Genomic DNA, 144,179 nt, shown 5'->3' on the forward strand with positions numbered 1-144,179 from the left:
CCCCTACTGGGCAACCACGGTTAGGATTTCTTTCACCAGTCATTCTTGGTTCTTCAACTTTGTATAAATGAAATCATACAGTTGTGCTCTCTTGTGTCTAACTTCTTTCTCTCAGCATGATGATTTTTAGATTAACCTGTATAGTTGCTTGTATCAGTGGTTCTTTTTTTTTTTCAATCTGCTGAGTTTTAAAAACTGCTGAATTTTAAAAACTGTATGGTATGACTCTTCCACAATTTGTTTATCCTGTCTCCTCTAGATGGAGTTTTGGGGTATTTCCAGTTTTTGACTATCATGAATAAAGCTGCTTGGACATTCCTGTAAAAGTCTTTTTGTGGACATGTTTTCATTTCTTCTGGGTAAATGCTTAACGGAATTGCTGAGTCAAGGGGTCCACATATGCTTTATTTTGTAAGAAAGTGCCAGACCGTTTTTCTAGTATTTGTGTCATTATATACTCTGTCTGGAAATGCATGAGATTCCACTTGTCCACATCCTTGCTAAAAATTGGTATTGTCAGTTCCTAGTTTTAGCCATTTTGCGGGGGTATAAAATAGAATCTCTTTGTGGTTTTAATTCATTGTTCTCTGATGGAAAATGGTATCAGGCATCTTTTTGTGTGCTTCTTCTTGGCCATTTATGTAACATTTTTTGGTTAAATGTCTGTTCAAGCCTTTTGCCTATTTTTAAATTGGTTGTCTTTTTGCCTGTTTGAATTATAGGAGTTCTTGATATATTCTGGATATAAGTTCTTTGTCAGACTTATATATTATAAATATTTTCTTCTAGTCTGTGGTATATCTTTTTTTTTTTTTGACAGTGTCATCTGAAGAATAGGATGTTTTGATTTTAATGGAATCCATTTTTATAATTTTTTTCTTCAATGGTTATTGCTTTTTGTGTTTCATTTAAGAAATCCTTACCTACCTGAATATTGAGATATTCTATATTTTTAGCTTGTTTTTAGGATCTTACTATTCATCCCAAATTAACTTTTGGGATGAAATATAGAGGTCAAGATTTATTATTATTATTATTATTATTATTATTATTATTATTATTATTATTATTAATTATTATTATTTGCATTAGCTATGTGGTTGTTCCAATGCCATTTGTAGAAAGAACAATCCACTTTCTATTGAATTATCTTAGTGCCTTTGTTGAAAATTGGTTGAATGTACATTGCAGGTCTATTTCTAGACTTTCTATCCTGTTTCTATAATTGCAGTTTTGATATTCTCTTTGTCCCATGAATTGCTCAGGGATATGCTGCCATCTTTAACACCATCTCTAACTTATGACCCTGAAAACGATTACGTTAGGGCCATATCAGGACTGAGGCTGAATGGTTATAGTGCTGAATAAGAATGTCCGTCCTCTAAAGAAGTAGTTCTCAAACCTAGCAGCATGTGCGAGGAGTTAACAAGCAAGAGCAGATTCTGAGACTCCATCCCAGACCCAATTTTCAGTATAAAAACTGGGGAATTTCTGTTTTTAAAAAGCTCTCCAGGTGATTCCAAGATACCCAGTCAATGTGGGAACTATTGCCCTAAGCACCACCTCTTACAGCAAAGAACGGACTTTTACACCCTGGGACCTCAGGGGGTTCAATGTGTTCCATTATTTCAGTGTGTAGACTGGAGCTGCAAAAAAGGGAAACAGAAAATTAGCCTGATATTTCTTCTGGCGTTGAAATGAACGTGAATCTCAGGTCATCTTTGGATGAACTTCTTTTTAGTTTAGGAGGATATAATATTTAATATTGTTGTGGTACATAGAAGATATTTTGCATGTTACAAAACTGTTGGATTCTGGATGACTGTTCTGCTGTTCAAGTGTGGTGACTTAAGGTTTTAGGGAGGAATCTTTCAGGGTGTGGAGGCAGGTTATCTATTCCAGGGCTAATAGATCAGGGAAGCTCCAGAAAATCCAAGAGAAGTATCAAATGAAGTATACTACAGTTCAGCAACGGAAGGAGGGACTTGGGAAATAATGGCTTTTGGAGAGACTTAAGACCTCAATGTATTAGTGTGAATATTAAAAAAAAAAATTAGTTTCTAAGTAGATGCAATATTTAAAATAAAATCTTTTGTTAGATAAGTGCTTTTCAAATCTGTTAGATAAGTGTTTTTTTCTCTTGAGAAATTGAACAGGCCAAGACAAAGTCTTCCAGATATTGGTACTTGGAGGGCTGTGTGTATTCCAGTGAATAGGCCTGTTTGCTACATTATCACTGCACAGTGAGACTGTCCTGTTGACCAGCCCCATCCATGCACGTGGAGCACCCAAGTGGCTTTTTAAGTGCACAGTGAAAATATATGAACAGGGATCTAAGGATTTCAGGCATTTGATGAACACCTCCTACATGAAAGAGAGGCTGAATAATCACACATTTAAAGGAACCCAGAAGAAAGAGACAATGCAAAGAAAACTTCAAAAACTTAATGTAATAATAATAATAATAATAATAATAATAATAATAATAATAATAAAAAGCAACAACTGAATATTCTCATAGTGTAAGAGAAAATATTGCATCCAGGAAACAATGGGATGCTGTGAGAAAAGAATACTCAGAGAAAAAGTAGGAGCTCTAAAATGAAAAAAAAAAATATGATGAGTGAAAAAAACATCAAAACAGGAGTGTCAGAAGATGAGATCAAGAAAATCTTGCAGAAAATATAGCAAAAAGTACAGTGGTATCCAGGAGATCTCATATTGGACTATTAGGAATTCCAGAAGGAGAGAGTAGAGAAAATAGCAGAGAGGTGATTGTCAAAGAAGCGTTTCTGAAATTAAGGGCACGAGCCTCCAGTTTGAAAAGACCTGTGGTGTGTCCATCACCATAAATGAAAAAGTCCCTACACCTACCCACCTCAAATCATATCATCATAACCCCAGGGTGCAGAGATGATTTGAAGAAAAGAGATGAGAAGAGGAGAGAGAGAACGATGGCATAGAAAATAGGATGAATCACAATGGCACTGAATTCCTCTGTAGTTACAGAAAACTGGAAAATAGCGGACTTTAAAATTCTGAAGGAGAATCGTCAGCACCTCAGAATTCTAAATTCAGCCAGACTATCCAGCAAGTGCCAAGGTAGAATAAAGATATTTTTAGATATGCAAGATGTGAAAATTAAATTTTCTTTTTCCTTTCTTTGAAAGTTTTGGGAAGATGGGCTTGAGCCAAATGAGCAGGAAACTCAGGAGACAGGAGATGGTGAAAAGGAAAGTGGTGAGCAGAGTCTTAGGTCATTTTGACGGACAAGGGACTCTGGGAAAGAATTCTGCAGGGATAAAGGTAGACTAGAAACCTTAGCTGATGCCTTTGATGTTTTGGAAGATAAGAATGGAAGAATTTAGACAGATATGTTGGAGGATGTAGACAAATCAAAGATAAATACTTAGAAAATGAAGCAAGTGAAATTTCAGTATAACCAAAAAATCTGAATTTTTTTTTTTGAGAGTGAAGACAAGTGTACTACTTGGCTCAATAGACAGCAATTTAATTAGCAAAATATTACTAATTTAACTTAAAAAAGCCCTTGTGTATAGTTAGAGAAAGTAGATAAGGGAAATGTGGTACATATGTGATGTAAGAGATGCAGTCTCTTACTACCAACCCAGGGAATTGATCTAAAAGGCCCAAATGGAAAAATCATGACAGAGCAGTGTTGTAAACACTGTTAGAGACCTACCCAGCGTCCTTTCTTCTCTTTTCCTTCCTAACAGAACATAGAGCGGCAAACATGCTTACTGAAAAAAATTTTATTTCCCTTTGTTGTCAGTAAGGGTGGTCATTTTACATCATTCTGACCAATGATACATGTGATACGTGATCAGAAGTCACTGGGTGGCAGATGCAGCTGAAATGTGCCACTGGCCCTTCTTCTTGTTTGGAATACAGGTGAGTTGCTGGAGTTGCAGCAACCATTTTGAGACACTGAGGTGACGAGGATGAGCAAGAAAGTCATGTGCTAAGGAGGCAGAGCAGAAAGGTCTCAGATGGGTTCTTGAAGGCCTGTTAGGTCCTGTGCCAGCCCTGCATTGCCTCTGGGCTGCTTTTACCTGAGAAAAATAAATTTATTCAGAAAATTGAGATTTATATAGTTCATCAAGCTATATATGCATAAGATTTTAAAAATATGGTAGTAAATAGCATTTAAAACAGTTAAAACAAGGGTGGGGAGAGTGTGGTAGAAATTGCTGGGTTTATAGTGAGCTCAATTTGATATTTTGGACCATGCATATGTATTAGTTTAGTAAAATACAGATGAATAAAAAAGCAAAGTATCTTCCTGCATGGAGCACTTTGACAGCTTCCCATTTTACTTGAAATAAAATCCAAACTGCTTTAACAGATTCTTCAGGCTGTGGCTGGCCCTGGCCACCTTCCTACCTCATCTTTTGTCACTTTCCTCCTTGTCTACTAACCCCCAGCCACAGAATTTTATCCTATTTGGAAATGATCTAGATATTTAATGAATATCTTATTAACTTATCTCAATATAACTTGAAGCCTTCAAGTTTCTAAAAAGATTTAGAAACCATTTTTTATGTAAACTTACCATAAAGCATAATTACTGTTGAAAAGTTCATTTATAAACCTTTATCTTACATACATCTATTTATTTATTCTTGACAACTGTGTTTAGATTACTGATGAAATCTTCATGAGACATTAAACGCTAACCATCCTTTTAAGTTACCTTTCGTGCTGACAAATTGTGTAACAGAGGTAATGTGAGTAAACCTAGGCAGAATAAAAGTTATATGTCTGCATTATATTTTAACACTGAAAACTCTAAAGACATTCCTGTCTTAATTAAACCAATAAACTTAAACTAGCTTTTACTTACGAAAGATTATCTTAGATCATGTGAACTTGAAATACATTTGAGTAGTTTCTGTATTCCTTGGAGTACATTTAATTTGAGCCAATCAAATAGAGCTAAATGTACAAATTAATTTTGGCAATACTGATGAAGGAAAATAGATGTGGGGCGTGAGGAAGGCCATGTCCCGGGTCTCGGATGAGCCCCTGGGACGTGCCCTGCCAGGTGTGCATCCTTGGCTTCGCACAGGAAAGAATTCAAGTGCGAGCCACAGTTGAGTAAAGGTAGATTTATTTAGAGAGATACATCAAAAGGCAAGAGAAAGGCCACGAGGTGTGGGGGTTGGGTGCTAAGATTAGAGTAAAAGTCGGTACACACTCCATTGACAGAGTGCAGGCGTCTCAGGAGCAGAGAGAGAGAGAGCATATTGCCAGTTTTATGGGCTCAGTGGCTTCATATGCTAATAAGTAGAAGGACTAGTCTAACTAGTCTGGGGAAGGGGCTGGGATTCCCAGGAAGTTGGCCATCTCCCACTCTTTGACCTTTTGTGGCTAGTTTTGGGACTGCCATGGTGCCTGTGGGCATGGTATTCACCATGTTAATATATTACAATGGGCGTATAATGAAGCTCAAGTTCTACTCGAAGTCAAATCTCCCACCATCTTGAGCCTCAAGGCCTCCTGGAGGTTGAATCTTCCACCATTTCGATGTTAACTGCTGTATCATTCCTTGAATGGCTGTGCGCTGTCCCCTTCCTGTCTCAATTCCATCCAGAGGGAGAAAAATCTCACATAGCTGTAACATATGTACATAGACATATATAAACATACAGACAGATGCACCCAGAGATCTTACAGCTTTCATTTTAAAATTTTAGCCATGAGACAGACATGATAATACAAAACACTAGTTTATAAAAGAACAGTGGGATCCAAATTGTATTTCTGGCAGATGGAATAAGTTTAGGTTACATTTTCGGGTGGCTAAAACTTTTCACTAATATTTGTGGTGAAGATTATAAAGATTTTTTTTAACTTACATAGTTTCCAAATAGCCTTTCTTTTTTTCTCTCTCTCTTTTTTTCCTTCCGATAAGAAGGACCCCCTGAAGTTTGCAGTTTAAAGAGACAGACTTCAGTTCCTAGAGAAGAGAGGGTAGAATATTTATATCTCAAAGGCACAGGGAACGAATACAAGTTCCTCCAAGAAAGACTTTTGTTACGTAAAGCTAGAGTTTTTTCAATACCTACAAGCCTTTTGAGATAAATAGGGGAGTTTTGGGGGTTGGTAAAAAGGATAGGTGAGCTTTTTCATTCTTGTAAAGGCTCCATTTGTAAGACAAATTGTACAAGTTGTCCCCAATTTGTATGACAGTTTGTAGGACAGTTGTTTTTAATTCGTCAAAGATTTGGGTTGCAACTTGGATGATGTGAAGGTGCCAACCCACCCACTTAAGTACATTATCTTCAGCTTGTTTCTTTACATCAGGGAGAAGATCTTCACCAAGATGGAAGTCAGAAGATTCCTGTGTTCCAGATTTAGCCGTGTTTGTCTTTGGAATGTTTTAGTAAATCCTCTCACAACTTCAGAATGTTTTTCTTTCCCTCTGGATATGTGGTTTCACTTTAGCTTAGGGGAATAGTCTAAAAGGAAATTTTCAGGCTCTGAATATCGGTTCTTAATTTGGCCAACTTCTGACCATAAAGCTACTTTAAAAATTGTTTCAAATATCTTGTCAGGTTTCAGTGAGGACAAACAGTAAATACTCCTGGCAGTACTGAACAACGCCATGGATGCAAGAGGTGTCTCCAAAGAGGGTGCAGGAAACACTACTTTCCCAAGATCCAGAGATAACCAAAAGAAAGACAGACTTAGACAGTTCCTCTGAGAGCTGGCGACCGCTGGTTGAACCCTTGCTGTAAATGGTGTGCAAGCCCACATTTCTGTCCAGCCGTGTCTAGTTGCAAGTTGGGTGTCAGCCACATTTCTGTCTGGCCATATTTTGGGGGCCCCCAACCTGATGGTTGCCAAGTCAGGTTCTCAGGACAGAAAACAAGGCAAACACGAAAGCTGTCGCTGTCCCTGGGAGAGGAGGGCTAGACAGCCAATGGGTACCCAAAGCAAATTCACGATTCAAAGATCTAATTCTTACAGATGTTTTTTTACTGCCAATCTGAATTTGAAAAGAAAAGAACATTGTGAATTTTTTTCTCGACTAGGCACCACAGACAGAGATCTGGGAGAGCTGACTTTGGAGAGAATTCTTACCCTTTGCTGGCTTCTGCCAGTTTTCCCAAGATTGCGTCTGCAGACTCTGGAGTGAGTAGAGGGTCCCAGCAGGTCTCATCCTGGTCACTAGAAATTTGTAGAGGAGGAAAAATAATTTTCCCTCTACTTTTTATGGTGAGTTCTTGTCTGAGACCTCTTTTTCTCTAGGGCATCTGGTAAACAGATAAGCTTATCTAGTTTAAGCGATCTCCACCGTGGCCACTGTAATTCGGGATTATCTTTGGTAAGGTTAACCTACTTCTTCAGCCTTAAGACAAAATTTTATTCACCTGAGGCCTCACATTGGGCCCAGTCCAGTTTAAGTCAAACCCAATCTAATCGCAGACCCAGTCCAGTTTTTAAACTGGACCCAGTCCAATGCTGGTTGTTTTCTGGACTCAGCCTGGAAAAGAAAATGCTCAAGTAAAATCTAAAAGCTCGAGACACAAAAGCTGCAGAGCTAGGACCCAAGAGGGACATACCCACCACCTCCAGAGGCAGCAAGAAAGCAAAGAGCTCAAGGAGCTTAACAGGTACTCTGCCTGGTTGCTCATTGCTCCTGGGAGCCGTTAGGGCTCTCCTTGAGTTCCCTCTTCTGACTCTAGAATTGCCAAAAGATATACTGAGGCATACTAAAACCTGTACGAGCTTATTTGGGCAAAAATTGATTTGGGTTGAGCAGCATCCAATCTAGCAGATAGAAAGGAGTTCTGAGTTGCTGTGCAGAATGGAAGACTTTCATAAGCAGAAGGGAGCTGGAACACAGGAAGTTATACTAGGTTAAAAAGTGGGCTGGTTATTTCAAGGTTACTTTCCTTTAGGGGATCGCCGGGGTCTGTCAGGCAGATGACCTAACTGATGTTAAACAGGCTATCCCTGATTGACTGGTTTAAGATTCCATTCCTGGGAGAGCTGAATCTGTGACTCAGTTTTGGTTTGGTGCCATGGGGCTTAGCATAAGCAGTGCCATTTTGGGTCTTTTTTTTTTTTTTTTTTTTAATAGGACCTTATGGCCAGATCATCCCATTTGATTCCCAAATCAATGTCTCACTCAGATTCTACTCCTAAACTTGAGCTCTGCATGTGCAAATATCTTCAGGATGTCCCTCCTTGGAAATCCTCACCCTCACAAGGAGACGTGTTGCAGATGAGGGCCCTGTGTGCTCATCTCTTCCCAAATCCTTGTGCTGTGGCATCATCTTGGTGGCTTGAAAGTGGCCATGATGCAGACTTTTTTTTCCATCATCACTACTGCTACCTGGTACAGTCGTTACCGAGGCCTTGCTTAAGAATTGCAACAGTGCAGTTTTATGATTATTAACAAACGTACACACCTGTGTAGAATCAATATAGAGAATATTACCATTACCCCCAAAGGTTCCCTTGTGCCATTTCTCAGTCAGTTCTGTCCCCCTCTCTGCCACCTACTGTGCTTTATTATTTTTATAGTGTTTTTGTATCAGCAGAACAAAGATGATCAGAAGGGACCATGTTGGGCAGCTTTGGCTTGTTCCTACTGTTAATTTCAGTATTTCACCATGTTTGATGAAATGTGTGATGTTTGATATATGATATTTGCTGTTTTTTTTTTTAAATACCTTCTATTAGATTAAGGAAGCTCTCATCTAAAAATCAGTTTGCTAAGTGTTTTTATCATTAACAGAAGTTGAATAATTGTCAAGGCTTTTTCTGATTTATTGAGGTGGTTATACTGTTTTTCTCCTTTATCTTAGGTGTTTTCTAAAGCTAAATCCAGCGGGGAGGGTGTAGCTCAAGTGGTAGAGTGTGTGCTTAGCGTGCACAAGTACCACCTCTAAAAATAAAAATAAATAAATAAATTACCTCCCCCTGCCCCCAAAAGAGGAAAAAAAAAAAAAAAAGGGAATAAGGACAGAGGAAATAGACACTTTAAAAAATTGGAGGGGAGGGTACAGCTCAAGTGGCAGAGCACATGCTTAGCATGCATGAGGTCCTAGGTTCAATCCCCAGTACCTCCTCCAAAAATACATAAACTGAATTAGCTCCCCCCACAAAAAATTTTTTTAAAAAAAGTAAAGCTAGACCACATGACCTTGTTGGCTTAAACCCAACTGGGTCATAATATCATAATATATATTTCACTTTTTGTTTGTTTCTGTTTTCTTTTTTTTCTTTTCTCTTTTTTCATTCTTTTTACTTTTTTTCTGTTTTTTATTATTTTTCTTTCTTTTTTGTTTTTATTTTTTCTTTTTTAAAAAATCTTTTTGTTATATGTATTTCATCATTATACCTAATGCTGTTGTACTGTTGATGAGAATACAAATGAATAGAGTCATTTTTGAAAGCAACATGGCAGCAATTTTTTGTTTGGGAGTGTTTGTTTTTTTTTTTTTGAAATTGTATATACCTGTGTCCTAAGGTCAAGCAGTCCAATTTGGGCATATCACAGAGGACTTCTCACCTATAAAGAATCATGTACAAAATTTTATTTCAGTTGCTTGTGTATCTGTGTGTGCAGTTGTAGAAAATTAGATAGACTTTAATATGTATCACTGTGAAATGATTTTTTAAAAAGAGTGTAGTCAATGTGTAATGTGGAACACTATACAGCAGTTAGAAGCAATGTCCTGGATTTATATACAACACAGAATGTCACACACATGAAACAAGGCGAAGACATATTGACTAAGCTGGTGCTTTTGACATTCGTCTTTCTCCACCTAGATGTTAGGCTGAGTGACTATAAACGGGCTTGCTCCCTATGGTGCACTGGGTACTTTGGCTGGTTGGTTACTAGAAAAGTAATTTATCTTCAAGACCTGTCAAAACCAGCCTGTCCTCATCAGGAAGAGAGGCTCTCACTTTTGTCTTTTGTTTGCTTCCCACACTTGTCTTCTGAACTCTCTCCCTTTTCTTCCTTTCTCTTGCTTGAGAGAAGATATGGGCAGAGACAGTCTTTCTGATTCCTTTTGCATTTCTTTTTCCCCTCCCTTGCTGACCACAGGCAAGAATAGAGAGAGAAAGTGATGGGGTCTCCACAGTTTGGCTTACTCACCTGTTTTAATGACTTCTCCACCTGGGTTGTTAGAACAATACCTGTGAACTCTTAACTGACTCTCGTGGCTGCGGAAAACTCATTTTTTTCTTGTTTGTGAAGACGTTTATTTTCATCCACCTGTATTCACTGTCACTTTAAAATAATATATTTTCGTGGGGCGTAGATTTGAAGAGGCAATAAAAAATAGTGCAATTAGATGGCAGTATAATCCCACAGGCTGTGGTACTGGGTGTTTCCCAGAAATTCTTTGAGATTCCTGTTTCTTTCCTCATATGTTACCAGAGACCCTTGAGAATGGACATTGCTTAGTTCTAAGACAGCTAAGGCCCTTGTGGTCATAGTGTAAAACGCCCCAGGGGTTCTACTGTATGGGTATACTTTCCCTTGAAAACCTGGGGTTGTAAGACAACTCCAGATAAGGGGACATATTGTCCTTGGACACCATGCAGAGAACTGATGGATGGTTGTGCCATTTCTACCAGTTTGAAAAGGATCTAATGAAAGGGGAAGGATGATTTGCTCTGTGGGATGGTGAAGGTGGGTGCAGGTCACTTTTCTGCTGAGGATCCTGGTTCCCCATGCCTCAGCCCCTTCCCCCTTAGCAGCTTCAGTTTTGTCACGTGACTGTTACTTCAGCTCTCTTCCTATGCCTGGATGCCTAAACCGTGTGCCAATTTCTAAGATGTGGTTTCAAAGATCACAAGTGACACATATTCAGCAAACAGCCCTGGTGCAAAGCCTCTCAAACTTGTTTGTGGTGAAAGACTATTTATTTATTTATTTATTTCCAAACCATCACCCACCATGACTTTGGAAAACATAATGAAAATCTGCATGAATGTCATGGCAACGTGAACCTGTCTAGAAAGTTTCAAACGCTTACTCTCAACTTCCGTGCGTTATCTTGATGAGGACCAGTAGCAAGCAGTCCATGAACTGGCACATGGACTGTACGTAAGTGTCTGTGGACCATTCCTTGAGAAGCACGGCTGCTGAGGAAGGGCTGTGTAAGAAAAGAGGGTGGTAGAAATACACTTCAGGATGGAGATTACAGTGAAAGGCAGGAAGCATGGGAAAGTGGGGAGCACGAGAAGCCAGAGCAGGACTTTTCTGGGTATTCTGATATCTTTACATTCCCTTTGCCCATCACAAGCCTTGGGCGTGGAGTACAGCAGTATTTGCCATATTGATGAATTTGATAATGATAATCAAGAGTTAAGTCATTACACTGCACTATGTGCATATATTAATTCACTCATTTATTCATCCAACATGTACTTAGTACCTATGATGTTTAGGTACTAGTGAATCAAACATGGATAAGTAAACATTCTTGCTCTTAAGAATCTCATAGTCTTGTGATCCCAAGGTTGTAATCTTTACGGCATTAATGAGCTGGTCCGAGGACATCTCATTTTACCTAGAGCTTCACCTGCCTCCCAGGTGCTGTATTCTTTTTTTTTTCTTTCATTTTTTTAAAAATTGAAGTATAGTCAGTTTACAATGTTGTGTCAATTTCTGATATACAGCATCATGTTTCAGTCATACACGTACATACATACATTCCTTTTCATATTCTTTTTCATGATAGGTTACTACACGATATTGAATATAGTTCCCTGTGCTATACGGTATAAACTTTTTGTTTGTCTATTTTATATATAATAGTTAGTATCTGCAAATCTCAAACTCCCAATTTATCCCTTCCCACCTCCTTTACCCCCTGGTAACCATAAATTTGTTTTCTGTCTGTGAATCTGCTCCTATTTTGTAAATAAGTTCACTTGTCTTTTTTTTTAGGTTCCCCATGTAAGTGATATAATATAGTATCTTTCTTTCTCTTTCGGCTTATTTCACTTAGAATGACATTCTCCAGGTCCATCCATGTTGCTGCAAATGGCATTATTTTATTCTTTTATGGCTGTGTAATATTCCATTGTATAAATATACTACCATTTCTTTATCTAGTCATCTGTCGATAGGCATTTAGGTTGCTTCCGTGTCTTGGCTATAGTAAATAGTGCTGCTGTGAACACTGGGGTGCATGTATATTTTCAAATTAGTGTTTTCTCTAGATATATGTCCAGGAGTGGGATTGCTGGATCATATGGTAAGTCTATTTTTAGTTTTTTGAGGAATCTCCATACTGTTTTCCATAGTGGCTGCACCAAACTACATTCCCACCAGCAGTGTAGGAGGGTTCCCTTTTCTCCACACCCTCTCCAGCATTTATTGTTTGTGGACTCTTGAATGATGGCCATTCTGACTGGTATGAGGTGATACCTCACTGTAGTTTTGATTTGCATTTCTCTGATAATTGGTGATACTGAACGTTTTTTCATGCCAGGCACTGTATTCCTGGATTCTTGTGTCTAGATATTTCCTGAGGACAATATACCCTTCTGGTGACTCACCTTTCAGGTGCCAGATCCAGAGTGGAAATGTCCCAGTCTTGATTCTTGATCCAGGACTATGATCTGAGTAGAAGAATTTGTTAGAGGATAGCAAGATTAATTAGTCATTATGCTCTCCCAAGATTGTTTTATGTTAAAATAGACATTTCAGCATCCCATTTATTTATGTTTACTATTTTCCCATTCCTTGGCTTTCAACCTTTTTGTGTCATTATGTTTTAGATATATTTTTTGAACAACTTAAAGAAGCATTTTACTTTTTTAATTCTAATTTATAAATCACTGACATTTAGCATGAGAATTTAGACCATTTAAAGTTTGAATTGATTTCCACCATCTTCTTTTTCTTCATATTTACCATACTCGTTTTCTCCCCTCTTTTCTGTCCTCCTACTGGAATGATTACTTTTAAAAACAGACTTTATTTTTTAGGCCAGTTTTACATTCACAAAACTGAGCAGAAAGTACAGAGAATTTCCATATGCCTAATACCCCCACACATGCATGACTTCCCCTACTATCAACATCATGTTCCAGAGTGGTACATCTTATATCTGTAGACTTTTCCTTTTATAATTTTGATCTCATTTTTGTTTCATTCTGTATTCTAGAGGAATTCTTGAGTTATTATTTCATCTCACCAGTTTATTGTTTTCATTTTGATTTTTAGTGTGTCCCTCAAGTTTTCCTTTATTTCATCTATCACGTTTAGTTTAATGGACATCTAGTTAACTCTATGGCTGCAACATCTCATGTCACTCTAGAAATTAATTATGTTTATTTTAAATTTCTATACAACTTGCTCTGTTTGTAAATTTCTTCTGATTGTTGTGCTTATGATTGTTTAATTTTGATTATGTGTCCATCTTTGACTTTGAGATTCCCTACTAGCCTCCCTGTAAGTTTTAATCTGTTTCTTACAGTTTGTTTCTGGGAGAATTTGTTTCTGGTGCTGTGTGCCAACACCTAATCTTTCAAGAATCCAGGCTGCCCTTTTTTCCTAGATGTTGTGTATGATGCTGCTTTGTTTTACCAACTCAAGCACATACCTTCAGTGCTTTCATGTGAAGTGTAGAGGGGTCATACCTCCTGGCTTCTTTGTCAATCATCCCAAGGCTCCCTCCTGATCCTGGTGTATGAAATTTCTGTGGCAGTAGGGTCCTGGATTCATCTTGGACTGTAGTTGCATATTTTAATCTCTTCAGAGTTTAGTCTTTTAGGATTTTCTTACATTATTGAAGGGAATTCTTTTCTACCATCACAATGAAATTTTTATAAATCTCCTTCCAGACATTTCTGTGGACTTATTTGAGAGGGAAGGTTGCAGCATATGCCAACTCCACCATTTTGAATAAATTCCACAGTTTTTTCTGTTTATCCTCAGCTTCCTACTCTATACGGTTAATCTCTTGTTATCTCTTTGCACTGTTAATCACTTGCTTATCAGAGCCTGTTTAATATTGGTACCCAATAGCTGATAAACAAAGGTTCTCAATAGACTGGCTGTGGAATCTTGGACAAATTCTTAACTTTCTAAGGCAGAACTTACTCATCCATAAAGGAGGGTATTTTAACAATACTAACTTCTTAGGGTTTGTGAGGATTAAGTGTAAAAACATAAGTGGGTGCTTAGTAGCTCCTTGAATCTGTTTCTTTCACTCTTTGTTTCAAAAGAAATCTGCAAGACAAAATCACTCAGCCTCCTTTTGAACTTTGTGTCCACCTTTATTCACCTCAGGAAGATTCATAGCAAAAGATAGAAATACTCTCATCTCAGTTACTTCCCACATGTAGAAAGTTCTCTTTGGTATCAAACATAAATCCTGGCACTGTTTAATTCTGCTAATGTCCTGTGGTTATAATGACTTTTACAACTGCATCTGCGATGTCTCATATTTATTACTATCCAGAGGCAAGTTGACTTCACAGAGATGTGTTATCCAGGACTCTTCCTGTTGTAGTTTCCAGTTCATGCTAGTAGTTTCCATGCCAACTAAAGGAAGAAAAACATTTAATGACTCATCTAGGGGTTCAAATAAGGATAATCAAGCTCTCTAAGCCTCTGGGCTCTACTGTTCTCTTTTCTTGGCTCTATTCTCAGGCTGCTCCTTTTCAAATTCTAGTTCCAAGAAGCTTAAGCCATACAAGGTCTTCAGTGTTCAAGATCTCACAGTGAGAGAGGCCCATATCTCTTCAGAATTTATATTAAGTCACAGAAAAAACAAACAAACAAAACTCCAACAATTCCAATAGATTCTGCTAGGACCAATCACTTATGCAGGGAGTAGAGTCTTTTGATGGATGGGTAGGAACCAAATGGCGGCAGAATCACACGGTTGACAGCTCCACTAATATGATCTAAAGTGGGGAAGGTGCAGTTCTCCAAGAAAAGAGGAGCTCTGTTGGGAGAAGTAGGAGTGTTGTCTAGGACAGAAACAATATATGTTCAATACAAGAGGCAGATCAGAGAGGGAGTCGTATTTTCTACCATTAATCTGTTGTCTCTCTATCTCAAAGGAAGCTTGATCTGAAAATTTGCTTTCTCTCCATATGCGTCTAATAGGGTGCTTAGTTATTAACTCATTTTTCAGTTTATTTAGTCCCAGTCATTTATTGCATGCCTGTAGTTGCAAACTTGCAAATAACTGGGAATCCATGCATAGTCTCTGAGCTTGGAAGGTCTGGAGTTGTTTGTAAGTGAGAAAGATATATTCCCTGCCTGCATGAAATATACACTTTAGTTTTAGTGTTGTCTATGTTATCCAACACCTACAGAATTATTTCTAACACAATAGAACATGTGTTCTATGTGCTATGAGTGTACAGATGGGGAAGTGGTTGAGTGTAACTGTGGATCTGGGACTTGAAGGATGACTGAAATCTCTTTAACTGGAGAAAGCTATGAAGGATGTTCCTTCCACTAAAGAGGAGCAGTTTGCATGATGGATTGAAGGCAGGAATTTATAGTCAGTATGCTCCTTACCTAGCTCTGGAAGTAGGAAATCCATTAAAAAGGGCCAATTTTAGAGCCTAATTTAGTCTGAGATATGGCAATGTAGCTTATGCGGCAGACCTTGGTTTCATTTGTAAGTTATTTCTGTGCAAGTTTGTCTCTTGAGCTGGATTATGAGTACTTTCTGGGCAGGGATCAAATCTTAGTCCTTCTTGTTTTTCTAAGTGTGTCTTTTCCAGGAACCACTTGTATCAGTATCATAGTTTATGTTCCAAAGGAGCAAATCTTTTCTGGCAACACAAAGAGCACAACTCATGTATCCATGTTCTCTTTTGCCTTTTAAAGCTGCAGTCATCCATAAAGACGAAAAATACAATCTCTGTCCCTAAATTCTTCATTTCTCAGTCACAACATCAAAATATTTTGTGATAACACATCTCATGGGCTTTTGCAGATCTGATAAATCTTGGAGGCACTCTGTCATATCATGGATATAGTGCCCTAAATCTCTTTATTTCATTATTACATGCTATGTCATTTTATACATAAACATCTTCTTAATTCTAGATAGGTGGTTATTAGCTATCGCATCCAGCTTCCTCCCTGGCAAATGTAAAAGGAATCTTCATTTTATTGAGCACATACAGACTGAACTAGTAATATATTCTAGGCATTGTTCTAGATGCTATGGGCAAAGCATCTAATGAACAACACAAAGCCCTGACAGTTAGCTCCGAATCTAGCATTGAGTAGAATAGGAAAAATAACATACACAACCGAACTTAATGACAGCACTTTGGCTGGTGATACAGATTCGTGTGCAGAGATGGCATAGTCAAGTAATTAACAAATGGAGATACAGGGAGACCTATTTCTAGGTTGTGTAGTCAGGAAGAACTGTCTCCCAGGAGAGAGTTGACCTGAGACTGGATTAACAAGAAAGACAGGCTTGTGAGTCATTGGAAGGGAATTAAGAAGCCACTGAAAGCCACCTAAAGATATGAAATAATTTGATTTATGTTTTACAAGATCAACGTGGAGAATGACTTGTAGAAGTTTCAAGATTATAAGCAGAAAGACCTGTCAACCTGTCATTGCCTAAGTCCAGGAAGGAGGTGGTATAGCTTGGGTGACTATGGTAGCAATGGGAGTAGAGAAGAGACAGATTTTCTAGATATATTTGAAGAAAATATGGCAGGGGCTTTGGAATGACTGGGAGAAATAGATGAATCAAGGACAGCTTCTGATTACTGTATGGATCTTGCTAACATTTTTTTGAATTGGAGAAGACTGAGAACAAATGTGTTTCAGAATATAAATCATTGCATTTTGGTCATGTTGGGTTTGAGATGCCTCCTAGGTAGGTAAATAGAGAGTTAAGTAGGTAATGGGATAGGTAAGTCCTAAACTCAGTGGAGAGATCAGAGCTGGAGACAGATATTTAGGAGTCATTGAATAGAGGTGAGATTTAAACCAGAGAGCGGATGTCACCCATAACGAGACCACAGATAGAACAGAGCAGGTGGTAGGACTGAACCCCAGCGTATCCCAGATTTAGAGCCCAGAGGTGGAACTGGCAAAAGGGAGTGGAAGGAGTCTCCAGGGAGGCAGAGGGAAAGCACAGAGTCAGGTCCCACAGACAAAGGAAAGTGAGGGTTTGAATAAAGAGTGTGTAATCAGTTTGGTTAAAAGCTACTGAGAGGCTGCATTGGATGAAGATAGGTAAGTGGCCACTGGGATGGACAATACGAAGGTGACCTTACCTGGGGCAGCGTGGAACACAAGTCCAACTGGAGCATGTTGTAACAGAGATGTGGAGGTAGTGAGGGCATTTTCAAGAAGGTTTTTGGCAAAGGGGAGAAGCTGTGTGACAGTATCTGAAGAGAAGGGTAGTATATGTATATAAAACTTTTTTTAAAGATGCAAATTATTACTGAAGCATGATCTTATTTTTTTCCAAAGGAAATGACACAGTAAATAGGAGTGGGTTGAGACATACAAATTTATTGCCTCTCAGCTCTGAATTCACTCTTCAATATATTCTCTGCTGTAAAGCACAGAATTCTTTTAAGCATCTCTCCTTATAGGCAGCATGTTGTTGAGCTTTGTCAGTAGAGGACTTTAGAGGAACATTACAGGAGGAAGGAGCTGGAAACACCCCATGGAGCTCTTCCTTATCTTGTCCGCAGAACCGGGTAATTCCTTGGTGACCTTGCATTCTTGTCCTGGCCTAGCAATAATTTTCCCTGGCCTTTGCTACACAGAAAACAGTGCCTCAAGGCTTCACACTTGCAGGAGCACAGATTTCCTCTGCAGGTCCCCTGGGCAGCTTGCCTGTCCTGGCCCCAACCTGCTCTGCATGTGCACACCCCTTTTGCTGATCACCTGCAGCCGCCTTGCCCTACGAACTTTCTGAAGGCCACCTGTGGCCTGGGCAGACCAGCAAACTTCTCTGCTACCCAGTGCGCTGAACTACACCTTCTTCAGTAAGGTCTGAACCCCAGCCTTGGGGAGGGCCCCCTTCCAGGTTGCCTCTTCCTTGGATACCTTCCTTTTTTCTCCTTCAGGTACCATATAGAGTTTCCTTATATCTTACAGTCACTTGTTTATCAGAGTGTAATACTTTTTTATATCAGACTTCGTCTGTTTAGCCCACTGTGTGGTTTCCACCTCCTAACTGGATCCAGACCATACAATGATGAGAGAGACTAAAACTGCAGGAATTCAGCACCAACTGGTATTTAGAATATACCACTTTTTGAAACAATCTGCTTGGAAATTTACATGTAATTCTTAATCTCAGTTTCCTCTCAGTATACTCTTTAACATCCTTGCCTCGGGATAATCATTTCCCTTGGAAGTATTACCTCTCTGTTTCCTTTAGGAGTATTTATCCATCTTGTCTAAGAATCCATTCTGTCCAAAAGGCTGTGTCCCACTTTTACTTTTGGAAGTAAACTTGGCATTTGCTATATACATACTGGGTTACCACCTCAGACAGGAAATGGCCCATCAAACATCAAGCAGACATGGTAACAGTCACCTCTGCATTTATAACTGTTCATTTTTGGAAGAATTGATAACTCTTCATGGATTCCCCTAGAAAGTACTAAGTTCTGAGGGCTATCATTCAGAATATATTTTCCAGTCTGAGCTTACACTCCCTCTTTGGGTTCACACATTACAAACAAGCATTTCTTTCTTCTTTTCTTTAAAAAGAAAATCTCTGGGTCACATTCTAATTTTAGTCCCTGTTCTAAAATTATAGTCCTCTTGTGTTCTTTATAAAAAACAAAACAAAAAACAAAACAAAACAAAACACCAACTGCCCCTTTAGCAAGAACTTCCATGCCCCTTATCCATCCTTACCCAGTTGGAGAGTGGTAATGGAAAGTCACTTTACTTTATTAATAGAAAGAAACAGATGCTGTTCCAAGGTTCCATGGTTTCACAAGTCTTGTTCCTTCTGACCTTAATAACTCTAGCGGCTTATGGTGATGACTGAGTTATGGCTACCAGTAATTCCCTGCGTCCCTTCTAAACTCTTTCTCTCTCCCTCTCTCCCTCCCTACTCTTTCCTTCCTTTCTTTTCTTCCTTCTCTTTCTTTTTTCCTTTTCTTCCTTCCTCCTTCTCTCTTTCCCATCCTCGCTCTTATTTTCCTTCCTTCCTTTTCTCCCTCCCTCAGCTGCCTTCCCATTATCATTGGGACAGGATCCAAACTCCTTGCGATGGGCAACAAAGGCCGGATGTGACCTGGCCCCTGCCTTTCTCTCCAACTTCGTCTCCCTCCATATTTCTTGCATTGACAATTCTCCAGGCATAATGGGCTCCTGTTCTTGAAATAAACCAAGCACCATCCTGTCTCAGGGGGTTTGCACTTGTCATTCTTTATTTAGGATCTTTGTCTCCGCTTTTTTCATGGACACCTCCTTTCCATTATTTTTTTCTCACTTGAAATGCCTTCTCCTCTGAGATGCCTTTTCTAACTGCTCTAACTAGCCACCTCCATGCCGTCACTCTCCATCATGTTACCCTGTTACGTACTTTGTTCATTCTACTTTAGTAGTGGGGGATTGCTTTATATCATTTTTGTTATTTATCTTTTTCCTTTATTACAATATGAAGTGTTCAATGGCAGAGGATTCATGTGCCCTTTTGACCATCAAATCCCTAAAGACTAGAAAAGTTCCTGGAACATGCTAGGGGATTTAATAAATACTTTTGACCATCTGAGTGTTTACCGGGCCCTGAACTGTGAATTTTGGTGCATGAGCAAATACATAGAAAAATGATTATCCCCTGCCTGGAGGAAACTGGAGAAATAGATTTAAGATGTTCCTACTATAATTGTTTTTACCTCGATGCAGCAAGGGTAGGTGAGGGGCCCAGTGATATCTGGGGTATGGTTTAGAGGGAAAAATTAAGGAAGAATATGATACCAAGTTGCTTTATAATGGTTATATCACTCTATTCAACTGAAATTCTCATATCATTCGTTTTGGGAAGGCCTATTAAAGCGCAAGTGGGAGCGATGAAAATATTAACTAATCTGTATGTGTAGATTAGAAAAACCAGTTGTTGATTATCTACGTAATGGTTTTCAAACATGTTTTAAGCAGTGGAACTTTTTTCAGCTCAAAAGCCCACCCAGAAGCCCAATACACACACAGGTAAAAACGGCTGACGTCCTGGCTGCGGTGGTGTGGCCGGACTTGGACCCCGCCCACCAGGCACTTCTCCGACCTCCTGTCCCTCCAGTCGGTACCTGAAGTACCGCCTAGAGCACCCAGAGCTGCATAGAGCAAGGTCCGGAAGTCACACATCTCAGAATAACCCCTTCATTTGAGAAACTGAGGCCCAGAGAGTTGAAGGGGCTCACCCAAAGTTATGCAATTACTGTCAACCAAAAGACTGAAGCCGAGCTTCCCGAATCCTAGAGCACTGTGCTGTCAACTTTTTTATCCTTTGTCCCTGGAGGATAAATTCTATAGAATAAATGAGCTTCGAGGACTGAGAGTCCCTCTAGAGAGAGAAAAGTCAGAGGTTTTCAGTATCTAGCAGTTCTTGCTTCAAATTCTGCTGCTCCTCCAGGACTGTGGACATGGAGAGTTGCATCATAAGACTTTTCTTTTCACTTGGAAATCATCTTGAGCTTCTCTTAGAAATAAGGAGATGGGACTGCTTTCTCCAAATATGTATTTTATAATGATTTAATTGCTCTGAATTTCCACGCATCAGAGAGAACTTTCAACTGTTAGGTGTCTTGACTTCCTGTTTGTGAAAAGTGGCATGACTCTGACCAAGAAGGGTAGCTCTTTTTATGTTTATTTTTAAGCCCAAATTAGAAATAACTGACTTGGCTGAATTGCTAGTTAATAGATCAGCCATGGTATAGATTTTCCGTTGCTAATTGAGGGATCAGAGCCAAAAACATTTGGCATGATAGCAAACACATCTATTAAATGAATTCATTTCAGAGATATGTGCTATCTAGCAAATAAAGTTTAACATTATATTAATCTGATTTTTAACTACAGATTGAGGCGGGTGGACATCATTTGTACCATATGCAATTGTTATGTCCCAGGCATCAATAATGCCCACGTTGAGATCCTGGAAGATGTCCTTGATGGCAAGATACTGGATGTAACCATGGAAGTCACTAAACCTCTCTGCATCATTGTGCATCTCCCTGATGTTTTCTGCCTTGATGATAACCATAGTGTCTGGGCTTCTCAGAAGAAGACGCTGAACTGCATCATGGATGTTGAGGGCCCTTTGGATAAAAACATCAATGGGAAAGGGTCTAAAATGCTGGCCCAGAGAAATAACAATGATAGTATTCTTTTCTCCTCCAATTCTGTCAATGACCCGGGCGAGGTACTCAATCTCTTTGACTGAAAAGTTCAGTGATCCAACCAAGGGGTAACCATGTTTTTGCCACTGGATTTTGATATTCTTATCCAAGTCCACACCAAATTGGTGTTGAAACTTTCCAGTTTCATGTAGATCCACTGACTTCAGTGCTGACGACAAGCAGGCAATCCCAAAATGAAAGGAGAATAAAGTTACAAAGATCATAAAAATAGAAGAAAAGATTTGGTGTTTATGATGAAAAAGTTAATCATGGCTAATTTACAATAGGTTTAAATGAAAGAATAGTTTGCAGATTACTGAGCAACCAGAAGTGCTATACAGAGAAGAAATTATATATGCCCCCTTGTAGAACCATGTAGAACCAAGTGGACTGGGTGGTAGGCAATGGGGTAACTTCATTAGATGATGACGTAGTCACTTTTGTAGGTATTATTTTATACATTTTGTTAGCTATAGAAAAGAAAACCAAGAGCTGAAATGAAATGCTCAAGATTACACAGCTAGTAAGTAACAGAACCTGTGCTTAAACTTGAAGTTCCTCCCAATTCTTGTGGGAGGTCTGCCCAATCTTAAAACTTTTGAAAATGAATTTAATGTAAATAGAATAAAATGAAGTCCCTCTATTTTTCATCATATTAATTAGACCTTTATCAGACGATCAAGGTCAGCTGCTTTGTAGCTAGAACTTCCAAGGAAAATTATGTAGAAAAGGATTATTAATGCTTTGTAATATAAGCCATCTTAGAAGTAAAAGGCTACATTTAAAGCATTAACCCAGTGAGGGTTGAAAATGGAGATGCTGGAGGGTTGGTTGGAGGAAAATGGCAGCATTTTTTTCTTCATTCTGTTTCTAACATGTTTCAATTTCCTTTTCCAAAGCACACTATGGCTGTACACTTTGACTTTGAACAAAATGCGCAACAGATGTTTTGCTACCACCACTTAAAAGGTCAGTCAAGAGGGTTGGTAATTCAATAATTCAGTGCTTTCTGTAAACTAAGAGACCCACTGTTACAGAACGTGATGCTAAGTTATCATCAGACCCTTAGCTTTATAGATGAGGAAACTGAGGTCTGGAGGAGTTTAGTCATTTACCAGAGGTCACAATTTAAAACTCTCCCCTTCTGTTGGGGGCGGGGGACCGGTGCTACTGACTTGCCGTTTTCACTGGGAAAGTCAGCTTACTCTCTGAGTTGGAGATCACAGGAGCGGTATCATGGCAGGAAGGCCAGAGGAGAGCCACACCAGCTGCACCGTCCCAGATAAGAGCCAGGGCCCACGACACAGAGGGCAGGAAGTGACAGCTGTCCAGGTAAGAGTGCTAAGATCTGCTAGTGGATTCTGAGCTATCGCTGATGAATTCTTGGTTTAGTGAAAGGAACAAGTGGGACTAGGATTCTAGCAGTTGGATTCCAGCCCCAACTCTGACATCAACTAATGATAATAATTGCAATAGCTTTTGTTTACAAGGCACTTTCTAAGTGCCCGTGTGCCTTGCAGTGAGTGTGTTAAATATTTTATAACCATCACCTCATTTAATCCCCATAATGACCAGATACTGTTATTATTTCTAGTTCATCGATGAGGAAAAGGAAGGAAGAAAAAATAAGTACTATGAAGAAGAGGGGGAAGGGATAGCTCCGCGGCAGAGTATGTGCCTAACATGCACAGGGTCCTGGGTTCAATCCCCAGTACTTCCATTAAAAGATAAATAAATTAATAAAAACCTAATTACCTCCCCCAAATAAAAACAATTAAAAAAAAAAAAAAGAAATATGAAGAAGAAGAGACATTTCCCGTATTCCTTTCTCCCCTGGAAATGAAGAAGAAGTTTCTGAACGGGGAAGGAATGACAGCTTAGACAGAGGCATACTGTTGATACTGCTTTTGAAGTATTCCATCCACTGGCGGATCGTGGAATCGCCCAAGAGGTACACGAATTTTCCTTTCAGGCATTCTTTCATTTCAATCGGAGCCAAACTACAAGAGACGGGATTCCAGGTGTCTTTCCAGACATGTCCACTGGGGACTGTCGATGTCATTCCAAACTTGCATTTCTTTGGCACTGGAGCTGTCTTTTCTGCTAAAGAATCAACAGGGTAAGACCTTCTGAAATATCATTTTACCCATCAGTATTTAAGAACCTACCATCTTTTCTAAGTATCCTTTTAACAGGGCATGAGGGTGGTGGAAAAGTCTTCTTGAAGCATCATCATCTTAATGGGATAGTTATTTTTCAGTAAAATTTTTCTCTGATATGAATTTTCTAAATGACACCCATTAATGTACATTAGAGAGAACATATTTTCTTCCAAGAAAAAAAAAGGCCTTCTCGGTAACATTTAAGTATTTGTTTGCCTTCTTATGAAAGGAAGATCATCAAGTCTTGCTTAGTAATAAAAACTGAATTATGTTGTCATTTTATCCCACTTTACTCTCGTTTGTCACACACTGTCATAGTGTTTTAAATGCCACCATCAAACCATAAATCCTTTAAGTGCAGGGTGATATAAAAAAATTAGCAACTAATTTGGTTTGGGACTTGGATAGTCCACGAAGATATGGCTGTAGGCTGGAGCAGAGTCCTGTGGGTCTACGGCTGGACAGGTATTAACCTGTTAATCACTGGTTTGTGAAGAGTCTGGGAGTCTGAGAGACTGAAGTATCTAACCTTGGTGGGCGTGGGGCAGTGATTATTCACCAAAGGAGGTAGTTTAGTATTTTAATAACCAGTATAAGCATGCTTGTATATCCTGGGTGAAAATGCCATTTCTACCTCTAGGTACCTATGTACACTTCTGTGTAAACGAGTTTAGCAGCAGTTAGCAAGCTCTTAATGCTGAACTTAAAGAGACAGAAATGTTCTTGCCTTAAATCATTTTAGGTAGGATTTCCTAGGACGTTTTGAGCCAAAGGAATTGAAGAGCAATTAATAAATATAAGTGTGGGAATACAATTTTTTATGTTAAAATGGTTTGAAAAGTGGCAGAGACAAAGAGAGGGAAATTGTAATGAATTGATTTATAGATGGCAGGTTAGAAACTTCTAGATGGTGATTCTTGGGCTCTTAGTATGTGAGAAGTGCTAATGGTGGTGGTTTGGGGAGATAAAGACCTAAGTATAAATTGGGAGAGGGTTTTTTTTTTTTTTTAAAGTAACATTTTATTACAGTTTAGTCCCAGGGAGGGAGTTTTGACATTTGAAGATTGTTGTGGCTGATGGGCAGGTAATCTGTTGCCTAATAAGTAGGTAGATGATGAAAGTTACAGTGATTTGTTAAAACTGATTTATGATCCCAATCATTTATGCACTTAGGGGTCTGGTATTTTGGCCCACCATAGACAAGCCTGATGAGCAGTGTAACAATAGGACTGGTAACAGTGAACAAGTCCCTTGAAAGAAGAAACCCTTTAAATGGGACTAGGACCAAGGACCACCCATCAAACACGGGGAGAACTTACTGTTGCAGTTGGAGACAGTAATGGCGTCAAACTTTTCCATAATCTCTACACCCACATTTGACCTTAAAGAAACAAATTTAGAAATTAATCTGCAAGTGGCCCCAAGATCAGGAAACGCAAGAAGCCATAGTACCTGATGCTTTAGTTATTTCTCGTGATAATAATTGTCTACTGTGCTCACGGTTTCAGGCCATTTATATGAATTTCCATTTCTTTGCATATTAGTCCAGGGAATACAGATCCCCAGAAAGTGTACAAGGTAATTTACTGAGACGCAGAAGGAATATATTACATCCCATACATATTCACATGTGTATATTTCTCATCCTCTTTTAATTTTTATTCTGTTTGTATTTTTCATTTCAATGATGTGTTAAAATTCCAAAATATTTAGGGACTACTGGTGAGTGGGCACTGTCCCCAATGAATTCACAGATCTTTTCTAAAATGGCTCTTCACAGAGTCCCAAAGTTGTTTTTTTTAAATTGAAGTATGATTGATTTACAATGCTGTGTTAGTTTCAGGTGCACAGCAAATTAATTCAGTTATATATACATATATCTCTATATATACATGTCCGTATGTATATCTATTCTTTTTCAGATTCTTTTCCATTATAGGTTATTACAAGATATTGAATATAGTTCCCTGTGCTGTACAGTAGGTCCTTGTTTACGTACAGTCCCAAAGTTGATATACTCACAGCAGTTTCATTTGGATCAACATATACGGCAAATCATTAGTATATTCGCCCAGCTAGTCTCCAGAAGTAATAATTTACCTTTCAAAGAGGCTCCTTTCTTGTTTGCTAAGGTAAGAAACATTCTTGTTCTTGGAACGCATGTGGGTGAGTGCAGCACAGGGTACGTGTTGAGGCTTCACACAGTAGAAGGCTTCTTGGTCTCGAGTATCCAGGTACTCGCAGAGTTCAGTACTTGAATTTAAAAACAGGGCACAATCACTATTGACCTGGGAGGTGCCATTGGCAAACTGGCCTGTGAAGATCACCCTGTCGTAGCCTTGTTTCCTTGCCCTCCAGAGAGCCGACACCCCTTCACTGGGGTGGATGAGCAGGAGAGACAGAGAGACCTTGCCCGCCCAGAACAGAGTGAAGCTGACCAGGTAGGTGCCATTGTTGAAGTCTGTCACCTTTCCTGAAGCGCCTGCCTTCAGGGCTGGGGAGGACATCCTGGCCCTCAGGAAATCCCCGCCATATTGTTTCCTGCGTCCCAAGTGGTCCTTCACTTCCAGCAGGACATCTAGCTGGTCCCCCCTGCAGTATGTGTCTTGAGGGTTGAGGATGGTGGCTCTGCTCTGTTTGGCGCTGGTTGTGGAGGTCACGTGGGTGAAGGGTCTGTTGGGGATCAGCTGGTCTAGTTTCTCCATGATTTTCTTTATTCTCAGCTCAGTCTTTCTTGGTGAAACTACTGGATTCAGTGGTGCTTCAGGACATGATTTCATGAAGAAATTCCAGTGAGGGAGGGAGATGGGCAACTTGAGTGCAGTCCATAACTGAAATGACAAGGAATACAATGGAGAACATAGAAAATGTACGTATTTAATGTAATAATTTTGGTAGGTTAGCCAACTCCTATCTTTTATAAAATCATGGGAGGTACAAAAATGAAAATGCTATTGATATTTCATCATCATATATGTTTCATAGGAAAAGTGATTTTCCTTAGATCTGGTGGTGGGACTCCAGTTCTCACCAGCTAATCTATTTTGAATGAGCCACTCAAACCCAAAGAGCCCTGGGATCTTCTTCCTTAACGTGGTGATCACAGAATATACTTTTAAATGGAAAAGAATCTGGAAAAAAAAAATGTATGTATATGTATAACTGAATTGCTTTGCTGTACACCTGAAACTAACATTGTAAACTGACTACACTTCAATAAAAAATAAGAATAAAAAATATATACTTTTACTGGACATATGTGAAAACCAAATGAGAAAAAAAATTTTTAACTATATAGCAGAAAACAAATGTTTATTATTATATTATTTTTTGTCTTAAAACTAGAATTCAGTCATTTAAATAAATCCTTAAGAAAATGTTTAAGATGAATGGTGCTTTTATGAAAATTATAATTATCTATTTTTTTAATTTCTTTTTTTACAACTTTGTTTAAAGATTCTATAATATTTATTGATATTTTTCAGCTTGTTTTAGCTAACAGGACATAAGAAACATAGGCTTATAAAAAATCTATATTTTCTAATCATAAAATAACATTGATTTGTTATTTAAAGTTAAAAAAAGCCAAAACTCTCTAGGAAATAAGATCAGTCACAATCATGACAACCAGTGACAACTGCTGTTAACATTTTGGAGATTTTTCTCTCATCATCTGTATACATTTCATATGATTGTGAACAAGTTGAATATTTACCAGCGAATTTTGATTTTTTTAAAAAAATAGTGTCATTAAAAACTTTTCCACCTTATGTCAAAGGCCCACATAATATTCCAGCCTGTGAATATAGCTTAATGTTTTACCTATTCCTATCTTTTTAGATATTTATTCAATTCAGCTTTTCTCAAAATATTACTTATAATTTTGAAAAGAACCCTTTTTAGTATAAATCTTTCATAGTAATATCCCCAAATTTCCAATAAAGGCAGAGGAGCTCGTATGGACTAGGTTACTATGATTAACATTATTACTGTTTTATTATTTGACGTGTTGAGCTTTTTAAAAATAAAAACTTTTTTATTTATCAAATTATAGAGATAGAATAGAAAACACTTAGTATTTGCCTGGTGCCATTCTAAATGCTTTTCATATGTTAAAACATTCTAAATATTTTCATATGTTTCATATGTTAGCCCATTAATCCTCACAATAACACATAAGGTGTTAATTTTTATGAGCCAATTTTTAGATAATGAAACTGGTTCACAGAGAAGTTAAGTAACTTACTTAAAAAAGCTTGCATAGCTGGTCAGCAACAGAGTTAGGTTTTAATCCCAGGCAAATGTCTCTAAAAATGAGCTACCCAGTGTTGCGAGCATGAAGTTAATGGCTAGAATTCTCTTTTACTGCTGGTTCAGGTGCAAACTGACACCAAGTCTCTGGAAAACAATTCTGTAGCGTGTACTAACACCTTTGACAGTGGTCACTATCTTTGACCAGTAATTCTATTTACTGAGAGCTTGGTGAATCATAGCAATATCTCTGAACAATAAAGTTGGAGTAGCTTGTATTAGACTACAGGAGAGCTCCTATAAGTAATAGCAAAAAGCTGCAGATCAAAAAGAAACTTCTCTGGAGAGCACTGGAGAGCGACCACAAGCAGACAGACACTGGAGGAGAGTTGAAACTTGGAAGAAGGGACAACACTGGACTTACATTATAAAAAGTGCTAATTAAAGTTCTCCAAGCTAAAGTCAGATTACTCCAAAAAGAAACACAGATCTTCAGGAAGAAATGAACAATCACCAGAAATGGTAAGTATATGGATGAATATAAAATACTATGTGTTTATCTCCCAATTTCTTTAAAATGCATGTAATTATTTAAAAACTGTAATTTTATAATAATATGACAATGATAGCATAAAGAATGGGGTGGGGAATAAATGGAAATAAATGATTGAAAGGTTATTACAGATTAAGTGAATTAGCACAATATTAACTCTAAAAGTTAAGAATATGCATTGTAATCTCTAGAAAGATCACTTCAAAAAACAAGTTAGAACTATAAAAATTATTGAGAAACTAAAAGGAAATAGTAAAAACAAAGCAAAACAAAACAAAATAAACCCTCAACCCCAAATAAGGCAGGAAAGGGGGAACAGAGGAATAAAACCAGAATGGCAAAACAGAAAACAAATGGCAAAATGATGGTCCTAAATCCACTTATATCAATAATTCCATTAAAAGTAAATAAACTAAATACTCCATCAAAAGGCAGAGATAAAACTCTTCCTAGGATTAAATTAATATTACCAAATGCAAAAGAAAATACTATTTTGAAAGAGTAGAGTTTGCATATTTTTAAGGACAGTATGTATAAATAAAATAATGTTTTACTATCAATGCATTCACTGGCATATCAATATTTTTGAAATAGTTAAAATATTTTGATATTAAAAGTTATGGTTTGGCATTAAAACTTACAGTTTTATCAAATTTTGGAAGAATTTTACTAAGTGAGTTTTCAATCAATGAATATTTGAGATAATTCATTTATAAAAAGGCAAAGCTGTTATATTTCCAGCTATGTAATACAGTCTAGGAAAAAAGTGTTTTATTAGAATGATATCTAATAAATGGATTTTTTAAAATTGAAGTATAGTCAGTTACAATGTGTCAGTTTCTGGGATACAGCCTCATGTCCCAATTATGCATGTATATATATATATATATATATATATTCATTTTCATATTCTTTTTCATTAAGGTTATTACAAGATATTGAATATAGTTCCCTGCGTTATACAGAAGAAATCTGTTTTTTAAATGGAGTGTTAAACAAAACTTTTTAAAAAGGCAGAGATAAAACAGCAAGAACCAACTATTTGCTATCTACAAGGAACGTAGTTTAAGTATAAAGATACTTGTAGGTTGAAAGTAAATGGATAGAGAGCTGTGTACCACGTAAGAATAAAAAAGCTAATATTAATGTTAAAGTAGACTTCAAGCCAAAGAGTATCACCAGACATAAAGATGGACATTCCACAGAGATAAAAGGGTCAGTTTGTCTGAAGACATAGCAACCTTAACTGTATGTGCCTACACATACATCTATTTATATGTGAAACAAAAATTGACAGAACTAAAGGGAGAAACAGAAAAACCCACAATCATAATTAGAAACTGAAATCTCTCAGTAGTTGCTACAGGAACTAAATTTAAAAAATGAGGAAGGGCCTAGAGGATCTGAAAAATATTATCTCAGGAACATCTTTTAATCATCACAGTATGTTGTCAGATATTTTTATTGACTGATAGAAGAGGTACTAGGGATTCAGATATTTTTAAATTGCTACAACTTCACCTGAAAATTGTAAGTGACTTTCAGTATGGTAGAATATTATTCTGTGCACAGAATTTTTTGGTAGAAAAAAAACTGGAACATTCTGATTCAAGAAGGAGGACTAGGTATATTTTAGCTTTGCTTTCCCACCATAATAAAATCCTATAAAAGAAAGAAAAGAACTTTAAAAAATTTTTCTAATTATTCTGGGAAATAGGAAGAGATGCTTAAAGTAGACCAGGACTTATAAGCAATCTCCTGAAAAATGAAAGGCAGGTGAGATTAGATCAAGCAAGGAAATCATAGCTCTAAATGCATGTAGATGAGGATTCTGCAATCTATGGAAATCTCTCGAAGGACATCACCAATGTGGAGGGGGTTGATGAGAGGTGGTGAAGGGGAGCCCACGGGAGGACAAACCAGGAAGGTTGACACCTTCCCATTTCCCATCTGTACCTGGGCCAGGCAGGAACCAGGACTTTTTACTCTGGTGTGAGTAAAAACTATGTATATTTAAGTGAGAGAGGTCAATAGGCCCTTTGTTCCTGGCAATGCCTAGACAAATAGGGAACATATATTGCCCTGCAGCTTTTTGCATCTCTGCCACGAATGTGCTGGAGAAAACAGGCAATGGCGCTCCAGACTGGCCACCACAGAATCTCAAGTATAAGAGTGTACACAAAACCAAGAACTAGCAAATGTTTTCACGAAAGCCAACTCATGAGAGAGACGCATCAAGTTCAATAAAGAGAAGACACCGAAGGGAACAGAATTACTAGAAAAATCAAAACAGAATTTTAGAACCAGTATACTTTCTGTCCTCAGAAAGATGCTAGATGAGATTGTATCTATGAACTAATGAATCTTCAGAGATCTTGGAAAGTAAACTCTTACTGTTCAATATGTAAAAGTCAGCTACGTTAACATGGATAGACCTAGAGATCATTATATTAAGTGAAGTTAAGTCAGACAGAGAAAGACAAATGTCATATGATGTCACTTATATGTGGAATCTCAAAAAAAAAAGATAAAAATTTTATTTACAAACCAGAAATAGACTCACAGACATAGAAGACAAACTGTGGTTACCAGGGAGGAATGGCAGGGAGTGAGGGGAGGGAGAGGGGTAGATTAGGAGTTTGAGATTAATCGATACACATTACTATATATAAAATAGATAAACAACAAGGACCTACCATATAGCACAGGGAACTAGATTCAATTTCTTGTAATGAGCTGTAATGGAAAAGAATCTGAACTATATATATCATATAAATAACGTATAACTTATGTATAACCAAATATGTTTTATATATATACATATGTATACATATATATGTATAACCAAATCACATTGCTATATACCTGAAACTAACATTGTAAATAGACCATGCTTCAATAAAAAATAAGAATTATAAAAAAGTCAATTGCATTCCTCTATGCTGCAGTAAGCAATTAGGAAATTTATTTAAAAGGACACTATTTACAGTAGCAATCAAAAAATTATAAAGTACCTGGGTATCAATCTACCAAAAGATGTATAAGACCTGAATGCAAAAATTATACAATTTAGTGAAGCGTCTTGAAGAAGACCTATAAATGGACAGCTATTACATGTTGATAGACAGCAAAATAATACTATAAACATCAGTTTTCCTGATTCGATCTATATGGCTAATATAGATCTATATGGCATATAATTTAAGTAGAACTTTTCGTTACATTTGACAGGCTGAGTCTAAAACATGTAAGATAGTGAAGGTCCAAGATGGCTGAAAACCTGCTGAAGTAGATTAAGTAAGGGTAACTTGACCTACAAGTTTTCAAGACTAATTATGAAGCTCTGTTAATTATAGCCATGGGGCATTGATACAGGGAAGACAAATTGATCAATGGAATAGAACAAAGAGCCCAGGAAGGGACCTGTACTTATTAGAAGTTTTGATACACAACCAAAATGACATGATAATCAGCTTGGAAAGAAAGGGCTATAAAATAAAAAGAGCTGAGGAAGGTAGGGTATAGCTCAGTGGTAGAGCACGTGCCTAGCATGCATGAGGTCCTGGGTTCAATCCCCAGTAGCTCCATTAAATAAGTAAATAAATAAGTAAACCTAATTACCTTCCACCACCACCACCAAAAAATAAAATAAAATAAAATAAAATAAAAGCTGAAAAAGTGGTTATCCATCTGGAAATAGAAGAAAGAGAGAGCAACAAAAATCCAGGTGTATCTCAGGGTGAAATGTCTAAAGCAACCTTTGAAACTTTAAGTAGAATATTTAGATAAATAATTGGATGTTGGAGTAGACAAGGGTTTATTAGTACTCAAAAAGCATTAACAGTAAAAAAAAAATACACAGGTAAACATTATTACATAAACGTGAAAATATTCTGTTGTTCAGAAGTTCCTTATACAAAAGAAGAATGTATGTGTTCACACACACACACACAATATTATCCCCTCCCATGTTGCACAATGATGGCTATCAATTATGTTGGCTCTCAAAGTTTGCATAAGCGTAGAAACTCTCCTAGCACAATCTATAGGTCTGTTTGGAATTTGCTAGAACAGGTAAAGGGTCAAATAAAAATAGACTTGTGTAAAACATAGGGAGCAAGCAATTCCTACCTCTGTGGAGTTTCGGAAAACTGTAAAAGTGATCCAGGAGGCTAATATAAGCAACAGTACCAACAGTGACTTATGATTTGTCATTCTCATTGTCATGATTAGGATCCTATAAGAGACAACACAAAAACAAGCACAAACACAAAACAAAACCAGAAAAGGAATGCAGAAATACTTGAAAAGTTTATCCTTCCTGATTCTTTTTGCCCTTAGATGAGTTACTCTGATAAACATTTGCCCATCCCTCCTCTTGTCTCCCCGCTGCCTTTGGTTATCAGCTCGTACCTTCAAGAGAAGCACTGTTTCCAGACACGCAGCCTTCCGTGGACTCTTAAATTGAGCAGCTAAGGGCCTGAAGGATGCAAGGTTGCTCCTGCTTTGTTGAAATTTCCAGGTTATATGCCAACTAACAGGTTTCCTGTTTTCTTTCCTTAAACACAAAGAGCTGTCGATACTGATCCTGATAAGCACATTATTCCGGGATCCTTTTGGGTTTTTTTTTCAGAGTTATCTTTTTTTTTTAATTGAGTTATAGTCAGTTTACAATGTTGTGTCAAATTCCAGTGTAGAGCACAATTTTTCAGTTATACATGAACATACATATATTCATTGTCTTACTCTTTTTCACAGTGAGTTACCACCAGATCTTGTATATATTTCCCTGTGCTGTACAGTATAATCTTGTTTATCTATTCTACATATGCCTGTCAGTATCTACAAATTCCGAGACCCTTTTAATGTGACTTGATTTTACCAATTTCCTTTTTACTAATCTGTTCAAATGTCCCCCTTCCTTGTCTTACCAGCCTTCCTCGTACCTGTCAAGCTTGAAAAGATTTATTTTAAAATTCAGATTTCTTTCTTTCTTTAAACAATCTTTTTGGCTTTATCAGTGTTTTTCTTTGATTACATTTTAATTTCTGTCTTGGTCCTGGAATTTCAAGGTTACCTTTTAACATCAGATTGCTTAAACGCTACCCTTCTAAAATTTTCCATCTCTCAAAATTTACTCTCCCTTAGAAGTACCTCCTACTCTAGATTCCCAGTTTACTCATGGACATTAGCAGTTTCTGCACCCAAGAATAAATGTTACCCTTTTCCCTGAGATGCCCAATTTTGTAGATATGTTCATACCTTTAGTGTATAGACATTGTTCAATCCCATACACAGGAACTGTGGTGAGCTGGATGTTAAGGCTTTGCTCTGAAGCCACCATGTATTGCTGGAGTGTGTCTCCTCTGTGTCAAAACAAGCCACAAGTGTAAGTGTAAGTTACAGTCTGCACGCTTAAAGCTTAGATTCCCAACCTGCTTGTTTCAGGTAAGGTGAGTGTCAGGCCTGCTGGCTCCACCTTAGGGAGGTGCCTGGATTACAGGCAAAGTTGTCATTTCATGCAGCGGTGGAGAGGAGAAAATAAGTTCTTAGTGGATTAGATAATTTTAATGTTCTGAGACTTTTTAGTCTAATTTTAGTAAGTGTGCATTAAATACCTGACAAGACAAAGAGTGGATGAAGCTGGAAGTTTGAGTGAATAGCCACCCATGGGAAACTGAGCCGCCTAGTTTCCATCTGAGCCTTGTCATTAAGACCTAATTGCCAGGATTCAACTGCATATTCTATCGCATGTACTAAGCACTCAATAAAATTCGCTGAGTGAAACTGAAAGAACCTCAAATACCATGTAGGCAAGACAGCGCTACTGATTCGCTCTCAGACCAACAGAGTGACAGCTTGCAGTCATGGGTTGGAATCCAGCTGGGATTTGTATTCTTGACATGATAGAAATGATGCCAGAAAGAACAGGTCCCCAGGATGAAGGCACCGGCACCGACAGGAAGCGGTATCTGCCTACACTGTGGGTCCTGCCACGTTTCCACTTGTGTCGTCCAACCCAGGAAGTTGAATATCCTCATACGTCACCTTCAATCCTTCCATTCATATGTATAAGCAAGAATGAAGACCTGTTTCACAAGGGTCTTTGTGTATTTTGATAATCCTTCCAATATCCCCGGTCATGCCCCAACTGGCCTTAACAATACTTCTTTATGTCTTTCCAACATGACTGTTGGAAAAGCTGCTGGAGGTGTGGTTTGGCTCCTCCTTGGACACTGGTACCAGCAACCATCCAAGTTCACAGCTGACTCTGAGACACATAGATTGATGGATTTTAATTTCCTTTGGTTATATCAGTATTGATATTTAATGTTACCCTTGGGTAGGCATAATAGATGTGCTTGACTTAAAGAACTGGGATTACACAGGAGAGTTTAAATGATTTTTCCCGGTCATCTAATGAGCTCTGAAACAGAGCTGAGACCAGGGTGCTTGCTCAGAATCCTGGTGTGAGCACATATATGTGCTGTCTTTGCAGTTACTGTGCGCTTTCCTTATCATCTTGGCCTGAGTAGTTAGTTTCCTCTCCCCTACATTTATGGGTCTAAATGAGGGATTGGAACATGAGAGCTCAGTCAGAGGTGGGAGCATGGAGCCATGAGTTTACACAATAAAGTATAACCCAGGAGATCATCTGTTCTTTGTGGGAGTTGCTGAGGGGCGGTGAGTAGAGTAAAAGTGTCTTACCTTGGCCCATGTCTAAACGAGCCCAAGCGAAATGGGCAGACTGTCAGCATGAGGCAAAGCAAAGCGGTTACCCAGGGAGCGCACAGTGGGGACTGAGCCACAAGCTCGGGAAATGGCGGCCGTGGCCTCAGGGATCAAACAAGAAGCACCCCATTGCCGAGAAGGCGGCACTGCGCGGTAGGAAGTCTTGTGTCCACGGGCTCTGAGTACAAGGAGAGGGTCCTTGTGCCTGCAAGGATGGGGGAAGAGGCAATAGCAAAAAGTCTCAAGGTTCCAGCAGTGGGAACTTGGCATGAGACCCTATGTCACTAATATAACGAAGACGGACACTGGCCGTTGCAGCTCAGCCATGCTGATGGAGGAAGAAGGTCAAGGCTGAGGCAGGCACATGGGTAGACGGCTCACCATGGGCTCAGATTGACGAGTAACAGCCTCTGTGCCATTTTCAGGTATACTATGGGGAAGCACATGAAGTTTACAATGACTGCCATGTCTACAGCCCTCTTTGGAAAAGGTGGTGAAACTGGTATAAAGCTGCTTCGGGTGGGGCAGGGGTGTAGCTCAAAATGGTAGAGTGCGTGCTTAGCATGCACGAGGTCCTGGGTTCAATCCCTAGTACCTCCATTAAAAAATAAAATAACAATAATAAATAATAATAAATAAATAAGTAGACCTAATGACCCCCCCCCCCCACCAAAAAAGTTGCTTCATCATGTCTAAGTCATTTTTAACAGGGATGGGCACCTCTTTCAAAGGCAATAGGTTGGGAACCTGACAGGAGAACACTGCCAAATATGGGTGCTCCCTTTCAATGGTGACTGGCTACCACTCAGATCTCCTATTTGTTGGAGTTTGAAAGAGATGCATGCACGTGGAGAGGTGAGGGACCCCCAGATCGAATAACAACGGCTAATATTTATTGAGGACTTGTTATAGGCCAGGTGCTGTCCCTGTGGGTTTACGCACTCAACCCCACTGAACCCTCCGAACTACACTGTGAGGTCGTCACCATTTTCAGATGAGGATGACGAGGCACCAGACATTTAAATATAAACTGAGTTCACAAAATCAGTACATAGAAGAGGCAGGCCAGAAGCCACATCTCCAGAGGCACAGTTTTATCCACTCCAAGGTACTGCCAGCAGGCTTGAGACAGGAGAGGACAGGCAGTGGCTGGAGCCCAAAGCAGAGAGTCAGAGGGTAGAGACAGCAGAAGTAGGAGGAGCAGAGACAGAAGGTCACTCACTGGTGGTGCACAGCCAAAACCCAGCCTGCCGCGGAGGTGGGACCAAGCCCACTCCCAGGGCCGCATCCTGTTCTAAAGGCCCCTCCAGTTAAGTTCTCAGCAACGCTTTCAGTCCCTGCGAGGCACTGGGGCCCGTTGGGGGTCTGGGAGGAAGACTTTTATCTCACCCTTAAAATTCTTAGGCAGGATTCGATTCTAAAATGTGAGAAAAATGTTAAAATTACATGAAACAAGCTACACGTACTGCAAACACAAGTCATTCCCATTTTATTCACTGGCGGCAGAAAACAGCATGTTTTCCATAATGAGAAATAAAACACAGGAAAGCCGTGAGCTTCTTTATCAAAAGCCCTTGACTTTGATACTTCAGTGTCCAGGGATTGTCGGGCTTAAGTAAATGAATATGTTTGTTTCCAACAGTTACGTCTTTCGTTTCCTGAACAATTTTGTTGGATTTGCACAGCCCGAACAGGAGACAGTGCACATCTGCCATCTAGTCAATTTTTGACCAAATGTTGAGTAACAGGTTTGCCTGGCTAAGACTTTACTTCCCAGATAGGTGAGGAGAAACTTACGTTAAAAATCTGCAATCAGTCTTGCCCTTCAGGGGTGGCCGGAACTCTTCCACTACCCATGACCCTTTTAGTTATATGATTGTAAAGCAAGTGTATGCCTAGTTTTTTCTTATTAAAAAAAATGTGAAGGAAGTGGAGCAGCTTAAATACAGACATCTCAGATTCCATTTCTTAATATAAATAGACCCACTGTCAAGGTACATCACTTCTCTGCATTACAACACTGCAGGAATAATTATAATACTCAAGATCTGCTGGTGAATCCCAAAATCCCTGGGTGAAAGTTTGAGGAGGAACCAGGATATCCTTCCACCAATACGTTTGTTCATTTCAAAGTGAAAAATAGTAACTTTACAGTGGAGAAAATCAGCAGGCACCAGCTTACCCATGTGGTCAAGGTTATTATCAGCAGCAATAAGATACATCTCTTTTCGTGATGTTGTGCTGAGGAGGGCATGCACTTCCGTGGTATTCTTGACAAAAATGCACGACCCTAATCTAATTATAAGAAAAGATTGCATAGGACAAGATTAGTGAGGACAATAACTCACTAATACTCGTCAAAAGTAGCATGATCATGAAAATGCACGACTAAAGCAGCTCTCAGAGACTGGATGAGATGAAGGAGACGTGATGGCTAAAGGCGATGTGGGGTCCTTAAACTGGGTTCTGGAACAGAAAAGGGCATTTGTGGAAATGCTGATTAAACTCAAACTCTGTAGTTTGGTTACAAGCCCCTAATATACCAATGCTAACTTCCTGCATTGTGAGCATTGTACAGTGGTTACAGCAGGTATTATCATCCAGTGAAGCTGGCTGAAAGGTATATGAGAACTCTTTGTGCTATTTCTGAAACTTTTCTGTAGCCCTAAAATTATTTCAAAATAAAAAGTTAAAAGCCTTTCTCAAGTGGAGAAAATAACCTCTCTCTCCACGAGAGGATTCATTTTCCCCCATATTATTTACTATATAAATTACCAAATAGTCCATCATGTTACGTGTTAGATGGCTGCTGGCACTTCTGTCATTTCATGTTGCCATCAATACCTGGTATATTTCTGGGCTCTTCATCCTCATTGGTCTATTTTTTATCTTTAAGTGTTACACTTTTTTTTTGGTTTTATTTTCCTTTTCTAAACACAGCTTTGTATATCTACTTAACTGCTGGGGTAAATTTCCTTTGGTTGCTCTGATTTTTCAAAATTAGCTTTCCATGTCCCCCTTTCCCCCATATATTGTCAATAATCAGTGTTCCCATGAGGTGGCAAGATAGGATACTAACAGGGGATGCTGATTCCCTCACTTGAGCCAATCCTGGAGGCGCCACAGGAGTGAGAAGAGGTGGAGTCGTTCAGGTATTAATAAAAACTGTGAGAGTGCTCACTTGGGCAGCACAGATACTAAAATTGGAATGATACAGAGAAGATTAGCACGGCCCCTGCGCAAGGATGACACACAAATTTGTGAAGGATTCTTTATTTTTTGTGAACTGACTATACTTCAATAAAAAATATATATGAAAATTAAATTACATTTAAAAACTGTGAGAAATCCCTAGGAAGTCCAAGATGATTGGGTTCTGATATGCCTGATGGAGGTGAGGGTTTAGGAAGAGGGAGCCAACCCAGGGCAGGAAGCCATGGACAGGATAAAGACTGAAACAAACATTCTGAGTCCTGTCAATCTCCTTACAATGCCCTGATTAGAACCCTGGTTGCCCCCTTGCTACTGTAGGGTGGGGAAATAGGAGCATCTTCCAGCTCCTAACTGCAGGCACTATGGTAGCATCTGACACCACTAGAAGACCCTGGCGGTAGAGAGGAGAAACCTACTTGTGCAAATAAATAACCAAGTCCTAAACTTTAGCCTCTCCCCTATCACTGCCCCTAGGGGCACTGCTGTCATTTTGTTTGGGACATTACTTCATCATGTGGGATTTTTCTATGCTTTATAGCATGCTTGTTATCCCCAGCCCCTTGCCCTGAGTGCCCTGAGTGTCATTAGAGCAACCCCCAAATTTCCCTCATGTATTTCCAAATCCCTCCTCTGGTTGAGCACCTCTGGTTCAGATGACTAGATCACAAGAGGTTGACAGCTCTGGGGGAAGCTGTGCTTGGGTGGAGGTACAGAAAAGTCACTCAGAAATAGGTATATGAGTAACAGAATAGGCTGTTGAGGACACATCAAAACAGGCTCTTAGAACTAAAGAACCCGTCTAAGAATCTCTGTAAATTCACTACCAAGGGCACAAGCTGGCTTGGAATTTGGCCTATTCTCCTAGGAAGACATTGCCATTGATAGCTGGTAACCCCAGGACATATGACCTCACATGAAAAATTAATGGGACCACTGAAGAATTGCAGTCACTATATAAAAAAGGAAAAAAGGAATGGGCCACATAGAGCAAGAATTAGAATTAAGCATAATAAATACCATTAGAGAGAGAAAGAAGAGATACTGATTGCCTGATTGTAAGGCAGAAACGAGCGGTCAAAAGGGAGAACTAGTTGAAGATTCTTGGCCTAAAATATATAATAACTGAAATAAATGATAGTTGAGTGCAAGAGTAGAATGTATACAAAAACCAGATTAGTAAACTGAACGATCAGATTGAGGAACTCTCCAGAAATCATCAAGAAGGAGTTGGAATAACGTGGAAGATAAGTTAAAAGATTTGGAGGGAAGAAATTAAATGTCAGTATCTACATTTAACAAGAATCCCAGAAAAATAGGGTAGAAACCAAGGGAACAAGCAGAGATACTACATTATTTTCAAATATGTGTGAATGTGAAAAACAGATCACATACTGGGTCACAAGGGGAAATCTCAACAACTTTTAATTCATCACCTAGATGTAAAACGCAGAATATCTATTTAAGATTAGTTCAAAAATGTTTTCTCATCAGTTATGTGATAAATAATTTGAAATGCTGATATTTTTCCTCCAACAAGCTCTCTGACAGAATGTTGTGGTTGTACGCTCATCACTTCTTGATGGTCTGTTCACAAAAAAGGGAATGGCCTGAACTTGTTCAAAGTTTAAAAATTTTATGGAGCAGAGTAATGATGTTTATCCTATCGGTAGTCATACTTAACTGGGGATTTTATCAGTACTTAATATATCAATTCTAAAAATAAAGGGGTTTGTAAGTCTGAAGATTCAAAGCATGGAAAGACACATGTACATTTTAAAGTGTTTTGTCAACTTCTCTGAAGCCCACATACTTAACATCGAGTGTTAGGAGGATAGGACATGGAGAACCAGAACTGATTGATATGAGTCAGGGTAGGTGGGAAGTTGTTTGGCATGTTAGAAAGAATTTATAATTCTGCGTGTGTAGGTGGCAAAGTCAAAGTTAGGATCCAGGGACTCAGGAGGGCTGAATATCAAATTTAGAAGCTCCTCCTTGGAATGTCTCCTCCTAACTAAAGCTACCATTTACTGGACATGGACAATGCACTAGGACCTTTACTTGCACCAAAACATATATCTTCATGACAAACCTCTGTGAGGTTATTATTATTCTCATTTTACAGGAAAAGGGACTAAGATAGTGGCAGAGGCAGGAATTGAATTTACATCTTTCTGATTCCAGTGTTGCTACTCTGTTCCACACTATCCTGCATCTTGTGAGTAACTGCTCAGTGTTCAGTCTTTTTAGCCTTACTGCACAGTCCCTGAAGATTCTTTCCACAGCTTTGAACAACGATGCTGTTCTTTGCACTGGCCCTATCTCTTTTCTTTGTGATTTGTGCTATCTTCTAGACATCAGAGAGGACTGGCTCTCTCTCTAAAACCTGTCTGACAAGTTCTTTGCTTTTTTGAAAGGTATACACTTTTCTCCCCTGTAGTTGATTCATTCCTCTTTACAAGATCATCTCCCTGATACACATCACCATTTTTAGTTTTAAAACATTTTTTGCTGGCCTGAAGCTGATGTCAGGGTCTTCTTCTGTACAGTGAAAACCCCATGTTTCCATAATTATCCTTAATTGGGGGATGAGGACTTTTCTCCCTAAAAAAAAAATTTGATTATTATTATCAAGATTTAAAAGGTGTATCCCCAGATCAGTTCTGATTTGTTTTAAAATGTATTCTATGGACTCTCAAACAAAAATAGTATTTTTTTCCCAGAAATGGTAATATGCTGTAAGTGAAATTCGCTGGACTGGAGTTTAAAAGATCTGTTCTATCCAAAGTCCATCGCTTAAACAACTATATAGCCTTCAGTAAATCATATAACTTTCATTTCTTCATCTGAAGAATCAGAGACAGTTTGGCCAAATGGCTTCTAAAGAGGTCTTCAAGACCCAAGTCTCACTCTAGATTGGGACAGAATGAATGCATATGAGAAATTTTCATTAGCCACAATGCCAACTTGTCTTGGAATGCTTTCTTAATGTATCTGTGGTTTTTTTGTATTTACAGCCTTTGTTTGAACTGAACTTGTGTTCAGTCATGATGAACAAAATTATCAAAGGAAAAACAAACACCACCCCCCATTTACAATATACCTCCCTCTATAAAAAATATATAAAACACATACTATCACACATATCACACCCACCCTGTAATGTAAATCCTGCCAATTTTTTTTTCTTTCTGATAACGCAAGTTCCTGATTTAAGTTTTGATCCCCAGGGTAACCACTTCAAAGATGGCTATCTCGAATAAACACATCGCTAGCCACAGGGCTAGACAAAGAACCAGGTGGCTTCCCCCTACAGAGGCACCTTTGTTTTTGAGATCTTGGGTGATTTTGATTACTGACTATTTGGGTCACTTGTTTTTTTTCTCTTTTTGTGCTTCAAATTCCTGCTCTTATGTTTTAAATTTACCAATAATGCAGCCACTATGGAGAACACTATGGAGGTTTCTTAAAAAACTAAAAAAAGAGCTACCATATGATCTAGCAATCCACTCCTGGGCATATATCTGGAGAAAACTCCAATTTGAAAAGATTCATGCACCCCAAATGTTCACAGCGGCACTATTTACAATAGCCAAGACATGGAAGCAACCTAAGTGTCTGTTGACAGATGAGTGGATAAAGAAGATGCAGTATATACATATAATGGGATACTACTCAGCCATAAAAACAGATGAAATAATGTTATTTGCAGCAACATGGATGGACCTAGAATGATCATACTAAGTGAAGTAAATCAGACGAAGAAACACAAATATCATACGATATCACTTTTATGTGGAATCTTAAACAAAATGACACAAATGAACTTATTTACGAAATAGAAAGAGACTCACAGACATAGAAAACAAACTTACAGTTATTAGGGGGGGAAGGGGGAGGGAGGGATAAATTGGGAGTTTGGGATTGGCAGATACAAACTACTATGTACAGGATAGATAAACATCAAGGTCCTACTGTATAGCACAGGGAACTGTATTCAATGGCTCTCAGTAACCTATAATAAAAAAGAATATATATATAAAACTGAATCACTGTGCTGTACACCAGAAACTAATGCAATCACCTGTATATCAATTAAAAAATGGGGAAAAATTTACTTATAAAGGGTGGACCTATGAAGCACTAGGCCCACACCCTCAACCTCAATAAAAGCAGAAACTCAGCCCTCCCTACTCCTCCTGTGACCTCATGGCCCTAGGTTTGCCATATAATTTCCAGGTCCTACAAGGTATTAACCTTTATTTTTTCAAAGTTTCCTGGTGTTTATTGCTGAAGGGTGTCTTGCAATTATAATAAGAACCACTAGGGCCCGTCCACAACGTTGGCTGTTGATAGGCTGAGACAGACACAAAAGACACCCATATGTACATCCCTCAGACGCACAAATGCAGCGTTGGACATTAAAGAACATCTGAGCTCCCCACCGCTGAAGTCTGTACATGTTTGTCTTAGTCCACTTGAGTTGCTATAACAAATCACCATGGACTGGGCAGCTTATAAAGAACATATTTTAATTCTACATTTCTGGAGTCTGGAAATCTAATATCGAGGTGCCAGCATCGTTGGGTTCTGATGGGCTGCAGACTGCTGACTCTGGCTGAGTCCTCGCATGGCAGAAAGAGGGCAAGACAGCTCTCTGGGGTCCCTTTCATGAGGGCACTAATCTCATCATGAGGGTTCCACTTTCACGACCTAATCTCCTTTCAAAGGCCCCATCTCTTAATATATTCACACTGAGGGTTAGAACTTCAACATATGGATTTAGGAGGGGAGACACACATTCAGTCCATAACAAGAGTCATTCTTTCATTAATTCAACAAAATTTTATTGAGAATCTACTATATGCTGGGTGCTGTTCGACCTGTGCTTTGAGAACCCTATGGTCCATTGAGTCATCTAAGTACCCACAGCTATTTTCATGAAGGTCCAGATTCTAACATTTTTTTTTTTTAATGGAGATACTGGGGATTGAACCCAGGACCTCATGCATGCTAAGCATGTGTTCTACCACTGAGCTATTACCCACCCCCTCAGATTCTGATTGACAGAGAGTAATGGAACTAGTTTTGCTCTTCTAAAACCTGAAAAAAAATCTTTCTGAATTTTTCTAATTTCATTCTATTCACTTTACAAGTCAGAAGACCTAGAAACAGAGCAGCAGAGTGAAGGTAAAAGGAGAAAGTGTTTTTTAATTAACCTAATTATAATTAATAACTAGACAAGCTTCTCCTAAAACATTGATTTGAAGCATCACTTTGAAGTGACAGATTTTTAAGTATTTATTCAGTTGGAAGCCATTCATTCATTAATTAAAACAAGCTACATCTCACTCACTATGCTGGATTTAAAGTACTGTCTATAAATTCTTTGATATGCTTCTCTTCGAGAAGTGGAGACTACCTGATTCTCCACCTCTTGAGTGGGGCTGAACTTGACTTCTTTGTAACAAATATAACTTGGTGGAAGTGATAGTATGATTAGATCATACAAAACATCATGGTTTCCACCTTGCTTTCTCTCTTGGATTCCTTGCTTTGTGGGGAGCCAGCTGCCATGTCATGAGGACACTCAAGCAGTTTCACATGGTGAGGACCCAAGGCCTCTTGCTAACAGAAAGTGAAGAATTGAGGCCTCCTGACAGGAGCCATATGAATAAACCATCTTAGGAGTAGATCTAACCCCAGTCAAGCCTTCAGATGATGATTGCATCTCCAGCTGCCATCTTGACAGCAACCTCACAAGAGACCTTGAGCTAGAACCACTCTAAGTCACTCCTGAATTCTTAACCGCACAAACCAAGATAATAAACGTTTATGGATTTAAGCCACTAAATTACACAGCAATGGATAACTAAAGCACAGAGGCCATGGGAATGAAAGACACAGTTCCTGACTTTAGGTCATAAACAAAAAGAGGTAAATGCACACATTGTGATAAGTTCTATGACAGAAGTGAGATTGATGTCCTATGGGGACACAAAGAATGGGCTCCAGCCTTGACTAGGGAGAAGGGTATCCAGGAAGTCTTCTTAGAAATGACATTTGAGGTAAATTTAGGCAGATGGACAGTGTGCCTGTTACTACACTATTGTCCCCAACTCCAAACCAACTTTCTATATTCTGCTTTGTGATGCTAGGGCTGGGACTTCGCAAACCCCAGTGGGGTGGGTCCCTGCTAGGACACTAGAGAGAGACTTCAAGACTGAAAGAAGACAGGGACTGTTCCTTCCTGTCTGCTTCCTGTTCTTGCCAGTGAAGACCCATAAACTGCCTTTCATTCTGGCAATGGTATTTAGTTTCTTTTGGCTCTTCAAGAGTTATTCTTTACTGTCCTCTCCTCAGACTTTCAACATCCACTGGGGTAGTACCCACTTCTTAGTTTCTCTTACTTCCCTGAGCCCCTCCTTAAAGCTTGTGGGTTTTGATAACCCCACCTCCTCCTTCTGCTCCCCCTGCCCTGGGGTGGTGGCTGCTTCTGGCGGTTACTGTCTCACGTAGCTCACTGTTCTTCCCCTCTGGCTCTTTGAAATATCTGTTTAACTTATTCTCCAATGTAACTTCTCTCTGTTGAAATATCTAGTGTATGGTTTCTGTTTTCTTGAGTGGACCCTGATTGATATAGGTAGGAATTAAGCAAGTGAAAGAGAGTGAAGGGTACCCCAGAGGGAAGAATGAGGAAGGGCACAGCCATGAAGGCATGAATGAACACGAGGTAATTTAGAGCCTGGTCAGACACAGAAGACAAGTGGGGAAAGGAGCAAGTTAGAAAGATAACGGGTGTGGATAGGGACTGTGACTATATATTTTTATTTATAAAATATCCATAAGTACTTTGTTAATCTTTAATGGAAATAACAAGGTCCTACTGTATAGAACAGGATACCTTGTAATATCCTAGAGTGAAAAAGAATATGAAAAGGACTATATACATTTATAACTGAATCACTGTGCTGTACACCAGAAACTAACACAACATTGTAAATCAACAATACTTCAGTTAAAAAAATAAAACTGCTATTAACATCTATGTGAAAAAAATCCTTTAATGGACACTGTAAGTATAAAAACAGACTACTAGTGCATGACTTGTGGAATGGGAGAATTTGAACCTTGGCAAATCCTTCCGCCTAAAACCAACTGAACTAAATTATCCAAAACAACCATTTCAGAACTCTGGAAGTTAACCAAATGCATACAACAAATAGAAAAGAATTTGTCTGAGAAAAACTTCTGAACCTTGATAAGAAGAGTGGCATCTCTGACGTTTTAGCTCATCCGATTCCCAGCTCCACGAAGCAGCAGCTGGAAGGGCTGGGCTCGTTTAAAGCTGCACAGAAAAGCTCAGGGCTGACTTTGAAAACAGTAATAATCCAGAGACAAGTTTCAGAACAGTGGTTTGAGGAGCAACATGGTCCCTCTTTCCAGTGAAACAACCAGAATTGGTGAAAATTCTAAAATAAACAAAGATTTAAAGTCTCCAGACATTATACTAACTTATCCTAAGAGCATACAGCAAATTAACAAACATGTTTAAAAGAAAATCTACTAGCTCTCAGTAAGAACAGCAATAGTTCATAGCATTTGAGACATGAAGTGCTTCCTTCCTGCACCTATCCTCCCCACTCCCCCCACTGAGAATGACAGAAACTCCATGCTGGTGGGTGTGACCAAGGACACAGGGCATCCCCTTTCCCTAGCTTCCAGTGGAGGGTATCTCTCCAAAAGGGCCAAGCCACCAGCATTTCTCACCTCTCCAGCTCCATGCTGCAGAAGCTCTAGTCCAGGCAAGAATGGTTGAGAAATCAGGGACTCTCTTCCTCCTTCTAGCCTCTGCTTATAGGGAAGAAACTCTATTCCAGATGTGGTAGGCTAATAATACTGGGCCCTAATCACCCCCCACTCCAGCTTACTTGCTGGAAGAGACAAGCTGAGAAGATCTGTGTACAAAGCTAGTGTGTCCCTCTGAAGACAGTGGGCTACTGTCCCAGTCCTCAGTTCTGGAGCAATAGCAGAGGTTTTAGAAAGGCAGGATACAGAACAGAATACTCCAAAGATCTCCCCAATCGAATCGACTTTATCTGGGAAGTTCAAGCCTTAGGACACTCTCAAAAGCAGTACAGATACTGCTGGTAGGCAATTAAGATGAGGCTGGTAGTTACTTGAGAGCAATAAGCTAAACCATAGACTGACTAGTTTATCAGAGAGAGCCATGGAAAGAGGCAGCTAAGAGCCCTCTGGAGTTGAAACAAACCTCAACTTCTAATTTCAAAGATTGCCCTTGCAGAGGGGCCCACATTTAATCAGATTGGTCAAAAATAATGGAGCCATCAATCCGCAATTACTGGAGCCTAACAGCTGGGTGTTATACCAACAGATGCAGACAGCTTAACAGAGAGCACAGAATAAGAGATAGTCAAAGAGAGCCTGATAAAACCACTGTTACCTCGGGGATTGTGTGCATTCCCAGGGTTACACCTTCTAAGGAGCAACGTCAGAGACTACATATTCCAGCTTCTGCAAACAGACTTTACTAAAACAGTCCAGCCAAGTCACTAAACAAATTAACAACAATAAATAAGCAAACAACAGCAATACCCTGCTCCAGAGGGGGAGAGCAGCGTAGAGAGTTACTTCAATACGTTATTTGAAATGTTTAGTTTTCAACAAAAAATATGAGACATGCAAAGAAACAGGAAAGATTGACCCCAACACAGGGGGAAGAAAAGCAAACAACAGAAACTGCCCCAGCGAGGACCAAGGTGTCAGATCTAGTAGACAAAATCTTCAAAACAACCATTATAAATGCAGGCATACCTTGGAGATATGATAGATTCAGTTCTAGACCACGAAATAAAGTATCACAATAAAGCAAGTCAAATGAGTCCTTTGGTCCCCAAGATATAAAGATTATGTTTATACCATAGTGTAACCTATTAAGTGGGCAATAGCATTATGTTTAACAGATGTACATACCTTAGTTAAAAATACGTTATTGCTAAGAAACACTATCATCTAAGTCTTCAGTGAGTAGTAATCTTTTTGCTGGTGAAGCATCTTGCCTGGATAGATATTGACTGATCAGGGTTGCTGAAGGTGGGAATGGCTGTGACAACTTCTAAAATAAGACAACAATGAAGTTTGCCACATCGATTGACTCTTCCTTTTGTGTATGGTTTCTTTGTAGTATGCGATGCTGTTTGATAGCATTTTACCCACAGTGGAATTTCTTTCAAAATTGGAGTCAATCCTCTCAAACTTTGCTGCTGCTTTTCAACTAAGTTCATGTAATATTCTAAACCCTTTGTTGCCATTTCAACAATCTTCAAGCCTATTCATCAGCAGTGGATTCCATCTCAAGAAGCCACTTTTTTTGCTCATCCATAAGAAGCAACTCTTCATGTATGAATGTTTTGCTATTAGATTACAGCAATTCAGTCACATCTTCAGGCTCCACTTCTAATTCTAGGTCCCTTGCAATTTTCACCACATTGGCAGTGACTTCCTCCACTGAAGTCTTGAACCCCTCAAAGTCATCCATGAGAATTGGAATCAATTTCTTCTAAACTCCTGTTAATGTTGATATTTTGACTTCTTCCCACGAATCATGAATGTTTTTAATGGCAGCTCGAATGGTGAATCCTTTCCAGAGATTTTTAATTTCCTTTCCCCAGATCCATTAGAGGAATCGCTATCTATGGCAGCTATAGCCTTACACAATGTATTTCTTAAACAATAAGATTTGAAAATTGAGATTACTCCTTGATCCATGTGTTGCAGAATGGGTGTTATGTTAGCAGACATGAAAACATTAATCTTGTTGTTCAGTTGCATCAGAGCTCTTGGGTGACCAGGCACATTGTCAATAAGCAGTAATATTTTGAAAGGAATCTTTTTTTTTTTTTTTTTCCTGAGCAGTAGGTCTCAGACAGTGAGCTTAAAATATTCGGTAAACCATGCTGTAAATAGATGAGCTATCATCCAGACTTTGTTGTGTCATTTATAAAACACAGGCAAAGCAGACATAACAAAATTCTTAAAGACCTCAGGGTTTTTGGAATGGTAAATGAGCACTGGCTTCAGCTTAAAGTCACCAGCTGCATTAGCCCCTAACAGGAAAGTCAGCCTGTCTTTTGAAGCTAGACCTTAACTTCTCCTTTCTGGCTATGAAAGTCCTGGATGGCTTCTTCCTCCAATATAAGGCCATTTTGCCTCCACCAAAAACCTTTTGTTTAGTATAGCATCCATCGTTAATTATCTTAGCTAGATCATCTGGATAACTTGCTGCTTCACCTTGTACTTTCGTGTTATGCAGATGGCTTCTTTCTTTAAACCTTATGAACCAACCTCTTCTAACTTCAAACTTTTCTTCTATAGCTTCCTTATCTCTCTTAGCATTCATAGAATTAAAGAGAGTTAGAGCTTCTCCCCGGATTAGGCTTTGGCTTAAGGCAATGTGGTGGCTATTTGATCTTCTATCCAGACAAATAAAATGCCATATGCCGTATCAGCAATAAGGCTGTTTGGCTTTCTTATCATTTGTGTGTTCATTGGAGTAGCACTTTTAATTCCCTTCAAGAACTTTCCCTTTGTATTCAGTTTGACTAACTGTGGTGCAAGAAGCCAAGCTTTTTGCCTGTCTTAGCTTTTGGCATGCCTTCCTCACTAAACTTAATCATTTCCAGCTTTTGATTTAAAATGAGAGACATAAGAATCTTCCTTTCACTTAGAAGCCACTGTAGAGTTACTCATTTGCCTAATTTCAGTATTGTTGCATCTCAGGGAATAAGGAGGCCCGAGGAGAGGAGGAGAAAATGCAGTTTGGTGGAGGAGTCAGAACACACATACTTATCAATGAAGTTCACTGTCTTAAGTGAGTGTAGTTCATTGTGCCTCAAAACAATAATAATAACATCAAAGGTCAATGATCACAGATCACCATAACAAAGATAATAATAGAAATAAGAAGAAAGTTCGAAATATTGCAGTTATCAAAATGTGACACAGAGACGTGAAGTGAGCAAATACTGTTGGAAAAATGGTGCCAATAAACTTGCTTGAGGGAGGGTTGCCACAAACCCTCAATTTGTAAAAAACGCAGTATCTGCAAAATGCAATAAAGCAAAGTGCAATAAACTGAGTATGCCTGTATATTCAAAGAACTAAAGGAAATTCTACTCAAAGACATTAAAGAAAGGTATTATGATGATATCTCATCAAAGAGAGATCAATAAAGAGACACTATTTAAAAAATAAAGAAACAACTAGCAAAGTGGAAATTTTAGAGTTGAAAAGTAACTGAAAAGGAACGTTCAATAGTAGATCTGAATTGGTAAATTACTATGTTTGAAGATAAATTGATAGAGATTTATATTATGAGCAATAGAATGATAATGAGACAAATAAATAGATCCCCATAGATAATGTGGCACAACTTTAAGCACACCAACATATGCATAATGGGAGAAACACAGAAGAGGAGAGCAAAAAAAGAGTAGAAAAAATATTTGAAGAAATAGTTGTTGAAAACTTCTCAAATTCAATTAAAAAACACTAATCTACATATCCATGAAGCTCAACCAGATTCAACTAGGGTAGTATAAAGAGATCCACATTTAGATACATCAGTGAAAATGTTGAAAAACAAAGTGAAAACATGTAAATCAGAAAGATAAAAATGAAAAGAAAAAAGTGAAGGCAATTAAGAGGTACAAAACTTCAGCTGCAAAATAAACAAATCACAGGTATGCAATGTATGGTGTTGAGAATATAGTCAATAACTATCCAATATCATATGTTGACATATCATGACTAGACTTACTGCGGTGATCATTTTGAAATCTATAGAAATAAGAACTATCAAATCACTATGTTGTGCAATGGAAACTGGGTGGTAGCATCTGTCCTGACCCAGAAGCATAAATATAACTATAAGACATAGCTATCATGAATAATGATAATCTACTGTATACAACAAGTGCTAGAAGAACCATTAAAAATTCTAAAAGTAGTCAAAATATAATTAAAGGAATTAAGAACTACACTAGAAAATATTCATTTAATACAAAGAAAAGAGTAAAGAAGAAATAGAGGAACAAAAAGACATGGGACATATTGAAAACACAAAATAAAGCAACTATCTCAATGATAACATTAAATGTGAATGGATTAAACAGTCCAATCAAAAGGCAGAGATTACCAGATTGGTTAATAAGACAAGATCCAGCTATGCACTGACAAAGGAGATACACTACACTTAATGATATAAACAGACTGAAAGTAAAATGATGACAAAAGACATGTTATTCATATAGTGATCATAAGGAAGCTGGGATAGCTATACTAATATCAGACCAAATAGATTTTAAAACAAATAATGTTAAAAGAAATAAAGGGGAATATTTTCTAATGATAAAAGGGTTAATTTGTCATGGGTATATAGTAATTAGAAAAATATGTGTCTAACAATAGAGCTCCAAAACACATGAAGCAAAAACTGACAGAATTAAAGGGAGAAATAGACAATTCAACAATAATGGAAACATTTTGCAATGCATGTAAATGTCACTCACTATGCAGTACAACTAAAACTAGCGTAATATTATATGTCAATTATATTTCGATTAAAATGTATAATAAACAAAAAAACCTAATAATGGGGACTTCAATATCCCATTTCCAACAAGGTTAGAACAGCTAGGTAGAAGATTAACAAGGAAATAGAAGACTTCAACATTATAAACCAACTATGAAAGGGTAGGAAGTGAGCTAGCTTTCCTTATGCTAAAACTGTCTCCTGATTCTTTCTAAGAAATCCTGCAATTTGGTTTCTCTTCTTTACTGCTTTTATGCTAAACAATGCCCCTCCTTGCCAGCTTTTCATTTACATTCAATAGCTTTAACCAGAAAGGAGGTAATGGACTGATAATCTCAGAAGAATGAACAGACCCTCTGAAGTTCCTCTGTGATGGCAGGGAGGTTAAAAGGAATGTAGCATCCTGTAAAATGCCCTTACTGCTATCGCCTTTTTTGTTCTGTCCAGTTTTTCTATAAAAGCTCAACACCCCAACCCTGAGATGGATTCACAGTCTCTAAAGCATTAACCCGATGTGACTCCCCTTTGCCTGGCAAAGCAATAAGGCTGTTCTTTTCGGATTCTCCCAAAACTCTGCCTCCGAGTCTCAATATGTCTTTTGGGATATAGAGGCTGGTTTTGTGGCAACAACTAGACCTCACAGACATCTATAGAACGCTTCATCCAAAAACACCAGACTACGCATTCTTATCAAGTGCATGAGGAATATTTTCCAGGATAGAACACATTCTATGCCATAAAACAAACATATGTAATATATAATTATATGTATATGTAATGCAAAGTTTGTTCTCTGACCATATAGAAAGAAATCAGGAGTTGGTAATGGCAACAAACTTGGAAAGTTCACAAATATGTAAAAATTAAATAAAACACTACTGAATAATCGGTGTGTCAAAGAAGAAACCTTGAAGAAAGTTAGGAAATACTTTGAGAGGAGTGAAAATGAAGGCACAACATACCAAAACTTACAGCATGCAGCTAAAGTAGAGTTTTGAGGGATATTTATAACTTTACACACCTATATTTAAAAAGAATAAAGATCTCAATAAATAATCTTCCATCATGAGACAACGGAAGAAGAAGAGCAAAGTAAACCTAAAGCAGGAAAAAGGAAGGAATTACAAAGATCAGAAAAGAAATTAATAAAATAGGGACTAGAACGGCAATAGAGAAAATCAATGAAACCGAAAGGGGATTTCTTTGAAAAGATCAACAAAATTGACAAAGCTCTAACTGGACTAGTCAAGAAGAAAAGGGAAGTCTCAAATTACTAAAATCAGGCATCCAAGGGGAAATCACTAACGGTACTGCAGAAATTAAAAAAAAAAAGGAATATAAGCGAATGTTAAGAACAATTGTAAGCCAACAAATTCAATACACATGAAATAGGTACATTCCTAGAAAGACATAAACTACCAAAACTGACTAAAGAAGAAACAGAAAATCTTAATGACCTATATAACAAGTAAAGAGACTGAATTCATAATTTTTAAACTTCTTATAAAAAGAAGCCCAAACCCCCATGATTTTATTGCTGAATTCTAACAAACATTTAAAAAAGAATTAATACCAGTTACTTACAAGCTCTTTCAAAAATGGAAGAGGGATCACTTCCCAACTCATTCTGTGAAGCCTTTATTACCCCGACACCCAAACAAGATAAAGACAGTACAAGAAGACTACAGATAAACTCTTATGAATAGAGACGCAAAAATCCTCAATAAAATATTAGCAAACCAAATCCATTAACTCATAAAAAGGATTACACAACATGACTAAGTAAGCTTTATCCCAGAAATGCAAGGTGAGTTTATTTAGCATGTGAAAATCAATGCAACTTATCGATAGAACAGAGAACAAAATCCACAAGATTATCTTGATACCAAAAAAGCATTTGACAAAATTTAACACCCTTTCATGACTGAAACAGCAACACACTAGTAGGGAACTTCTCCAATCTGATAAAGGGCATCTATTAAAAACCCACAGCTAACATCATACAGTTGGCCATGGGTTCATATACAGAGACATGGAAGGCTGCCTGTAAGGGACCTGAGCATCCATGGATTTTAGTATCTGCAGGGGTTTGGGGGAGGATCCTGAAACCAATCCCCTATGGATACTGGAGGATGACTATACTTAATTGTTTAAGACTGAAGGCTTCCCCTAAATCAGGAAAAAGTCAAGGATGCCTGCTTTCACCACAGCTATTCAGCATCTCGGTGTCTTCTGCTAACACCCATCATCACCCTCATTTTTTTGCCACCTATCAATCTTTCCCTTATAGAAGAGTTTACTATTGAGTTCATGACCCTCTTCCCCACCCCAAATCCCACTCTCGTTCTGTGTGTTTTTAACAGTCATGTGGGTGGCATCTCTGATACCTAAATCCTCATAGTTTTCTTGTCTCTCCTCAATCCAGTGACTTTCCTCTTTACATCACGTTAGAAAATCAGACTGACGGGTGTACGTTACACCTTGTCATTAGCCATCATTCCTCTGCTGCTCCACTCGGAAAACCTTTCCTTCCTGCAGCCCACTCACTTTTCCACTCTTGCTAATCTAATAAGTTATTAGATTGCTTATACCAGGGGTCATAGGCAAACTTTTCCTGTCGAGGGCCAGATGATAAATATTTCAGGCTGTTGGGTCATATGATCTTTGTCACAGAGACTCAGCTCTGCTGTTTTAGAGAAAAAGCAGTCCTAGACAATTTGTAAGCAAATGAGCATGGCTGTCTTCCAAGAAAAACTTCATTTACAAAAACAGGCCACGGATCAGATTTTGGTCCAGGGCTTTCTAAAGGGGTTCTGACACAATCTGCTTTCTTGTAGGCTGAGTTCTGAATGAGCTGAGAAATTAGAAAAGAAGAAGCCAATGGAGAGCTACCCCCCAACACCCCCCATCTCAAATTCACAGTTACTTATAAGAAAGCTGTAGTTGGAGAAGGTAGTTTATATCTGTAGGCAAGTCGCCTTTCTAATACTGAACTCCCAAATCAGAGACGCTTACTTATCCTGTCCAGTCAGCACCAGACCAAGCGAGGCCTTCTCGAACAGGAAAAAGCCGAGGAGACTGGGTACCTTCTTATGAAAACTCACTAAGGTCCATCCAAATGCATGGGAATGTCAGCAGTGGGTTCTTAATGTTCTGCCTAGAGCAAATATTCACCCCCTTCCCCCACTGTTCCCAGACTGGGTGCTAGTGTTCATAAGGTCAGGGCCACCTTTCCTACAGGGCTGCTAGCAACACACATTTCCTCATGTTTCTCGAGCGTGTGCCGGGGGGAGGGGGTGTTTTCCTGGGTTAGCTCACACTTCTCTGTGAACGCATTCCAAAAGCAGGCAGGAATGGAGTTTAAACCTCAGGAGCCCTTGGATATTGCAAAAAAAAAAAAAAAAAAAAAAAGATCCTGCTAAGGGGGAAAGATCCTTTGGCAGTCTTTTATCTTAAAAATGTGTACTAATGTTGCATTTGCCCAAGGCTATGTTGAAGTTTAAATTGGCAAAGTTGTCTACTTATTTCCCGATTCAATAGCTTTAATTCCACCCCCCATCACTGATAAAATTAACACTATATATATATATATACTTTATATATAGATATTTATTTATATATATATGTTTTCCTTCTTCTCCCTCCTCCATTCCTTTTTTTAATTTATGTATTTATTTTACAATACCATATTTTTAAATTGAAGTATAGTTGATGTACAATATTGTATGTTACAGGTATATAATATAGTGATTCACAATTTTTAAAGGTTATACTCCATTTATAGTTATTATAAAATATTGGCTGTATTCCCCGTGTTGTATAATACATCCTTGTAGCTTATTTTATACCTGAGAGTTTGTAACTCTTAATCGTCCATCTCCATCTTGCCCCTCCCCCTTCCCTCTCCCCACTGGTAACCACTAGCTCCTTCTCTACACCTGTGAGTCTGTTTCTTTTCTGTTATATTCACTAGTTTCTTCTATTTTTTTAGAGTCCACATGTAAATAATATCTTACAGTATTTGTCTGTCTCTGACTTATTTCACTCAGCATAATGCTCTCTAAGACCATCCATGCTGTACACCAGAGAAATTAATACAACATTTTAAATAAACTGTAGTTCAATTAAAAAGCAAACAAACAGCCCATTTAAAATATGTGCAGCAGAACTGAACAGACATTCTTCCAAAAGAGGAAATGCAGATGGCCCACAGGAACACAAAAAGCTGCTCAAAAATTAACACTATAGAAAAGCGTACTGTTTACAACCTGGGACCCCCCTCCCCCGCACATGTGGCCTCCTACTCCCCACACCACTGGCTAAAATAATTTTAATTTGAGAAGCAAAAGTCAAGACTGTGTCACTTCAACCAAAAACCAGCTCCTCTTCGTGACATTGATTTCCTCTCAAATCAGTCTCCAAGCTGGGGAGCCACAACCCTGAGCCCACCTGGCCCATTCCTGGGGGCTGCAGGCCCACACAAGTCAAGGGCCGGGAGCTCTGGCCTCCGCCCAGCCGCTGACGACATCGTGGCCTCAGGCCAGCTTTGTGGCCCCTCTCTGTGCCCCGGGCTCTTGGTTACATGGGGGTGGTAGCAGCGGTCCCGACTGACTCAGCAACTCTTATGAAAACAAAGTGTGTTAATTATACGTTTTGGGGGAACAAAGCATTTGTTTACTGGGCTGTTGTCTACACGGCTGTGGTAATTATGCTGTGGCTCAGAACACACATCAATCAGCAAGGATTTAGGGAGCCAAGTGTCTTCATTTAGTTCCACGCAAGAGAGGAGCCTTTCAGGGTTTAGTTGAAGAATCCTGGACCCACTAGCATAACTGTCACAATCCCGTAGTACAAGGCAGTAGAGAAGAATGTGCCTTCTAAAGGGCGGGGAAGGCTCGGTGGGAGCGACGTCTCTTTTCTTTCAATACATTCTTTTAGTTATTATAGTTATTACCTACTAAATCTCTGCACCAATTCCTGCATGCTGTGACTACAGCCCTGATAGCCATACAGTTATACAGCTATGTGCCTGGGCAGATTGGTACAGATACAAGCAAATGCTACATGTACACGCATATATCATGTACATGAAATACACACGTGTGTATCTATATACGTATCTCTGTGGATGTCTCCGTGCAGAGCAATGCAAATTTGAGTATGGCTGGTGGTGACAGGCCACCTGCTGGGTAGTTGCACCGCGATCCTTTAACCACCTTTATTTATTTTATTCTTTTTTGTTATTGAGTTATAGTCAGTTTACAATGTTGTGTCAATTTCCAGTGTAGAGCACAATTTTTCAGTCATACATGAACATACATATATTCATTGTTGCCTTCTTTTTCACTGTGAGCTACCACAAGATCTTGTACCTTTAAGTGATGGTGTGACCCCCACGTCCACATAGTTTGGACTCTCTCTTACCCTGCTATGGGCGCATGTTGCAGCAGGATTCAGACCGATGGGTCCTCCCCTTATGACCTGAGATTTAATTTAAAATATCTTTGTTGGAGCGCTTAATGGATGCTGCTGGGTAGAGCAAGGGAAAGAGTTGTCAAAGAAGGCACGCCAAATATTGAGAGGAACGAGTCAAATAGAATCTCAGTCATTGAGGAACTGTGGACAAGGGCTTCTGACAAGGCTCTCCTTCCTTCCAGTTTTCGAGATCCTTCTCCGGTTACAGTGGACGTGACTAATCCCACATGACAGCGACATGAGGGCATGAGTAAGGGAAGTCCACTACATACATAAGTATGTTTGGCCTCAAGCAAAGGTGACCTCGGGCTGTTATTAGATGTGTCCATTCTCTGAAGTGAACTTCCTCTTGGCTTCTTTCTCTGGCTCTGTGGAGTGAGCAGTGGGCAGGTCACCACCAGGAAGGGCTGTGTTTACAACTGGCGCGCCCTGGCCACAAACGAAATTTAAGCTTTTGATCAGTGAAGCTGATAGGGAAATTCCAGCCCCAAAATAAATGCAAAGGCTGATTTGACCAAAGAAAGTCTGGACAGCTGCTATACTGGCTAGAAAACAAGGAATATGATGGAGGAGATACTTATCCAGAGGTGCGGTACCATCCAACTCTTATTTGCAGGTTTCGCGGTGGGGCAGGAGGCAGAACCACAGACTAATCAGTTCTTTTCAAATGGTGCATTGCTACCCTTTAGGGGATAGTAAAATTATTTCATCCGAGCATGAAAAATGCTTTAAAATTGAAACAGAGCAGCACAGAGAAAAACAGAATAACTAGAGAATATCATAGCACCTTGCATGCAGTAAAGGTAAGTATTGTTTTATGAAACTCGTGTGTGTTTCGTGTTTGTGTGTGTGTGCATGTGTGTGTGCACAACCTGAAATGAGATTTGATATGATTTTCTTACGATGGGTCCTGGGCAAAAGAAGTTTGGGAAACTGCCATAATTTAGCTCTTTGCCACATACTTTTGGGATTCTGGGTTTGCAAAACTAAAACAAAAATTCTGGCCACTCAACAATGACCTTCTTTAAAAAATACGGCAATGTTTCTCAACTACTTTAGCATGAGGCGATTAAAAACCTGAGGTGGAGAGCAGGGATATGTCCACATCCTGGGTGGACCCCCAATTTTAAAAACAATACTCAGCACAAATCAGACTCTCCTTTAAATATGTGTTAAAATAATAAGTAATACATATGAATTCTTACTCATAAAATTGTCATTCTCTCACTATCAACTAAATAATATCTAATTTCTCCAGAAATATGGACACGTGCTAACACATTTAAGTAGTTTATCTGTTTTCATTCCCACAGCAATGACCATTCCCATGTGTAATTTTAGAGCTGTTTTTATCAAAGGTCTGTAGCACGCCATTCCCAAGGGGCTTCTAGTAATTTAGTACGTCATGTTTTTCTCAAAAACCGGTATTAACCACAGGAAATCTTTAACTATATTCTTCAAACCTAAACTAGATTTAGGATTTAATCCACATGAAATTACTTTAAAATTTTTCAGGCTGCATCTGAACGCTAAAATAATGTGAAATCTCAGCCCCGCTCCCTAAACTCCCTACCCATCCTCAGGAAGCCAGTGTTTGACACCAAATGCTTTGTAGCTAGAAGTCACCCAAAACCAATTTCAAAATGTTAAAACTGGAAAAACAAAGTTTCAAATAGCCAGGAAATTCGCAGCATTCCTAGAACCACCTGGAAAACCTGGAGAAGGCCGACAGTAGTGTAAAACACATGAACAAAATAAGTCTTTCTTTGCACAAATGAACTTATTTACAAAACACTGGATGGACCTGGAGATTGTCATTCTAAGTGAAGTAAGTCAGAAAGAGAAAGAAAAATACCATACTATGTCACTTATATGTGGAATCTAAAGAAAGAAAGAAAGAAAGAAAGAAAGAAAGAAAGAAAGAAAGAAAGAAAGAAAGAAAGAAAGGGAGAAAAAAGAAAGACACTAATGAACTTATCCACAAAACAGAAACAGACTCACAGACATAGAAAAAAAACTTTGGGTACCAGGTGGGTAAAGGGGTGGGAAGGGATAAATTGGGAGTTCGAGATTTGCAGAAACTAACTACTATATATAAAATAGGTGTACAACAAGTTTTTTCTGTATAGCGCAGAGAACTATATTCAAGATCTTGTAGTAACCTATAATGAAAAAATATGAAAACAAATATAGCATGTATGTGTATGACCGAGACATGACGCTGTACACCAGAAACTGACACAACATTGGAAACTGACCAGACTTCAATTAAAAAGAAACCTGAGGTGGGAACAGGCTGCCTAAGAAAACAAAAGGGAGCCTTCGAAGGCAGCTACCGGGGCAGGTGAGACCAGGGAAAGAGGACACCAGGTAACACATGTGTGTGTGTGCATGTGTGTGAGTCTGCGTGAGTGTGTGTGTGTATGTGTGTGTTCGGGAGAGATTTAGAGACCAGGATTCATTAGAGGACACCAGAAAAAAAAGATGTTTTTGAGGGTAAACAGTTGCTAAGAAAAGTCTCCGAGCCCCAATGTGACTGCAAACAGAAGAGTTTATCTGAGAGTCAGGACCCAGGAGCTCTTATCTGCTTTACCCAGTTCAGCTCCCTGCTTCTGGGAGGACAGCTGTTTCTGATTCCTCATAGCACATATAAAGGAACGTCCTGAGCAACCAGCAGATAGCAGCTGTAGAGAACGTAACCGTCTTCTGGAAAAGTACTGAGGAGGAACCTAGACGTGCAGGGCAATGTCACGGTTATTTGGCTTAAAGTGTGATGATCCCTCCTGTTTCTCTCTTAGGACCCTCGCTTTGTTTCCAAATGCCCGAGCTCGTAGATTACTATTGATGCTGACGTCTGTCTTAGCTTTCTGGGTCATTTACTTCTCTGCGAAGGACCACACAAAGGTAGGAATTGTCTTCTTTTTCAAAATTTCAGAAAAGGTCACAGTAACTTCGAATGCTCACCTTGACCAATGTGAGGATTAAAAGTTAACAGTGCCTTATCTTAGCAACAGATGCGGATGAGAGACTCCTTTGTTCAGCGTTAATTCCTTTGACATTATATACTCTATGGTCTTTTTGTTTTTGTTTTTGTTTTTATTTTTAGCAGCAGGTAGATTTGCAGTCATCTCTGTAGCATTTGGCATAGCTAACCATCCTACCTAAACATTCTTTTCGACGTTAGCCTCTGAGACTCCAATCCAATTAAATCTCAGATTCAGTTCTCTACCGTCCTCACAGGAGTTTTCTTATTCTTTGCATAGTTCAGTTAGCGTTTTTTGATTTTTCCCTTTCTGCAGTCTTTTTTTTTTTAAGAACAGATCTTCTTTAACTTTCTCCTCTTCTTGACCATTTAGTACAAAACTAATCTTTCAGAAATTCTGCTTTCATCATCTTCTTGTCCTGATCAAAAACTTTCACCAACGGCTTTTACAGATGGCAGCCCAGATCATCTCCTTGGTTAGCCATTCAAGCTTCTCATCTTGGTCTGATATAAACTCCCAGCTCCAAACAAGAAGGACCACAAGTCTAGGATGTTCAGACTATGCTGTGAACTGATAAATGGTAGTACTCTCAAACCACAGCTCAGAAGGTTTCTCTCTGTGAGTCCTCTCCATAAATATACATTCTCTAGATTTCTTCCTTCCATCCTCTTCTTGTTCGTGCATGTGTGCTTTAATTCATATGCTCAGGTCCCATCCACCACTGATATTTCTGTTTCTTACAGTGAGGTCTGGACACTCTATGCCCCAGAACACCCATGTTTATGCATGTATAAAATGCAGGTTCCCGGACCTGACTCCAGAGTTACTAAAATAGAAATCTCTGGGCTTGAGCCTGAAGTGATGAAGGAGTAACAAGCGCCCCAGCTGATTCTTACGTCCACTCAGGTTTGAGAATGTCTGCTTACTTACTCCCAGAGCCGAGACCCTATTCTGTGTCCCCTCTTGAATGTGCCCTGTTTATGAGTTAACTCTGCCTCCGTTCCACCAGTTTTATCAACAAAAGAAAAGCACACTGAGTTCTTCCTCTTCCTCAGCATCCTCTGTGGCAAAAACAAAACAAAATCATGTAGAAACAAATTCCCTGTCTTCCTCCTGTCTCTCCTGCATGGTGGTTGTGGCATCACCCACAAGTCAGCCAAGCCAGAACGCTCTGCACAAGCAGTCGGCCACTAAGTCTCATCAGTTCTACCTCCTAAATGCCTCTCAGATCTCTCCTTTTATCTCCATCCCTGTAGTCTTGCTTTAGTCTAGTTCTTTGTCATTTCTCATCTACCATGTTGAAACAGTTTTCTAATTAATTTCCCTGCCTCCAGTCTCAGCCTGCTCTCATTCATTCTGCTAAACGTTTGTTGGCTACAGATTGTGGGGCTGAACTCAGGTATAGGACATCATCTTTGTGCTCAAGAGTGTGAGATTATATTTCTAAAATAAAAATGTGGGTATGTCCCTTGTCAGTGGCAGCATGGCAGGGCCCAGACTCCCTGGCACGGTGTCTCGGTCAGGCTCATTTACTAGAGGGCACAGAAACCCTGGCCCACGGCATTCTTGCACTGGCCCTTCCCTCTGCCTGTTGTTCCTCAAGGTTTTCACATGGCGAATACTCTTCCTTCAGGTCTTTGCCCAGATGTCATCTTCTTGATTTAACACTAGAAACAGCTCCATCCCTGCCTCTTAGCATTTCCCTTAGTCTGTTTAACTTTTGTTTTTTTTAAGGAGGTACTGGGGATTGAACACAGGACCTTGTGTATGCTAAGCAGACGCTCTACCACTGAGCTATTTCCCTTCCCTCGACTTTTTAAAAATAATACTAGTTTTCACTTTCTAAAATATTATACAATTTACTTATTATGTTCCTTTAGTATTGTCTATCTTGACCTGCTACAAGGTGACTTTCATAAGAGCAAGGATTTTTATCTATATTTATTTGTTGGTATATCCTAAGTTGAATATACAACTTTGAATCTGAGAAAGACTTGGTTTAGAAAAATGGTTTTAGGAAACGTCAGAATATAAATGGCAGCTCATAATCACTGGTGTCTGTGACAGTTCCTTGGGTGAGCTATATATAGAGTGAGAAGAAAAAGTTACTAATGATACTGCCCCAAGGAACAATAAAAGCGCTGGTCTGAGAAGTGAGTGGTAGAAAAGAAAGTGATTGAAGAGAACTCTCGGGAAACTCAGCTGGGTAGGACTAGGGAATAAGCAAAAGTTAAGACAGCAGTTTTTTTTGTTTTGTTTTTAATATCGAGATACTTGAATACATCTAAATTCTTATGGAAACAAGTTAACAGAAGCAAATAGGAAGTAGGAAAAAAGGTGTGATTACAATTGAGTGACAGAAAGTTGAATTGCCATCTGACTGATTTTTTAGGTCTCCAAAGCTGAGAAGGTTAAGGAACAAAGAAACTTAGGTATCGGAGGAGTTGCCTCCTGGACATTGAGGTCTGCTAGGAGGATATAAGGATTTTAATGATGAAGAAGACTAGAAGCCAAGTTCTCCAAAATCTTCAGTCAATGAGTAGAAGGTACCAATGACTACAAAATTATTGAAAAGAGGAGGATTATGTAGTAATTAGTGATATTTGGTCAGATGTATCACAGAGAACAGAAAATCTTAGAATTTACTGAAAAATACTGTATATGTTTTTAGTATGATTACAGCTCGATAAAATATATGCATGGAAGGAAAAAGAAAGAGTGAATGTAATAATTTAAAAATACCATTAAGACAGCAAAGCTTAGGTAGGATCACACTAAAAACAATATGTTGTTTTCCATATTGCCTATAACATGGCTATTTGATTTTTAGAAAGAAAAAAATAAGTCAAGTGAGGAGATGGTAAAGGGAAACACTTAAAAATCCAATCATTTGCTAATCCCGAACTCCCAAATTTATTCTCGAACTCCCAAATTTATCCTTCCCATCCCCTTACTATATTTCAATAAAAAATCCAATCATTAAATAATATGTAATTATTGTATATGACTAATTTTTAAGCCCAAAGACTTCTAAAAGAAATCAGCAGCTGGTAACAGAGGCCATCACATCTCATGGGAATCAATTCTGTGATTCCAAAACTGGAAATTAGTTAGAATCCATTTCTGTTATGTGATTACATGAACTAAAGTGTGTGTAAACTAAAGCAAGCCATAGTATCTGCTGATAATATATCCCTTTTCCTTCAATACTTCAGTTCATATTCAGCTTGAGAAACCCTCTCTATCTGAATCATTGGAATATCTTCAGAAAGTCCTTCTTCCCAGAAACTCTACTGGATCTAGAAGCTTCACCAACAGAGACTGAGCTGAGAATAAAAGGAATCATGGAGAAACTAGACCAGTTGATGCCACCCAGACCCTTCACCAACATCACCACCACCACCAGTGCCAAACAGAGCAGAGCCACCATCCTCAGCCCTCAAGACACATACTGCAGGGGGGACCAGCTAGACGTCCTGCTGGAAGTGAGGGACCACTTGGGACGCAGGAAGCAATATGGCGGGGATTTCCTGAGGGCCAGGATGTCCTCCCCAGCCCTGAAGGCAGGCGCTTCAGGGAAGGTGACAGACTTCAACAATGGCACCTACCTGGTCAGCTTCACTCTGTTCTGGGCGGGCAAGGTCTCTCTGTCTCTCCTGCTCATCCACCCCAGTGAAGGGGTGTCGGCTCTCTGGAGGGCAAGGAACCAAGGCTATGACAAGGTGATCTTCACAGGCCAGTTTGCCAATGGCACCTCCCAGGTCTTCTCTCAGTGCGGCCTGACCCCACACTCCAATGCTGAGCTGTGTGAGTACCTGGACTATCGTGACCAGGAAGCCTTCTACTGCGTGAGGCCTCCACATGTTCCCTGTGAGGCACTGACCCACATGACCACCAGGAATGCAAACATTTCCTATCTTAGCAAGAAAGAATGGAGCCTTTTCCACAGGTAAACAGACCTCCAAACACAAGCACTGATACAAAGAGGGAGACTTGGGTTTGAACCAACTCTGCCTGATAACTTTTCTTAATCAAGCTCCCTTATCACGTCAGTGAATATTGATTAGATTATAATCAGACCTGTCACTCGGTGTCAGTGCAGATGGTAGCATATTAACAGGGCCCCATACAGATTACCTCTACAACTGTGGTTTTATTCATAGTTGCTACACTTGTTGCTAAAAGAAGTATAACCAGTGAAGGAATCCATGGTCTGTAATGCTTCCAGATTCAGTCATTTCTTTAGAGGTCAGTATTTTCAAGAGTGTACTCCATGGAATACCAGTCCTACAGAGTGCTAATAGATGCTAGGCAAAACAACACAAACAAACAAGCAAACAAAAAACCCAAGGAAGGGGAGGTGAATATCATTACTGAGTCTACTTCACCCTTCATAACAAATGAGTCACCAAACCCTGTGAATTGTACCTCCCAAATATCTTCTGAACCCAGCCATTTCACCCTATTTCTGTTGCCTCTATCCTTGTATAAATTATCATCATACCTCAGGTAGGTTATTGCAACAATCTCCGGAGATGGTTTCCTTGCTCACAGCCTCGTTTCCTTCAATCTGCTCTCCACACTGCACCCGGACTAAAGTTTGTGAAATGTAGATGACTTTTACTTTTCCTTGCTGAAAACCTATTGCTCTAAGGAGGGAATCCAAGCTCTTCAGTATGTTTACAAGGGCTTGCCTAGCAGGGAAGCCTTAACTCACCTTTATGCTGCCTTGCTCTCTGTCCGTTGAACTGAACTTCTATCTCACAAACATCATGCTCTCTCTCTACTCTGGCATTTCACAAGGCTTCACGTAAACATTATTCCCCCTATGTTTAGGTAAAATGCTAGTCTCATATTCTTCTATCGCATTCTAGTCTTCCCCAATCATAACATTTATTACACTATTAATTTTCAAATATGTATATTGTATCCCTTGCTAAATTGGAAGCTCTCTGAGATAGTAACTAACCATTCTTCATCATTCATTCATTCAATTTATAAGTAGTTAGCCCTTTCTGTATTCCAGGTACAGCTCTAGGTGTTAAGAATTCAGTAGTCTAGTAGGGTAGAAAGACAACAAACAAATAAACAAATAGATTTGTAGCAGAAAGTCATCAGAATAAGAGATTTGACTGTGAAGGTGGATGCTCTTTTAAAAGAGTGGTCAGGTAAGGCCTGTCTTGAGCACCAACCTGAGGGTGGGTCGTTTGAACAGCCACATAAATGAAGCAAGGAAGTGAGCCTCTTGAGTTTTGGGGGGATATCATTTCTAGGAAAGGGAATAGGACCTGAAGCAAGAGCATTCTGGAATGTTCCAGGAACCATGAGGGGGACCAATGAGGCTGGAATGCAATGAGTGAGGGAGAAAGAAGGGCAGTGGGTAAGTAGAGCCTGAGAGGCCATCTATGTATGATAGGAAGCCATTGAGGGCCACCATTTTGTCTCACAAGACTAGCACAATGGCTAACATGTAGAAGGTTCTTAGCTGTTGAAGAATAAGTGTTATACAATCTGGGGAAATAATTGAGTAGGTTTCTTTGCACCAAACCTTCTCATTAACTTTAATATTTCTTCTTTCAAGAGGGATAGAGCACAAAACATCCCCCCAAATTATTTAACGATGGAACATTATTTAATGGATCATGTTAAGAGATTTTGGTTCCATAATTTGGTAAATGCTGCTGTAGATGGGCCTTAGTTTTCCAATGTGGGTTCAGAAGGGCAAGCTGGATGGCATAATATCCTGGAACTCAAGTTCAAATCCAATTCAAACATTATGATGACACAAGGGCAGGAGGCAGGATACAATGGACCCTACTTGGCTACAAGATTTCCCTTCCACTCCTTTGTCACCTTTATGTCTTGTTTTCCTGATCAAGGTATAAAAAAAAATCAATTTATCCTATGGCTCAGCCAAAGGAAGCTGGACTTTTTCAAATGATATTTTACTGATAACTAAAAGAGACATAATCATAGAGACAGAGACCTTCCCATCTTGAAGGTCTCAGAACCACATCTTAATGCTATGGGCAATGACTACCTGTTCGGAGTCCATATTCCCTGTTGGCCACACTGGCTCCCTCTTGAGATGGTTCTCATTGCAGCATGGGTTGGAGGAGCTCTCTTGCACACTCTCCTGATTGCTCTCAAGAAATGCTAAGTCCCTGGTCTGGCAGAGCTGCAGATCTGTATTTTGGGTCTAATTGTGCTTCTCAAGTGGACTATATTCACGACAATAATCTACCTAACCCTGTTTTACTTCCTAAATGACACATTTACTTCCTGGACGCTCTGCTCTATTCAAACTGTCTGTTTTTACCCCCACTGCATGGAAGTAGAGATCTGAATCTTCTCAAGGGTGATTTAGTGCATACACAAGGAATAGTTGACTTAGTAAGTGATTCAAGATCCAAGAACTCTCACAGATCATTTTATCACTGAGTTCTAGGGCCCCTTCTTAGGCCCAGGCCAGGTTCTGTGACATCTGTTTTTCCCACAAGTCCAGGGACTAAGCCTGTTTCTCTTTCATTTGTAATGTAGTAAACCAGAGTTCTCTCTCCCAGCCTTGGCTGCAGAATCAGATGCTACCTCCTCAGATACTTCTTCAAAGTTAAAATCTTTTTCTTTTTTAATTTAAGAGTTTTATTGATAATCACAATGGGAAAATAAACAAGGAATTATCACATGACAAGACATCATGCGGGCAACACAGTTGTTGACAATTTTTTTTCTGTTTCTGTTAAGTTTCTAATCTTCTGAAATGTAATAACACAGACACACTCAATACTAAGACACACTGAAATGAATGCCTTTAAACCATGAGCATATGCTTTTAATCCTAATTTTAATGTCCTATCACAGTTTGGCTTTGGTAACCAAATTTACCAGGTAGCCAGGTATTGGTCTCTTTTGTCATCTTCAACCTTACCTGGAATAAATATGGGAGAATAAATGTTTCAAGTTTCAAAAGTTCAAATTTTCTACTGAGACAAATTTTAATTTGTACCAAAGAGGATCCTCAGTAAGATACTCTGGAGTGACTATTACCCTGCCCATTTTACTTTTGTGGAATTTAAGCATAGACATATTAAATAGCTTGGCCAATGTAGGGTGCATCTAGTAAGTTGCAGAGTCAGAATTGGAATCCCAACATACCTTCATCTAAAGCCAGTGGGCTATAGCACTGTCTTCCATGGTCCCAACACTCTATGCAGCCATCACTGTCCAGACACCCTAGCCTCCACCCCTCTGGTGCCCTTGATAAAGGAAATATTATTCTCTTGACCTAAAAGAAGTGCTTTCCAGAGATTCAGGCAATCCTTCTCAATTTTGGAAAATACATTTCTTTGTCCCTCTTAGACGTCTCTATGACTATGGCCCTGGAAGTCCTTCCTTCCCCCAGATGGACTTCATTCTGAGGGAATGAATTGGATTGAGCAGTAAAGTGACCATCTTCATTGGTAAGATCTATACCTTCAGGTGGAGCTCATTTTGATAGGCCCTTGAAACACTGTAGTGAATTAAGATTGACCTAAGTTTTACTCTCAAGGAGGTAACAGGGTACAAAAAATAGACCCCTCAGGGATCTGGGAAGGAAGAGAGTGCATGGAGATGAGGCTCGGGGAGCAGACACTTACAGGTTTTATGCCAGTTAAGGAGCTTGGTCCTTATCCTGTAGGTTGGCAATGGGAAGTCATGGAAAGATTTTGTGTAAGGGAATAAAACAGGCAGAACGGAGGATGTATTTAGGTGGGATAAACCAAAGGGGCAGCAATATAACATTATAACAAACTAGGATATGATTCTTGAATTAATGCCCTTGGATCAGCAGCCTCAGCATCACCTGAGAGTTTGTTAGAAATCCAAATTTGTGGACCCCATCCCAGAACTAATTTTTTCCAGCTTGAGGTATGATTGACAAATAAAAACTGTATATATTTAAGGTGCATAAGATGATATTCTGATACACATACATGCTATAAAATGATTATGATAATCAAGCTGATCAACATAGCGACCACCTCACATAGTTTGCATTTTTGTGTGTGTGGTGAGGACACTTAATATCTATTTTCTTAGCAAATTTCAAGTATACAGTACATTATTAACTCTACTCACCATGCTGAACATTAGCTCCCCAGAACTTAGCCATGTTCTAACTGAAGGTTTGAACCCTTTAACCAATGTCTCTCCATTTCCCCAAGCCCCAACTCTTGGCAACCACCATTCTTTTTCTATGAGTTCAACTTTTTTAGATTCTACATAAAATGGAGATCATGCAGTATGTGTCTTTCTGTATCAGGTTTATTTCAGTTAGTAAAACATCCTCCAGTTCCATCCACGTTGTCACAAATAGCAATATTTTCTCTTTCTTAAGGTTGAATAATAGTCTACTGTGTGTATAAACCACATTTTTCTTTATCCATGTATCCATCAATGAGCACTTAGGTTGTTTCCATATCATGGCTAGTATGAATAATGCTGCTATGAACGTGAAAGTACAGATATCTCTTTAAGTTCCCCATGTTGCAGCAAAGTGTGTTACAGCTCAGTATTACAGTTCAGTGTTACAGCTCAGTTGTGACATCAGCCTGGATCTGGGCGAGAGACCAAGCAGCACTTAGAGAGTTGGAGAACTCAGGTTTATTATGCCAGTGGGCCCAGAGGAGTTAACACTCCAAGCTCTTGACCCCGTCTGTAGGTTTACACAGGCTTTTATAGACTGCCAGTCTAGACTTTGCAACATCATATGCAAATCAGATGTAACAAAAGTTGACTAATTAGGAATGAGCTTTGTAGAAATGGACCAATCAGGAGTGGTAGAAATGGACCAATCAGGAGTGGTAGAAATGGACCAATCAGGAGTGATAGAAATGGACCAATCAGGAGTTAGCTCAGGGAACCAATAGAATCTTAGGGGTAAGTTCTGCTTTCCTAGAAGCAAGCCCTTTCAGAGTTAAAAAGTGAGATAATGCTGCTAGCCCAGGGAAACAAATGGTGTTGGCAGGAGAGTAGTGGCCCTGCCTGGGGGTCCTGCAGTCTTTTTTATGGGCCTTCCCACCTCACCCAGAACTATTGAATCAGAAGCTCTGGAAACGAAGCCCAGCATTCTGAGTTGTAACACACACGCCAGATAATTCTGATGCATGTTTAAGTTAGAAAAGTACTGGCTAGGAAAATACTGATGAAGGCCTGGATTACTGTGAGTGGTAAAGGTGAAGAAGATGGCTTGTAGTAGAAAATCACTCAGAAGGTAAAATCAAAGATATATATTTGATTAATTGCACAGGGAGGGTGAGTGACTCCCTCTGGATCCCTGTCAATAGTAGGGGAACAGTTTCCTAGAATCCTGGCCCATTAACATCCCTAGAATATCTAAAATATATCAAAATAAAGGGGGAAAAAGCATTTGAAGAGTTAGGAGTGGTTAATTCCTTCCAAGTCCCCTGTGATTCATTCTTACTTTAATGTCTAGACAGATATCAGGCTAATTCATTTTCCTATTTCTTGAAGGTCCAACATGGGGGTTGAAATAATGAAGAACTTTAACCCCATCGAGGTCTTACGATGTAACAGTAAGTCTGTCATGTTCACAGTTGATCCATTTAAAGGACATTCTTACTTTAAGAGATATTTCTTTAATATTAACCATTTCAGTTTTTCATTTCCTGGGACAAATAGTATTAATCATCTTGGGTTTTGCAGATGGGGTTTTATTCTTGGAAATTATTTTCATATCAATTTAAACCAATTTTCATCTTGAGTCAGATATGAAAGGCTAGGTAACCCTTCATTTCAGCTGCCTGTTCTCAAAATGTACAGGTTATTTGGACTTCCACTTGAGATTTATTCCTGAAAGGCCAATAATTAGGTACTGGTGAAAATGTCTCAGTTAAACTACAGAGCTAGGAAATTTCTTTGGCGGTTTCTAATCGTTTTCAGCCAAATCATCTCAGTTAAACTTCTATGCACTAGACATTTCTGTGGATTTTTTTTTTTTCAGTTTTATCACACAAACTTCAGTGGTCAATACAAAGCCATCTCACTCATATAAGTGATGTTTTGTCTAGAATGGAATTAAAGTGAATTTCAGAAAAGCAAATTACTTCTGTTTTAATGGAATACATTTATGGGGTATATGGTTACCCATTGCCATTTTTCTTGCATTCAGCCAATACTTATGGAGGATCTACTGTAGGCAAAGAACTTTGCTAAACCCTATGGGGAACCCTATGGGGATCTAAATCATAAGCCCAGACCTAAAACTCAGAGTCTATGGGAAAGACAGAACCCTTCTCTGCCAAGGCAGTCACCTTCCACACCCAACTTTTACATCAAAGAAAGTTCTTTGACTCTTGAGGCAACTTCCTCTTAACACCTCTGTGGTCTCCCTCTTTCCTGGACAGTAATTTCTAGCAAAGTCAGGCAGTTTCTCAGAAGATAGTGCCAGACTTATCTTTGGGAGCCATTTATAAACCTGATATAATTCGATATGGATAAACCTAAGTCCTGAAGCAAATACCCCAAGTCCTAACAATATCAGTAGATGACAAAAAGATGTGTTTTTTAAGTGGAAAAAAGTACAAAAATGGCCCGAGTCACATAAGAAGGAAAGCTTGATATGAGTCAGTGAGTACAGCTTAGACCACTTTCAAAGTGGAGTATTCGGAATACTCAGGTAACGGTCCTCCCTTTTTCTGCGATAATCAGACCACCCAGAATATTACATTCAGGTCTGGGCACAACAAAGAAACACTAAAGAGTTTTTCCTATCAACTTGAGGCCATGATTCTGGTACATACAAAATACACAATGTGTCTAACACTTGTTTCATAAACGTGTTCTAGCTTTCTTCATGGATAAATAGTTTGAGGAAGAGATTTACAGTTCTGCCCGGCCAGAGTCATGGGTATGATTTTTAGCTGGACTATCGAGTCCTGCCCTTTCTCTGCCACATATCACCTCCTGATTTGGCTAGCTGTCTCACAACTGAGTGGCCTTAAGGACAAGGTGAAGTCCAGGGAAAACACTGCAAATGCACAAGGAGACACCCATCCCGACTTCGGGAAAAAAACATTCATTAGTGAGATTATTTGAAAATGAGAACTTTTCACTCATCCCTTCAACATGATCTTATTACATAGACACCTGTGGATGAGAGGAGGGCAGAAGTAGAGAAGGGTGGAGGGAAAAAAAAGGAAAAGGATGAAGAAAATGAAGAAAATGTTCCTGAAATAATGTGACAAAATTGCTTACTGTGGGAATTTTTATTGCCAGAGAGTGAGAACATAGAAACAAAATGTCAGCTTGGAATGAAGACTCCGTTCCCCAGTGGTTATACTGTGGAAAGAAGGTGGATTACAGTATTTTGCAAACAGATGGAGTTAAATGAAAGAAAAAATACAAATGACTGCTTAAAGAGGAAACTTATTTACCTCATGGGAGATTCAACATTGCGTCAGTGGATTTACTACTTACAAAATGCGGTGAAAAGTATGCATTTTATACTTTATTTTAAAACTGTAGTTGCCTTCAGAGGTTTTTTTTTTTTTTTTTAATGATAATTAGAATTCTTTGCTTTCCTTTTCTGATACCTGTTTTATTATTTTTAAAAATTTGCCAAATATTTGGATTTGGGCTTTTAATAAAAAGTTAAATTTTATTTTTTCATTCACAAATATTAATGTTTCTTCCTCTTTCTATCTGCTGATAAGAAGTTCAGAATTTTGTTAAGATTTTTAATGCACCTGGCAATGTTCTTTTCCTCCCATAGGCAGCAATTCCCTTATAGTTAGAAGTGATCTTGGTTAGAGTTTTACAAATGTGTGTATTTAAAAATTGTATCATTATTTTTCTTTTGTTAAAAGGTTTATTGATTTGTTTTGTTTCAGCCTTAAAAGTTTTTGATCATCATGGAGTTGGGGTCTTTAAAACACATGTGCTTCTGGATGCTGAAAGACATACTTTGATTCAGTGGAAAAAGCATAGTCATCCATTTGTTACCCAACAGCTATTCTCAGTGAAAGATGAAAGTTATATCCCACGGGAAATCGACCAGATAGCAGGAGACGATGGCACAGTCATTGTCATTACCCTCGGTCAGCATTTCAGACCCTTTCCCATCAAAATTTTTATCCGTAGGGCCATCAATATTCAAAAGGCCATTGAACGTCTGTTCTTGCGAAGCCCAAAGACCAAGGTAATCCTTAAAACTGAAAACACCAGGGAGATGTATCTAAATGCAGAGCTGTTCAGTGACTTTCATGGTCATATTCAGAATCTTATCATGAGGGGTATTTTTGAGGGTCTCAATGTGGGTGTTATTGATGCCTGGGACATGACTATTGCATATGACACTAGAAATGTCCATCCACCTGATTACGTGATTGGGAATCAGATTAACATGTTCTTAAACTACATTTGCTAGAGGATAAATACAGAAAAGCGGTACCAGCCATTCTCTCTAAATGACCTCACTTATACTACAAGGATAGTTTAATGCAGTCCAAAGTAGGAGGAAACAAAAAAATTTTTAAATTGTTGTTAAAATATACATAATAAGATTTACCATTTAAACCACTTTTAAGTGTACAATTCAGTAGTCCAGTTAACTACATTCACAACATTATGCAACTACCAACATGATCTATCCCTATAATTTTTCATCACCCCAAACAGAAACATTGTACCCATTAAACAATAATTCTCCATTTCCCTTACCCCTAGCCCCTGGCAACCATCATTCTACTTTCTGTCTCTATGAATTAGACCATTCCAGGTAATTCATATAAGTGGGATTATGTAGTGTGTGTCTTTTGTACTGGCTTATTTCACTATTTCATTATTTCATCACATAATGTCTTTAAGGTTCATTCATGTTGTAGCATATGTCAGAATTTCCTTCCTTTTTAAAAGGCTGAATAATATTCCGTTGTATGTATATATCACATTTTGTTATCCATTCATCTGTTGATGGGTACTTGGGTTTTTTCCATCTTTTGGATATTGTGAGTAATGCTGCTATGAAGAGGAAATCAAATTTAAAGAGAATAAAGGGAATTATGGAGAAACTAGACCAGCTGATCCCTAACAGACCCTTCACCCATGTGACCTCCACCACCAGCACCAAACAGAGCAGAGCCACCATCCTCAACCCTCAAGACACATACTGCAGGGGGGACCAGTTAGACGTCCTGCTGGAGGTGAGGGACCACTTGGGACGCAGGAAGCAATATGGCGGGGATTTCCTGAGGGCCAGGATGTCCTCCCCAGCCCTGAAGGCAGGCGCTTCGGGAAAGGTGAGTATGATGACAGTACAGGAAAACATCATCATTCATAGTTTAATTTTAAGAAATGTATGTCCTGGAAAGGAGGAATCTAAATGATTCAAGTATAGAGAAAATGGGAAGTGTAGGAGAAAACCTAGCGGAATCATAATAGCAAACTTTTTTGCTTAAGGGAATTCTTTGGAATGTGGAAACCAGTTGTTCTCTCGACTGCAGTAAGAAGCAGGGATCACAGCCCCACATCCACAAACTCATTGAGAGAAACAAGCTAAACATTCTGTCAAGTTCCAGGTCCTATAACCTCAGTTCTTGCTGACCCTAGGAGTATGAGGTGAGGTCCCCTCCAGAGGAACTCAAATGACTTTATATGCTTTGTCTCTAAATTGTCCTCTCAGAATAAAAGTACCCTCCCTTTGCATTAATATAGTTGAGGTCCCAAGAGTGGAAATATGGTTGATTAAGGATGATTTCTTTGTTTGGAATATGTTTCTTAGGGAGAGGAAGTGAGGTACAGAGCTCAAGGCACACAGCTTAAGACCAGGCTCTTCTAAATAAAGGAACACACATTAGAAATCTTTTCCTTTTATGAAGCTACAAATTGGTTCTAATTCTTTGCATAGCAATCTTTCAAAATAAATCTCATTATTCTTTCAATCATTGCACTCTTAAATGCTCACATGAGTTATCATTTTCCCACCAAAGTTAACTTAGTTTCCTTTAACCTAATTCTAAGATGATAAAGTTTCTAGTTTTCTTACCATTACTCTTCTCTGATTGCACTGAAGTGTGTCTGTATCATTCTGCAGCATGACTTCTACCCCAACTCTCACCTCAACAAATTGAATGTCCTAATTTAAATGTGATCAATCAGCATAGAAAAATGAAGTTCTATTACATCTCTTGTTCTAAGGCTGCATATGTACAATATTATAGCCATTAGTCACATGTGGCTGTTTAAATTAAAATTAAATTAAAATCAGTTCCTTGGTTATACTAATCACATTTCAAGCATTCAGTAGCCACATGTGGCTAGTGGCACTGTACTGACGGTACAATATTTGCTTTCATTTGCTTCTGGAGAGTATTTTTTAAAAATGTTTTGTTGTAATATTTTAATGTTTTTAAAAATAAGTCTAATGATATTTTATAATTTTTATGGTAAGTAAAAAAAAATCGTTGAATGTTGCTAAGTGTCAGACTCGACTTTTAAGCCATTTTCTATTGGTCAGTCTTTTAAAGAAATCCTGGTATCTATATATTTAATAACGTCCTGGTCTTCATGTGATAGCCTCAGGTTACTGCAGATACTGATTATGTTGCTAATATATAAGACTTGAACAAGCCATTTGAAATGGTAAAGATGCTCTTTACTGGTATTATCAAGTCTCTTTCAAAAATCTTTGTGTGCACAGTGGAATGAAACTAGCAATCAGTAACAAAAGGAAAACCAGAAAGTTTACAAATATGTGGAAATTAAACAATTAGTCTTAAACAATCAATGGATCAAAGAAGAAGTCACAACAGAATTTAGAAAATATTTGGAGGCAAATGAAAATGAAAATAACATATCGAAACTTATGAGACAGAACAGAGCAGTGCTAAAGGGAAGTGGAAAATGCTTACGCTAAAACAGAAGAAAGTTCTTAAATCAGCAAACTAAATCCAAAGTCAAACTAAAGAACAACTAAATCCAAAGTCAGTAGAAGAAAGAAAAGCATAAAGATTAGAGCAAAGATAAATGAAAGAGGAAAAGGAAAACAATAGAAAAAAATCAACAAAAGCAAGAGTTGATTTTTTCGAAAAGGTAAAAAAATTGACAAATACTTAGCTAGACTAACTAAGGAAGAAAAGAATAAAATAGGAGAATTAGAAAGGAAGGAGGAAACGTTACAACTGATGTCACAGAAATAAATAGAATTATAAGAGACTGCTATGAAACATTATTCACCAACAAGTTGGACAACCTAGAGGAAGTGAATAAAGTCCAAGAAACATGCAACCTACCAAGACTGAATCATGAGGAAATAATAAATCTGAATAGAGCTATAACTATACTGAATACAAAGAGACTCTGAAAGTAGTAATCAAAAAACCTCCCAGCAAAGAAAAGCCTAGGATGAGATGGCTTTAGTAGAGAATTCTACCAGACATTTAAAGAAAAATTAATACCAATCCTTCTCAGATTGTTCCAAAGAATAGAAGAGGATGGAACTTCCCTGAGTGTTCTATGAAGCTAGCATTACCAGATACCAAAACCAGACAAAGACACAAGAAAGAAAAATCTACAGATCAATATCCCTGATGTATATGATGCAAAAATCCTAAACATAATAGCAGCAAAACAAATTCAACAGCACATTGAAAAGATTATACATCATGATCATACATCATTTATATCTGGAAACAAGAATAGTTCAACATACAAAAATCAATCAATGTAATGCAGCACACATAAAATGAAGGACAGAAACCACATTATTATCTCAATTAATGCAGAAAAACATTTAACATAATTCAACACCATTCATGATAAAAAAAACATCCAACAAACTAAGAATGGAAGGAAACTATTTCAACATAATAAAAGCCACATTTGAAAAGCCCACAGCTAACATTATATTCAATATGGAAAGGTTGAAAGTGTTTCCTGTAGTATCAGGACCAAGGCAAGGATTCAACACAGTATTGGACATTCTAGCCAGAGCAATTAGATAAGAAATAGAAATAAAAGGCGTACAAATTGGAAAAGAAATAAAAATTTCCTCATTTCCAGATGACATGATCTTATTTTTAGAAAACACTAAAGTTTCTACAAAAGTACCTGTTAAGAACGAATAAACAAATTCAGCAAAGTTGCAGAATACAAAATCAATACTCAAAAATCAGTTGTATTTTAAAATCAAAACCACAATGAGGTATTACCTCACACTGGTCAGAATAGCTGTCATAAAAAGTCTACAAATACTAAATGCTCTAGAAGTTGTGGAGAAAAGGGAACCTTTGTATAGTCTTGGTGGGAATGTAAATTGGTGCAACTACTATGGAAAACAGCATGGAGGTTCTCTGAAAAACTAAAAATATCATATGATCCAGCAATTCCACTCTTGGGTATATACCTAGAAAAAATGAAAACTCTAATTCAAAAAGATACATACACCGAAATGTTCATAACAGCACTATTTATAATAGCCAAGACATGGAAACAACCCAAGTATTCATCAACAGATGATTGAGAGGACAGAGAAGTTCAGAGATGTTGCTCCCAGATGCTTATGTTTCTCTGTTGGTTTCATTTTCAGGCAGGATTTTTACATGTGACAGCTGAGTTCCCATGATCCTTTGTGACTTGTGATCCCAGAGGAATAGAACCCCCTCCTAGTGCCTGTACATAGATAAAAAACATAGAGAAGACTTTGGTTGTCTCAGTTTGGATCACATGTCCACGATGGATCCAAGGACAGTGGCCTGGGGTATAAATGATTTTGATTATCAAGCCTAGACTATCTGCTTACTCCTGTAGCCAGATTCTATTGCTAGAAGTAAATGAAAGAAAATAGACACAAAATATTTTTCTTCTACTGCAGATGATTTGACAAAGTCTCACAAAAATAATACCCAAGGGGCAAACAGATGACTGATTCCATAAAATTTAATTATCAAAGATTTGTGGTTGTATATCTCTTTTATACTTTCTCTTTTACCTAATTGCATAAAAGCACCACATTCAGATATTTGAAAAGAAGCTCTTCACTTTAGGTCTAAAATTATTTTGAGTTGAAATTATTTTTCACTAATTTTACCACTACATTTAATTTTAATAATTCACTCTTAAGCCTTCGAGTTCCTTGTTTTTGTAGTGAGAATATAAAATTGTATAAAAGAACCAGTAAAGTGTAAATTTAACATAAACAAACAAAACCCTGAAATGATACAAAAAAAAATGTTTAGGAAGACCAAACTGCTGCTTGTTAACTGAACACTAGTCAAGATTAACTGACCAAACAGAACTTAGGATTCATGCACCACCTTTGAGTAAGCAGTTTTTATTAAGGACATGGAGAGATTTGGGGGAAAATCATAACATTGCCTGATAATTGTATCAAGTCTTTCGTGACTTTAGTCCTCTGTATTAGACAAGATTTTTTTTTTATGCATGATAGAAATCCACCTCAAATTAGCCTAAGGATTGTGGGATGGAATGTATTTCATTCCAAATTTATAAAATAGAAGTAAACAAAATATTTAAGTGGGTTTTTTTTTTTTTTTTTGAGAACTACCAAAACACTTCCTGATGCCTTGATAAACTGCCACAGGCCACACTCAGAATTGGTACTTTTCCCTACATGGGTATTTTCAAAATCAGCTCCCCCGTGAGCCTGGACTCCACAGCTCCCTGGGAAGCTTTTAAAATACATTGACTGACAGACCTAACTTCTGACCAACCTAATAAGGTTTTTCCTGAAGGATGCTCAGGAAATCTGTCTTTTTTTTTTTTTTTTAATATATAGTCTTCCAATATGATTCTAACACATCCATCCTGGCATCTGGCAATGGGATCAATTTAGGAATCACACCCTCAAGTATCCTCTCTCCATTCAGTAAGTACCTCAAGGTCAAACAGCTGGCCCTTGCCCATTTGTCCAGTCCACGTCTCTCCTCAGTTCTCAGCTAAACATATCACCCAGCTGAGTCCTCACCACAGGATGCTCTGGGAAGCACCCTTTTGGTGGAAGGGTACACGTAAATGTCAAAATGTAGCTTAAAAACAACTGCATCAAAATTTCATCTACATGGTAAAAACAGTCCTGAGGTTGTGTTTGCTTTTCATTTGCTTATATCTAAGACTTGTCCATCCCTGCAGCATCTGATATTTCTTAACAGTTTTTTTTTTTCCCTAGTCCCCTACCTTCCATATTCACATACTTTTCTTTTTACATTGGAAGGTAATTCTGGGTTCACTTCTCTCCCGATTTTTTTCAGGCTCTAGCAGCTGTGGATAAAGTTTCACATGTGATGCTTAACTCTTTTTATAAATAGAAATTGTGGAATAAAAGCTGAGGTCTCCTTCCACTTAGGGGTCTGAAAAGGAACTCTCACTAGTCAAATACGGGGCAGTTTGAACACCAAAAAGAATGATCGCAATTGTTTGAAACATTGAATATATAAGTCTTTAAGCTTATGGGAGCGCGAGGGAATGAGAGAGAGAGAAGAAATCTCATTTATCATGATTGGAGGTAGGAAGTGCAAAAACACTTTATACTAAACGTTGATAATTAAAGCTAAAGAGTTAGCATCCAATTTGCTTTTCCTGTGTGAATTATATTCAGGGAAACCAAAGAGCTCCAACTGATGAAAAGTTCTTAACAGAATTATTCCAGGGAATAAAAGTGGAAAGCATCAGAAAATGAACAGTTTTTAAACTCCTAATGAATTCGTCTATGTAGATAATAATCATTAATAGACGCTAAAGTAATTACAGATATTCACAAGGTGCCCAAACATCGCCCCAAAGATTACTTCCTGGCTATTAAGAGGAAAGTGCTTCTACACAATGAGGAAGTCAGCCTGCCACCACCCAAGCCCACTCAGCATCACTATACGCGGGACAGTTGACCACTGTACCTTCTGACATGATGCAGTGTGAAGCGTTTTTGTCCAAAATCTTGAACTAGAATCTGATTGAGTTTCAGATCTATTTCTAGTTTATAGGAAACCTAGAGGCATAAAGGAACAAATTAGATGGCACCTTGAGGAAGGAATAAGAAAATCCAGAAGAAGATATTCTGCAGAACAGCTGCCTCATTTCTCAACAAGTCAATGTTAAGAAAATAGAGAGTTGTGAGATGACTCTTCTAGTCTAAAAGAGATTTAAGAAGTGAATGGTGGTTGCCAGGGGCCAGGGGTTGTTTGTGGGTACAAAGTTTCTGCTATACTACATGAATAAATTCTAGAGAACTTCTGTACTATAATGTGCAATTAAAAATTGTCAAGAGAATAGATCTCACATTGAGTGTTTGTAACACACACACACAACCCAAACAAAAATAACCAAGTTGCACAAGGAAACTTTTAGAGGTGATGGATATGCTTATTACCCTGATTGTGCTGGCTTCATGGATGTCACACATATGTCCAAGCTGACCAAACTGTACACATTAAATATGTACGGTTTTTTTGGTATATCAATTACACCTTAATAAAGCTGTTTAAAAAGAGAGTGACGTAAGAACTATATCGTTCAATTATTAAAATGTATGACCATTTATTGAATCCTGGTTTGAACCCATAAAAGATGTTTTGGAGACAACTGGGGAATTTTAATATGAACAGGATATTTGATGAAATTAAGATGTTACTGGAAATTTTGCTAAGAATGAAAACAGCACTGTTCTTAAGTAAGAAATGTCATGACCCATTTGGAGATAAAGTGTCATTTGTCTGACATTTACTTTAAAATCCTTCTGCCAACACAAAACAAAATGGAAAAAATACAGTAAAGCATGAGTCATTGTTAAAACCAGATGATAGGGATCTGAGGATTAATTAGTCCATTCTCCCTACCTACATAAATGTTTGAAAACGCTCAATAAGTGAAAAAGATGTGAGGGTCCAGAATTCCTGCATTACAAGGAAATGAATGAAGTCATGTCCATCATTGCTACTTTTTGCATAGTCAGTTGAAGTCCACAATAAGGGTAGTAAATCTGGTAGAATTTCCAGTGAAACCGCTGTGATTAAAGGTACCTATGATCATTAGTGTAACTGATAAGTTCAAGCTTCCTTTATCTGTGATAAAAATCAAATGTCACAAACCCTATTTTAAAAAAAATTTTAAATAAAAATAATATACACACAAGTTAAAAGCAAGGCCAAGTACAATAGAATGGTATTACGTGGAATACCACTCCCTCCAAAGAGTTAAAGATTTCTGTTTTAGGTTGGCAGGTGGTACACCATAACTTAAAGTTCATGCTTCTATTTGTTGATTTTACTGACATGAGATGGAATTCATTGAGTCATCACTGGGAAAGATGAGGAACCTAGATCACTTCCGGCTTCTCTCCACCACTGTGAGATTTGTTTCTTACATTACCGCTTTTAGTACTTCTGTTGATTGTCTTTTTATGACTGTAGACAATATAGTCAAGCCTCTATTTCATATTAGATCACCTGTAGTCAATATGTCTTCACTGCCAGCACGTACAATAAAAAACAGTACTCTTCCATTTCTTCCTCCTTCCTTTTACCTCCCTCCCAACCAGCCAAGGAAATGGCAGAAATAATGAATAAATTAACAACAATGTTAGGAAACAAGGAACAGTACCAACAGCAGATGAAACATATTGAGAGTCAGAAAACCATGTCGATCCTTGGGGGTATGGGAAGCAGTAGCTGAGTGCAGTAGAAGGTGGGTGCCATGGACCCCTGGGGGTGGGAGATCTTTGCTCTCCTCCACGTTGCTCTGGGTGGACTGTTGCCCATCCGCTTGTCACTATGGGCCCCTGGTATGAATCAGAGGTGGCAGCGACCATCAGAACCATTGAATCCATTTGGTCAGGGAGAGTGTTTAGAACAGTTACACACACCCTCAGCTTCCCCAGGCCTGGTGGAGGGACTGCAGAAGCAACTGTGGCAGCCTCACGCCCCCATTTGACCCAGGGGCTCTGGTGGCTGTGGTTGCTGTGGGTCCTGGGCCACAGTGTTAAGTGTCACGTGTCTCCCGTCAAGCAGTTTCCTGGCCTCTTTCCTCTGCTGGGAACCTTTCAAGGCAAGTAAGCTGTGGCCCCTGCCCTCTCCTGTGCCATCCCCCTTCCTGGGTTCTGCTGGTAGTGCTGTACCCCTCACTGGTACCTGAGTGGCTGTCCCCTAATGAAGGGGACACATTGGGAGACAGCCTGGCTGTGACAGCTGTGAGTGAGCCGTGTCCGGTGTCTGACCCCTCATAGCTTTGCACCACTCCTTGCAATGGAGGAGGCCTGCAAGGTCCAGTGGGCACCCAGGATGCTGAGGGTGAATTCAGGCTATAGGTGGCCAGCGCCTGCTCTCCCATTTCCCTCCTCCTGTCAACCTACCTGTGTCTTCTTAGAGGTTCCTTCCTTTCTTGAAAACCTCAAATGTCCCCCATTCCTGAGCATGTCAGGTACTTTGGTGTTCAGAGCCCTGCAGACCCGGTCATGATTCCCCTCACTCACTGTTACACCTCCCACCTCCTCATACTTGCTTGGTCCCAGGCGCATGCTCCTCCCTCCTTAAAACCCAGTTCATGCATGTTCTGTCTCCTGCCTGGGCTCTAAGGTCCCTGGCTGTGTGTGTCTCAGCCTGCAGGGGAATGTGGGGTGTGTCAGTCCTACAGGCCAGGGCATGGTTGGGGTCATCACCTAGCTCCACAAAGATCCGTTTCCAGTCCTTTCCCTACCTACCAGCAGAATTGGAGAGTTGGACACTCTCTCCTCCTTAAAATCCCTTAACTAACTTGTCTTCTGTGGAGGCTCCCTCTCTGGGTGTTCTGCTTTTAAAAACCCCTCCCAGGAAATGGGGCTGGAGCAGAGCAAGTAAAATAAATGGTTTCTTGCAAAGAGACTCCCCAGCTCCCTCAATCCACAGGACACCGAGCGGATGGATCCCTGAGTGCATGGACCCTGCTGCGGGGCTCCATGTAAAGAGCGGAGAGACTCAGCTGGGAAAAGACCTACTGGGGGAGTCTGAGCCACGTCTCCTGCCACCCTTCTGCATCTGTTGATGAAGGCCTATTTATCCATAGAACAAACGCTTTTCTCTGAAATCAAGATGCTTTGCTGTTTCTGCTCTTCATATGGGTCAGGGAATCTGTCACATTTCATGCAGAAGACATTGTAGGTTTCTTGAACTGTAAGTTTCTTGAAACCTATGGTGTCCAATTCTGTAGCCACCAGCCACATGTGGCTCTGAAGCCCTTGAAATGTGGTGGGTCCAAATGGAGGTGTGCTGTCAGTATAAACGTGCTCCAGATTGCAAAGTCTATACTAAAACAAACAAACAAAACCCAGTATGTAACATATTTCAATTTTTACATTGATTCCATGTTAAAATAAGATGTTGTTAAATACAATATATTATTATAATTAATTTCATCCACTTCTTCTGACTTTAATACAGCTACTAGAAAAATTGAAATTATAGAGATGGCTCACATATTCCTATTTTTCATGCACCCAGTTAAACTTGTTATTTTGTACTGAAACCACACTCAGGATTTGGGGAGGATGTGGCAAAGGGTTTCTTGTCCTCTAGGGAGAAGACACCCCTTCCTTTCTCTGGGGTGGTGATGGAACCCTCTCCGAGCCAGGTGAGCTGGACAAGGGTGGGCCTACTGGGGAAGTTGGTCACCCTTCCTGAAGCACCTGCCCTCAGGTCCTGGCCTGAAAAAGAATCCCCATCATGCTTTGTCCTTTTCCCAAGTGTTCTCTCACCCCTAGAAGGAGGTTGGATGACTCCTCTGAGGCCCATCCTGAGGCTGAGGATTGTGTGACCACTGAGAGCTGAGTCGGCAATTGTGGGCTCGTGAGATCGTCTGGTTTAGCTTACTTTTAAACATTGTCAAATTAGTCATCGCTGTTCTGTGGGCTTCAGGGCACAATAAATGATTCTTCAGAGCAGAACCATAATGGAACAATGAGGGACATGCTTGAGTGCTTTGTGCAAGTCACAGAGCTTTTCTCTGCGGTATTATCTCTGTTGGCGGGCTTGGAACTCTGCTTCTATAATCTGCTGCTGTCTCCTGTCTGGATTCTGTCCCATGTCTAGATCCCCATTGTTGGAGAAAGATAGCATGGGACACATGCAGTAGACTTCAGGGGAGTCAGGGGAAGTGAGGTGAATAAAAACAAGTGAAAATTAACTGACAAAATTAACTGACAAGAAGAGAATGGAAAATGCAGAGTCAAAAGATGATGATGATATTTAATAGCTTTGGGGATTTGACTATGTTTTCACCATATATGAAAGGTTTTTAATATTTATATTATTTCTCTTGCTCCCCATAATAACCCCTGAGGAAGGTGCTAAAAGCATCCCATTTCACAGATGAGAAAACTGACACAGAGGGAGGTTAAATAATCTTCCAAAATCACCCCAGTGGTCAGCAGCTGGACCAGAATATGAACCCAGGGCTGACTCTACAGTGTTAGCCTTTTAAGACTGAGGTTTCTTGTCCCTGAGTAGAATTAGGAGAGGGAACTGAGTAGCAAAGAGGAAAGCACGTCAAAGGCAAAAGAAAACAGAGGGAACAAAATTAAGGCACCCTAGAAATGTGAGCAGCATGGAAGAAGAGAGACGTGGAAAAGTTTGACTAGAAGGAGATGGTTTTAAAAAGAGGGTAGGAAGGAAGTGGAAAGAAAAATATTCATTTCAACCCTTGTTTGTACACCTGGAAGATCTTTGTTCTCACGTTTACCAGCCAAAGTTCTATTTAAGCTTAATTGCCCTATATAGCTTAAGGAGTTCTGTTTATGAGACAATTTGTGTGGGAGCCACTTTTCCCAGTGCAGAACCTTGTGAAGAGGGAGACTTTGTCAGACGGGACAACACAGATGTTACAATGAGGTATTCTGGGGAAGTGGGGAAGATACCTTTTGAGAGTATGAGGGTTTTTCCCATGGAGACAGTGGACACAGCCTGCATAAAGACAAAAGGTAGCTTTGAGGTTAACTGCAAGCCAGGGGCCTTAGATGCTATCTTGCATTTCTTGCCTAGGGTTCCTCACAGATCCTTGAGAGGGGACATAACCTCTGAGATACTATGAGCAGAGATGCATGTAAGCATGGCTGGACCACTCCCTGTTCTCAGCTTGGGACCACATTTATGTCAGTCCAGGGGAAAACAGGAAAGCAAAACCAATGCAGTACCTCACATAAAGATACATGTAACCTAATTTAACAAACAAAGGATTTTGAGATTATTTCTAATTTGGAGCACTTAAGTGTTACCCTTATCAAACCAAAAATTGAAAATTATGTCTCAAAAGCAAAATGTTGAGAAAAAAAGTTGCAAAATGTTGAGAAAAAAATTTGCAAGATGTAAGTCATATGAAATGATACATATAAAGTTTTAAAACCCACAAAACAGTACCCTATATATGTATGGTTATATTCACATGTGGTAAAATTCTAACATCATGCATGTGAATGATAAACACCAAGTTCAGGGTAGTGGATGCCTCTGGAAGTGTGAGAGAAGAGGAGATGGATTGGGGATGGTCTACAGGGACCTTTATTTTAATTTCATTTCTTAAACTGGGCAGGGAGTACCTGGGTATTCAACACAGATTCCTTAACTTTACAGGAAATTTGCAATGTGTAAAAAAAAAAAAAACTGCAAGGGGGAAAGGGAGGAAGAGAGAAGTTAGAAAAGAAAGAGAGGGAGGAAGAGAGAAAGTAGAGGAAGGACAACAGGGAAGGAAGGGGAGAGGGAGGGAAGGATTATGAATTTTTGAAATGCCAAGCATAGTTAGAAAAGTGTTGTCAAAAACACAGTAACAAGTGATCCCATTTGGGCGGGAAGAGGGAGAAAAACTCAAGGTTATGTCATATGGCCGGGATTCCTGGGGACTTTGGAAGGAAAGACCCTTATGATAGGCTTTGTATTTGTGTGCAGTTATGAATTCCTCTAGGCAGGCACCAGCTGTGTCCCCAAATCTGAGTTACCTTCAAAAGGAGACAGATTTACTTTGACCTGCCCAGAGAGACAGATTTTTATGAAATCACTCCCTTATCTAATGTAGTGAGTGAGCAAATATTTCCTAGTTTTACAGTCTTCTGGGGAGTGGCAGGGTGGGGGCCATAAAAATGATCCAGGCAACTAGTGCAAACGTTGCTGTGGAAAATAATGTATGTTTTTCCTTCCAGTATAAAATACATGGTATGAATCCTATTATAGGTAAATATGAAAGAAATTTCACGCACAATCACAAGCAACATGGTACCTTTGGCGCTAACACTGCTTTTCTCCACTAGGTCTCTTGTGCTCAGAATTCTCTCCCAACTGAGGTTCCAAGCTCTTTCCAGAATTTATCAACAATGCTTCCTACAGATGGGGAAAATCAGAAAAGAACTTTCCTAAACTTCCTGTAGAAAAAAGATTGTCAAACTGATTGGAAAGAACAAAAGACAATCATAAGGGTGAGAGATCATTATTATCTCCATCTGACAGATGAGGAACCTGGAATTCAAAGGGGATAAATAAAATATTCAAGGTCATGTGAAGGGGAAACCTATAATCTGAGATTTAATGCCAGATATGTACAATTCCTAACCCAGGTCCTAACCACAAAGCCATACTGTGTCTCATGCCATCATGGCAGCCCACCGCCCGATTAGATTCTCATCTCTCAGTCCTGGGTGAACTGCAGAGTAGAAGGCTCTTTGCCCTTTTCCCACCAGAGTGAGTGACGCCACAGAGTTTCAACATGTTGACATTGAATGTATTACATTCACTTCTGCTCATAATGTTACAGCCAACAGCTAGCGTCTCAGCCTTTGCATTCTTTTTCCACCATCTTTTTTTTCTACACTTGACCAATCCTTTGCCATATATAGATCTTTGAAATCCAAATATTACCTGGCCATGCCAAATAAAGACTTTTGCATACTCTGTTGCCGTAATTTAAGTGCCTCTGATCCTCCTAGCAGCCCAAGCAGGAACTTCACGATCCTCCGTTGCACTCCCTCTGAGCCCAAAGTCTTCCCAGCTGTTTTTCTGCATCCTCAGATGGGTGTCTCATATGTGCCTATGAACTGTCTGCTGACCTTACTGTGTTTGCTTCTTCTACCCCTCTCTGCTTTGGTGCATGCCTACTGACAAGCAAAGCTTGCAAAGCTGCTTGAGGTATCACTGTGACTTCTATGGCTTTATTTTACACTCTAGGTAATGTTACCTTCAGAAACTGCCTACTCCTAATGCTAATAAAGCTAGTGATCCCTGTAGTGCCACGATAGTGATTTCAGGTAGAGGTCAGGAGACTACTCGCTCTAAAACTCCATGCTACACTTTTGCACTGGAGTCTTGTAGTAGCATTGTTTGTGCCATAGTTCACTAAAGTATATTGCCCAAACTAACAACATCTGAGGTCTAGTTCAGCCAGCCAAAAACTCCTTACTGCATGTTATTAAATCATGCAATCATGGGACTTAGAGTTAAAGGGGATGGTGAAGATCTATGTTAACCTCGTATGTGGTGCCAAATTCTCATTTAAATCCATGGTTTTCACAGTTGATGATAAAAAAAAAGAATGAAATAATGCCATTTGCAGCAACATGCATGGACATAGATTATCATACTTAGTGAAGTAAGTCAAAGGCAAACATCATATTGATATTCCTTATATGTGGAATCTAAAAAAATAGTAAAAGTGAACTTATTTACAAGACAGAAACAGACTCACAGACATGGAAAACAAACTTACGGTTACCAAGGGGGAATTGGGTGGGGAGAAGGATAAATTAGGAGTTTGGGATTAGCAGATACAAACTACTATACATAAAATAGATAAACAACAAGGTCCTACTGTATAGCACAGGGAACTATATTCAATATCTCGTAATAACGTATAATGAAAAAGAATATGTATGTATGTATAACTGAATCACTATGCTGTACAGCAGAAACTAACACAACATTGTAAATCAACTAGACTTCAATAATAATTAATAAATCAGTGGTTTTTCAAACTGAACATGTTTCAGAATCACCTGGAAGGCTTGTTGAGTCACAGGTGTTTCTTGTAGTGTGTATCATTGACAAAAAATTTTTCTTAGCCTATTTTATCCAAATATGCTCTATTTTACCTTCATTCCTGAAGGGTATTTTTTGCTGGATATAGAATTCCATGTTGAGAGTTGTTTTTCATAAGCATTTTAAAGATGCCATCCCTCTGTTTATTGTCTTCTATTATTTCCAGTGTTATTATTTCCAATAAGAAGTCAGCTGTCATTTAAGTCATTGTTCACTTTTTATGTATTGTGTCAGTTTCCTCTACTTTCAAGATGTTCTCTTTAATTTTCAGCAATTTGACTATAATGTGCTTAGGAGTAGTTCTCTTAAAATCTATCCTGCCTGTGGCTCTAGGAAATATTTGAATCTGTAAATTTATTTCTTCTCCAAGCTTAGGACATTTTGGGCTGTGATTTTTTAAATCCTTATTTCCCCCTTCATTCTCTTTCTCCTCTCCTTCTGGAATTTGTTAAAATCAAAATCAAATAAAGACCAGCCTTGAAAACTCCCTGAACAGACAAAACTAGTGTAGTCACATAAGCAGAGCTTAATCTAGCTTACTTTGCAAGATTAATTTGACCTGGATCATTTCTTGTTTGTTTCTCTGGAAATCATAAGCAAAACTTAAACTGTTGATATGAGGTAACCACTGACCAATTTCCTATCATTTAAATTCTAATAGTATAACTAATCACTGTGAAGAATAAATAATCACTGTCTCTTCACCCCGGAGCCTCATTCCATGTTTGATTTGAGTGCTGCAGATTTACAAACTGACTTTTTGGTGTGTACCTAATCAACTTTTACTAATTACTACTTTCATGACTCATTGGTTTTACTTTGGCTATTTCTGAACTTTTGACAGATTCATTTGCATGTATGTTAAACTTTTTTATGTTGTCCCTGAGTCTTGGTTTATCTAAAACATTTTTTTAATGTATTGGATAATTTCTATTGATTTATTCTTCAGTTTACTGACTCTCCTATATTATCTTTGTTCTGCTGTTGAGCACATCCAGTGACTTTAAACAAATCTTAGTTATAAAATTTACATTAAAAATATTAGTATCTATTTCTCAGCTGGTATTTCCTATATTTTTGTGTATTGCAAGCACATTTTCCTTTATGTTATTGAGAATAGTTTAAAACATGCTAATTCCAACATCTGAGTCATCTTGGAGTTAGTCTCTATTGAATGCTTTTTCTCTGGAAAATGGGTCACATTTTCCTGTTATTTCATAAATAGAAAATTTGGGATTGAATTCTAGATATTGTAAATGTTATGGTGCAAAGGCTATGGATTCTGTTATATTCCTCTGATAAGGATTGTTTAAGCACTCAGTTTCCTCGATTGGACTCAAACTGCAAGCCTTGTTCCTTGGGAAGCAGTTCAAATCTCAGTTCAGTTCTTTAGCCTTTGCTAACCAGCTTGAAATCTGCCTTGCATATGCATGGTCTGGGGACAGCCAGAGATTTGATTAAAGATTGTATATAGCATTTGGGAATACCTAGCTTTATCTCTCATTTCTAGGATTCTCCTCCCACTCTCCAGTAACTTTCTACTGGCTATCTTTTCTGGCTTTTCAAATCAGAAAAATGGAAGATTTGCTATATTAATTTTAGATACCCTGCATAGCACAATCTAAGGATTTTCCTTAGGCTCAAACTGTGAAAACAGGAAACACATCACTACTATTCTCTTTTTCCAAATGTTAACTCCTCTCCAGAATCTGCCTACTTTTGGTTTTGCTCCTTCCCACCCCAGATTTTATGAGTTTTTTTGCGGAAAGATTTGCTCCATAGAAGCTTATTTAGCATACTAGAAGCAGAACCTCCTCTAGTGATTTGAAAGATATACATTCTATTCCTTGTTTTAGTAGTAACCATAAAAATGTTAATAGATACCTTTAATTTTTATTTAGGCATTAATACCTAGAGTTAATTAGTATCCATAGCTTACCAAAGCCCAAACATCAGGAATCTTAGCAGGACTTATTTCTCTTATTTCCTTCACCATTATCTATGTTGAGATCATCTGGGATTCTAGTTTCAAGGTATTAACTCTTTTACATTTAGGCTTCTTTAGTTTCTTTGCTTGCCCTTGCTTCTTATGACCTGTTTCTTCTCTGAATTCATTTATTTCTCCTTTTGAAGTATATTCTCTAATAATTCTTTCAGAGTATGAAGTTGGTAACCTTTTTGATTTAGTTTTAATTTTTAATTAAAATTATATATGCACATACATAGATTAATGGCATATTTTCTGACAAAGCTTGTAATGAATAAGAGCAATCCTCTAATCCTTACTCTATAAATTCTGCTTTTTAGATCTATTAGCTATTTTTTGTTATGTTCATTGGCTTATTATTCAGGAGATAACTGTTCATTTCCCTTACCCTACTCTCCAACCATATGTACACACACACACACACACACACACACACACACACATCTTTTTCCTTCTCTTCCTCTCAAAAGATAACTTTGATTTAACTACTCAGGATTTTATATTACTGGTGTATTACTTTCCTATTACTGTTGTTAACAGAATACCACAAACTACTGGTTTAAATGAACATAAATTTATTACCTTACATTCTGTAGGTCAGAAGTAAAAAATAATCAGTCTCATTGGAGTAAAGTCAAGGTGTTAGCAGGGCTGGTTCCTTCCTGAGGCTATAGGAGAGAATCTGTTTCCTTGTGTTTTCCAGCTTCTCAAGACCACCTGCATTCCTTAGCTAATGGCCCCTTCCTCCATTTTCCAAACCATCAGCATAACATCTTTAAATCGCTCTGACTCTTTGACCTTTTATTTTAGTTGCCTATCTCTTTCTCTCAGGCCAACCCTCCTACCTCTCCTATAAGGATCTTTTTGATTACATTGGGCTCACTTGGAAAATCTTCCATTTTAAGAGCCTTAACTTAATCACATCTACAAATACCTGTGCCATGGAGGTTAATGTATTCGCAGGTTCTGGAGATTAAGATGTGAAATCTGGGGGAGGGGCTTGGCACCATTCTGCCTATCACACTAGGACTATATAAATATTTCTCATAGATGAGGCAAATGGTATACTATGATTAAATTTTCATTATAAATCAATAGTTTCTGTTAAAGCAGATTGCCCTTCATCATGTGGGTGGGCCTCATGCAGATATTTGAAGGCCTTAATAGGAAAAGACTGACCTTCCCTCAAGAAGTGGGAATTCTCCCCGCAGACTGCCTTTGAGCTTGAACTGCAACTCTTCCCTGCGTCTCCAGCTTGACAGCCTACCCTGCAGATATTGGGTGTTCCAAGCCTCCACAATCTCATGAGCCAATAAACTTCTCCCTCTCTCTTTCTCTCTGTCTCTCTGTCTCTCTCTGGCTATATACACATCCTGTTGGTTCTGTTTCTTGGAGAACCCTGACTAATACAGATTTTGGTACTGAGACTGGCTCTGGGGGAAAAGAGTTTTAAGGATGAGTTTTCTGAATTGGTTCTGGGGTTTCTGGAATATCAGTTCTTTGGTTTGATTAAAGACACTAATGACTCTATGTCCAGTCATAAAGAATGGTGTCTTTATAAGAGGAGTCTAGGACACAGGTATGCATGCAGGTAAAACCATCTGAAGAGTCAGAGAGGATATGACCAACCACAAGCCAAGCAGAGAGGACTCAGAGGAAACCAACTCTGCCAACATTTTGACCTTGGACTTCTGGCCTCTAGAAGTTTGAGAAAATAAATGTCTGCTATTTAGGTTACCCATCAATAGGTCTTTACAGCAATTCTATAATATGATTTCTTAGTTCCTCATTTTTAAGCATGTTCTTATTTAATTGATATAATATTCTATCTTATCCCTCTGAAGATATGACTTGACTCAAAAAAAAAAAGAAAAAGATTCTGTGTTGTTCCTTTAATTACATTCTTGAGTACTGTACACTATGCTGTACACCAGAAACTAATACAACATTGTAAATCAAGTATACTTCAATATAAATAAATAAATTTAAAAAAGAAACTCTCTGGACCTGAATTAGTGGCAGAGTTCTGACTACCTGTAACAATTCTTCTATGAATATTAGACTTTGCAGGTTTTCTTTATCTTGGTCCATTTTGATCATCTGTGTTTTGCTTAAAAACCTATTTTTTTTACATAGATCTTTTAATCTGATACAAATTTGATGCAGTAGATTCTTATAATTTTAAAACTCTTCTGTGTATCTACAAATATGAGTTCCAGATAATGCTTATTTTGTGTAATGGGCAACTCTTAGGGAAAAGCTAATTCATCTTGTTTTCTCCACAGTGTGTGAGCACAGTACTTTATATATTTGTTTAGTTTTCTTTTTAATCCTTTTCAAAGTGCTCATTGTACTGACATTGGTCATGGTTCAGGGGACCAAGCCTTTTGCCAGCACCAGGTGTGTGGCTAATAATTCACTTTTCTATATATACACTGTTCATCTTTAAAGCTATGGCTATCACTAGGAAGTAATGAAAGTTAACATGACCTTCAATTTACTTTGCTTCACGATCACATCATCTCTTAAACATGTTATTTGTACACCCTTGTAGGGTTGGTAAGCTTGGTAGACTCTCCATCTTCTCCTGGATACACGCTCTGGGAAAAATAAACAAGTGCCCCTATGTGATTCAGTGGTCACTTCTCTGAATTACAGCAGGGGGTCATTAATAACCTTTGCATGTCCCTTCCTCCTGCAGGGTTTGGGAACTTCTCTTGTTTTCTTGGCATTTCTGAAAGCATGCTATAGTTTTACTTTTTTATTTTTTTTAAAAAGCATATTCAGGATAATCTTCTACAAAAGAGCCTCAACTCTAATCTATATTGCTGAGGGCATAAAAGTTTTTTCTCTTCTTTACCTCTCCTGTTGGGATCTTTCAAAAGCCACTTCGAACACAGGCAAACCCACCTAATTTCTCTGAACAGTTTCCTTGTTAGAAAAATGGAGGAGTTAAAATTATTTCCCATCTCGTAGGATTGGTGTGAAGATGAGATGAGATAATGAATGCACATTGCTTAGCTTGGCACACAGGACTCAATTAACATTAGACAGCGTTGTCAGTCATCACCTAGTCACCATCGTTGACAGCATTTATGTGCCAATTTCTTTCCTCTGATATCATGCAAAAACTGCAGCTTAAACTTGCAGGAGGTATTTGGGGTGATCACTCACAACAGGAAAATAACCGTGGCACCCTGCCCTATAGGTCTTTGTTACAGATATCTGTCTCTCTATATTTGATCTTTAGCTAGTCAGTCCAATGGGTGCACCATCTATATCTGTTTGTAGTGTTCCTGGAAAGCGTGCTTCTAAAACCTGCTTCTTCCCTTCTCTCTCTAGAAGTGATAACCCACCAACCTCTGAGAGCTAGCAATTTGCAAAGTATTGATTTACCTGACTCTTGCACTCCCTCCTAGAACACACACTGCATGCGTGCACGCATGCACACACACACAGTAAAACTTGTTTCTTCCATTATACAATTGGATTTCTTTTATTTTCTATGTTCTGACAATAGTCTGACTTCGATCTTTGCCCCAGAATTTTAGTGCTGTGTTTTCCTTTTAAACCAGTTCTTTCACCACTGATCAGCTAATGCCTCAAACTCTTCTCTCTCTGCTGATATCAGTAATACCCCAATCCCACTGCCACCGACATCTGTTAATGCTCATATCTATCTTCACCAATAACAGCTAATGCCTCAATTTCCTCTCCACATAGATAGGGTGGAGATGGGCTTGGGGCATTAGCCATTACCAGTGCTGAACAAACATATTTAAAAGGAAACAGAGCAATAGATTTCTGCAGCAAAGATCAAAATTACGATAATAAAGTATGAAAATGAATTTAAAATGTTAAATTATAAATATAATAGGCAAAATTTCTTGAGTACTTAAAATGTGCCAGTCACTCAGCTAAACCCTTTTCTTGGGTTATAACCTGTCATCCTGCCAAATAATCTTTGGGGTAGTTTCTGCTATTATCCCCATTTTATGGATGAGAAAACAGAGATGTGGATGGATTAAATCACTAACTCGTGATCACACACATCTGTTGAGCAATGAATCCTGGACACAAGTCTGGGGTTTGAGGGACTGTAATAAATTATACTTCTATGCTACCCTCTTAAATTCTAAACTGACTGAGAGAAACAAAATAGTCAGAAGGCTGGAGATCAAAAGATTGGCTCTTTTACTGATATAAGTTGTACTGGAGGGCATGGCTTACACAGCAAAAATTGGCCTCCCAATTCTCAGTGTCCCTCAAGCAAGATCATGGGGAAGTCTGATTCCGCAGGGCAGACACCCCTAACCAGCTTACTGCCTTATATCACTCTAGGATGGAGATGGAAAAAATAGAGATCATCTTTATCACTAAAGTTTGATCTTGTCAGTAAATTATGTGTCTTATGATGTTTCCTACCTACATAATCCTAGCTCTATGCCTCAGTTTCCTTATCTGGAAAATGGGAATGATGGTAATATTTTCTAATATTTTTTCTTTTTAATATATTTTTATTGAAGTATGGTCAGCTTACAATGTTGTGTCAATTTCTGGTGTACAACACTTCAGTCATATAGGAACATACATATATTCGTTTTCATATTTTTTTTCACCATAAGTTACCATAAGATATTGAATATGGTTCCCTATGTAATATAGTATAAACTTTTTGTTTATCTATTTTATATACATTAGTTAGTATCTGCAAATCTCAAATTCACAATTTATCCCTTCACACTCCCTTCCCCTTGGTAACCATAAGTTTATTTTCTGTCTATGAGTCTGTTTCTGTTTTATAAATAAGTTTGTCTTTCTTTTTTTTAAGATTCCACATATAAGTGATATATGATATATTTCTTTCTCTTTCTGGCTTACTTCACTTAGAATGACATTCTCCAGTTTCATCCATGTTGTTGCAAATAGCATTATTTTATTATTTTTTTATGGCTGAGTAGTATTTCATTGTATAAATATACAGCTTCTTTCTCCCGTCATCTGTCAATGGACATTTAGTTTGCTCTCATGTCTTGGCTATTGTATACAGTGCTGCTATGAACATTGGGTGCATGGGTCTTTTTGAATTAAGGTTCCCTCTGGATATATGCCCAGGAGTGGATTGCTGGATCATATGGTAACTATATTTTTAGTTTTTTGAGTAATCTCCATACTGTTTTCCATTACGGCTGTACCAAACTACATTCCCACCAACAGTACAGGAGGGTTCCTTTTTCTCTACACCCTCACCAGCATTTTTAATGATGGCCACTCTGACTTGTCCATTTCTTCTAAGTTGTCTAATTTATTGCCATATAGTTGTTTACAGTATTCTCTTATGATTTTGTTTCATTTCTGTTGTGTTGTTGTAATCACTCCATTTTCATTACTTATTTTATTTGTGTGCTCTCTCTTTTCTTCTTGGTGAGCCTGGCCAGAGATTTGTCAATTTTGTTTACTCTTTCAAAAATCAGCTCTTGATTTGATTGATTTTTTTCTATGATCTTTAAAAATCTCTATTTATTTATTTCCTCCTTGATCTTTGTTTCTTTATTTCTTTCCTTCTCTGACTTTGAGTTTTGTTTGTTCTTCTTGTTCTAATTCTTTTAGGTGGTAGTTTAGGTTGTTTATTTGAGATTGTTCTTCTTTTTTGAGGAAGGCCTATATTGCTATGAACATCCCTCTTAGGACTGCTTATGCTAAATCCCATAGATTTTGTGTGATTGTGTTTTCATTGTCATTTGTCTCAAGGTGTTTTAAAATTCCTTTGATTTCATCACCGACCCATTGGTTTTTCAGTAGCATGTTGTTTAGCCTCCATGCTGTCATTTTTTTCTCATTTGTTTTTCTGTGTTTGATTCCTAGTTTCATGTCATTGTGGTCGGAGAAGATGTGTGGAATAATTTCTATCCTCTTAAATTTGTTTAGGCTTCTTTTGTGACTGAGTATGTGGTCTATCCTAGAGAATGTTCCATGAGCACTTGAAAAGAACGTATATTCTGTTTTGGGGGGGTGTAGTGTCCTAAAAATATCAACAAAGTCCAGGTGTTCTATTGTGTCATTTAGTATTTCTGTTGCCTAATTGATTTTCTGTCTGATTATGTTAGTGGGGTGTCAAAGTCTCCTACTACTGTTGTATTCTCATAAATTTCTCCCTTTATGTCTGTTAGTATTTGTTTTATATATTTAGGTGCTCCTATATTGGATACATATATGTTAAGGAATGTAATATCTCCATCTCATATTGCTCCTTTGATCATTATAAAGTGTCCTTCTTTATCTCTCTTTATGGACTTTGTTTTAAAGTCTATTTTGTCTGATATTAGTATTGCTACTCCTGTTTTCTTGTCATTTCCACTTACATGAAATATTTTTTCCATCCTCTCACTTTTAATCTATGTGTGTCTTTCACTCTAAAGTGGGTCTCTTGTAGGCAGCATATTGTAGGCTTTTGTTTTATTATCCAATGTCTTTCAATTGGAGCATTTAGTCCATTGACATTTATAGTAATTATTGATAGATGTATATTTATAGCCATTTTTAACTTTGTTTTTCATTTGATTTGGTATTTCTTCTTCTTTCTTTTCCTTTTTGTTTTTCTTTTTGTGGCTTGATAATTTTCTTTTGTATTAGCTTGGCTTCTTTTTGTTTTTTTGTGACTCTATTATATGCTTTTGATTTGTGGTTACCTTGTTTTTCAAGTATGTTAACCCCTTACTATATCTGTTTGCTTTAGACTGATGGCCATGTAGGCTCAGACACATCCTAAAAAGAATGAAAAAAAAAATAGAGAGAGAAAAAGATCTATATTTTCTTGCTCCCCTCTCTGACCTTTTATGATTTTGAAATACTTTATTTATTTATTTTTACATCTTCATGTTTATTCTCTTGCAATTCACTGTAGTTATTGCATTTCCAATTATGGTTTTCTCATTTCTATAGCTTACTGTTTCTTTTCTATTTAGAGTAGACCTTTCAATATTTCTTTTAGCATAGGTTTATTATTGCTGAATTCTTTTAGTTTTTGCTTGTGTTTGAAATTCTATATCTCTCTTTCTACTCTAAAGGATAGTCTTGCTGGATAGAGTATCCTAGGTTGCAGCTTTTTCTCATTCAGGACTTTGAATATATCTTATCACTCCCTTCTGGGAAGCAGTGTTTGTTTAGAGAAATCAGCTGAAAGCCTTATGGGGGTTCCCTTGTAATTAACTCTGTTTTTCTCTTGCTGTCTTTAGAATTCTTCTTTTCTTTAACTTTGGCCATCTCATTTATAATATGTCTTGGTATAGATCTGTTTGGGTTCTTCTTGTTTGGGACTTTCTGTGCCTCCTGTATTTGGATATCTATTTCCTTCTTTAGGTTTGGAAAGTTTTCAGCCATGATTTCTTCAAATACTTTTTCAATCCCCTTTTCTTCTTTCTTCTCCTTCTGGGACCCCTATTATGTGTAGGTTGGCACACTTTATATTATTTCATAGGTCCCTTATGTTGCTTTCATTGGTTTTTATTTGCTTTTCTGTCTGCTGTTCTGATTGGGTGACTTCTGTTTTCTAGCCTGCTTTTGACTGCCTTTAGCTCAGCTCTTACCTCAGCCATTGAGTTTTCTGTTTTTAATTGGCTCTTCTTTATAGTTTCAATTTCCTTTTTAAAGTATTCTCTGTCTCTCTTGATAGTCTCTTTTAGTTCCTTCATTGTATTGATCATTCCCTTTTTGAAGTCATGATCTGGTAGACTATCGAGGTCTATCTCTAGCATTATGGATTTAGGAGTATCATTTATCTACTATGGTCTTGAAGGCCTGTTTGTGGTGTTGTCTGTCATTTGTTATGCGGGCTTACAAAGTATTCTTTGTTGATGCTTCCTTTGTCCCAGCCTTAGCTGCAGGAATGTCAGCCACCTACTCTGGTGTCCCCCAGGCTCTGAGCCCCAGGAACCACCAGTGCAGATCTGCCAATGTCATTTGCTAGGACCCACCATAGCAAGCATGCAGTCACACATCTGAATCTGTGGTGTGCCACAGGGTTGGTGCAGACCCCAGGCCAGCCTCCACATACAGTATGGTATGCAGGCCTGTTGTAAATACCTGTACTCGCCCTCACTGTGAGCCCAAACTCTGCTCACTGCCTGTTTGTTCCACAGGCACAGATCCACAAAGGGTCCAGAGAGAGCAAATCCGCCCTCTCTGCTGGGGCTGTAAATAAATCTCGGTCCCTCCCCAAGAAATTGCAGGGCTGCAGGGTATGGATTCAGCCTTCAGTCCTGCCTCAGCACAGCAGTGATGGCTATGATGGAGCCCCACCTCTCTTCTCACGAGAACACATCAACAATGGAGACAAGCAGAGAAAGCAGCTATGGCACCCACCCCTCCCACCTATAGCAACAGTGGTTTTTTTTCATAGAGGGTCCTAGGCTGCTCTGTTCCACACACACTCCCAGCCAGAGCTCACACTGCCCTCCAGTCCCCTGAGGCTGCCTCTGTGCAGTGGGCCCCCGCCCTCTGCTTGGGCTCCTCACTTACCACCAGCAGCTTGTCCCAGCTTGTCCCTGCTGGCTTGCGTCTAGGGCTGGGGATTGCAGGGACCCTCTGTGGCATCCTTCCTTAGTTCTATCTGTCAAGTGGTTGTCACTTTCTCCTCTGAGCCTCGGAAGCTCCCCTTATGTCCCTGCTGACCTGCCGGATGGAGAGGGGGTGGCCCAGCCTTTCTTCCTATGCTACTTCCTCTCTGCAGGACCAATCCTGCACCAGTTTTTTATTTTTCCTTTTTTTCTTACTGGATTTTGTGAGAATCCTCCTGTATTTTGAAATGAGAGACACTCTGCCAGAGTTCAGTAGTGTTCTGCACAATTCAGTGGGTTTGTAGATGTAATTCCTGGTGTATTTGTGGGAGAGGGCAAGATGTGAGTCTCTCTACTCTGCCATCTTGGCCCTGCCCCTAATATTTTTTTATAATGTAACCTGTGCGCATGATCAAAATAGTACCAATCAAACTGGAGACGTGAGAGAGTAAGCAGAATAGAATAAAATTTCTTAGTGAAGAGCTTACTCGGAAGTTTAAAATCCACTTATTTTATGTAGAGCTTTAGAATTCTGACTAAAAATGTCAGGAGCCAACAGTTTTTCACAATCTTTCAAAAACACAGAAAGCTTCTTGCCATTTGATTCCAGTCATCTTCATGGACTAGAAACCACACCCATATTCATAATTCTATTTTTGGCTTATTATTTTGAAACAATCTCAAACACATTAGAAAAGCTGCAAGTGTGGCAAAAAGAACTTCCCTTTCTCTGAGCCATCTGGTAGCAAGTTGCTGATCTGATGCCTCATTGTCCCCTTGTGTGTGCATTTCCCACTAACAAGGATGTTCTGCATAACCAAACTATGATCATCAAAGTCAGGAAATCAATATCGATACGTTACTATCATTTAATCCTTAGATATGTTCAAATTTTTCCTAATATTTTAAAAATGTCTCTTATAGCAAAAGAATTCAGAAGCATGAGTTATTTCTATTTTCATATCTTTTTTGTGTCCCTCACAGTGGCCCAGTTTCTCAGTCTTCCCTTCTCTTTCATTACCTTGACACCATCCAAGATTATAGACCAGTTACCTTGCACTGTGTCCCTCGATTTGCATTTGTTTTATGTCTCCTCATTATCAGACTCTAAGTGTACATTTTGTCAGGACTATTGCAGAGATGATGCTGTGTTCATGCCATTGGGTGACAGAGTTTGATTTTTTTTCACTTTGATCACTTGAATGAGATGATGTCTTCCATGCTTCTCCACTGTAAAGTTATTCTTTTTTGCATTTGTAACTCATAACTATTGTGGGAGGATACTTAGGAACTATGTGTAAATCCCATTTGTCATCAAACTTTCAATTATTCATTTATTAATTTGTATTTAGAATACATATGTTTTCCATTTTATTTAACCAGTTATAGTCCATTCTCATCACTATTTATTTTGATAATCAAATTATCCTAGATTTGATCAGCAGGTGCCCCTTCAAGTAGGCATCTATATCCTTTAACATGTCTTTATCATTCTTTGAGCTATTCTTTGTCTTCTAGGAAAAGAAGATATTCCAAGCTTATTTTATACTTTTCTTGCCCTAGCTCTGGAATCAGCCATTTCTCCAGGGAGCTCTGGTTCCTTTCAGTAGAGAAGGGGTATATAGAAGGTATGATCTAGTCACTGGTGTGCCCATTGTTATTTGCGTGTCATTTTCCCTAGGGTCTCTTAGAGGATAGAGTTATTATATCAGTGTATGTATGTATATACATACACACATATATATAAATATACACGTTTATAGCTACCTATCTACCTACCTACCTATCTTATATAACACACACACACACACAAATATATATGAGTTCATATGATACATCACAGGACTCATTTTAATTTTCTCCATTTTTGTATTTGAAGTGCCCTTCTCTGACAATGAGACACCCATCTTCCATTATCCTTATTTCATCAATCCCTTGGCAATCCTCCACAGCTGCTGCTGCCCACTTCTCTGCACAAATGCCCTCCTTCCTGTGCTCAGGCTCTGACAGCCTGTCCCAATCTGCTCTTCTGGTGTGAATGGCCCCTCAACCTACTCAAGATCTGATACCCATGCTAGGTTTCTACCCAACAAAGACCCATTTTCACCCTGCTGGGTCTCTAATTCCCATAAGTGGAATACCCTTTCACTCTGGCTCTGAAACCCCATGACAAGCCACCCTCCAAGTGAACGTCTTCTTCACCCAGCTCTGGCTTTGCCACCATATGCCTGATGTGCCAACCCTCCCCTCCCATCACTATGGATGGTTTCCTCAGCTCACATGGGGCTCTGACTCTCCATGCCAGTGTGAGCTTCTCACGTGGATGCCCTCTGACATCCAATACCAGGGCACTCCTCCAGCAAGACTCTTTCTTCAGCCTCCCAAGACTCTGACACTCCTTGCCAGGATTCTCCCCTCCACAGGGATGCCCTCCTCACCCTTCTGAGGTGTTGACCCCTACACTCCCTCCTCCAGATGGACACCTTCTTTGCCCCAGTCAGGCTCAGAACTGGGCATCTGACCTATGCAGATGTCCTCCTTATTCAGCTCAGACTCCAGGACCCCTCTCTGAGTTGCTGGGGCTGCCCGCACCCCTGCACCAGGTATGGAGGTTCACCTTCCTCTGCCCACCTAATGGCTTTAGGGCTAAATTCTTTAAAAATAAAAGGAAGAGAAGAGAAAGATTCTATAATTCACTGGGGACAGATTTCTCATATCTGATATGTTTCTTTGCATTTTCACTCCCAAAGCTTTCTTTCCCTATCTCACTTCTGTGGGCAAGTATTACCCTTAATATTTGACATGAGTAATTTTATACAGTTGAAAAAGATTTACTGAGCAATATACCCTTAATCTGATCCTTGCCCTTAGGTAATATAATCTGCTGAAAGATTTTATTAGCATCTCCCTTAAAATTGCTTTCTGACTCGTATATTTTACTATCTGGAATCTAGGAGAATTTGGGGCTTTTTTTTCTTTAACCCTGCAAAGGCCCAGTTCCTAAATCTCTCAGTTTCCTTTCATTTTTGCTTTCAAATTAGGCAACTTTCTCCTGGGCTTACGTCTTATAATACCTAGCCAAATACGACAAGTATCACTAAACAAACATTCTAACGTATTTTCCCCTGGAGCTGCACTTTTACTCAGATCATGATCTATTTCTTGTGTTACATGAATGACAGTTCTACTGAATATTTGGTCACTACAAAACATGGATCAGAGCCTTTCTAGCCTCTGTTATCAGTTTCCTTGCCAATGACATCTGTCAAGCCAGTGCCACATATTTTGGGTTATTTTTCACAAGGGCACCAAATTTCTGGTAGGAAATTCTGTATTCATCAGGATGGATTAAGTTATGTTTTGATAACCAGCAATCCAAGGTTTCAGCGTCTTAATACAACGACAGTTGATTTCTTAATCACATTGTATGTCCTATTCTGGTTGGTAGAGATAAAAGGAAGGCTCTGTTTTGCATAGCCACCCAGAAACCCAGGCTGTCAGAGGGTCTGCCATCTGTAGCTACATCATCTGAAATAACTAGCTCCCTAGCTGCCTCTGCAGGGGAACAGGAGCTGGTGAAGAGTGCATGGACTTTCCATTGCCTTACATCAGAGATGACATGCATCACTTACGGTCACATTCCAATGGCCAGAATTAGTCACATGGTCCCAGCCAGTTGCAAAGAAGCTGAAAGTGGTCTTCCATGTGCCAACAAGGGCAGAACTAGGTATTCAGCAAACACTATCTTCTGTATGTACATTTTATCAACAGATTCCAGTGGTGAGTCTCGTTCCAACATGAGTTATTATTTAGGAAGTGTCTTTCACACTCATTCTGCAGACATTTATTGAGTGCCTGTTACATTCTAGGCACTCCTCTAGCACAGGTAATATAACAGTGAACAGAAGAGACAAAGCCCACCTACTCTCATCCTAGATATAAAAAAATTAAGGTTTTCTTTGGGGGTGGGGGTGGGGGGAAGGTAACTAGGTTTATTTTATTTAAAAATTATTTCTTCTTGATGGAGGTACTGGGGATTGAACCCAGGACCTCGTGCATGCTAAGCATGCACTCTACCACTGAGCTTTACCCTGTCGCCCTGACAAGTTTTAGATATACAGTGTGTCAGGTGCTGATAAGAGCTGTGAAGAAAAATTAAGCAAGAAAAAAATCTAGAGCTTTGTGGTGGGGGAAATGAGATCTGTAAGCTTAAAAATTTCAGTTGAAGGAAGTCTAGTAAGATCACAGTGGTTGGCTGAATAATAGCACCCAAAGGTGTCTACGACCTAATCCCCAGAACCTGTGAATAGGTTACCTTTTATAGCAAAAGGGACTTTGCAGAGGTGATTAAGTTAAGGATCATGAGATGGAGGGATTATCCAGGATTAAGTTGGTTGGACCAAAGATCACAAAGGTCTTTACAAGAGCATGGTAGGAGGGTCACAGTCAGAAAAGGCAACGTGACAATGGAAGCAGAGGTCAGAGGAAGGGAGATTTGAAGATGCTATGCAGCTGGCTTTGAAGGAGCCAGGAGCCAAGGAGTGCAGGTACAGTCTAAGGTTTGACGATCAGAGAGATGAAGAATAATCAACAAAGAAAATGGAGAACTTTCCATGGTGAGCTAGAAGGAAAACAAGACTATGTTACATTTAAGTCAATTGGAAACATGTTTTAAGAAGGGAGTGTCAAATGTTAGTGAAATATGACATGATGCTCAAAATCTTTAACAATCAGCTTGATAACACAAATTGATGCAAAAAGTGTATATATTAACAACCAAAAGGAAATCCCCCTTTATCCTTGAAAAAGCTAAGCTAAATATAATTCCATCACATGACATTGCCATAGTATAAATTGTTCATCAAATCATTGTGATAAATTCCAAATCATTTGTTAATGTTTAGAAATTGTCAGTGTGACCTTTCATTTGAAGAGACTGTCACTAGCTAAATGATGCCCTGCCTATGATAAAGGAGACTGCATCAAACACATAAAAACTTCTCTGCTAAATTAATTATCATTGGTGACTTAGGGTGTCAAATTAACATCAATAATATAGAGCATGATGCCAGATGCTCTCAGCTTCTATTGAAAAGCAATTATATTAAAAATGTTCTACCTTCTCAAGAGTTTTATCTCTTATATTACTGAGATTTTGTGAATTAAAAATCTTTATTATCAACTAAATCAAGGAAGTCATTTTAGAATGTCATATTTAATTGGGAAGAGTATCATCCTTCGGGCCAAACAAGAGGCAAAGTACAGTAGCAGCTAAGATCATTGGCTGTGTGCCAGACTAAGTTTGAATCTTAGTTCTGCCATTTAAGTTTTAAATAACCTCTCTGTGTCTCAGTTATCTTATCTGGGAAAAAGGAGATGATATAAGCATTAAATACTTAAATGAGTTGATATTTACAAGACAGCAAATACTGTAAGTGATTGCTCTCATTTTTTATTAATAAAATTATTTCTGCTAATTCTTGTGATAGATGAGTGTTTGGTGGGTTTTAATGGGCTGATTCAATTAGATGGAGGTGAAATTCAATAGTGATCCACACTCTGGGTATCCTTGACCTCAAGCTGTCCCAAGTGTCCCATCCATTTCTTCCTGCCCACCTGTTATCCTTGCATATCCCAGATCCTTCCTTAGGCAAAGTCCTGTGGAGGCTACAGTCCCATGTGGCCATGTGAAAATGACACCAGGATGAGTACCAGCAGCACCAGGCCACGGTTTGGGGGGCCAGATGGATCTTGGGCATTAGCTCGCATGAATACTGTGCCACCAGGGACACTTCCTACTAATGTCTGGGCCTCCTAGAGTCAGGATCTAAGGTTGGCTCATGGGAGCCATGGTGGGTGGGCTGGCATTCTGGAAGCCTCCCAAGCATTGTCACTCACAGATCCTCAGGGATGTGCGCAGTGTGGGCAAGGCGTGGTCTACTCTGCTGGGGGATGGGGGAAATGGCCATGCCAAGGACCCTTGGGAAATATAACTGGCCCTTCCACTATTGATCAATGGGAAAAGAATCTGGCCTTAGTGCTGGAGCAGGGACCTGGATCAACCCTTTAATTTCTGGATTTTGAGAAGGTAAAGAATGGGTTACAGGGAGTAGCAACGGTTGGCAGGGCCAATCAGAGGGCTTAGAAATGTGGCTATTCATCAAGGGTGTGGGAATATTTTAGTATTTTAACAACGAGAATGGCTATAGCTGTGTATATTGTTGGATGTTTGCTTTGCTGTTCATTCAAGTAAGCTGAAAACTATTGGATTTTTACAACATGGAGGTCATTGATGTTTTGGTGAATCAATAAAGGTGTGAGTTAGACTGAGTAGGTATCAGGGGAAATGGAAGGAAAACTGGTGACTCTTAAGGGGCTCTGCTATAAAGAAGAGTAGAGAAATGGGGTTGGAGATGGAGGGGCTCAAAAGAGGGTTTTCTTAAAATGGGAGAATTAATAGTATGTTTGGATGCTGATGAGAAAGCTTTTGCAGAGACACGATGCCTCCCTTTGTTTATTGCCCAGGAGCTGTGTGTGGGATGTACTAAGGCTACACATTTTTTTTTTTTCAGCATTACTTTCAGCTTTTCTTCCCATTATTTCCATTATGAAATATCAGGCATCTCTCTCACTTTTATTTTTTCTTCTCTTGTTGTAGATGCTGCCCTGATTCATTTATCGGAATTTTTCTTTCTCTGCCTCTATTTTTAGGGTAAAGTCAGCTTGATGAATCAATAAGCACCCAGGTAGCCTGCATATACTGGATGTGTGCTCTTTTCTCTGCCAAGAGACCAACATTTCAGTTTCTTAAACCACAGCCCAGAAAACCAAAACCAAATGTCATCCTGTAATACTAGCTTTGCCAACAGGTAGCTTGCATCTATTTACCTACCTACCTACCCGTCTGTCTGTCTGTCTGTCTGTCTGTCTACCTATCTGTCTGTCTGTCTATCTATCTATCTATCTATCTAATCTGTCTGTCTGTCTGTCTGTCTGTCTATCTATCTATCTAATCTATCTGTCTGCCTGTTTATCTATCTATCTATCTATCTATCTATCTATCTATCTATCTATCTATCTATCTAATCTGTCTGTCTATCTATCTATCTATCTATCTATCTATCTATCTATCTATCTATTATCTGCCATTTACCTATCTACTATCTATCATCTATCCATCATCTATCATCTAGTTCTAGAAAGAAATTAAACCATTTGGCTATCTGTTGAACTGATTTCTCTCCCCAAGCACCAATCTTAGTCAAAATGAAAAATAGGACCTACTTGAAACCCAAGTTTTATAGTTTACTGATAAGACATATTTCTCTAGAGTGTTTCCCCATTCCCCGCATCTCCATCCCTCCAGGAATGAGTTGAAATGGTTGGGGATGAAAAGAGTGATAACATTCTGTCTAGTGTCCATCACATCCTGGATTCTTCTGCTCCAGAGACAGCCAGCCCCCCTTGTGACTTCTCACATCTACCATTTAGTGTTTCTCCATCTTCTCCAGTTGATGGTTTCCTTTTTCCTGGCCTCAGTAAGTGGGTTTCTCATACTTTGTAGCACTTGTGAATTCTCTTTATTATTCTACAGACGAAGAGATGCTGCCTCTTTTCCAAAGGTCACAGAAGGAGGCAATAACAGGGGAGTTAAGAGCCCAAACCATTGAATAAGACAAGCCTGCATACAAACCCCAGGCCTGTGCTGAGTAGCTCTTTGCAGCATGCTCTTTGTAAAAGGGGATGAAATCATAATGCGTTATTAAGGTTGTGGACCAAATGAGGAAAAAAAGTAAAGTTCTTAGCCTTAAAACAAGTCCTTGTTTCTATCTATAGTAAAAGATTTCTACTTCACTATGAGTAGCACACTGAGTTTTGAGTTTCTAAAATGTGATTTCTTCCCATATTTCTAAATCCTTCAGTATAATTCTCTCAACAGCCAATAATTTTTCTCCATAAAGAAAGCCTTCTTTATGGCTATAATGGATGTCAACAGAAAAACATAACATTCTGCCATCTTTCTTTTGTAGTGACCCTCTCACTACACCCTCTGTTTTATTTTATATGACAAAATGACCCTATTTGCAGAAAGATGTGTTTAAAAACCTGGACCTTAAATATATAATAAGTAAATCACTTCTCCTATGTTTAGTTTCCTTATTCATAAAATGAGAAGTGAGATGCAGGGGATTTCTAAGATCTCTTTTAAATATATGCAACCAACAATATCAGTTTCACATTTCCATGAGGAAGGAGATTTAAGGGTTGAATAAAATAAAATGTGGGGCCTTGGTGAATGTTTACTACCCACACTTCTCATCCTCATAACAGTATTGGGTGGACTAATGAAAACACCAGTGCAGGGTTAACAGGTACTTGGGAGTTGTGGCATTCCTTTTTTCTCTCTATGATAGACCTAGACCTTGGTAATGTGTCACAGCTCTTCCCAGCTCTGTTGATGAGCTCTCAGAATCCTTCTCAACACAGTGCTGCAGCAAGCTGTTACCCATCCCTTGGCATTGGCTTGCACATGGAAACCAGGTTTTCCATTTGTCCCAGAGAATGTCTTCACAATATACAGGAAGCACTCAGTAGAGTTTAATTTTCTTTTTCCTTCCAAGACGATATCAACTACAGTGAAAACCACCATCTCCCTCTGGAGCAGATTCTTCCTGTACCAACTGTGCAACCCTTCCTCCCACATTCCTGCCGTCCTCCACCGAGGGTGGGCAAGATGTGTTTAACACCAGCCATGTGATGACATTTTGGTTTTAGTCACTGGAGTGAAAACTCTGTTTTGGTAACATTTCTATTGGTGACAAACTTTTTCTCTCAGTAACCTCTCATTCCTGAAGTTTCCAGGACTCCCATGCCCTTTCTCTTCTCAGACCCCAGAATACTAATGAAAAATGAAAAAAAAATTGTTACCCTTCTAAAGAAGGGACTTGGAAAGGGCTATGCTTAGTCGACAACAATAATTTTCTTTGATAGGATTTCAGACAGTAAGACCAAATAGGAGATATATCAGAAAGGGCGGTTTTCCTGATGGACCTCAGATTTGTACAATTTGGTTTTTATGACAAAAAGGGACAAATGGGGTACACAGTGGGAAACTCGTGTCCTTTGAGAAAGAGTTGGAGTTCTTAGATTAGGGCTCTATGGAAGGTGTCAGAGATAAGATAAAAGCAAATATTCACACTCAGGAGCAGTGGCATTTAATAAAGTGATTAAGCAGTGACATTCAATGAGTTCTCAGGCCATTTTGATGTGATTAATGTGGGTGGATGGAGGCCAGGATTCACTGGGGAGGGAATACAGGGATGTTTTCCTTGATTAAAAATTGCAAGCAATGGTGGTCGAAATCTCATGGGAAGTTTTGTTTGATTGTCCTTGGCATTAAATGACATTGCTTATTAAAAAGCCTTCTCCTCTTCTCTGTCACAGTGGGGAGAGGGTAAGCCTATGGAGGAATGGAAACACTAGTGAGCAGATTCTGGGCTGGTGTTGGAGTTGTTTGCAGACACTTTTGGTTCATCTCCATCCCATTAACCTCTCCCATTTCCTAGGTGAATTTCACTGACCCAAGAGTATTGTTGCCATTTGCTAGAAGGGCACTGCTTCCATGATTGCATAGTGGTTAACTACCTACCTTTAGGGTCATTGAGGGTGATTCGATGAGATACATTGTGTAAAGTGAACAAGGTATATGGCCAGTTTCAAAAATGTAAGATGCTACATCTGTTATCATTACTATGTTCTATCTTTGCCACCAGCCCTGATGGAAGGAGTCCTGTAGAGTCTTTATCCAACACCTTATACCCACAGGGCTCTGTCTCTATGATCCATCCTCATGGTAAAGTCTTAGAAGCACACTTGAGTTCACCATCAACCATACTCATCTTATTCACTATTATATCAAGTATATGATAGATACCTATTGAATGAATCTGATGTGTACAGACTTTACAAGTGAATGAAAATTAGATGTACGAATTCCACTCAGGCAGAATCCTTGCTGCTGGAGAAGGTAGAGGAAAGTGGAATGACTCTGTTGGAAGACAATACGGGATTATTTGGTCCAGCTTCCTACTTAAGCAGGAATCACAGTCTTTCAAATGTTCATCTGCTTCTCCAGTAACATGGGATTGGGAGTTATGGTTCAATGTTCAAATGTTCTTGAGCGAGAGGCAGGATATGTTCTTGGATGAGTAGGAGTGAACTTACTGAGGTACATTGACGTACTAGTTGGATCAAAGTGGAAGTCTGGGATATATAGTTATTTAAACAGGGCAGAGAGCACATGTATTTGAGTCATTCCTTAATTCTGGTTCTGACTCTCTCACTGAAGAGGCAGTAGTGTGGTCAAGAGGGCTTTAGAGACAAACCTGGGCTGGAATCAGAGGAGAAAACTTAAGTCCTTCATTTCAGTGGGCTTATTCCAAGGCCCTGGGAACAGCCCTAGAAATATTTTAGTAAAAAAAAATTCTTTATATTATGTATGTATTTATATATTTACATATATAAATAAACATACATAGGCATACACATATGTTTTATAAAAATATATTTTTATTATTTATATATATAAATAAAACTGCAATTACTTAAGACTAAGGGCTCTTTCCACCCCTATTTTATCTGAAGAGGCAATCAAAGAGTAAATAACCACTAAAATAATAAACATTGATTAAGTGGTTATTATAAATATATTTTAAATTTTTATTGAAGTATGGTTAACACACAATATTATGTTAGTTTCAGGTGTACAACATAGTGACCCAACAATCAAATATGTTACATTACAAAATGTTCACCACAAGTCCAGTGACCGTCTGTGACCATACAAAATTAATTACAGTACAATTGACTATAATCCTTATGCTATGTATTACATCCCTGTGACTTATTTATTAGCGGAAATTTGTATCTCTTAATTCTCTTCACCCATTTTGCCCAAACCCCAACCCTCCTCCCCTCTGGCAGCTACCAGTTTGCTCTCTGTATCTGTAAGTCTACTGCTGTTTTGTTTCTTCCTTTGTTTTGTTTTCTAGACTCTTACATATAAGTGAGACCACTATTTTATAATTTTATTGGAAATACTTTGAAATGTACAGCAAAAGGAGGTAGAAAAAATACAAATATAGTGAGAGAACTCAGCACCCCTCTCTCAGAAATTGTTACAACATGGAGACAGATAATCAGTGTTACTATAAAGCAGTTAACACTATCAACCAACTAGACACATTTGACATTTGTTAAACATCTAACCAACACCAGCAGAGAACATGACACCTCTTTGTTATGTATCAACTGGAATAGGCTGAAATATACCTCCCAGAATGTTCACCCTTGTATATTTCTGACTATTCTGACAGGGAGACTCTTATGGAAGATCTGCAAGGTGGCAGTGAAGCAGCAGCCTTTTTGTAGCACATGCATGTTGTTGATCTGCTGAGTCAGCCTGATGTCTGAGGCAGGCGGACCGCCATCACTCCACTGTCCCCTGGATCTGCCAGCTTCCACAACCCCTGGGGGCAGGTATGCATAATAGACCCCAAGATGAAAAAGCTTAATTCTGCCAGACCTCCAGGACACTCTGTCAGGGGCGACAAGAATGAACATGATTTTCTGCCCATCTCGAGGGTTTTCAACTCCTGATATTGGCTCCAGTTTCTCCTGGATCCCTCTCTTTATATCCATAGTCCCTTCCCAACTGCCTCCCCAGTGGCCTGGAATTTCCAGCAGATGTGAAGAATGAACCTTACAAAACACTTAGTCAGCTCTCACAAATGTGTAACATCAAATTCCTGTTAGAGGTTCATATACACGTGTTGTTCTTCTTTGAATGAACCCTCTTGGGTACAATTAAACACACACAAAGTAAAACTCCAAAGATAAAGAGTGAATAACCAAAAAAAAAAAAAAAAAAAGAGGAAGGAAAAGACAGAGATGTGTCAGAGTTAATTAATACAAATAAGTTATTTTTCTGAATTTTGTAATGTTTGGTAGGTATCAGCTTTTAAAAATGTGTAAATTTGTTAGGATTTCTTTTCTTGTTGTAAGTAAGTCTTTACTTTGACACCTAATATTGTCTTTTTTATTTATTTTTTATTCTTTTTCTTCCAGACAGTGCTGGCAGATTCAGACCCCAAGGAATTCATATCCATCTCTGATTGGAATCCTAGCACCATTCACCAGCTCTGTGACCCTGGGCAGCTCACCCCTCTGAGTCCCAGTTCAATCTGTAAGACAGCACTAATCAGTGTAATAATCTTATAAAACTACTTTGGTTATTGTGAGGACTAAAACTGATGGATGTGAAAGTGCTAACAAATATTAGCTATTACAATTATTAATAATAATATTCTATGTTCCTGCAGATTTCCCCATCTTAAAATGGATGTAATAAAATATACTGTCATTTGCAAGAGGTTTTGAAGACTCAACTGAGATAACATTTACATTGCTATGAAGATGTAGTTTTTCTTTTAGTCACCCTAAGAACGTGATTACACACACTCTCATACACACACACACACACACTCACTCCTCTTTCTAATTCCAACCTAGGATTCACACTGAATGGGGGGCTTCACCCACACATGTTGTTTCACTTTCAGCCAGGTGACCCCCAGGGATGCTCTAAGCCTCCTCCAGACGGCCTGGGTTTGAATTCTGGCTCCACCAAGCCCTGCTGTAAGACTTGGGCAAGTTACTTAATGTCTCTACTTCTCTTTCTTCTCTGTGAAATGATGGTAATAATAGTAGTCACTTCTAGGGGATGTTGTAAAGATGAAATGAATTAATACGTGTAAAAATCCATGTAAAACAAATCACGGTAAGTTTTATTACTTCCGTTTTACCAACACCTAGTGGGTGCTCATGGAGGGTCAGCGCGGGCTCGTCTGTGCATCACGTCAGTTTCCGCTGCTGTTATCAGAGACTGCGTTTATGCTAAACCTTCTCCTAGTCATGTGGGTATTTGGTTGGTCAGAAAGTAAGCTACAAAATGAGGAAAATTAGGGCAAAGAGTAAGTTTTTCACAAAGCAAGTTGTGTTACATTTAATTTCCTTTAATCATTTTGATTGTGTTCTTCCTAACCTTTCTATGTTACGTAATTTTGTTAGTGGTGAATGGTAATTTATTTGTTATGGCTTTGTTTGGCGATACAAAGAATTGATGTTCCTTTTTGTTAAAAAAAATTTTTACTGGCCCATGAAATCCAAAATATTTGCTGGTTCACAAAATCCCAAATCCTGAGAATCACTGGTCTCCTATTAATTATGAAGTTCGGTGATGTTAGTACTTTTCTAAGAGTCGCTGCTTTCAAAAATGTATCAGAGTCGATGCTTAACAAAACTTCTATCCATCTGTCTTTGTCTGCCTTGATTTTTTTTCACGGCGCTCCTAAACCAGAGAGAGAATGAAAACTCAGGCCTCTTTTCCCCACTCCCACTGGCATGGGGTTACAGACAGGGACTCAAATGCGAAGCTTCAGTGATTCTCAGGACTGTCCATCCACTGGTAGTGAAAAGGAAGATACAGGAATTTAGAAGCTCCTAATTGAGCCAAGACGAGGAAATGTCAGTGGATACTGAAGAGTCCAAAATGCCTGCAAACCACAAAGTGTCTGATTCCAACAAAGGACTCTTGGCACCGGCACCTTCCTTCTGTCTCTCACACGGAACTCCTCCCTCCCACTCACTCTACTGCTGTGAAGACAGAGCTGTTTAATAGTCAAGACCATCTTAAGGCCAAGGTCAACCAATTAATAACAACACTTCCCTGAAATTTCCCCCCCTCCAAAAAACACACCCTTTTGAATCTTTTAATCAAAAGAACAGCCCTCCACATCCCACCCCTAATAGATTCTGGCCTCTGTGCCCCCACATTAATCACCCCAAAATGGCCTGAGAACTTATTTAATGTCACCGACTAATCACTTTATTAAATGTCATTGCTCCTGGCTGTGAAGACTTGTTTTGTTTCTCGTCCCCTAGACACCTCTTCTCTTGAAAGGTGGAATTAGAGACCCTACTGTGCGCTGCTTCTCTGCACACCCCGCCAAGATCTCAGACATTTTGAAATGCGATGCTTTTCTGCAGAGGTGCCGTACCGTCAATGGAAGTCCTCAGAAAGCAGGGAAATTCAGCTCCTGGCTCCTAGTGCTTCTCCCACTTTCCTTGGCAGAAGTCAGAACTATGGAAACTGAGCTATTTTCAAGCTGACATTTTGGGGAAGCACCCAATTTTGTGATCTTTGTTAGGAGAGCAGTGTGTTCAGCTATGGCTTGAGGGAGAAATCAGAGCTCAGCTACTTTTCCCAATTACCATGATAACCAACATCTACCATGATCTTCTATCATTTGTCCCATCAAGCCTAAATTTCTCTGCCTGACATCCAGAGCACCCCACAAGGCAGTCTCATGCGGCCTCCTCAGTGTCATGTCCCACTAAGTCTCTGGAAGGACCTCAGCCCAAGCCAGGACCCTCTTGTGATTTCCCTTTACGTCAAAGGACTTCGTTGTTTGTATATATCCTTGCCTTCTCCCTTGTCCCTCCAGATACAGTAACTAATAGTCTTCAGACTTAATCATTCACTTATCTAGCCCAAAACGGATTTTTTTTTTTTTTGACAAAGTGAACAGCCACTTTATTGCTCAGAAGGGGAAATGGAAGGAAAGTGCTCGAGCAGAAAGAAGGAAGGAAAGGCGCTCAAGCTGGGAGCAGTCAGCCAAGATGGGCAGTAGAGAGACCTCTGGCTCAGGAGGGGCTGCGGGGTCTTTGGTTAGAAGGCTCTGCCATCAATGTCTTCATTCTGGTGGTGGTGGTAATTATTTTCTGTCCTAGTCTCCTTCCTCCCTCAGAACTCCGCCCTCTTAAGGAGCTGTTCCACTGATGCTAGGAGAATGTTGCTCTTCGTGGTTGAGCCGGTCTTTCTGCCCATGGAGGGGGTTTGGTCGATGCCTAACGTAGATACACAGGGCACAGTGGAGGGAGAGAGGAGCCCAAAGGGCAGAAAATAAATCCTTATGTTTACATTGTTCTTGTCTTGCCATAAAATCTGAATTTTATTTCGCACTAAATTTACAAAAAGCACAGTAAGTTCAAGTAATCTCTATCACAAAATTAGTAAGAAAAATAGCTTGAGATGATGGCTGACTTTATCCAGTCACATGACGTAGCCTGACATGGGTGACACGGGTAGCCGGACATAATTGTTAAGAGCAAGTCAATTAAACAGATGTTAAGTAGGATAGTGGTTTTTAGGTGAAAGTTTCAAGCAGTTTCTGTTGGGGGACAAGGTGGGCCGGCGTCATAGGCATTAAACGAGTTTACCAAAGGCAAAGGATGAGAATAGAAAAGGGGTTTATTAGGGTATGCTGCCATAGGCACCAGCAGCCCACAGAGGAGAGGTGCCCGTGTGAGCCCCCAGACTGATTTATAAAGCTTTTCTGTGTGCCAAGCACTGGGGGCTGGTAACCCAGAGAGTAAGGCCTTCGCCTTCAGGGTATGTAAGATCTTATAGCTAAAGACTGACTTGTAAACAAAGAAGTAGATGAAAGTTCCCCAGGTGAAAAATGTCTGCTCGGGGAACATGGCGGCCTAAAGAATGGAGTAGCCAGATCTCTTTGTGGGGGCAGGAGGGGGGCTTCTCAGAGCCAAGGTGGCTCTCCAGGTGGATTTGGGGAGAGGACTGGGCGCTCTCCAGGTGGCCGGGCAGGGGTTATGTTATGCACCTCTGGGAGCTGTGCCCGGGGTGGGGCTGGGCTGGGGGGCTCCATCGGGGGCGCCCGTCGTGCTGTCCCAGAGCGAGTCTGTGTCATGTGAGTGTGATGTACATTCCTGGCCTGACGTCTAGGAGCCTCAGTGCATGTATCCAAGGCAGGATGTGAGGCAACGAGGCTTATTTAACATTCACTGGGGGAAAAACAAGAGAAAATTAAAAGAGCAATTTTAGGAGGGAATAATTGTTTTCCATACACCATAATTACAGCTGCTTGTAAATGCTGCTATCATAAACGAATCTGCCTTTTAGAGTTCTCTTAAATTCTCTTGGTAATGAACAGACGCTAAAGGAAGGGGACTAATGGCTCCACAGAGAAGCTGGGGTTGCACTGCCCCCTGGTGTCTGCCTTGAGCAGAGGCCTCCCACTGCTGGCGCAGAACTAGGTTCCGGGCCTTGGACAGACTCAACAACCCCTTTAGGACCGGAAGTGAATCTTAGAATCTCAGCCTTCCGAGGTCTTCTGAGGTCATTTCCTAATGTTTATCTTCAACTGTATTTCCCCTCTTGTGCTCTTTCCCGACAACATCCAAAACTGCCATTTAGAATCTGAGTGTCATTTTTAAATATATATTTTTACTGAAGTACAGTCGGTTTCAATGTTGTGTCAATTTCTGGAGTAAATACAGCACAATACTTCAGTCGTGTAGGAACATACGTATATTCGTTTTCATATTCTTTTTCATCATAGGTTACTACAAGATATTGAATATGATTTCCTGTGCTATACAATATAAACTTGTTGTTTATTTTATGTATATTAGTCAGTATCTGCAAATCTAGAACGTCTAGAACATTCTAGATTCACAGATACTGAATGTCATTTTTGATGCCTCCCTTCCTCCCCCCACCACGCTCAAGTTCCCAAGCATTGAGCGACCCAGTCACGGAGACTGATTGCCTGTCCCTCTACCTAATGCCCCAGTCCATCCACTGCTGGGAATCAGGACGCCGTCACCCTGCTTGGTTTGCTACCAGCAGCGTCCTGACTGGCTTTCTTGCTCGAGACTTTGTCACCAGGGATATCTCACTTTGAGCTCACTAAATTTATTCTTCAACTAACCTTTGATATGCTAGAAGGATGGCTGTTAATTGCTTTCTGGTAAATAACTGCAAGGACCTGGGTATGTCACTTGGGCAATCTCATCATCTATAAAGTGCGGGTTTGGGGCAGGAATAGTGTTTTTCTCTCTTTTCCCTCTGAGGACTTAACACTGGTAGTTCCCGCATTACCCTGCCCTTTTCCCTTGTTTCAAAAAGAAATCTCTTCTACCTGAATAAACTCATTGATTAAAGAAAGTTTATTTGTTATCCATTTCTTTTCATCCATCAAAGACGTCTTTAACTACTGTGGGAGCACCTGGGAAGCAGAAGGTAACGGATGTTACTGGAAAGAGTTAATGTAATTCCAGGCAAAGCTAAAACAAAAAATGAGAATAAAACTGTGATTTTTTATCTAGATGGTGCAGCCTTATCCCAGGTAGATCCAGTATTTCTGTTCATCGTCTTGTAATACTGAGAGCAGCACACAGCCTTGCGTTATGGCCATTATAGACCCCTATGATATAAACGGATCTATTGAAATAAATAACCACAAAGGGCACACCAGCTCTGACTGTCTTGGTTTCTCAGTCTCTTTTATCTTAAGTTCCTCTTAGCTTTCCCACCAGTGACCATCGCCCATTCCTCTTTAATTGCAACTGGTCCATAAATAAATATTCCGTCGCCAACGCCAACTCTAATTAATTAAAGTTGGGAGGAGATGCTACTTGCAGATTGAGCATATATGTGGCGAGAACTTAGAACAAATTAATTTCACAAAGATTTAATGATTTATTATTTAATGCATGGTAATTAAACACTTTTGGTGGAGTATAGTCTAATTAATATTCATTTTTACATTGCCAAATCATCTTTCAATTTTTTTCTTTGTTGGTCCTTTAATATCTAAAAAATGTCATTTTCCTTTGATGCTATGCACCATTCATCTTCCTTTTCCTCCTCATCTTCTCATCAGCACCACCACTACCATGACACATTTACAGATAACCTCAGCCAAGTCTCGTGTTCTCCAACTAAGCAGATCTCCTTCTGTGCTACAACTATTTCCCCATAGGGCAGATATGGCTCATTAAAGGGTCAGGCTATCCAAATTCTGCATAGGCAACCTTACGGCTTTTGATTACATACATATATATATGTACCAAATGCAGTGTGTGATCCTTGATGAGGTCATAAATGGGGTGGGGGCAACAGATGTCTGCAACTTTAAAATGTTGGCTTTTTTTTTTAATAAAAAAAGAAAGGATGTGTGTGTGTGTATTTATATACATACGCAGAGAGAGAAAGCAAATGGGGCAAAATGTTAGCAGCTGGTAAATCTGGGGGAAGGGCCTATGAGTGGTCATGTTTCTACCTTCTGAACTTTTCTGTAGGCTTGACATTTTGGAAACATGTGTTGGGAAAAAGAATCCTTTTGAATCATTTGGATACTAGTGCAGTTGTAATTTCATACCCTTTACCCCTCTCTTAAAACCCAAATTGCCCCTGCTGTTCTAATCTCAGGAGGCAACTTTCTCCCTGTGTTCAGCCAGGATGGGCTGGGTTATGCTGCAGTAACAACTTGAAGATCTCAGTAACTTAAACCATCAAAGATTTCCTCCTCACTTGTGCTCTGTGGCCATTTCAGATTGGTGGGAGATTAAAGACATCGCTAGGGACAACTTCTCTACTCACTCTCACAACATAAAAGCTCTGTCTCTGAAGTGGGCTTTCCCCCTTGACTCGCATAGGAAAAAGTTTCTTTCCTCTTATTTAAAGAGAACTGCTTCCTGTGAACTCTGGGGCCGTGTCTCCTCTGGAATTCTTCTTCCACGAGAAATCGCTGGTTCCTCCATCTGCCACAGCTTCAGCCTCTTTCTCTCCACCTGCTGCAGTCTCCATCGCTCAGAAAGACTTATGTTTGATCCCATCTTACCTTCTCATTTCCCTTCTTCCTTTTTCCTGGTAAACTCTCCAAGCTGATGGTCTTTGCAGACGTCTTCACCTCCTGATATCCCAGTCTTGGTTTTCATACCGGCTGGCATTTACTCTCAGTTATACTGAAATGCCTTCTTGCAGAACAAGTCCTCTGGCCCATTATTCCTGATCTCTGCAGAGTGGCACTACAGACAGTTCCCTTATTCGTGATGTTCTCTCCTACTTTGATCTTGGTATATCAGATTTTGGGGGTTCTGCTCCCATCCTCTGGGATCGCTTCTCATCTGTCTTCTTTAATGTTTCATTTTTATCCCACCTTCCTAAATTTGAGGCTTCTCTGTGGACCTTCCTTTAGCCCTTCTCCCTTTGTCCCTCTAACCACTTCTTCCGAGAGCTTGCTGAATTTCACCTTCAGCAGGTCTCTCCTGTGTACACGAACAGCCCTGATCGCACTGCAGCCGTTTCAATCTCACTATCCCAATCGCTTATATGATTTTCCTAGTGGAGTGACTTTCCCATCATGTCACACTGACACATTCTAACTTAAAGTCATTACATTTCCTCTTTTCCAAATACTTAATTTCTCCCCCAGAGGCACCATTTTTCTTCTGGTCTACCAGCCTAGTAGACTCTTGGCAAGATTCTTTGACTTTTTCGTCTTCTCCATTTCTCACTTTTATTTCTGATACTTCAAGCCAGATCATTTCCCCTCAGATCTGCCCTTTCCTTTTTGTTCTTACAGATGCAGCCTCATTAATGAAGCAGAAATCAGAGAATCTCTAGTTTGGGTTTTCTTCTTCTTGTTCTTGGTTCCCCCCAAGCGACACCTCAAATCAACCAAAACGTCTTACTTAACGACAATCCCTGTTACGAATTGAGTAAAGGGTCAGTTTGGCAAAAGCATCAACTCCAGACTTTTCAGCTCAGAATATAATTTGGTTTCATCCAACCTGTTCTGCTGTCACTGACTCTGTTTCAACAGCCTTCTAGCCACGCCCTTCCAGCTCCATCCCTGCCTCTCTGCAGATGCTCTAATTCTGTTTTTGAGCACTTCTCTCTCTTTACTCCTCTTTCCTTCCCTTATTTCTCTCCGATGTTTTCTACTTCTCCCCTTTCCTCCTCTCCCCTTCAGTCTTTTCCTCCTTCATTTTTACTCCCCTGTCTGCTTTTCCCAAATCTTAGCTTTTCAAGATTTAATTCAGTTCTCACCTCTCCCATGAAAGCATCTTTTATTGCTTGTGCCTACGCTTAATTTTTCCTTCTCCCACAGTGACCAGAGTTAGTTGAAGTTTGGTAGTTAATTACTTAATACATGTTTTTTTTCTTTCCAACTAACTCATTAGCTCTTTGAAGTTCTACATGGAAATTACCACAGTGCTGGGCACACGGCTGTGGTCAGTAGATACTTGTGGTCTGATTGATTGATCTCTCTGAGCTCTAATGGGAATACTGATTATGTTCTTTATTGTCCTACTCAAGGGAGAATTACCCCTGCCAATTTCTGAAAATATTTCTTCTCTTCAATCCCAAATGGAGACATTTGATCCCAGAAAGTGTGGCTGGTCATGTCAAAGTTCCAAGGATTTCAACTCATATCCTTGGAGAACCCACACCTGTTTTATTATACTGCTACTAATCCTGAATTATAGAAATAGTTACATTGCTTTTATGTCTTTTGATACTTAACTTTCCCATATTTTCTATCTTTGTCATTATCATAATGAATAATAGTTCTTTCATTTACATTAGCTGAGTATATCCTCTCTTTAACTTTTTAAGGTTTGGTAATATCATTAGACTGGTATTTTTGTAATCCAACAACAACAATGAAATAAAAAGGATTTGAGTTGGCTTAAGATCACAATAACAGAACTCAAATTCAGTTTCTTTTTTTTTTCTTAAATTCACAGGCTTTTGGTCCTGCCATCACTTTAAGTTCATTCTGGTCTAGATGTCCCTCCTCTGAGCTTGCATAATTTCCACCCACCAAAGCATGTAATGGCAGTGCAATCATTAATTTACAAGTTAGCCTCCCCTACCATTAGACTGTGCGCTTCCTGAATGTAGAGACCCAATGTTATTTAATTCCATTTTTCTAGTGAATAGAACAAGCATGTTGGTTCAATGTCTGAATTAAGGCATGAATGAATGAATGACTGGGAGAGGATTGTGACTTGTCCAGTCTCTGCTTCTTAGAGAACCTGGCCCAAGATGCCACATGACTGTGTATATGGTGTGTTGTACATGATTGTGAAAAAATTTGCAATTTCTGTTTCTTAAATCTCCCTACCTAGCTATCCTTTTCACCGCAGCAGTCCAAGGTCCTCAGAAACACACATTTCGCTGAAGTCTGTGGTCTTATGTCATTAAGACCCACACAATCTTGGATTTACACCTTTCTTCTGCTAGCTATTATTAGCTAGTTGAATGTCTGTGGACAAGTTATTAGTCTCTCCTAAGTTTCCATTTTCTCATCTGTAAAATGGGTATAATGGTAAAGATTCATAAAGTCCATGTGAGAAGTCAATGGGATAATTTATTTGAAGCCCTTGGTACCCATCCTGGAACATGATACCTTGTCTGGGGAAAGCTAACAGTAATTCTAGGGAAGGGTGACCACTGTATTTCAGGGACCACTGGGCTATAGCAAGGGGCTCACAGACTGGCTTGTTTTCAGCTTCAAAACCACAGAGGTCCTTTCTTGGCCAAACTAAAGCAGAGGAGGTAGACAATTCAAATAATTCAGGCCCTAAACTCTACTTTCATTTGAATAATTCTGAGAAGTAAAGGGATAAGATAACCCTGGTAGGTCCTTTTTAGCATCCCTGAGACTCTGACAGAGTTGGAACAAGAGGTTGTTTGCCATTTATACTTGTAAGTGGAACCTTCCTGCCAGAGTCCTCCCCATCTATCCCCTGTTGTTACTGTGTTCCCAGAGTGGTTACTCTGTGTGTGTGTGTGTGTGTGTGTGTGTGTGTGTGTGTGTGTGTGTGTGTATGTGTGTGTATTATGCTTCCTTAATGATCTGAGCTGCTGCTACCAGGTGTCCAGAGGCACTGAAATAAAGCATCACTTTGAGGTACTGGTGAAATATGTTTAGCACATATGTAAATCCATCTCCTGGGGCAGGGAGCCATATACACAGAGTTATCACATTAGCGCTGTTTATCACCAAGTGTGGGGTTTGGATTTAGAGAAAAGGTGGCCTGCATCTGCATACAGGTTATCTCAGTTTTACTACATCTCTGGGAAAACAAAACAAAACAAAACAAAAAACAGCGGTCACTTCCTTCATCACAAAGCACTGCCCCAGCCAGTCCATTTTATAGGCGAGCAAACTGAAGATGAATGAGACCAGGCTACACACAAGCCAGATTTGCAGAGGCTCCGGTTTGGAGAGAGCCCAGAGTGGGCTGTGACCAATGTCTCGTACTCATGTCGAACTGGAAAGAGAGTGATCTTTGGTGTCAGGAAGAAAGATCTAGGCTCAGATCCTAGCTCCACTGGTGAATGAACTTCTGCAAATTGTTCATTTTCCCTAAACCTTGGTTTTCACTTCTGTTCAATAAGGACCGTAATACCTCTCAGTTTAATTCAATTATTTATCCTTTTTACTTATGCTTACTGAGGACATATTATGCACCTGGCTTTGACAGTATAAGAGAGAAGTGATATTACAGATGTGAACATCTGATTAAATGCTGGCCTTATGGTGAATATCCAACAAAAGTTCTCTCTCCATCTCTCCAGCTTCGTGGCTTCAACTGATCTTTCTCCAGGGAAGAATGTGTCCACCCCCATTTGAGAATGAATCAGGTCTGGGGTATTTGCAGACTGACTTCAATCCCTGTCTCCGCTGCCCTGCCCCACTCCACACCCCGCCTCAGCCTCCAGAACTTTTCACTCGGGGCTCCTGGGACTAGAATACCCGACTCGCTGTGACAGATGATCTTCTAAGGGAGAGAAGTCTAGCGTTCCTGGCTCTAAGTGACAGCACACAGATATTCAAAACGACCCGGCTAAGACTAGATACAGGTGACTTGTCAAAGCGGGACAGGTAGCGTTAGTGCCAGAACATGGGAATGCTGACAAGGGAAGAGTTTTCCCCATTCTAGGGCCAAGCCGAGACTCTCCTCAAGGGTGAGGAAGATGCCAGGGTCATAGGGCGATAGAAAGCCTGAGAAATAGGTCAAGTGGAAGGCGGGATCGCCTAAGAGTGAGAATGACTCAGGCAGTGTAATCACAGATTCATCCTCTTGAGGGCTCTCTCCCGCCTGGCCTTTGCTCTGAGTGCCTTCTCCACCCTGGTTCAAGGATGACCTTCTTCCCCCACCAGCAGCATCCTCATCTGACTCCTGTTAGTGCCCTGCTTCTTTTCCCATCGTGGCCTCAGCCACTGCAATGAGTACAGGGGAAATATAACAACATAGTCCCCTTCACACCATTCAGTCCCCGAAGGTCCTTACTCAGAATTCTCCATTTATCTGGTCATTAGATCTAATTAAATCCCTCCAACTTAGAGCACTGATGAGTGGCACTACTTTCTCTCTCCAATTAAGAGAGAGGAGATTAAAGAATGCCCTCGAAACTCTGTCCTTGTGAGGGTGGTGGCAGGGGAAGAGGCAGGGGAGGAACGCAGGAGACTGCCCTTTATCTCTGAAGACAGTGTTGATGTAATGTGTGTTCCTGCCAAAAAAATGTATCCTTTGCGTGGCTCACCCAGCTGTGGCCATGAATGTGCATTAAGTAGTCTGTTGCCTCTTATAGAAATATCTACCTCTTTCCAAAGATGGTTTGAGCAACTTAAACAACAGACATCTGCAATAATAATTAGAAATCAAAGAGGGAAACCAAGATTGAAGAGAGGTGTTAACAAACATAGTAATCCAACGGATTACTTTATTGAAATTAACACAAAATCTAATTGGAGCTTCCTGGTAGCTAAGGCAAAAAGGGAAACATAACAAATTATCATAGCTCTCATCATTGAAAAGAGGGAAGTGCATTTCCCCACTACCCCTAATCTTAGGGTATAAGATATGTCCTGGTTCTAAATTCTGAAAAGAAGTTCTAATGTGGGGCATCATTTAGGAGAATTAGATGATAGACCAAGTTTCCAGTGGTATTACTTAACATTCATTGTCTCGTATTTGACAGGCAAGGTTCTGAGTGTCCAGGGCTTTGGCTTTTCTTCCTTAAAGGGTTGAGTTGCCCACATAGGGCTCCAATATTGACCTTAGCTTTATTAGGACAATATTCTATTAGAACACATCATCTCAGTTCATATTCACACAGGGAGAGAAAGGCTGCTGACTCCTGTCATGTTCCGCTCCCTGACAAGGTCTTTCTGAAAATGGACCTTGACTCTTTGCCCCTATAAAACAGACCTACCTTCTCTGCCCAACCCCACTGACATGTTTGCTTATGAAGATAATCATCAGACAGAAACAGGGGCTCCTCACTTTGAGGAATAGAGGTCAGGCTCCAGCCTCACCCTCTGTAGATCCGTGTAATCTTCTGTCTCTCTTCATCACAGCATTATGGAACCAGAGCATGCTTTTCTTCCTCTTCTCCTGACTTTCCAGGGTGTTAGCTGGAAAGGACATGCATGGAAATCTCTTTCGAGTCCTCTCTAGTATTCAAAGTAGAATTGATTCTGGTGTGGTTGAAAGGATTGGAAGGCAGTCGGGCATAGAGGCAGAAGAATGAATAAGGTGATCTCAGGCTCACTAACCCTGAGATTTGCTCCCTGCCATGAAGAAATAGGGGAGCCAGGCTTCCACTAAAGAACAGGTACCTGGAGAAGCATATTTTTGCCAAAGAGATGCCTTAGTGCACAGCTTCCTCTGTTCTCACCCCAAACTCCTTCGAAAGAGACTCCAAAAGAGAGCCTTGGGTTTGGGGTCAAACTCACGCCCTGAGTACCCTACTCCCACCCCACAGCATCCTGAGCACTCACAGATCTTCCTCTGGCTCTCTGCATTCCCAGACCCACTCAGAGTGCTGTGTCTTTAATATGCTTTCTGATAAGAGCTCCTTCTTTGCCCTTGACTCAACAAAGATCTCCCTTCTGGGGAACTGCCCTTTGCTCTCTTCTCATACTCCTATCTCCAGTATGGGCCACCCACTGGATCCCGACTTGGCTCCTCCCCCTAGGATCCTGGACTTCTCCCTGCACTTTGGACAAGCTCCCTGCTCCTCTTTGTGTGATCATCAGACAATACTTCTACAGTCCTTGCAACCACCTCCTGGCTGCCCATCCAAAAGTCTGGCCTTTTCTCTCCTTACTGACCAAACCCTGCTGAGGCCAAGCCCTATGTGCCAGAGCAGGTTTCTGATCCCAAGTCTGGGGCTCTTTTCATGCCCTGGCACCTGCCACCTGTTCAAGATCACTGAGAACGGAGAGGAAGCAAAGCAAGATGAAACCACGGGGAGGAGCGACATGTGTGAAACCAGCTCTTGACTATTGCTACTTCAAGTGCACTCTCCACTTCCAGCCAAAGCCCCCTGAAACTTCTTGTGTCAGTCCCTTGAAAGCAGGTGTCTCTTCTCATTGTGGTTTCAGTGAAGAATTTGAATAGCCTTTGTGGAGAGGGATGAGAAGGGAGCAGCTGCCTCTCACAGTTTTCTCGAACCAAAGAGCATGGATTTGGTTATCCCAGGGACCGGTGCCCTGACAGCCACTCCTCCTATGCCCTTTGGAGGCTCCATGTCTTCATTACTAACCTGAGCCTGGGATCTCATCTTGTGTGTGAGCTTTTAATGAAATTACTTATAAGTGTCTTGCATGGTGCTGACCACACAAGAACAGAACGAACATGTACCCCCGGTGCCCCCTGGAGGTCAGTTCCCTGTCCGCCTTTTCCCTGCTCCCTTCTTCCCTGTCCCTGACATTTCTCTGTGCCTTCCCAGAGCTCAAAAGTGTGCAGAGAAGGCTGCCAAGCCAATTGTAGTAGGAACTTCATTTCCAAAGGGGGCGCTCTAAGATCAGGAAAAAGGCCTTTGGGGACCTTGAACATGTGTCTGTGAGGACTGCATGCTGGTACCTATGGCTGGACATTAAAAAAATGACTTTTATGAAATCTTTGCCTTGATATGCTATCAATTTTTCCAGATGCCTTTTCAATATCTGTCTACAGAACTGTATGAAATTATAGTAAGTCTTACAGCTGGGGGGATGGCGATACGGCAGCTGGAGACAGGCATCTCTGACTCTGATGAAACGAGGTAGATTCTCCCAGTAGCAGGTCCGTTCTGGGGGGCTGCTGAGCTACAGGTCTCCTGAATGCAGCCCTCTGGGGCCACTGAATGGGGAGCTGCTGACAGTTGCTGCCTCGTCTGTCTCTCCCTTCCTCCCTATGTCCCTCTAGGTCTGTGCCTCCCAGGCGGGAAACAGATCCAGGCTTCAGACTTTGGGGCAGTGCACGGTGAGAGGCTGGCCTGAGCTTGCCTCCCTCTGCTGGACTCAAGACCTTCAGGTGGGGAGGAGAGAATGGAGGTCTAAATAGCCCTCTCGAAGCCCTCCTGGACTGGAGAAGGGAGAATGTTTTTAAGGAGGCTAAGCAGACAGCTCCATGGGCTCCCCGCCACTCACCTGACTCCATTTATTACCTTTCAGGTTTGCAGGACACCATGAGAAGCCACTGAGACTCTGCAGATGCAGTGACCCACACAGCTGGGCTAGGATGTCACTAAGCTCCTGGGAAAGAGGAGGTGAGAAAGATGAATAGTGCCTGACACTGGCTGTCACCCAGGTGGGAATGGATGAGTGGACACCATCTGAAATAAACCCAACGCTTCCCCTCTTGTGGGTCTTTGTCTCCCTATCTGGGAGGACCTAGGCTTTGAAGAAGACCCACTAGGAGACAGCCTTGGAGGGCCGGGAAGGACCCGCCGTCTGTTGCCTCTGTTCTGGCGGAGGATCGGGGACGCACAGCAACCTCAAAAATCGGGAGGCGCACGGTTGCTCCTCTGGCGGCCGGGCCACGCGCGCGGCGCGGGGAACCCAAGGGGAGGAAGGTCCTAAGCGCGTGTTGCAACAACCCGCGAGCTGCAGTTTAACAGCGCTTGCCGTCTTGTCCGTTTCGTCCACCTGCCAAGCCTGTATCCACTGAGCACGCCGGAGTGGGAGGCGGCCGAGCTCCCATCGGCGCTGATAACAGACGGCCTTGCGCGAAGCGCAGGAAGTTAAGAGGCTTTTCTTTGCTGTTGTGGAGAGACCTCTGGCTCAGGCAGTGCTCTCGGAGGGCAGCGGAGATACTGTCAATTACAAACCTGTCCTTCAAGCCTCAGGCCGTGTGGCAGTGGGGTCTGTCGGCCAAGGGGTACGGCCAAGTCCAGGGAGGAGCCCGGAGCTGGGAGCAGGTGGGCATGGCTCCCAGTCGGCCTGCTTCTTCCCTTCCCTCTTAACTCTCTGTCAGGTCCTGTAATCTGTCAAGATGCCGTCATCCTGGAGGACAGTTACATCCTATCCGAGGTGGTCCTATTCAAGGGGAGTGATCTTTCCCCCTCTGCCATATTTGGATGTTAATCTCAACATGAATCCTTTAGACCCGCCTACCCCAGGGATCCCCATGCTTTCTTTGGTTCACACGTCTTTGCTCTCAGCAGTTTTCCAGGGTGCTTGGTGGCCAAAAGAACTAACAGTTCCATTTTTTTTTTAAGTAGCTAGGGTCAAACAATGTAATAAGTATTAATGTCCTAACAACTTAATAGCTATTTGAAAAAAATATAAAGAGAGGGGGAAGACATTTTTATTTCATGCTTAAATAATCATAATTACTTACTAATGGGGCGTTTGTACCTGTTGAACAACTTCTCAAACCTTGTACATCACTGCCTTTATTTTTTCTTCCACATTGATTTTTGTGCAATACTTTCTTTTTATCACAGCAACCACAGAAAATCCACCTTCATAATGATATGACCCAGTTGAAAGGAAATCATGGGATCTAATGTCAAAACTATCAACTTCTTTGAGTTAGTAATTTGCTCAGCGTCTGGCAGGTGTTGAGTATCTCTCTGTTACTGTCCCCCAATTAAAATATCCTGCAGGGCTGTGTGAGTTCACTGCTCACTGTGTGACCCAGGACACCTTGGTGCATGGTTTGGGAACTTTGGCCTTACTCTATATATTTATCACTTCTCCTCATGTTGGAGGAAGTGGGTGGGCTAGCAGTTAGCATGAGGGCAAAGAATGGGGAGAGAAAAACTGCTGAGACTAACCCATATTTTAACATTCTTGGGACACATCCACAGATTATGCTCAGTCTATAAAGAGGCATTTCTAGGGAAAATCATGAGGCTGGGCTCTTTCCTGGGAATGTTAAAGGCATATTGTGTGAAGTAGGAATGGGTACCTCTGTGCGTTGAGGACTGGGTCCACAGGATTCTGCCTGGTACCACTGGTTATGTCTCCTACTATTCCTGGGACAATTATTCCTTCCTTCCTTCCTTCTACCCTCCCTCTCTTTCTCTCCTTCCCTCCTTCCTTGCTTTCCACAAATGATTATCCTCCCCCTGTGTAAGCACAGCACAGTGATATAAAGCAGGACCCAGGAGCCAGACTACCCCCCCATCTCCTTTATATGTGACTTTGGGTAACATCTAACCTCAGTGCTTCATATTCTACTTCTGTAATTTGGGTTTAATAAAATGATGTACTTGATCAGTTTGTTATGAGATTGAAAGACCCTGTTGGAGATCAGGGGCTGCTATGATCACATGCAGGCAGCTTAGCAAAGAGCTAGGACAAGATGGACTTGGTGTCTGCCTCTCCCCGGCTTGCAGTCCAGGGGACAAGATAAATATCAAACCCTGTTTGCCCAAGCAGTTAGTAGATTACAATTTCGATGTGTGTTACAAAGAAGAGCAGTATTCCATGTGAGCATGTAACATGGGGATTTAACTTAGATGTGTGGGTATATGGAGGGGAGTGTTGAGTATCTTGGAATTCTTCCCAGAGTAAATAACATTGAAGTTGTGACTCAAAAGATGTATAAGAGTGAGTTAAGCCAAGGTCCAGTGGGTGGAAGAGGTGTGGAAGATGTTCCAAACAGAAGGAATACTATGACCAAGACCCTGAGACTCTAGTTAGGGTGAAAACAAGGGTGAGTGTTAGGCAGAGGCAAAAATCATGTGGCGCTTTGTGGTCTTTGGTAAGGAAACTTAAAAACTGAAAATAGACTTACCCTATGACCCAGCAGTCCCACTCCTGGGCATATATCCAGAGGAAACTCTAATTCAGAAAGATACATGCACCTCTGTGTTCATAGCAGCACTATTTACAATAACTAACATATGAAAACAACCTAAATGTCCATCAACAGATGACTGAATAATGAAGTTGTGGTGTGTATATATACACACACACACACACACACAAATACGCATGTATGTATGTGTGTGTGTGTATATATATATATATATATATATATATACACACATACACAAACAATGGAATACTACTCAGCCATAAAAAAGAAAAAACAATGCCATTTACAGCAACATGGGTGGATCATAATACTAAGTGAAAGAAGTCAGAAAGAGAAAGAAAAATATGATGACTTATATGTGGAATTTTAAAAAAGGATAAAAATGAACTTATTTACAAAACAGAAACAGACTCACAGACATAGAAAACAAACTTATGATTACCAGGGGAGAAACGGGGTAGAGGGAGGATAAACTGAGAGTCTGAGATTTGCGGACACTAACTACTACATATAAAATAGGTAAACAATAAGGTCCTACTGTGTAGCACAGGGAACGGTATTCCATACCTTGTAATGGCCTAGAATGGAAAAGAATATGAAATGGAACATATATATTTATGTACATAGCTGAATCACTATGCTGTACACCAGAAATTAACACAACATTGTAAATCGACTATACTTCAATTGAAAAAAAAAAGAGTGATGGGAAGGCATTAAAAACTTTTGAGCAGAGGAATGGCATGATTTAGGTCTTGTCAAAGATCTCTCTGGCTGCTGGTGGAGAATAGACTCCAGTGGACCAGATGGGAAACAGAGAGACCAACTAGGAGCCTGCTTGGAAATCCTCCGGGGGAGGTGGGAGGCGGCCCTGCCTTTGGTGGCGACAGAGCAGAGGACAGACTTGAGAGTTAAGGAGGTGGCAGAATGGATATGATAGGTTGATGGTGGAAAGAGAGGAGAACCAGGCAAATGCCCAGGAGTCTTCCCAGAAGGACTGGGTGGAAAGAAAGTGGGACGTGATGACAGGGCCAGGGAGCTCTGGAGGAGGGACAGTGCCTGTTAAGGGCTCCAGGGAGGGTGTGAAGGAGCCCGGTGACCCGGCTCTCCAAAACCACTCTCTGCAAATACTTCTCAGATCACTGAAATAAAACAGATTTTCTGTGTTTCCCTTCTGAGATGTCCAGATAACTATCTCAGGTCTCCGCTTTATTTAGGGTTCGGATGAAGGACGAAAACCTCATTGGTGGCAGAGGCCAGCTCTGGCTTTCACGTTCTTAACCAACCTCAGCCATCCGCGGAGTAATTAAACACCAAGTTTATTGTTATGCTGTCCATGAACCTGCCTGCCCAGATTTGCCATCAGTTCCTCTCTCCCTCTCTGTGTAGCCATCTTTCTTTCTTGTGTTTAAAGGGGGAAAATGTTTTTGATATTAATTAAGTTACATGGCAATTTCCTCCCCCTAATTAAAGTGGAACCTTTTCACAGGACACTTTGAAGTGCGGCTCTGTGGATATAAGAAACTTTTCATCCTCCGCCAGGGCTCTGTAGTGTCTCTACATATTGTTCACTTCAGTCAGAATAAAACTCTTTCTGCTAATGAGGGGAAGAGCATTTCACTTTTCCCGGCTATCACACAGTCAAGTCGGCCTGGAGTGGGATGCTGGGGAGCGTGCTGGAGCCGTGGCCCCAGGCAGTGTTGGGGGCTGGAGGCGACAACTCCGGTGCATCTGGTAAAGGAGGCATTCGTGGGGTGGGTGGCAGGGCTGGGACGCGGGTGAGGGAGGCAGAAATAGGAACAGGATGGGTGCTGGCAGCCACTCCTCTTGGGGTGACTGGGAGAGTGAGTGACAGCGCTCTGCTCCTGGGAGATTGCTCAGCTCCATCAACAGACTTTTCAGATAAGCTTTGAGATCCTCCCTGAAAGGCGTAGTGATTGGATTGTGGGTTCTTCTGGTCTAGTTTCCAGGGGACAGTTCCTGTGCTTTGTTTGGGTCCAGATGACCCCCTGCGATTCCCAGAGATGGAACAGCGACCAATGACGTAAGGAAAAAGGGAGAAAAGAAAGTGAGAAAATACGGTGCGGGCAGCAGCAGCAGCGGAGAGAAAAGAGAATCACAAAAGGCAGGAGGAATCTGGTCCCTCACCCTGAAAAAACTCCCTGGGCCAGGGAGACATTTTTGACTTTCCAACCCTGCTGATTCCTTTGATTTACTCTTTCCCTCCCTCCAAGTCTTCCTCTTTCAAGCCTCTCTGAATGCCACGGAGGTTGGGAAAGAAAAGGAAGGCATCTCATCCCCTCCCTGCCCAGAAACCAATTTCTCCTGAAAACACCTCGGGGAGGAAGCAGAGGCCACTGGTTTTTATCTGCGAATCTTACTGCTGGTGTTTTCCCTGTAGGCATCGACAGCCAGGAAAACATATCACAGACTGAACCAGAAACAGCCCCTTATGTCCACCTCCTCCCCACCAAGATGCCACCAGCCCAGAGTGTCAGACGCTCTAATTGGATTATTGCTGTTTCTCCAGCTGTCTCAAGGTGTCTCTCAAATAGCTCTAAAGCCACGGACAAAAGCAAATGGAAGAGGCACACGAGGAAGTGTGGCAGGATTGTAGGTTCCCTTCCCTTGATCCTCCTTCGGCAGCTGCCCCCTCCTGTCTCAGGCCAAGGGGGCAGGAGCTGGTCCCCAACAGGAGGCCTCAGCTTCCTGCCCAGGCTGCAGACCCATGAGGACACGGGGCCCTGCCTGCAGGAAATGGGGAGGGGACAGGGATGGGAAGGATGGGGTGGCGCAGCAGAGCTGCGAAGGTGGCGCAGTTTTTCCTGATGTCCTGCAGCTTAATTAAATAACTTCGGTGAGATGTGGTGACTCCTCCTGGATGCCAAGACATCAGGCTGGGTGGAGGGAAGAATGACAGAGTCCCTGAATGCCACTGGTTCCCAGCCCAGCGGGAGGTGGCCATGCGTCCTTGCGGGTAGGAGGTGGTGGTGAGTAAATGCATCCAGGAGCATCGGGAAGGCAGACTTACTTCCAGCTTGGGGAGGTCTGATAAAAGCTTCATGGACGTGCGATTTCAGCTGCCTGGATGACACTCGGGAGGATGGAAAGACGGCAAGAGGAATTCCAGACAGAGAGACAACAACAGGTGGAAGGTGCTGAGGAGGGCCATGCCTGGTGTAGCAGCATGGAGTTTGGGGTACTTTAACCTGGAAGGTATTGGTGGGGCCGAGGGGGGCTGAGGGGAGGGGGTGGGTACTGCAGAGGAGCCGAGGCCACGTCTACCAGGCTGAGGAGCTGACCCCCCTTTTTTCCTAATGTTCCCTTAGGTTCTTTCTTTCTTTCTTTTTTAATTGAAATATAGTGAATTTACAAGGTTGTGTTAGTTTCTGGTGTACAGCACTTTGATTCAGTTACATACATATTCTTTTTCATAATCTTTATCCTTATAGGTTATTACAAGATACTGAATATAGTTCCCTGTGCTAAACAGTTAGACCTTGTTGTTTTTCTATTTTATGTGCAGTAGTGTGTATCTGCAAACCCCAGACTCCTAATTTATCCCTCCCTCCACCTTTCCCCTCCAGCCTTTCTTTTTTCTGTGTCTTTTTTTGTGTTGTGGGGAGTCATACAAGAAGTGGAGTGATGAGATTAGAATGAAAATTTAGAGGAAGAATTCTGTTCTCTTTTGGCACATGCTCCCTAAACCCTTATCTCTCCCACGTGGCTGGCCATCAAAAAAGCAAGGAACACATTTTAATGTGTGACTTTGGAGAAACCCAGAGGCCTGGTGTGAGCTTCCCTGCCTTGTGCACCTGGCCCTGTGGACGATTTCAGCAAAGCTCCAACGAGCTGGGCATATGACAGAATGGCTTTTCCCGAGGACCCTTGATCAAGCATCACCTTCCGATCCCCAGCCCAGCCGTGCTGTCTTTCAATAGGCGGGTATGATACACAATCAAATATACAAACACCAAGGGAACTTGCATGTGCAGGGTGATAAGGACAAGAGAGGGATCTGGTTAACTGGAACGGCTTCCCAAAACCGTGGCCTTGTGATCCAGAGATCATAGGTAAATGGCTTGGCAGGAAGGCAAGGGAGAGGCAATGTGGCAAGAAGACTCACCAAAGCCAAGGACAGCAGCTGTGACCAGTGGGGAGCACACGATGTGCAGGGAGGAGGGAGAGATGGGTAGGTTGCAACAGGACTTGAAGGTGGAGATGCCAGTCAACGGGGTATGAATTCCGGGTGATGGATGGATGATCCCAGAGTGGCTTGTCAATAATGGGCCACGTCAACCCATTCTCCAGAGCTCTTCCTCCTCTGCCTCCATGCAGAGTGCAAGCAACCTCTCTTTACTTTGTTCCCTTGGGACACAGCCTTGCAGATGAATGAGAGTAGACCTCCAACTCGTGGCTGTGGCTGGATTAGTCATTGCATCTCCCTGAGGTTAGCGAGGGCAGGAAAGGTGTTCTAACCAGGACAAGCATCCCTGCTGAGCTAAGTGATAGAGATGATACATGTATATTAATCCTGCAGTTAGGCAGTTAGACCCAAGAGATGTGTGACAGCCTGTGCTCTCTGTGTTTTGACAATGAACTTATGCCGGCCGGCTGGGAGCCAGGATTGGGTTTTAGATGTGCCCTGAATACTTGGGAACTTCTTTCTGCAGCATGGCTTCATGGAAAGTATTTTCTTTGATGAAGTCAGCAAATTCCACTTGTGTGAACAGCTAGGTAAGAAAGTTAGCTTAACAATTATTTTGTGTTTTACTATTAAAGAAAAAGCCATTCATGTACCATTAACATTCACGTTAAATCTCTTGACGATTTCAGGATAGATACTATTATACCCATTTTACAGATGAGGAAACTAAAGCTCAAATAGGTTAAATAATTTCCCTGAAATCCCACAGCTCCTAATTGCAGAGCAAAGATAATTCCTGGGCTTCTGAGGCTAAATCTAATGTATTTTCTGACACAGACACAGTCCTGATGGATAACAATTCCTCCCCATCTGGATGCAGAACAGTTTGTGAATGTTAAGATCCAACACCTGACTCTTATTGCAGGGCTTCCTAAGGGCTGGGTCTTCAGTGCTGATGAAAGCCAGATTCCAGCCGTCAGCCGTAGGAGAAATCTGCAGGTGTTCCAGCCAACCCAGAGACCTAGAAAGAAAACCCAAGCGTTCTTAACCTTTAAAAAGATCTTAGCCTGTGGACAGATAAATTAACTCCAGGGCTCTGGGGAGATTAAACCTTATTTTATGGTTTGCTTGTTAAAAACGCATAACTCCAAATCTCACCAGAGATTGCAATTAAGATAGCACAGGGCTCAAGCTATATGAGAAGTATTATTTACTCCTGGCTCCCCGCAAAGTCCAAAACGACAATGGGCTTTTCCATTTTGTAACCTGCAGTTGATCTGAAGCCACCTGCCTTTGCACGTAAAGTGCTTTAGGACACACGCTTCTCCTCCGAGCATATCTGCCGTTATCGTTCTGTTATCCTTTGTGGTTGCCCAAAGTAACCATAAAAACCCAAGTTAAAACAAAGTTTCCAGGGCGTTAATGTTCAAGAGACACCAAGAACACTTTTTGCCATCTGCTCCTCTACTGCTCCCACCTGAGGGGCTCTTTTTCTGCATTCCCCTCTGAATGCTTGAATTGTACAAGCCCCAGATAACTCCCTGATTTCTAGCAAAGTCCAAGGAAAAGCTAGGTCACCCTGAAGCAGACTGATCTCACTAAAACGTGCCCAAGAGGGAACCTTCAGGCGTCTTTTCAACCATCGCTGTTGGAGACCTTGTGTGACAGGGGCACACAGATTTTCTCTCCTGAAGTTCATTTGTTTATACAAAGACACCACCAAGAACTGTTTAGGTTACTCCTCCCGGGGTCCTTGTTACCTCTCAAGATTAATAGTTCATTTTTTTCCCATTGTCTGTCTGGGTAGAAGAGATATAGAAGGAATGAGAGCCTTTCTTGGAGAAATTCCATCTTGGATACTGTCGTGCAGTGAAGGTCTTTCTTGAGTTTGTCTTGTGCATTGTAAGTCTCACCCAGGACAAATTCCAGACGCCACTCAAGAGTTACTCAACCAGGTGATTAAAATTATTTTTTGTGCAATTATTTTTTGGGGGGGATAATTAGATTTATTTGGTTTTTTAATGTATTTTAATGGAGGTATGGGGACTGAACCCAGGACCTTGTGCATGCTAAGCGTGTGCTCTACCACTGAGCTATACCCTCCCCCAGGTTACTGTCATAATCAGGTAAATTTGGAGACAGTGGTGTAGTGGAAAGATCACTGCCTAGGGATTTAGAAGGACTGGGCTTTAGATCAGTCTTTACTACCTACTAGCTGTTTAAGCTTCACCTAGTCATAATATCTTGCTGGTTGTTAAATTCATCCTTGTAAAAAAAGAAAAAGGCGGGGACTACTATGATTAAATGTGTTAAGCATGATCTGATTGCCTTGTAAGCATCAACTCTATACAGTAGCCCCAGATCACACAGCTCGTCAGGGGCTGGGCCAAGATTCAAACTGAGGTCCGCTGGCCTCGTGAGCCCAGACTTCTAACCACTGCGATGCTGCCTCTTGGCAAGTCACCCAGCTCTACTCTCTTATAAGAGTTTCTTGCAGGCAAAGAAAAGATCCCACACATTATAAGGGAAGTAGCCCTTCCCTCCCAACTTGCTCCCTTTCCGTCCACAGGGTATGTACCCCCAGCCCGCGAACGCCACAAAAACTCTGGGCCAGCCCTGCGTTCATTTCCCCTTCTCTGGTGATGATCCGATTTGGCCAAACTTCTAAGTCTGTTGCCTGGCAAGTCCCAGCACATCTGGAGGCCTGCTGTTGTCTCAACTGCACACTGTCTGCAGCAGAGATGCAGTCCTCAGAAAGCCGCTGCCCAGTGAAAATGCAGAGAACAATCTTTCCGCGGATCAGCTCTTTATCCCCTTGTGTGGGTTTCACTTCTCACTCACAAAGACAACGGGGCGAGTCAGCAGAGTTCACACTGAGATGTGAGTGGCTTTATAACCAGCATGAGGAAGATTTCCACAGAAAAACCTCTTCTCTCCTGGTGACAAACCTGAATTTTTGCTAAGGGGGTAAAAAAAAGCCTCTCTCTCCAAGAGCATTTGTATGGACCCAAGGGCTTTGAAATGGAAAAAAGCTAGAAGATTTCTCTGAGGCAAAGAGAGACCACCAAATAGCGCAGGCCCCAAATTTAGGTTTTGTAGACACGCACAGTAAAAGTTTCCAAAAGCTTAAGGAGGCAGAGCCAATTTGAAGCCCTTTTTTTTTTAAATGCAATAGGATAGAGGACATTGTTTGAGGGGTGGGGAAGATTAAAACCTGCAGTGAAAGTAAATGAAAAACCAAAATCTCAGCTGGACGTGTGGATAAAAACCAGAAAATAAGAAGAAAAAAAAAAAAAGAAAGAAAGAAAGAAAGCAAAATTGACCAGTCTGATTTAGCTCCCCAAGGAGAGAAGTGCTGGCGAAAAGAAGAAGGTGGCAACAGTCTAGCCCTGTTATCGCTCTTCCTATTAATCAAGCCTCTCCATCAGCAGGCGCTGTCCCACACAAAGGCCACTGATGTTCAAAATGGCCACCACAGGCCTGGCAGGACCTCCACGTGCCTTCTGCATCAAAAGGACCAATGAAATCGTACTCAGTATCAGACCTCAGGATGTCAAAACGGGATAGGACCTTAGAGGTCTTCTGGTCCAACCCCCTCATTTTGATTTGAGTTGAGGAAACTGAGGCTCAGAGATCACAAGGCTGGTTGATCGGAACTGGGGGCATGGTCCCAGACCTCTGATTCTGACCGCTGTTTCCTGTTACAGCTCACTGACAACCCAGACTCTGTTGTGTTGTAACTATTTGAACATGGGTAAACTTCAGAGAGTAATGGGGTTACTTTGTTAACCCTATTATTTGATTAAGTAGAGCTCATCAATGGTTTTTTTTTGTTTTTTTTTTTTTCATTTCCAATCCTGAAAGCCACCCATGCTTTCAGGATCCATTTTTTATTATTGTTATTATTATTATTATTATTATTATTTTAATTGAAGTATAGTTGATTTATAATGGTGTGTTAGTTTCTGGAGTACAGCATACTGATTCAATTATACATATAAATATCCTTTTTCATTATAGGTTATTATAATCTATTGAATATAGTTCTCTGTGCTATACAGTAAGATCTTGTTTATCTATTTTATATATAGTAGTTTATCAATGACTTTTAATGTATTAATTATATTAGCCATTTCATCCCTGTGTGTTGAGTGTGTATATTTAGTTACATTGTGCTTCCAAAATGCACTCCTCTTTATGTGAAGGCCAAAGGGTGATCCAGTGAGCTGGGATGAGAATTTCATCCCTGGCTGGGTTTTGTCAATGACCTAATTTATTCATTTTACCTCCCTCCCAGTTTAGAAACCTGGACATGGCTAGAACACCTCACGTTAGCTGTCAGTGTTGTCACTCACACTCATATCAATAATCCTGAGCCCTGACAACTTCCCTTATTTTTAGACCTGAATCCTATCTTGTAATATAAATATCACACTCTAGGCAGGGAGGACACCATAGATCAATTACGGCATTTCCCACGTGAGGCGAATTTCTTGGCCTCAGCTCTTCAAAGCAGCACCTAAGATGTGTTCTAATCACTCGGGGGCACAGGGGCCAAAGTTTATTCTACTACTAAATGAATAGTACAGGAAAAGGCGGACCCCTATTCCTTTGGCAGATCACCAGATTTCTCCCTCCAGAGAGAAAAAGGGAAGGTGGGTGGGCTGTAAGGGCAACGGGAGGGTTAGTGGAGGGTGCTGTCGGAACCCACAACAAGGGGGCTCCATCCCAGCAGAGGAGATGGGACTGTCTTCCTGAATTTGTACGGTGCTTGCAACTGACAAGCATCTTTCCTTTGCATTGTTGCACTGATCCCCATGACAGTATTCAGCATAGAAGTGAGAATATTGGATAATGTCCTCTGTGATGAATTTTTTCAGGTCTCCCATTGGACAGATGAGGAAACTGAGGACTAAAGGGGAAAGACAGAGCTAGTGTTCAAATTCAGATCTTTCTTCGCCGCCCCATTACCCACTTAATGTGGATTTTCCCCACACCCTAGCAAATTAGGAGGGACAAAAGTGAGGCTCTTAATTTCATTTACTGATTCAACGTGTGTTTGATTCGTATCAGCAGAATGCCGTGACCTAAAGCATGTGAAAAGCTCAGAAATATGGCCATCACTGGCTTGCTTACCCTCTACACTCAGAGGAGAATTTTTAGTCTAAACGTCCATGATTATGAGTGATTATGGATTCTAGGTGGGTATCTGAGAAGATATTTCAGGGAGAATTTAATAGAAGCATTCCAGAAAACACTCATCATAGTTCCCAGTTTGCTTTATCGAGAGAGGTCTACTGCTCTTTTCCCCTCAGCCTCCTTCCTGCCCTTATGCCCAGCTACTCCCACGCAGCCGCACATGGCTCGTGTCGCACATGTCCCATGCCCGGCGTCACACACAGTGTCAGACACAGGTGCGCGCAAGCAGCCTCGCACGCTTTTTGGCTGGCGCTGTCCATCCACATGTCCCTTAGCTCCCATCACATTTTGGTCCCTGAAGCCCCCTTTCCCTCCTCCTGGGTCCTGGTCTGCTAAGGGTGTGCCACGGGAGTGGTGTGCATTGCCCTCCAGCCCGAGAACACCCCAGAACAGCTGCCTACCCCCAGGCTAGTGTCCCGGTGCCTCCCACAGCTCCCCAGCCCCTTCTCCCTGCATACTCAGCCATCACTCCAACCTCCGTGTCACACTTTCCCGGAGCTCCCTCTGACAAGTTTATCAAGTTGAGAGATGACACTGTCAATGGGCATATGGGGGAAAAAAAAAAAAGGAAAAAGAAGAGGAGAGAAGGGAAAAAGCCCGGAGCTTCTCTTGGTACTGCAAGGAGAGTCCTGCACTCCCAAGGTCACGGGGGTGGGCTAGGAGAGGCAGCCTCGCTCTTTACCATCCCTTAATTCTTAAGTGAGCCTCCCCCCGTGGGTGCCTCGTGCAGCTCCCTCCGGCCGCCTTCGCTTGGGGTGGGGGCGGAGGAGCCGTGAGCTTCGGTAAGAGATTGCTTGGTAAGTAAGACAATGGCTGAGCTCATAATGCCAGTAAAGTCATGACACCAGGGACCTCTTACAATTTTAAGATCCAATCAACTTTAAAATATTACCATCTAAGGCAGATCTGAGCAGGGGCTCTAGCAAACAATTGATCCTGGTATATTTACTGAGAGCACGGGTGCCCTGCTGAAATATTAATCCAGGACGGGGGTGTTGGGGGAGGAAAGGGGCTGAAAAGCCTTAGACGGCCAGAGCTCTTCCTAACAGTCCTTTGACAAAATAAGTTTAATTAGAGAAATAGAGATGCTATTTTGTATATATGTATTTATTATATTCTTTATGAAAATTCCAAGTGTTGGCAGTCCAGGAGGGAATTATAAAAGAACCTGCCTCTTTTTTGGGGTCTTTCCCCAACTCTGCCCCTCACCCAGGTACTGCACACTCTCCAGGAGTTTCCTGGGACCTCTCTTCCCTGGGACTTGGGCCGCTTCCCCCAACCTCCCAACTTTCTATGTTTCTCCCCACATCAGTGCCTTTCCAGCCACCCTCCGGAGGTTCTGCAACCTCCACCCAGCTGGAGAAATGTAGTGAGGCCACAGGACTTTCAGAATGAGGTCTGGACTGTCAGGCAATAATGAAGAACTTGGGGGTGCGAGGTGAGATGGGGGGAGGACAGAAGTCACTACAACACAGAGCAATGTATCCAGCACGTGTCTGACCGAACACCACCAGCCCCCAGGCTCCCCCGAAATCCGCCATACCCCCACCGTGCCCCCTCCCCCGGACCTCTGCAATGGAAGCATCAATAAGACAGAGCTGCTATCCTGAGCCTGGGCTTGCCGTGTGGCCATGAGAAGAAGAAGGACAAAGAAACTTCCTCTTTCCTGGTGGAGCAGAGCTTACTGCTTGCAGGTAATGAGAGGGTGGAGGGGGAGGCCAGCCTCAGGGAAACTCCAGTCACCCACAGCCTGGACCTCCAGGGCGCTCTGCCTTGGGGAAGAGCACATGCCTCGCCCAACAATCACCCCTTTGATTTTGGAGTTGGGGAGTGGTGACCCTGTTCATCTTCCTGGCTAATCCCAATTTCCCAAAATGTCTGGAATTCAACATCCTTGTCTGGGCTCCCCGGTGGCCAGGGCAGCACCCAGGGCCAGAAGTGTGCACAGGAGTCTTCCCTGGTTTTGATCCCCTGCCCTCAACCTTTGGGACAAGTCAGAAAGACATTTTAGCAGTCTTGGTCCCTCACCCACCAAGCCCAGTCTGGTGCCAGATCTTGGAGCCTTTCAGTCATCATTCAGTGAGGAGTCAATCATTGGGGTTGACTTATGGAGACAGGCAGGGACCTCTGCCAGCAGAATCCGTGCTACTGTCTCTGTCTTGATTTCTTGCTCTTCCTTGTCCCCAGGGAGCCTCCACTGGCATCGAAGATCATCTTGACTCTTAGGAGCTCACAGATTCATTGTAGCTTTAACCTCTTGACCCCCTGGATTATGTGAGTTTTTTTCTTTTCCTTCTCAATCTTTAAGGAGGCGTATCTCCAAGGGGAAGGCAAAGTTTCACAAGAAGGAGCTGGAGGTGGCAGAGAGAATGAACTGGCACATGCTAAGAGCTCTCTTCCACGATTTGAATGACAGTGAAGACACATCGTGTCAAATTAGTGCTTCAGTCAAACAGGCTAACCCTCACCAACGCTGACAACGGAATGATTTCCCTTCAAAAAAAAAAAAAAAAAAAAAAGCGAGAGAAGGCGGGAATAAACTTTGGGCTATTAGCGGGGTTCGCACTTCACTGAGCTGATACCATGTGGTCTCCTGTACGCTCCTAAATATGTTGCTGTTTGCAGCTGTGGGACAGAAAGGTCCAGGCTGCGCGTGTGTCCAGGGCACTCTTCCAGCTGAAATGAGGCCCCTCTGGGGAGCAGCCTGGGGGATCTCAGCCACCCAAGAACCATAGTTGGAAGTGATGCTCCACCACCTCTCTCTTCGACTTCCCAGCTGAGGCTGCCCCTCCCCCCGTCACGGGGCAGGCACAGAGCTCCCTGTGCCCCAGGACCGGTAGGTGTAACTCAGGCAGAGTGGCAGGTGTCATGCCTTTTCAAGATGTCAGTGCAGCTGTGGGAGCAGAGAACCAAAAATCAGAGGCTAAGTCAAGGTCAGATGCTAGGGAAAGAAAGCAGGTTACCAAACCAAGTACGAATGAAGGAATGAACGGGGTAGGGGTGAAGGTAGAACTGAGACCAGGACTGAAATGGCAGATGAGTTGCTATTAAAGATGAGCTGGAGAAGGGTGCTGGGAGAGGAAGCCCAGAGTGGGCGCTAGCAACCTCCCTATGTAGGAACAGTGCTGAGACATGATGGCTTTTTTGAAGTCCTATGGGTCCCATCCACATGGGCATGCCTTCACTAGATTTAAAGAGGGTGCCCAGAGCCCTGTGCCACCGAAGGAATATGTCACTGGCTCCTGGGTGAAACAGCCCTTGCTCATAATGAAATTTTTATCACATCCTTGCTGACTCCACCCACCCCATCTGCCTAGCTTTGACATTGGACCTCTTATAAATGTTTATTTCTAGATGCTGTTAAATCCGGGTCTCACCAGTCTGGATTCTGACGCTCTATTCCTGATGCTAGGTTTCTGTCTTGGTCATCTTGATTTCTGATTTCTTTCCTGTATCTCTATTTTAATAACTCCGCTCTTAGCTCCTAAGCAGGTCTTCTAGATCCAGTGTATTTCTGGTGATTCCTGCCTTACTGCTACTCTGGACCCCAAATGATCATTGTAATTCACTGGGGAGGTAGAAGCTATGTGAGACCAGCCTTCATGGAAGATACGCCATCTCTGTGAATCCATATTCACCAGAAAAATACTCATTTTTCTTATGATCATAGACATTTGGGTTTGGGAGAGACGTCAACGGTATCTAATTTGATGCCTCCCCATTTGTTGTGCAGATTTCCTTATTATATCAATTATTTCAAAATAATAAGAGCTACCTTTAATGGACTCTGCTAAACACTTTACATATATTATCCCATTTAACCCTGACATCAATTCTGTGAGGAAAAAAAATTGTCACCCTCATTGTATGGTTTAAGAAAAAAAGCCCATGCTCTTAACTACCAGCCCACATTGATACCCCCTCCTATTGGTCCCGAAGCTTCAGCTTGGGCGTCTCCAGCAGAGAGGGACTCACAACGTCTTGGGACATCCTGCTCCATCTTTGACAGCTCTGACCTTGAGAAAGCTCCTTCTTTTGTTGAGCTGAAATCTCTCTGCCTGTAATGTTTTCCCATTGCTCAGGTGTTCCCTTAGTAAGACAGAACAAGCCTAACTCCCTCCACCGCGTGCCAGCTCTCTAAATACCACACCGCATGTGTTTCTCCTGAAATGCGCAGAACATCTCCAAGTATGTCTATTTCTTATACAACCTTTTGACGATGCTTGTTTTCTCTAATTTGCCTTCAGTTGTGGTACCCTGTCTAGGGCTCCAATAATTGCACTGAGGATACTAATGCTCTTTTCTACTGTATTTTTTTGATGGGGGGGGGTTACTACTGTTTTTTCTCTCTCGTGCTAAATTTACAGACTAAGCAAAAGATGCATAAGATGAAGTCCTTGCCCTCAAGCTAAAATTTTATTGTTTTCTTGGATAAGAAGCAATAAGGCAGTATATCTGGTAAACTCTTTATTGTGTGGCTCTGACTACAGACAGGACAGAAAATCCAGTAAGAGGGAGAGGAGGAGGCAGGAGCCATCGGGGAAGGCTGCCTGAAACATATGTGGCTTAACCTGCATGTCAGTGGTGGGAGCTATAGGAACAGCAGAACAGAGGGGATTCCAGGTGGTAAACTGCGAGGCGGAATCACAGTCTGCACAGTGAAGGAAAGAGGAGAGTGGCTCCGCAGGGAGAATCGGGGAAGTGAGGATGGGGAAGACTGAAAGTTTAGGTGGAAATGAGGATGGGGATGGGGGAACCTTGACTATTAAATGACAGGATTTATACGTATGTGAACATGGAATCAGTGAGAGAGAAGAAGGTTGTTTTCAGGGCATTTTGTTCGGTCCAGCCTTTCATATGTCTCACGTCTGCAAGCCCCCCCCCCCCCGTATTTCTCTGCGGGGCACCTATGCTAATTTCTATCACCATTCAATTTACCCCCAGCTGGCTTCTCTGTCCCTGCCGATTTCAATCAGAGCCGGTTCCTTTTCCTTTACCTTTGCCACTTCACCTGCAAAGTGCGGTCTCCCTGCAGTTAGACTCCTCCTGTCCTGCCGGAATTGCTGCTCTGAGATACCTGCCTGCCTCCTGCCTCTGCTCCTTCCAGTGCTCGCTCCCTCCACACAACTGGTGGCTAGGACGCAAACCTAATTTAGCACTTCCTGCTTAGGCTCTCCTGTTGGCTCTCAGTGGATTCATCCCTCCTGCCCACTTTTCCAGCCTCATTTCCAACCACTCCCCCCATGAACCCCATGCTCAGGAATGCCCCAAACCTTTTAACTGCTTCATCACACCGTATTTCTCTCATTCTCTTGCACGTGTTGCTCATTCTTCATGGGACACCCTTCCCCTCTTATTCGCCTCGTAATGATACCCTTCAAACTTGGTGTGGCCTCTGGAGACACCTCCTTGGCCCATCTGAGCTGAACTGGCATCTTGTGGCATCTTCCTGAGCACTCAGGACACTGGGTATGACTGTGTACTGACTGCACTGGACGAGGAGCAATAGAAGTCAACTACACTATCTCTTTTTCATGGAAAAGCTAACAGAGACTCACAGAGCCAACCTGGGGAACCAGGCTGGAGAAATAAGTAGGAACCCAGTGAAACCCAGCAGCTTGACTGCAGGAACCACAGAAAAGGTCACACGCTAGACACCATCTGTCCTTTGTGCAGCCCATACTGCAGGGACAGACTTGACCTCCAGATGTTCCCACCATGACACCATGGCAGGGATATTAGAAGTTCCTGTTCATGTTGCAACTTGGAATGAGGAGATCCCCATCTCCTATTCTTCTGCAGTCTCCTGCTTTCTTAATTTATACTGATGTAATTAAAGCCTGCTTCGAGGCCAGAGTGTGAAAGCAGGGATTCTCCTGAATTCCAAGGGGTAACTCCATCTCAGCTATGAACCCTGCAGACTCAGGGAGCCAATGAGATGGCTCTGGAACCGTCCCCCTGGTTCACGGAGCTGTTGAGAGAGAGCTCAATAAGAAGCTGTCGGCATGAAAAAACGAGATGCTGCTGTCTGATAAACAATTTCCAGCATTTCGTAGCTGATAATAATTGCTCACTTTAGCCTCCTGAAGCTTTAATTTGGTAGGCTGTAATCAATGGCAGTCTTCTCCCTGAGATAGGGGAAGGCTGAGTGACAGAAAGAAGTGGAAGTTTCTGTGTGCTGCCAATTTCTGGAGCTCGAGGAAGGGGGAGAAATCCTCCCTGGCTTGCAGGCGGATGGAAATGGAAAGAGGAGGAAAGCTGGATCTCAGCTGCGCAGGGGAGCAGAGGAAGAGACTCTGGGGATTTTAGAGATGGGGTTCATTTAGCAGTGGAGATGGCTACCTTCCTTCTGTAGTCAGCTTCTTAATCCCTCAACTGGTTTCCCAGTCAGCAGAGCTGAGGCTCCAGTCAGAGCAGACCCAGTTCAGGCTCATGAGATTTAAACTTTCCAGAAGAATCCTAGCACAACAGAATCCTGCCTGTACAACTTCATTTGGTCCTTGCCTGCCTCCTTGACAGTTTCCCTTCATTCACTGGCCCGAGTCTCTTAGATTCCAGTATGCCTCTTACATTCAAATCATATTCTGTTTCCAACCTTGGATTAACTCTTTATCCATCTCTCCCCATCTCTTCAAGCCCCAATGCCCAACTTAGCTTGGGCACCCCCATGACAGCTTGAATATTCTGGAGGAACCCCATCCTGCCAGGACATGAGTTCACATCCACCATCAATTGGCATCGAATACAGCCCTTGAGTGAAACCACTCTTTTCTAGTTAGGGTGGTGCCCTCACATGTAAATTATATTATCTCTGGCCACCATGTGCCTGTGTGTGACTTGCACTCATCTTAGGGTATAAGACTTCAGTGCAAGGCCCAGCACCCACTCAACCAGCTTAGCACCAAACCCAGATTGGAGTTCACTAAGGGGTTTTCAAGAGCGAGTCATTGCCATATCTTCTCCCCAGGGACCGCTTCATGGTAGGCAGAGGAGGAAGTCATTTACACGATGTGATTTGGGTGGTACCAGGCAGACTTATGCCATCCCCAGATAGCTCTCTCACATGTCTGTTCAGGGCCCAGAGTTCCTTCATCAGCCGGAGGAGGTCATGGTGTTGCTGAAGAAAAGGTGTAGAATATGGAGGATCCACCTGTCTTTGATTCCTGGCTCTGTCCTTTCTGTCTTGGTGACCTTGGACAGCCCATTATGCTTTCTGAGCCTCAGTTTAACTGTAGGAAACAAATAAACGTAATTTGGACTCTTTTTGAAAAATTCTAAAGCTCTGTGCACATATTAATTATGATTGCTTTTCATTAATTCAGCCCCTGAAGACGTTTTACCTTTCAGAACCAAGTTTTAATTTCCAAATATCCAGGGGGCGGGTAAAATTTTATGTATATTAGTTATCACCTTATGGCTTAGAAACTGAAAAGCAGTATCAGGGAATGACTTAGAGGGAGCTTAGAAAAGTTCAGAGACTACAGGGATGAAGAAGTGGTCAACTCTTTCCTCCAACATTCAAATAAGTCTGTGTCCCTTTTCCGTGTCCAGTACCCAACAATAGTAACCTGAAGACATAGTGAACCACTGACTTGTATACAACTCTTATTTATGTACTCATCTAACAGATATCTTCTAGGAGGCTAATTTATGCCAGGCTTTGCACTACTTGCTGGGGATGCAATGATGTACAAGAATTCTGGGTCCTGGCCCTCGCAGAGCACATAGTCTGTAGGCAGAAACTGACAGGTGATAAACCAGTGACGATGCCACGTGGGAAGAGCTCCGTGTGATATGGGGACCTACAAGATAGTGCATCACCCACAAGAGTGAAGTCCAAGAAGATTTGCCGGAGGAAAGCTGCCTAAGGTCCTGGGAGCAGAGCAGGCAGGGCATGGCAGAGGGGAGAGGAGATAAGAATTTTTGAGATGGAGAAGGAAGTATGGCGAGAGCCTGGAGGTGATTGAAATATGATTTGTTTGAGAAATTGAAAGTCGCTCAGTGCAGATGAAGCACAGAGTTCAGGGAGAGAAAGGTGGAGAGGTCAATGGAATCCGTGTTAACAGGGATCTGTGTGCCAGAGTGGAAATTTGCCCTTTAGGCAAATTTCTCAAATGACTCATAGTGTATTAAAATAACTCGTAACTTGACTGATCTCCCTGCCCACCCCAATGAGGCTGTGAATTCCATGGGAACTGGATAAGGTCACACCCATCACTGTGTCCCAAGTGCTTGGCATAGAGAGGTCACTACACTGAAGTTCACAGAAATGAATGAAACATACCATCCCTTCCTCTTTCCCTTCTGTAACTGGAACGAAATAAGATAAAATAAGAGATCAGTGGCAACTGGGAGGTGGTTTCCCTTGGTCCTCCTGGCTAGTTTCACACACTCTTCTATTTTCTCTCCTTCTGGGGCTACAGAAGATAGGACGGCCTTACACTTCTCAAGCTGGTACTTAAATAAGGGTTAGTGAAGAAGTTCCTGCCAGGCCACGAGGCCCTCAGTTATTTCACAGCAAGCACCTCGCCATCCCCATCACCCCTCCATCCCCATACTCATGGGATGTGGAGCTAGTCGGGCTCTGCATCCTTTCCCTCCAAGTAGACACTTGTTCTCAACACATCCCTTCTCAGCAATGCTCCTTGGCACCTTCGCCAGAGTCTGCTCTTGAGATGAGATCCACTTGCCATTCCAGAGATAGGTTCTATGAACCTTTCAAGTGGGCCGTAAGATGGAGAAGATATTTTACTCCAGCAACTTTATTTGATAGTGTCCATGAACTCTGGTATAGATAACAATCATATGGTAATACTATGATTAAAGGTTGTAATATTAAAACAATCACATTTCGTGTGGGGTTCTAAGGCCCTCAGAACTAGACAGCTCACTTCCAGGCTAAGTTCTAG

The 144,179-nt window shown here is 40.5% G+C and overlaps 2 protein-coding genes, 2 long non-coding RNA genes and 1 other non-coding gene across 28 annotated transcripts; 2 read left to right on the forward strand and 3 right to left on the reverse strand.

Moving 5' to 3' along the window:
* Nucleotides 1-4,255: 4,255 nt before the first annotated feature.
* LOC141575870 (uncharacterized) lies at nucleotides 4,256-10,203 on the reverse strand. The gene is made up of 3 exons (XR_012503850.1): nucleotides 7,108-10,203; nucleotides 5,880-5,980; nucleotides 4,256-5,635 (listed from the first exon to the last, which is right to left on the reverse strand). It is a non-coding gene; the product is annotated as an uncharacterized LOC141575870 (long non-coding RNA).
* A 7,292-nt stretch (nucleotides 10,204-17,495) lies between these two features.
* On the reverse strand, nucleotides 17,496-54,060 carry NXPE4 (neurexophilin and PC-esterase domain family member 4). 20 transcript variants are annotated; one of them, XM_045515653.2, is made up of 9 exons: nucleotides 52,475-52,625; nucleotides 38,147-38,264; nucleotides 37,250-37,362; nucleotides 36,457-36,484; nucleotides 33,598-33,701; nucleotides 25,632-26,362; nucleotides 24,851-24,912; nucleotides 23,263-23,472; nucleotides 17,496-21,538 (listed from the first exon to the last, which is right to left on the reverse strand). In XM_045515653.2, exons 3-9 carry the CDS (start codon nucleotides 37,319-37,321, stop codon nucleotides 21,003-21,005), a joined length of 1,743 nt encoding a protein of 580 aa, XP_045371609.1. In that variant the 5' UTR covers nucleotides 37,322-37,362; nucleotides 38,147-38,264; nucleotides 52,475-52,625; the 3' UTR covers nucleotides 17,496-21,002. The 20 variants fall into 20 exon arrangements, with proteins under 20 accessions (XP_045371609.1, XP_045371608.1, XP_045371613.1 ...); XM_045515652.2 differs by lacking the exons at nucleotides 38,147-38,264; nucleotides 52,475-52,625 and adding an exon at nucleotides 53,906-54,025; XM_045515657.2 differs by lacking the exons at nucleotides 36,457-36,484; nucleotides 37,250-37,362; nucleotides 38,147-38,264; nucleotides 52,475-52,625 and adding exons at nucleotides 32,467-32,572; nucleotides 32,749-32,893; nucleotides 53,906-53,928.
* On the forward strand, nucleotides 27,635-78,852 carry LOC105067852 (NXPE family member 2). Of its 5 annotated transcripts, none has more exons than XM_045515670.2 (6): nucleotides 27,635-28,304; nucleotides 59,164-59,269; nucleotides 62,565-63,298; nucleotides 68,863-68,924; nucleotides 70,627-70,842; nucleotides 71,241-78,852. In XM_045515670.2, the coding sequence occupies exons 1-6, from the start codon at nucleotides 28,285-28,287 to the stop codon at nucleotides 71,774-71,776; spliced, it is 1,674 nt and encodes a 557-aa protein (XP_045371626.2). In that variant the 5' UTR covers nucleotides 27,635-28,284; the 3' UTR covers nucleotides 71,777-78,852. The 5 variants fall into 5 exon arrangements, with proteins under 5 accessions (XP_045371626.2, XP_010951820.2, XP_045371627.2 ...); XM_010953518.3 differs by lacking the exon at nucleotides 27,635-28,304 and adding an exon at nucleotides 56,000-56,952; XM_045515671.2 differs by lacking the exon at nucleotides 27,635-28,304 and adding an exon at nucleotides 56,001-57,168.
* Nucleotides 38,241-38,347, forward strand: LOC123616456 (U6 spliceosomal RNA). The gene has a single exon (XR_006724463.1). It is a non-coding gene; the product is annotated as a U6 spliceosomal RNA (small nuclear RNA).
* Nucleotides 78,853-79,492: 640 nt separating the features above from the next.
* LOC141575869 (uncharacterized) lies at nucleotides 79,493-97,053 on the reverse strand. The gene is made up of 3 exons (XR_012503849.1): nucleotides 96,907-97,053; nucleotides 84,595-84,695; nucleotides 79,493-81,637 (listed from the first exon to the last, which is right to left on the reverse strand). It is a non-coding gene; the product is annotated as an uncharacterized LOC141575869 (long non-coding RNA).
* Between the last annotated feature and the right edge of the window lie 47,126 nt (nucleotides 97,054-144,179).

The sequence above is a fragment of the Camelus bactrianus genome, chromosome 33 (assembly GCF_048773025.1).
Source record: "Camelus bactrianus isolate YW-2024 breed Bactrian camel chromosome 33, ASM4877302v1, whole genome shotgun sequence".
Taxonomy (NCBI): Eukaryota; Metazoa; Chordata; class Mammalia; order Artiodactyla; family Camelidae; genus Camelus; species Camelus bactrianus.

Excerpts from the sequence above, each read along its gene's own strand:
- NXPE4 (XM_074357082.1), bottom strand. The coding sequence starts at position 32,697 with ATGTTTATCAGAGTAACTCATCTAAGGGCAAAAAGAATCAGGAAGGAT. Across the intron at positions 24,913-25,631 it reads GAAAGGAGCCTCTTTGAAAG|GTCAAATGTGGGTGTAGAGA; the intron begins GTAAATTATTAC and ends TGTTTCTTTAAG. Across the intron at positions 23,473-24,850 it reads TACTGTCTCCAACTGCAACA|CAGAAAAGACAGCTCCAGTG; the intron begins GTAAGTTCTCCC and ends TTGATTCTTTAG.
- LOC105067852 (XM_010953518.3), top strand. The coding sequence starts at position 56,927 with ATGATGGAGGAGATACTTATCCAGAG. Across the intron at positions 68,925-70,626 it reads CGAGGTCTTACGATGTAACA|AGAGTGAGAACATAGAAACA; the intron begins GTAAGTCTGTCA and ends TTTTATTGCCAG. Across the intron at positions 70,843-71,240 it reads CTTACAAAATGCGGTGAAAA|CCTTAAAAGTTTTTGATCAT; the intron begins GTATGCATTTTA and ends GTTTTGTTTCAG.